This window comes from Sciurus carolinensis, chromosome 7, assembly GCF_902686445.1.
Source record: "Sciurus carolinensis chromosome 7, mSciCar1.2, whole genome shotgun sequence".
NCBI classification, from domain to species: domain Eukaryota; kingdom Metazoa; phylum Chordata; class Mammalia; order Rodentia; family Sciuridae; genus Sciurus; species Sciurus carolinensis.
In genome coordinates, this window is record NC_062219.1 from 79,115,157 (window position 1) to 79,259,335 (window position 144,179).

Consider the following 144,179-nt stretch of genomic DNA (forward strand, 5'->3'; position numbering starts at 1 on the left):
AAAGGATAAAGTTTCTCCTTGTGGGGAAATGAAGGAAAATTGTTGTTATTTGCTACTTCTTCAGGCATGGCTTTCTCCATCCTTTCTGTATTCAGCAAACATTAATATAGTACCAATTAAGTACCAGGCTCTGTGCTAGATACTGGGAATACAGAGAGACAACACAGTTCAGAGCTAGATTACACACAAGAAAAGCAAAGATTATACTGTTTATGAGAGTTCTAACAAAAATATATTCAGGGGGGCTGGGAGAGAAGTTAGGGTGATCCACCATCCCAGGTTACCTGGTGCTATGCCCAATTAGTCTTCCTGGACAACTGGTACCACTGGTTACTTTCACTGTGGGACACAGGAGGCTCCCCTAATGCAGCCTGGCCCAGTTGGTAGAAGTATAATAATATTAGAATTGATGTTCAGCATAAACTTAATGAACTACTGGATGACGACATTGGGAGCATTTGTTAAGTCAATGGATTTAGCATGTGGGAACTAGATTACACTGAATGATTAGAAAAATCCCTGCAATATGCCCCCCAATTCATGTGGAACATTATTCCTAGAGCTGTCTGGAGATTAAGTGATGTAAATATATCTGACAAAGTCACTGCCTGCAAAGAGCTTCTATTTCAATACAGGATAAAGCTATATGTACAAATCATTATGAAGTAAGTTATAGAACAACCTGAAAGCAGTTCAGTTAAAGGGCAATGGGATTCAGAAGAGGATGCTATTGTGTTGGCCTGGCAGGGAGGAGTGTCTTCAGGGCCAATGTTGACTCTCTGGGATGACAGTATGAAAAAACCAACTAAGGAGAATCCCCGAGGGGATGGGAGAGAGGATGCTCAGAAAGACCCTTTCTCTTCTTCAGAAGAAGATAGGGTGGGACAGGTGAAGTGGGATAGGGTGACCCATTCCACAGTCTCTCATCTTGATATTTTCTCTCTCAAGATGGTTCCCAGGGAGAGTTCCAAATGAGCAAAACAGTGCTCATTTGAATTAGTTTGACTGTGGTTATACTTTTTTGTAATTAAAGTCAATGTGTCAATATTTCATTACCCCTAAGTCTTCACAATGTGAATAAGGCATTAGTGGACATTTCAGTAACTACCCTTGGCATATTTATTCACCATTTCTTTTTCAAGTTGAAACTGAATGATAATTGATAGCAAAATCCAAATTTCATGATCCTTTTTGCCAGTTGCTAGTACCTCCTAGTCTCTCACTCTGAATCCCTATAAATTCAGTCACACTGTTCATCCATGTTCTCTCTCAGCTCCCCTCCTCCAGCTCTTGCTACCAATAAAATGCAGCATCCACGTCTCATTTCTCAGCAAAATTATGAGATGTGTTGAATGAATTCACATTAATAATATTTTAGCTAACAATGCTTCAAAGAGCCCATAGACCATTTACCAAGGAAACTAAATTATTTCAAATACTTGTGTCAAAATAAATGAACCAAGGCTTTTCCAAAGTAGTAGCCTAACATTTTATTGTGGGCATAAACACAATTCACTAATCTCCAAATTTTGGCAATCCTTATTAGGTTTTTCCTTCATTAGTGAGAGTAAAGAATTGTTCCACTATAGATTTTTCTATAACTTTTAGAGGTAGAATAGGGCATTTCTTTCCTAAGGTAATTCAAACTAACCTGAAACCATTTTCTAATGTAAAGTTATCTTTAGAATACCTTGGAATTATTGCAAATGATAAACAGAATTTATTAAGGTTATGAATCAAAAGAAAAATGTGTGTTCTTGTCATTAAAAAGAAATTTGGAGGTTAATCTTTCTCTCTCTCTTGTTTTCAGCTTAGCTTGGTTTGAGGTTTTTTTCTCTCCTAATAGGTTCTCTTTGGTTCCAAGGTACTCCCAGCTGCTGAGAGTCACAAATTCTGTCTGAATAGCAGGGTGACCTTTTCAGAGAGAAGCCAATGTTTGTAAGCTAAAATACAAAGAAAGGGGGAAAAGGTTTTCGGAGTGACTGTGCTAGAAGAAGAAAGCTCGTTTAAACCAGCCCTCTTCCATCCCTGCTCCCACCCCACACCTAAGTATTTTGACTCCTTTCTTTCTCCATTCCTCCCTGACCTTACTAGACTGGTAGAATGGCCAGCTACAGAGATGGTGGTAGTCTGCCCAAGCTCTTTGATGTCTTTAAAATTCTCCTCGGTGCCTGCTCATTTCCTGGGGGGGAGGAAGCAGCATATGGCACCTCAGCTCTGTGGAACAGAGCCCACTGCTCCTGGGAAGGGGAACCAAGAGGCAGCAACCTACCTCAGGAAGGCAGGTGACCTGAGTTACCCTCTCTGCCCCCCAGTCACACAGGCAACATTTTGTCTGGATATAACCAGATGTCTTCAATTCCCCAGGCTCCAGGACACTTAACCTTGCTTATCCAAACTGCTTTGCATTCTTTACCCACCCCCTCATCCCCTCCATTCTTAGCTCTTAAAAAAAAATCACAGATGCTGCAGTTATCATCCATCTTCTGACTTTTCATCATAGCTTTGCATGCTCCTTTCAAATATTCTCTTCCTTTCTCCCTCTTCTTTTTAACCTGACAATTTAGCTTTTTGGCGACCCACCAAAGATTTCTGTGTGACTTAAAAGAAATATTACCAGACGAACTCTCTCCTGGTATGAGAGCTACAGAATTATTTGCATATGTAATCTCTTCTTGTGCCTTCTGCTAGCATGGGCCTTTTCATCTCCAAGCCTCATGATGTGACAAAAGAATAAATTATGGTACTACTGATAGAACATTAAACTGACAATCTTCCAAGGCCCCAGCAGTTTTAATAGAAACCAAAGAAAATTCAAGATTATACATTTTCCTGTAAATGTTATTTATTTTTCCTGTACTTCTACCATATTATCAATTTTCTTGCCTTCTTATTATTCAATTTCCTATCTGGCCAATAACAAACTTGAAGCTGCCTTTGAGTCTTCTCCAGTGAATGGAACTGTACTTGATAAAGGAATAAGGTATTGACAAATCAGTTATAAGGGGTTTAGGTTTATAATTGAAGATTTAGTTAAATTAATAAATTGTTGCAGTTTTTTAAAAGACTAAATGGATTTGCCTTACCTAATATTTTGCCTTCTTCCCAACTCCTTGGGAAGGTAAAAGAACTGAAAATAAAGATGTTTATATAGTGCCATCTAGTGACAGATAGATTACAAAGCTCTGTGTCATCTAGGGATTGCTTAAATGAGCACAAAAACCAACATGTAGTCATAAGGTTCTGGTTTGGAATCTTCAGGTTTAATTCTAGATTTGTTTTTCCTACTATGGGAACAATCCAATCCTGAAATCTGTTTTCGGCACTATTGAGAGTTTAAGGTTTGATATGCCTTGCAAAGAGCCAAAAAAGATGAAAACTTTTCAATACCCATAGGAATTACTGCCTTGGTCTCTGAACTTTGGACTTTTCTGTGCTACTCTTTTCCTGTCTGTCACACTAAAATAAAACACTATTTCTGCTGAGATTAGGAAAATGTTGGGCCAGGCTTGGTAGTGCACGCTTGTAATCCCAGCGACTTGGGAGGTTGAGGCAGGAGGATTGAGAGTTCAAACCCAGCCTCAGCAATTTAGCAAATCCCTAAGCAACTCAGAGAGACCCTGCCTAATAAAATATGAAAAAGGGCTGGGGATATAGCTCAGTGGTTAAGTGCCCCTGGGTTCAAGCCCTGGTGCCGAAAAAAAACAAACCAAACCAAAACAAAACAACAACAACAACAACAAAAAAGGAAAATGTTAGCAATCTGAAAAACTCCAAAATGATCATACCCCTTAAACTACAACACTGCTTTTCTCTTTTCATTTAAATGTATTATTCTTTAATTTTGCATACATGCATGTGGAAAAACAAAGATGTTATCAGTTAATAAGTATTAAGGAGATTTACACTGATAAGAACAAAAACCAGAGTTTTAAAAGTTGGTTCACTAAAAGTCATGTTAAAAATCAAAATGCAATGCAAATCAAAACCACCCTAAGATTCCATCTCACCCCAATTAGAATGGCGATTATCAAGAATACAAGCAACAACAGGTGTTGGCGAGGATGTGGGGAGAAAGGTACACTCATACATTGCTGGTGGGGCTGCAAATTAGTGCAGCCACTCTGGAAAGCAGTGTGGAGATTCCTTAGAAAACTTGGAATGGAACCACCATTTGACCCAGCTATCCCACTCCTTGGCCTATACCCAAAGGACTTAAAATCAGCATACTACAGAGATATAGCCACATCAATGTTCATAGCTGCTCAATTCACAATAGCCAGATTGTGGAACCAACCTAGATGTCCTTCAGTTGATGAATGGATAAAGAAACTGTGGTATATATATATATATATATATACAATGGAATATTACTCAGCCATAAAGAATGATAAAATTATGGCATTTGCAGGCAAATGGACGAAATTGGAGAATATCATGCTAAGTGAGATAAGCCAATCTCAAAAAACCAAAGGACGAATGATATCGCTAATAAGTGGATGATAACACATAATGGGGGGTGGGAGGGGTTAGTGTTAGGGTTAGAGTTAGGGTTAGGGAGGGGGGCAAGAATGGAGGAAGGAAGGACTGTATAGAGGGAAAAGAGGGGTGTGGGAGGGGTGGGGGGAAGGGAAAAAATAACAGAATGAATCAAACAACATTAACCTATGTAAATTTATGTTTACACAAATGGTATGCCTTTACGCCATGTACAGAGAAACAACATGTATCCCATTTGTTTACAATAAAAAAAATAGTACAAAAAAAACATCAAAATGCAACCTTACCTCTACATATATGGAAAGAAATAAAGAGTTAACAAATCAGACAAATCAGAAAGTGCTAATTTAAATATTTGTGTTTCCCACAAATCCACTTGCCCTTTTCAAAAGCTAATCTTTAACTGTGAGATACATTCAGAAACAGGTCTCTATCCTGACCTTCTCTTACCAGCTGCTCTGTTTCCAAAGCACTTTCACCTTCCCTAGCTGAACTTTCCTATGCAGGCACTGACAGGCTGACCAAATCTGCGTGCATCAATCGTTGCCTGCTTCCCCACGGGTGACAGAGGTAAATTCTTATCCTGTTTGTCTCACAGGCCTCAATTTTCCTGAGACTTCTTTTTTCCTCTTGTTCATTCTTTCATTCTGTCATGATCTGTGGATAAACTGATAGACATGAAAGCAAATCAAAATATAAAACATGCTGGACAAGTCAAAAATGCTTTGTTTAAAAGAAGAAATTTAAATGACTTTCAGAACTTACATGATGTCTGCTGAGATAGCATACATCTTCTAGGTCACAGAGTCAAATCCCTAATTGCTCAGTACAACCCATCAACTGGAAATTTCTTCTCCAATAAATTTGCTCGTGGCTCCTTAACAGTTATAAAAGGAATTCTTTGGTCTTAATCTTTTCATCATTGAGATTTGAAAATGAATGCAATTTTTCAGGATGGAGGATTTTAGAATATACTTTCACCATATTATTAGAGTGAAACTGAATGAGGCATTCCTGCCTAAAGCAGTTTAGGTTAAAAAGGACTCAACACCTCTGATCTTAATTTCAGCTAAACTGCTTCAGAATTTTCTTTTCAAACAGGATAGTGATCTCTTGATTTCTTTGGTTTTAGTACCCTCCCCTGACTCCCAATTCAAAGACTCCTATTTTATTGATGGCATTAGCAGTGATTTCATAATTGCTAGTTAGAACTGACATGCAGTGAAGTTCAAGTGGTTGTTGGGATCCTTGTTGATTAAAGATTTTTAAATTAAATACCAGTTCAGTACTTGGGTTATTTGAAAGGGCCAATCTTCCACAGCAGGAATGTTTGTGGAAGAAAGCCAAGCAATGTTCGCTTTATGTCTCTCTTCCAACCTTCTCTAGTGGTGCCAAGTTTATTATGGGTTAGAAACTGAACAGGATTAAGCAGCCCATTTCTAAAATGTAATCATTTAATTTTCATATAATTATATGAAAGCAGTTTAATTATTTTATAATTACATAACCAGAACATGATATGATGCAAGGTTGTGGCGAATACACTATATCTAAACCTGAAGTATGGCAAAAATCAAATACAAAAAAATGTAATCAGATAATTTATGGAAATTTAATTAAGGTAATACATAATCTGTGTTGGCATCTCCCTTTTTCTCCTTGCAGAGTGGGCATTAATTCAGAATTTTCTGGAGCATGTAGTAAAAAAGAGTTTTCCTCTGTTTTATTCTGGTACTCTTTAGTTCTGGATCTTTCTAGTAAGCTATAAGGCACAATTTTGTGCTGCTCTTAAAAGAAGAATAATGAGATCCAATAGTGAGATAGAAGAGCGGCCCTACTGAGTGCATCTTTCTCTTGAAATGTGCCCACTAATGTGTAGCCTCTGCTCTTGGCAATGTTGTTGCAGTGAGTGGGTACAGATGTTGGAGTTTGGGCTTTGTGCCCTCACCCCACTTCAAAATAACAAAAAGATGGATGTCCATACATCCAAAAGAGTATCTAATTTTCTTATTTAATGTTTAATGGAGCTTTGTAGATGTAATTAAGAGGCAAAAGGACATGCATCTTATGAGACAGAATCTGGGAATTCTACAGTACCAATGGTCTCTTGTATTACCATCCTCCTTATCCTCGTGAAAAAAATTTTTTTAAATTGCTAAATTTAGAACCTTATTTGGACTTTATTTAAATGGGTTTCTTGTGATACATCACAACCCCTTCAAAGTCAATCAAGTGTGTAACATTAATATGTTTCCTCAAAATTCACTAACAAATAACAGCCTACTACCCCACAGCTTCAAAAATTCTTCAAGGCAGCCTCAATGTCCAAAAGAGCACAATATGATGGTTGGCATGAAATCTCACCTCAATGTAAATTTAAGAAAATCAAACTAAAGCATATTATCAGACTACCAAGACTCATTGAGATACATTTTGTGTGTGTATGTGTGTGGTGCTGGGGACTGCACCCAAGGCCTTGCGCATGCTACACAAGCACTCTATCACTGAGCCACATCCCCAGTCCCAGGTACTTTTATTTAATAGGCCTACTTCTCAACACTGGGAAGTTTTAAAAAATACTATCTGTGCTCTAACAGAATCTCTTATGGAGTAAAATCATAAATAAATAAAAATTTAAAAGCACAGTATCAGGAAGAGTATAGGGACATGGAAAATGTGTTAAAAATTAAAAGGACTCACCCTTTGCTTTCTAACATCTTTTACCTTCTAATCTCTTGCAAAGTCCAAAGATTACTAAGGTTAGAATCTATTTCATAATCACAACATTTAAGTAGTTAAGAAACAAACAGGACTGGGGGTACAATTCAGTAGTAGAGCACTTGCCTCGTAGACCCTAGGTTCAATCCCCAGCAGTACAACCAATCAACCAACAAAACCCCACAAAAATAAGGACTGGAAAGATTTCTGTTGGTTATCTAGAAACACTTGGTTTAACACTTTTTCCAATGAGTGTTACATTTCAGGCTTAAACCAATCGGGGGGGAGAGGCTGAAGTGACTCTGGGGCAGGCGCACCTTTCTCATCTGGGTCTCTCCACCTTGGATGTTACCAAGTTGACGCCACTATCACATGAAGTTATCAGCAGACAAACTACAATTAACATAGGTACAATTGGTGGTGTAGCTCATGGGAAATCCACAGCTATAAAAGCCTTTTCTGGAGTTTACAGTCAGGTTCAAAAATGAACTAGAAAGAAACATTACAATAAAGCTTGGATATGCAAATGCTAAGATTTATAAACTTGATGACTCAACTTGTCCTCTGCCAGAATGTTATAGGTCATGTGGAAGTGGCACACCAGATGAGTTTCCTATAGGTGTTCCAGGGAACAAAGGGTACTTCAAATTAGTCAGACATGTTTCCTTTGTTGACTGTCCTGGTCACGATATTTTGATGGCTACTATGCTGAATGGTGCAGCAGTGATGGATGCAGCTCTTCTTTTGATAGGTGGTAATGAATTTTGCCCTCAGCCTCAGACTTCTAAACACCTCACTGCTATAGAAATCATGAAACTAGCATATTTTGATTCTACAGAATAAAATCGATTTGGTAAAAGAAAGTCAGACTAAATAAAGAACAGTATGAACAGATCCTTGCATTTGTACAAGGTACAGTAGCAGAAGGAGCTTTTATTATTCCAATTTCTGCTCAACTGAAAGACAATATTGAAGTCATCTGTGAGTACATAGTAAAGAAAATAACAGTACTCCCAAGAGACTTTACTTCAGAACCCTGACTTATTGTTATTAGGTCATTTGATGTCAACAAATCTGGTTGTGAAGTTGATGACCTTAAGGGAGGTGTTGCAGGTGGTAGTATTCTCATGGGAATTTTTATACTTGGAATACCAAACAGAACATGATTGATAGGGATGAACATAACACATATTTGTGTCTTCATGGTCTACAATCCAGGTCTGTAGAGGTATTATAACTCTATATTTTTTTAAAAAGGGCAAAGTGATTCCTGTGTATTGGGGTAAGAGGAAGCATGGGTATTCGGAGCTCCACCAGGAAAGAGAGAGAAGTCTGATTGGACATCATGCCTCTTTGAGCAGAGACCTTAGCGGGAGAGAATTTGGGAGTGTGACTGACCACTTAGGAACCCAGTCTACCTGAAGTGTCTGGGCCGAACATGAATAAGTAATGGGGAGGGGAGGGACTGCTACTAGATCTTCTGGAAGAAGATCTACATAAGTCTTGAGTAGAGACTGGACTAGAAAATTCTGTAATCTCATGTATTATCAATGGCAGAATAGCAGAAGACCAGCACTGACAGATGGATCACATGACATCAAGGCAAGGTGCAACAGCTATACCTGCAGACTAGAAAATCAGTGCTCAAGGTTCCGGAATGCAGAGTAGGTAGATAAATGCATGTTTATATGTATATGTGTATATATATATATATATATGTATGTATATCTTTATATTTTATATATAAATATATTTATAAATATTAAATACTTGTATTATATAAAACATAAATATGACGTGTTTGTGTATTACATATAGCTATATTTTTTCAAGTAAAGGTTTCATTTTCATTTAAAAACCAAAGACTAAAGAACAATGTCCATATTCAAAGCTTTGGTTGCAATTATCCTTGGTTTGAATATTAGGTAGGAAAGATTATGGAACTCACAGAATCCTAATCTTACCTTTCATTTCCACCTTCAAATTCCCATATGTTCTATACAGATTTTGAGGTGTATTATATTGCTTAAAGAAGGGGGGAAAAAGAAAAGATATTAATAAATACTTGAGAATTATATGTAGATGAAATGTGTTTGTATTAAGGAAAAATATTTGAAATAAGATATAATCATGACCTTCATACAAATATAACATGAATGCATGTCAAAAAGTTTATATAATCTACATTGTGCACAACCATAGAAATGAAATGATGTACCCCATTTGTGTACAGTGAATCAAATGCAGTCTGTAAAAATAAAAAAAGTTTATATAGTTCATTAATTAACTAATAAGGGAAGTTATAAGATAACTTGATGATTCATAGGAGAATTATTCAAAATCTCTCTCTTCCTCTCTTTTATTATATTAATCTTCTATCTTCCACCATGGGAAACAGCAAGAAGCTCCTTGGCAGATGCAGATGCTTTAATTCTGGACTTCTCAGTATCCAGAACTGTAAGGAATACATTTTATTGCTTATAAATTATCCAGTCTCAAGTATTCTGTTTTAGCAATACAAAATGGACTAAAATAATCAGCAAGAAAATTAATTTATAAATAAATACAAAATTTGCTTATTATAAGAATGAAGGTAGGGAAAGCAGTCATACTTCTATGTGATAAAATTAATTTGCATGCCTGTGTGCCTGTGAACATGAGTTATCTGCATTGCTGTGACTTACCTACAATTTAATAGTTCAATAGTTCAAGGACAATGAAAGACCCAGTAACCAAATAGAATCAGCTAAACACCTAGCTTTCCATTGAAGTCATACAGTCATCCCTTTGATTCATTCCAGTCTTCCACAATTTTTATCTATATTGACCATTGTGGAAATAATAGGTGCTCCACAAAATCCTGTTCAGTTCTCAATTGCTTCACAAATAACCTCATTTAGAAGTTCTTCCTGATTCTCTCAACTGACTGACTGCATTCTCTCTCATTTGTAGTTCCATAATTCCATAGTCTATCTTCTATAGCAATATTTCTCTTTACCATTTGTGATACTTTTGAATCTATCTTATTCACTGTACTAGATTTTAAGTTGTTGTTATTGTTTTGATCCTCTGAAGTGGCTGTCAGAGTGCCTATGTATGCAGTATACTCAATAGCTATGTTTCATTGAATTCTATGTAATTCTTGAGTCCATTCAGCTAGTGCTGATTGGCTTTGCTTACAGGTAAAGATAACAGTTTCCTGTAAGGTAGGATCTGAGTAACTGATCTTTATAAGGTATTTTATTCCATGGCAATCATATAAATGAAAGAACTCTAGGCAATGTTTATCTCTCCCTCTTGAATTACTGAGAGTTTCTGGAACATTTCACCCACTGTATTTGCTAGTCAATCTAGTGAATTAAAGTATTATCTCTGAAAGGGTATTTCAGTGCCTCACTAAACATTAGCTGCATTAATATCAGTATGGAACAATTCCCAATTTAATAGGTCCCAAAAGAATGGTAGAAAAGGAAGTATTTCCTCCTTTCTTCTTTTAAACAGGAATGAGGAATTAGAACACTTGGAACTGGGGATGTGCTGGGTCTATAGTTCATAAAAATGAATGAAGTCCCTCAACATCATTCTTATGAGATGACTTTTTCTGATACTTTTTCCAATAAACTTAGAAATCTAGAAAAATATTCATTGTAAATTATGAATAAAAATTTTTAAAACTTTTTTTAAAAGAATGCCTGTTATTTTTTGAAATGCAGTTCATATCATGGCCATCAGCCAAGTTATGTGGTGGTATTATACTGACATCTTCTTTATGTCATTGGGTATATAAATAGATTGAGGAAATTTGAAATGGTGCCATTGAAATTAGAAATGATTGCATTGGGACCCAGAAACAGTTGGTATCCTTGCATGAAAGACAGTTGGTGTCAATTATTTATGCAGTAAATAGGTCTGAAATTCCAGATTAAATTATCCAGTTTTGATTCAATTAGTTTTTGATTCAATGCGTATGTCTTTAATGATAAAGTTATTCCATGAAAAGTTGAGCTCTGGAAAAGTCTTACCTAGTTCAGATTCCCCTGAAGGGAGGATGTGAGTCACACTATACTTAACATTGGCAAATAAAACTGCAGTGCATATCTGCTCCCTGTGGATTTTAATTTGCAGCAACAATAAACTGAAAGTAATGGGCCCTAGGTTAAATGATTGAATATGAGTTCAAGTCAGAACTATGAGCTCTTGTTCTGAAAAACGATGAGGTAAATGTCACAGACCACGTGGTCTGAGAAGTCTATAGAAATGCCCCCCTGCCACTTCACATCTAGATAGGCTGATTTTGTCCCCCCCTCATTCCAGTTGTCTTAATTTTTTTTTAATTTAATTAGTTCTCTCAACTCAGGTTGTATCTTGTACTTGCAGCTCTGGGGCAAAAGAGAAGAAAATATGATCAGGGCAAATTTTTAAGTTGGCAAAGTATGAGTTTCCTGTTGGTGCCTCCCGTTAGGGTACACTAGTATCTCTAAATGCAGCATTGGTGATGCTTTCCCCCCTTCATGTATTCATTAATTTATTCCTCCATTTGTTTTTCTTTCCTTATTCATGTACATTAATATATTCATCCCTAAACAAAAGCATATGGAGAACCTAAGGTATTTCTTAAAGGATAGGCTATTGGCATTTTTCAAAATCTCCTTTATGTTTTATTGCCTATAGTACTATTCTTTGTGGCAGAATGTCCAATATTTAAAAACATTAATCATCTCTGGGCCTCACCCCAAAGCAGTCCTCAATCCTTGAGCAAGCTACCCCCTCTGCCCTAATTTCATTCACAGACATTGTAAAAGAAGAACTCTTCAATCCACAATCTCCCTTTTGGAACCTTGCAGGAGAACCTTGGGTAAGATTCACAGACCGGGGATATCAAAATTAATAAGAAAATATTCTGGACCTCAAAAAGTTCATCCTAGGGAAAACACATAAGTAAATATAGTGCCTGTTAATACATGTTATTTAAAACATAAATGCAAATCAGTGACTGGAATTTTCATGATGATTTCTCAGAGACAAAAATGCTTCAGCTAAGTCTTTTAAAAAACAAATATAAGTTCAATGAAGATTCCCATAATCAGAAGAGGTCCAAAGGACATAACAGACTTCAGAAAAAAGGTTTAGAAGAGTTGCAAGCAAATTCACCAAGAATGGTGCATGGAACTGGAGTGAAAAGTGATGATTGATAAGACAGGACTTGTGATTGGGAAACCAATAAAGGAGGGTGTCACAGTCCAGGCTGATATACCTGGAATTTATTCTTAGAAATATGGGGATATGGGTGACACAATCGGATCTTTTTAGGAAGATGACTCTGGTGAGGATTCTGTTATGGATTGGAGGAAATAAGACTAGAGGCAGGGAAAACCATTTTGAGGATATTTGAAAAATTTAGAAGAAAAATTAAAGACACTTCAATATATTTAAATGGGTACTTCAATCTATATAGTAAGGACTGCCAATACTCTCCAGGAACATGTCTTTAGTTGAATAAGTCAGTTTTGTTACTAATGGCAACAAGGGAGAATGTTCATCATAAAGGAACAGGGTGTTTTAATAAGAAGGTGTTAGAAGGAAACTATTTATAGGATCTGAACTTCAGGTAGGTAATTTTGGAGAGAGTCTAAGGAAACAGGGGTTTATTCATTATCAAAGTAAGGGCAATTCTTTATTTGAATATCTCAATACACATCTCATCTACAGGGGAGGCAGACTACACAGAAGATTGATACACTCATATTAGCTGGGAGCGGGAGATGGCCAATATTTTGGGTGTTGCACAGTGACCTTGTTCCTGACTCACATTATCATGGTTTACATTGTACGTAGACTTCAAGTGCTTGGCTTGTGAGGGGAGTAAAACGAGGCTATAGTCATATGGCCTCCGTTTAGGTGAGGTTGGCTTTTTTTCCCCCCAGTTTTATGAAAAGAGATATTTTATCAAGATAATAAACTGGGGAAAAGCACTGCATGGAGAGTTTAAAGTGAGGGAGGAAAATAATATAATCCTGCAGACATTGGAGATTATGACTTTTCATTGGTGAATTCCACATGATTGTTTGATTTCTTCTATTAACACCTATCAGTTAAGACACAGGTAAGTAGAGGATATGTATTACTTATTTCTCTGATATCTCTTTCCCTCTTTCAAATAACTACTAATTTCTATTTGCAGATTCATGTGATTCTAGGGAAATTAATCCTATTTTCTGTTCCAGTGAGGAACATATGGTTGAGTTTAAGTTTATTTTATTCTGTTTCCCTGACCAGAAGGTGGGCACAAGACTGGGGACTTTTATCATGAACACCGGGACACATTTTTGCTTTTCCCTGCTGGATATGAATACAGAAGAATTTGCTAACAGGCATCTTCAGATCATCAGGGCCTGTCCTAAGAATGAGGTCAAGCCTGAGAAAAAAGGTAGAGTGGAAAGACAAAAAAGAAACTTGGTCTTCCTCACAAGATCAAGCCTTATTTGAAACCAGTTTTACCTTTGGACTTTTCCATCTGACTACCGTACTATCTGAGCAAGTCTAAGATACTCTTGCTATTGTCTGTAACTTTGTCTCTCACCTAACTAATGTAAGAAATGAAGAAGGCTGACTTTTAGATTGATTCAGAGTTATGGTTAAAGTGAGCATATGCAAAGAGAAAGATGAGGGAATTAAGATTGTTGGAAAACGTATGGCCAAATGAAGGTGATAGACTAATAGGCAAAAAGGTACCTTGCCTACTTCCTCTAAAATTTTTCTTACCTCTGTCTTTTCTTCCTGGGATCAAAATCTGTACTTTCTGTGTTATTGTCTTCTTTAATTAGATTCAAACAAAAATTAACATTTATCAGAATGATTCCGTGCTAAATTTTGTGAGAATATAACTCTAGATTCCTGTTTATAATACTCATGCCACATAATTAGGGAATTAGCATGCGCTCACACACACATGCACACCACTCACCCGTTTGCTTATTAAACACTTTAAAACAAGACAAGGCAAAATATGAGGAAAAGCTCAAGTGAATTTTACAGATGGCAAGTGCAATGGGATTTGAGAAGTAGAAGGCAATCTGCTACTCAGCTAATGTGGCGTGATTAGAGGAAATTCCCCAGGGCGCGCTCATCTCTCAGCTAATGTGTTAGTATTAGAGAGGGCAGCAGGTTTACTCTGCCTCTGATGTGAGGTGAGGAATTTTTTACTAGTTCCTGTGTCCTTCACCAAGTCATTTAACCTCTTTGAATTTTATCTTTTTCATTTAAAAATATTTTAAAAATTAAAACAACTTAATTGACACATAATAATCATACATATTTATGGGATATAGTGTGATTATTTGATACATGTGTACAATGTATAATGATGAAATCAGGGTAATTAGTGTTTCTGTCTCTTTAAACAGTTACCATTTTTCTGTTTTGAGAATCTTTGAGCTTCTCTTTTCTACAGAACACTAGAACTTATTCTTCCTAATTACATTTTAGTATATGTTACTATCACTCTATTCCCCTCCTACTTTCCATTCATAGCCTCTAGAGATCTGTATCTGAATGTCAATTCCAAGAAATCAACTATTTTAGCTTGCACATATGAGTGAGAACATGTAGTATTTATCTTTCTGTGCCTGCTTTATGTTATATAACATAAGTCAAGTTTCATCCATGATGCCACAAGGACTTCATTTTTTCATGAATAATATTCCATTGTGCATACATACCACATTTCTTTACCCATTTTTCTATTGATGGGACCTTGCTTGATTCCACATCTTGGCTATTGTGAATAGTGAGTGCTACAATAAACATAGAAGTGCATGTATCTCTTTGATATGTACTGATTTCATTTCCTTTATGTGTATGCCCAGTATTGGAGTAAGCTGGATTGTATAGTAGTTCTAGTTTCAGTTTTTTGAGGACCCTCCACAATGGTTATACTAAATTTATATTGCACTACCAGTGTATCAGAGTTCTTTCTCCAAATCCTTGCCAGCATTTGTTAATTTTTGTCTTTTTTAAGATAACCTTTATCTGTATGGGTATGTCTTCTGTTCTGTTCTATTGGTCTATATGTTTTTATTTATGTCAAGTACCAAGAAGTTTTTTTCTTTTTTCAAGTATAGCTCTGCAGTATAATTTGAAGTCAGTTATTGTGAAGCCTCCAGCATTGTTTTGGCTTAGAATTGCTTTGGATATTCTGGGTCTTTATATTTCCAAATTAATTTTAGGGCTCTTTTTCTAGTTCTGTGAAGAATATCATTGGTATTCTGATGGACTTTGCATCGAATATGTATATTGCTTTTGGTAATATAGTCATTTTTAATAATGTTAATTCTGCCTATCCATGAACATGGGAAGCATTTTCTATCTTCTAGTGTCTTCTTCAATTTCTTTCTTCAGTGTTCTATACTTTTCAATATAGAGGTCTTCTACTTTCTTGATTAGATTTTTTTCTAGGTATTTTATTTTATTTTTTGAGGCTATAATGAATGGAATTTTTTCCTGATTTCTTTCTCAGGAGATTCATTATTGGTGTTTAGGAAAGCTATTGATTTATATATGTTGAGTTTGTAACCTGCTACTTTGCTAAATGTTTTTCAACTCTGTCTTCTGGTGGAGTTTTTTTTTTTTTTTAATTATTGATTTAAATTTTTACAGGCTGCATTTTGATTCATTGTACACAAATGGGGTACAACATTTCGTTTCTATGGTTGTACATGATGTAGATTCATATCATTCCTGTAATCATACATGTACATAGGGGTAATGATGTCTGCCTCATTCCACAATTTTTCATACCCAACCTCCCTCTCATTTCCTTCTACATAATCTAAAGTTCCTCTATTCTTCTTTCACTCCCCACCCCCTACCCTCATTATACAGCATCATCCACTTATTAGGGAAAACATTCGGCCTTTGGTTTTTTGGGATTGGCTTATTTCACTTAGCATAATATTCTCCAATTCCATTCATTTATTTGCAAATGCCATAATACTAATCTTCTTTATGGCTGAATAATATTCCATTGTGTATCTATACCACAGTTTCTTTCTTTTTTTTTTTTTTTTGTGGTGCTGGGGATCGAACCCAGGGCTTTGTGCTTGCAAGGCAAGCACTCTACCGACTGAGCTATCTCCCCAGCCCTATACCACAGTTTCTTTATCCACTCCTCTGTTGAAGGGTATCTAGGTTGGTTTCACAATCTAGCTATTGTGAATTGAACTGCTATAAACATTGATGTGGCTGCATTACTATAGCATGCTGATTTTAAGTCCTTTGGGTATAAATCAAGGAGTGGGATAGCTGGGTCAAATGGTGGTTCCCTTCCAAGCTTTCTGAGGAATCTCCATACTGCTTTCCAGAGTGGCTGCACTAATTTGCAACCCCACCAGCAATGTAAAAGTGTGCCTTTTCCCCTATATCCATGTCAACATCTATTATTGTTTGTATTCTTGATAATAGCCATTCTAATTGGAGTAAGATGAAATTTTAGAGTTGTTTTAATTTGCATTTCTCTAATTACTAGAGATATTGAACACTTTTTTCATATATTTATTAATTGCCTGTATGTCTTTTTCTGTAAAAAGTGTCGACCCATTTCCTTAGCCCATTTATTGATTGGGTTCTTTGTGTTTTGGGCATAAAGTTTTGTGAGTTCTTCATAAATTTTGGAGATAAGTTCACTATCTGAAGTGTATGTGGAAAAGATTTTCTCCCATTCGGTAGGCTCTCTTTTCACATTATTGACTATATTCTTTACTGAGAAAAAGCTTTTTAGTTTGAGTCCATCCCATTTATTGATTCTTGCTTTAATTTCTTGTGCTTTGGGAGTCTTGTTAAGGAAGTCTGATCCTAAGCCAACATGATGAAGATTCAGGCCTACTTTGTCTTCTATTTGGTGCAGGGTTTCTGGTCTAATTTCTAAGTCCTTGATCCATTTTGAGTTGAGCTTTGTGCAGAGTGAGAGATAGAGGTTTAATTTCATTTTATTGCATAGGGATTTCCAGTTTTGCCAGCACCATTTATTGAACAGGCTATCTTTTCTCCATTGTATGTTTTTGGTTCCTTTGTCTAGTATGAGATGACTGTATTTATGTGGGTTTGTCTCTGTGTCTTCTATTCTGTGCCATTGGTCTACCTGTCTATTTTGGTGCCAATACCATGTCGTTTTTGTTACTATTACCTGTAGAATAGTAACAAATAGAATGTGTGGTATTGTGATACCTCCTGCTTCACTTTTTCTTCTCAGGATTGTTTTGGCTATTCAAGGTCTCTATTCTTCCAGATGAAGTTCATGATTGCTTTCTCTATTTCTATGAGGAATGTCATTGGGATTTTAATTGGAATCACATTGAATCTGTATAGCACCTTTGGTAGAATGGCCATTGTGACAATATTAATTCTGCCTATCCAAAAACATGGGAGATATTTCTATATTTGAAGGTCTTCTTCAATTTCTTCCTTTGGTGTTATGCAGTTTTCATTGTAGAGGTCTTTCACCTCTTTTGTTAGATTGATTCCCAAGTATTTTATTTCTTTTTGAGGCTATTGTGAATGGAGGGGTTTTCCTAATTTCTCTTTCAGAGGATTCATCACTTATGAATAGAAATGCATTAGACTTATGCATATTGATTTTATATCCTGCTACTTTGCTGAACTCATTTATTAGTTCTAGAAGTTTTCTAGTGGAGTTTTTTGGATCCTCTAAATATAGAATCATGTCATCAGCAAATAGTGACAGCTTGAGTTTTTTTCCTATTTATATCCCTTTAATTTCCTTGGTCTAATTGTTCTGGCTAGTGTTTCAAGGATGATGTTGAATAGAAGTGGTAAAAGGGAGCATGGCTGCCTTGTTCTAGGTTTTAGAGGGAATGCTTTCAGTTTTTCTCCATTAAGAAGATGTTGGCTGTGGGCTTAGCATAGATGGCCTTTACAATGTTGAGATATGTTCCTACTATTCCTATTTTTTCTAGTGTTTTAAGCCTGAAGGGGTGCTGTATTTTATAAAAGTCTTTCTCAGCATCTATTGAAATAATCATATGGTTCTTAACTTTAAGTCTATGGATGTGATGAATTACATTTATTGATTTTCAGATGTTGAACCAACCTTGTATCCCTGGGATAAACCCCACTTGATCATGGTGCACTATCTTTTTAATATATTTTTGTATGCTGCCAGTATCTTGTTAAGGATATTTGAACCTATGTTCATCAGGTATATTGGTCTAAAGTTTTCCTTCCTTGATGAGTCTTTGTCTGGTTTTGGTATCAGAGTGATACTAGCCTTATAGAATGAGTTTGGAAGGGTTCCTCCTTTTCTATTTCCTGGAATACCTTGAGGAGTATTGGTATTAGTTCTTCTTTAAAGATCTTGTAGAATTCGGCTGAGAATCCATCTGGTCATGGGATTTTCTTGGTTAGTAGGGTTTTGATGACTTCTATTTTGGTGCTTGAAATTGAGCTGTTTAGATTGTATATGTCTTCCTGATTCAGTTTGGGAGGTTCATATGTCTCTAAAAATTTGTCAATATCTTCAATATTTTCTACTTTGTTAGAGAATAGATTTTCAAAGTAACTTCTAATTATGTTATGTATTTCAATGGTGTCTGTTGTGATCTTTCCTTTTTCATCACAAATTCTAGAATTCGAGTTTTCTCTCTTCTCTTTGTTATGTGGCTAACAGTTTATCAATTTTGTTTATTTTTTCAAAGAACCAACTTTTTTATTTTTTTATTTTTTATTTTTTATTTTTTTATTGTAAACAAATGGGATACATGTTGTTTCTCTGTTTGTACATGGCGTAAAGGCATACCATTTGTGTAATCATAAATTTACATACGGTAATGTTGTTTGATTCATTCTGTTATTTTTTCCCTTCCCCCCCACCCCTCCCACCCCTCTTTTCCCTCTATACAGTCCTTCCTTCCTCCATTCTTGCCCCCCTCCCTAACCCTAACTCTAACCCTAACACTAACCCCTCCCACCCCCCATTATGTGTCATCATCCACTTATTAGCGATATCATTCTTCCTTTGGTTTTTTGAGATTGGCTTATCTCACTTAGCATGATATTCTCCAATTTCATCCATTTGCCTACAAATGCCATAATTTTATCATTCTTTATGGCTGAGTAATATTCCATTGTATATATATATATACCACAGTTTCTTTATCCATTCATCAATTGAAGGACATCTAGGTTGGAAGAACCAACTTTTTGTTTTGTCAATTTTTTGAATTGTTTCTCTTGTTTCAATTTCATTGATTTCAGCACTGATTTTAATTATTTCCTGTCTTCTACTATTTTTGATGTTGGTCTATTCTTTTTCTAGGACTTTGAGATGTAATGTTAGGTCATTTAGTTGTTGACTTTTATAATGTATGAGCTCAATGCAATGAACTTTCCTCTTAGTATTGCTTTCAGAGTGTCCCAGAGGTTTTGATATGTTGCGTTGTTGTTCTCATTAACCTCTAAGATTTTTTTAATTTCTTCCCTGATGTCTTCTGTTGTCATTGCATCATTCAATAGCATATTATTTAGTCTCCAGGCATAGGAGTAGTTTTTGTTTGTTATTTTATTGTTGATTTCTAATTGCATTCCATTATGGTCTGATAGAATACAAGGTAGTATCTCTATTTTTTTGTATTTACTAATGGCTTCTTTGTGGCATAGCATATGGTCTGTTTTGGAGAAGGATCCATGAGTTGCTGAGAAGAAAGTATATTCACTCGATAATGGATGAAATACTCTGTAAATGTCCATTAAGAATTATTTAGTTCAATAGTTTCTTGTTCAGTTTTTGTTTGGAGGATCTATCCAGTGGTGAGAATGGTGTGTTAAAGTCCCCCCACTATTACTGTGTTTTGGTCTATTTGATTCTTAAAATTGAGAAGTGTTTGTTTGATGTACATAGATGCTCCTGGGGCATAAATATTTATGATTGTTATCTCTTGCTGATTTATGCTTCCCTTAAGCAGTTTGAAATGTTCTTTTTTATCCCTTCTGACTAACTTAGGTTTGAAGTCCACTTTATCTGATATGAGGATGGAGATACCTGCTTTTTTACTGCGTCTATGTGCATGGTATATATTTCCCCATCATTTCACCTTTAGTCTGTGGATGTCTTTTTCTAAGAGATGGGTCTCCTGAAGGCAGCATACTGTTGGGTCTTTCTTTTTAGGCCATTAACATTCAGGATTATTATTGTGATATGATTTGCATTCCTGGTCATTTTGGCTTATTTTTGGTATTTAACTTGACTTGGTTTCTCCTTTGATTGGCTTTTCCTTTAGGGTAGATTCTCCCTTTGCCGACTTGTATTGTTTTTCACTTCCTCCTCACAAAATATTTTGCTGAGAATGTTCTGTAGTGCAGGCTTTCTATTTGTAAATTCTTTTAACATTTGTTTATCATGGAAAGATTTTATTTCATCATCAAATCTGAAGGTAAGTTTTGCTGGGTATAAGATTCTTGGTTGGCATCCCTGTTCTTTCAGAGCTTGAAATATATTGTTCCAGGCCCTTCTTGCTTTTAGAGTCTGGGCTGAGAAATCTACTGATATCCGTATTGGTTTTCCCTTATAAGTAATTGATGCTTTTCTCTCACAGTTTTTAAAATCCTATCTTTATTTTGTATGTGAGGTATTTTCATTATAATGTGCCTTGGTGTGGATCTGTTTTAATTTTGTGCACCTGGTGTTCTGTAAGCCTCTTGTATTTGATTTTCCATTTCATTTTTCAGGTTTGGGAAATTATCTGATATTATTTCATTGAACATGTTGTTCGTGCCTTTGGTTTGTATCTCTGTGCCTTCCTCAATCCCAATAATTCTTAAATTAGGTCTTTTCATGATATCCCACAATTCTTGCAGGGTCCCTTCATGACTTCTTAACATCTTCTCAGTTTGTTCAACTTTATTTTCAAGATTAAATATTTTGTCTTCATTGTCTGAGATTCTGTCTTCCTCGTGATCTATTCTGTTGATGATGCTTTCTTTTGAGTTTTTAATTTGGTTTATTGTTTCTTTCATTTCAAGTATTTCTGTTTGTTTGTTTTTTTTTCCAGAATCTCTATCTCTTTATTGAAGTGTTCTTTTGCTTCTTGCATTTGCTCTTTTAACTGTCTACTGGAATGGTTGTGCATTGCCTGCATTTGCTCTCTTATCTTGTCTTTTGCCTCACAGATCATTTTAATTATGCAGATTCTAAACTTTTTCTGTCATTTCTACTGCCATGCTGTCATTGGATTCTATCACAATAGCATCTTGGTTTGTTAGGGACACTTTCTTCCCCTGTTTTTTCATATTGTTTCTGTATAGTCCCCTCTCGCAGTGAAGATCTGAGGTACTAAATTTCCCCCCCCCCCCCGCAGGCTTATTGTGACCATGCAGTACCCCTTCTTTGGAGGGGAGATCAACATTAGCATCACCCAATACAAAGAAAATGCAGCTCTGAACTAGATTGCCCCTATAAAGACTTTAACATTATTGTAGTAAATAGGATGAGTTTGATTATTATTTACGGTATTTCTAGTGGTGAACGAAGAGGATGGGAAAGTGTGTAGAATGTAAGTGAATAAATAGAGGTACCTGTCAAAGGGCCTCCAGTCTCTTGTAGGTGTATCAGGAAGGGAGCCACCCTTCCAATGATGGTGGCCATGCCCTCAGGAATAATTCAAAATGCCTGCACCAGACTCCCAGCAAGGGTATGCTCGGTGTCCGACATCTGTCTCTGGTGTGGCTTTTTGGATCTTCTAAGTACAGGTTTACATCATCTGGGAACAGTGATATTTTAATTTCTTCCTTTTCTATTTTTATTACTTTTATTTCATTCTCTTGCCTAATTATTCTAGCTAGAATTTCTAGTACAATATTAAACAGAAGAGCAAGAGGTGATATAATTTTCCTGTTCTGGGTTTTGAAGGAAATGCTTTCAGTTTTTTTTTTTTTTTTTTCATTCACTATGATGATGGTTTTGGGTTTGTCTTATATATGTTTTATGAGGTGAGGCAAGTTTATCTCTCTAGTTTCTTCAGTGTTTTTATGATGATTGAGTGTTAAACTTTGTTGAAGCCTTTCTCTGGAGTCTATTGAAATGACCATGGGATTTTTGTAGTTAATTCTATTTATGTGATGAATTATGTTTATTGGCATTTATTTCTGATTTTTAAAAAAGTTGAACTATCTCTTGCTGAGAAAGAGAGAAAGGTATTAAAATATCCAGCTGTGATTATGGTATTGTCTATTTATCCTTTTAGTTTAGTCAATTTTTGCTTCATGTATTTCAAATTTTAATTATCAGGCACATACATATTTATGATTAGGCCATTCACATTATTTCTTCTTGAATAATTAACATTTATCATGATGTAATATACCTCTTTATCTCTTTCAATACTTTTTGTCTCAAAGTCTTTTTTTTTTTTTTTTTGCTATTATAGCAACTAGTTCAGCTTTATAATGCTATGGTATATCTTTTAAAAATATATTTACATTTTTGGGGTACTTGAGATTGAATCCAGGGATACTTAACCACTGAGCTTTACCTTTTTAAATTTTAATTTTATGACAGGGTCTCGGTCTCCTTAAGTTACTGAGGCTGTCCTTGAACTTGCAATCCTCCTTCCTCAGCATCCCAAGTTGCTGGAATTACAGGCATGCTCCCCTGTGCCTGGCAATTTGTTTATTTTCGATATATTTGTTTCTCCATATTTAAAGTGAGTCTCTTTAGACAATGTATACCTGAGTCATTTTTTCAAATCATCATTCATTATACCTAGGAGCATTCACATTTCAGTGCTACCCTTGAGGGTCACTTTAAATGGTGGAGTCATCAACAAAAAGCACAAAAAGACCATGAAGAGGCACTTGTTTATAATATAGAGAGCTGAAACACTCTGTTTACCCTGTGCTGGGAATGTGTTTGGCAGGTTTGCTTTGGGCAATTCAGATATTTTGCTCTTCTGCACATGATCCCAAGTGACCATGAAAGAATTGATTTGGGGGTCACAAATACATTTTAGCAAATAGGAGAATATGCAAATAAGGAATTTGTGAGTAATGAGGACCTACTGTAGCTCTTCAAATATATCCATTTCTCATGTTATTCCCCCCTTCCTGAAATTTCAAGTTTCTATTTGGGAACATTCCCTTCAGGCTAAAAGAACCTTCTTCAGATCATCTCTTACATGGCAGTTTTCACAGTGACTGATTTCTTTAGTTTATGTTTCTATGTAAATGTCTTCATCTTGTATTCATTATTGGGGGATGTTTTCTCAGTTGAAGACAAGGTGACATTAGGTCCTCATAGTTCATGATGTGAAATCTGTGATGGTTCAAATTGTTATTATTCAATTTCTATTTTTGTTATTCAGCAACTCAGGTGTGATTTATGTAGGCACAATTAACTTTGTATTTTTTTTTAACTTTGTATTTTTCTAACCTGAGGTTTACTGAACTTCTCTAGATTTATCTTTCAGGGTGTTGGCTTTGCTTGATGATTTTGGTTTCGTGCCCATCTGTGTATTGGAGATTAAAAAAAAATTAGTTTATAGAAAAGGTTGTGTGTCTATTGCATGTTCTCCTTGGGGGCAGGAAAAAGACCTGCTGTTGCTTTCTGAATATGTGTCTCCCTTCAGGGATATGAATAAGGGGCGGGAACACACAGTCAAAAGGAAGAGCTAGTACCTAATGTTTTACATACAGGGGTTTCTTGATTTTTCCAAGTTTTGCCAGTCACACGGGGATTGTCCTATCTATTAAACATAAGGGCCTGTATTCTTACAGGTCAGTACAGATGCTGCTGGTGCTATTGTGGGATGGGGTATGAAGAAGCTTAATTGGTTTACCTGTTCTTGCTGTGATCCTTCATAGTGTGGACTCTTGTCATCTCTGGATGTGAAAGATTATTTGTGCTTTACTGTTTATCTTTTGGTAGCAGCCTTGTTTTCTGGTTGTTGGAGCATATCCTGACTCTTATTTTTCAAGGAATCCTCATAGGCTCTAGGTGATCAGTGCCTCAACTTCTTGTTTACCAATGCATTTATGGAATTATTTAAAGTATCTCTTTTCTGTCACTTCTACAGAATTGTGCCATGAAGAAGACTCCAGTGTGTATCAAACTAACTTACTTTTCTTCTTCTATTCCTCCTTCTCCACTTTCTCCTTATTCCTCTCTTCCAAATGGTACTAGTTGTATTTAATTACTTAGCTAAGTAGGCAGGGAACTCTATATAATTTGGGGTGAGAAAGGACTACTACACATAGTAAAGGGGAGAGTTTGGGGAGGTCAGAGGGTTCTGATTATAATAGACTGCTAAGCCTACCTAGTTGATAGGATCGATTTCTCACAAACTTTTACTTGTTTCACACAGGCTTTGAATTTGCCTTGAATTTCTAAAAATTTTTGATAGACTATGCTTTCAAACATATGCAGTTCTTGAGTTATATTCAAACACTGCCATCTTGTGGGTCATTCCTGGTTTTTCCCCATCCCACGGTTCAAACACTTGGAAATGATCCATCCAAAAGACCAAATGCTAAGAGCTTTACACATATGTTCTCATTTAAACTTCATAAGAACTTAATGAAAGAAGTATATTAATCCCATTTCAGAGATGAGCACATTAGGTCTAGACTAGTTATGTAACTTGCCAGAGGTCTCATACTGAATAAGAGTAGGAATTTATCTCTAGAGTCCTTGTTTTCACTGGACCCACATGTAAAACTAATAAATTTTTTAAAAGTGTGGCACATAAGTTATAGAAGTAGTGTAGTGTAGGGGGAATGCTGTTAGGAAAAGCCATTACAGAAGACCTCAGAGATTTGTGAGGAGGTGGGAGACTTTTGGAGGAAGGATTTGAAGGATATTCACTACATAGAAGAATGTAACTGAAACCATATCCCTTGGTTCCAAGAGTACATAAACAACCTATTGTTAGACTATTGTTTTGTCTGATTGCTACACCCTGCCTTCTTTGGGGGAATTACTCCTTACTGTATTTCATTCATATGAATTCAACAGAGATTGTCAATCATGATATACTCGACTGTTCTCCTAACCCCAAGTCAATATGAATCATCAGGATCCTGGAATTTTTGTGCTTGAGGTAGATGTCTCAGTGTTAACCTTCCCTAATGGCAAAGCTAAGATGTGCATCAGGAAGTCATAGCCAGCAAGTATTCTCCTGTGGAAGATGGTCTGGAGAAGAAATTAAACAATAAGGTTTCGGGCAATTCCAGGAAGTCAGTTGTACTGCTGCCCTCCATGTATAATAACCATTCTTTTGTAGAACCTAATCAGGTTTGGGTTTATATCTAAATCCTACTATTATGTCTTCTGCCACTAACTGAATAGGGGCAGCTCTGTAATTCCTTATCCCATGCAACTTGAAAGACAGCACAGTCATATAATGAGGAAGTAGCATTTTTGATTCTGAAGGATGGGTTTGAAAAATACGACATCTAGGGAATTTATTGCAGATGCTGTGTGGTTCAAATTTTCTGCTCCACTCCTAATGCCTGGATTATTCTTCTACTTGCCCCTTCTCAATCACCATCTCAAAGCCATCTCTCCAGTTTTATTTCTTCTGTTAAGTCTAATCTATAAATTCTAGTGAATTATCTTTCCAAACTTTGACTTTTTAAACACATTTAAAAGCAAACAAAATGATCAATTTTGATTTCTTCTCTCCTAACCACATGTACATTTTTTTTTTTATTCAGCTGTATTTCATTTGTAGTTTTCTTACTGTTTCAATATTCTGCACTGCAAATGACACCACCTTTGAAAGTACTTTATTTTCCAGGGCAAACAGGAACAATTCCACATTTCTTGGCCTCAAATATTCTTTATTTCCTCTTTCATCTAGTTATCTCCTGATCATTCTTCTGATGTTAATTCATTTGACAGTTCTTTGGAAAGTCAGATGAAATCTATCATAGTACACTTCAAAAGTTGCAATTTATTTTTACATTTAGGATTATCTGAGTCTATTTGCTCATTATTGGATCCTCCAGTGCTTTAGTGACTGAAACTTAGCAATTTTTAAATGAACGATGCATAGAGTCATTCAGCTAAGAAAATAATTATAAAAGTAGCAATGTTTATGAAGTATTATTGTGTGCTAGGCTCTCTGCTAGTGCTATATATCTCTATAACTGCATTTTTAACTATCCCAAAATGCATCGTTGTTCTCACTCTGCAAATGAGGAAATTGAGATTTCAGAAAAATCAATTAACTCGCCCAGATACCAGTAAGAGACAGATAAACGTTTTGAACTCAGGTCCGTGCTTTTATTTACATTATTAGCTTTGTTTGCCACTACTGGCTTCCTTATTCATGACTATGAAGTCATCATATACAGCTTACTTTCAAAATCACTCAAGTTTTTACATTAGACTGGTTTTTGTTATTCGCCAAAGTAGGAAGTAGGGGAGCAAAGAAACGACTGGGAAGGGAAGCAGGAAAGTTGGACACCAATTAGTCTCCCTTGCTCCTTCATCAGTTGTGTAGGTTCGAGCTAGTAACTAGCCTTCCACAAAGGTTATAAAGTAGGAAGAAGACATCTAGTCCAACTGCTTTTAATAGATGAGTGAGACTAACAGGCTTATACAATACACAACGTGGCAGAGGTTCGGCCAATTGCTGACTCCTATTGTTTGTTTTGAGTCATACTACCCCTCCTTGAACAAATGTTTACTGAGTGCCTAGTGTATTAGGCATTAGACAGCAGTATATTTCCCATTCAATATTGATTATTGGCTGTCCTTTCTAATAGTTTTCACTAAGCAACTTTAAAAACGGCCCTTACATTCAGAGTTAAGGGGGGGGGGGGGAAGCTTCCTATAAGCCTGGCATTAGGCACTGGGTGGCATGACCTAGGTCAGCACCTGGTCGCACAAGTGGCGCTACGGGAAGGCTGACGCCTTCTGGCCAAGGAAGTGACTGACTCTGGGATAATACGGGTGCACAAGCAAGTCTGCGTGGCCAGGCTGTCTCGGGGAGACGACGCCTTTGGTTTTCCAGTGACCCACTGCTAAGGTTGCAGGAAAAAATTCTGTGCGTGGCGATCAGGTGCCCAAGGCACGCGGCCAGGTCTCCCTGTATTTTCTCCACCCGCGTTTATCCTCCCTTATGAGCTGGCGGGAAAGAGACTTTTCTATATGAGCAACAGCTGAGCTCGAGGGGAACACTTCCTCACCGCTGCTGGCCTAGAATCCACTGTGCCGGCCTTTCCCCGCCCTCGGTCTGCGCCCGGGGCCCCAAGGCCGGCAGGGTCAAGCTCCTCCGGGGCGCCAGGGAAAGGCCACAGTTGGGGTACTGCCACGCTAGGCCTTCTGGGCAGGCACCAGCCAATGGCCGCGAGGCATACACGAGGCCCAGCCAATCAACGCCCGTCTTGTTCCCGGGTCCCGCCCGCTCCGACCCTTTCTCCCTGCCCACCTTCCCGGTGCCCGTAGTTGCGGCTGTAGCTGCAGCCGCCTCCAGAGCTGACCCGGGTCTGGGGACCGGCACCTCCTGGCGCCGTTCGGTTTCTCCGGCTGCTTTCACTGAGGATGAGTTCCTGTGTGGCTGTGCGCCGACCCCGTGGAGACCACCGGTGCAGTTTCATCTAGCGACTGGTGAGGGAGGGCTCCGCGCGGCCCGACGCTGCTCAGCGGGCTGAGGCCACGGTGTCCCGCCAGCCACCGGGCCTGGGAGAGCCCTCGCCTTCCGGAGGGTGCGGGTGACCGCAGACACCGGTGGCGCGAGTCGACCACGGGGAGGTCGGCGCGGGCCGACTCGGTGGCCGGGTGTCGTCTCTCCACCGCCCCCCTCAGCTAATGAATGGCCTGTTCAGGCCACTTGCTACGTTGCAGTTCTGCCTGACACGCCCTCCAACGTTGTGGCATTCCTAGTTCCCATAGTTGTCTGGTGTCACTTCTCTGAGCCCCGGATTGGAAACCATTCCTGGTGGCGCCTTGCCTCTTACCCCCTTCGTGGAGTTCCAAAGTTTGAGTTCACTCTCGGGACTGTCGGAGAGCAGGTCGTGGAGTTAAGTGGGAATTGACGGCTGTGTTAAAAAAGGAACTACTGCTTGTTTGAGAAGTGCAGGAGACAGGGAGAGAGGGTTTGTTCTTAGGTTTCAGGTACCAGAAGCGTTGTTCAGATACGACATAGGCCTCGTCTTGTCGCCTTTTTTCCAACATAGTTCTAGAACTTCAGTTATGTTAGCCTGACGCTTTGTTTTCAGGAAGCTGAGATTGAGTAGCACCTTTTTTCTTATGCTTCGAAATGGGGCATTTGAACTTGATATAGCAGAAGTACTGAAAGGATGTGACTTTATTAGTGGATAGTGCTTCTGTGCTTATATTGTGCAGTCACTGGGTTTTTTCGATCATTTCTCGCTTTACTATTTTGAATTCCTTGATTTTTGTTTCAGAATCTGGAGTAAGGTAGGTGAGGATAGAGAAGAGTGTTTTCTTAAAAAAAAAAAAAATGCAGTACAGGTATTTGCAAAACTTTAATCACACTACCGTTCAAGAAAAAGATGAAAAATGGATGTGTTCTATTAAAAAATTAATGTGTATTAGGGACTCTCAGTATACTTAGTTCTTTTCAGAATGCATATTCAATTTTGACTCAACTGGACTGTAAATTCAGTATTCTATATGTGAATATACCTTTGAACTAAAGAAACTCAGTTTACTTGATTAATTATTATAAATGATACAAAACTAACTTGCCATTATCAAAAGAGGAATAATTCTTTGCCACATTTATTTATACTTTCCCCCTGTTATTTAGGAGATTTCTCTAATGCAAAACTAGATATTTCACTGATAAAGAATTGAACTGAAGTTTCAATCTCTTGTCCCCAGAGATTGAGAAAACTGTAGAATAAAATATTAAAAATCTAAATTATTAATTTGCTAAATTGTGCTTGTATTTTAAAATCTAATTTTAGGGCTTACAGAAAATGTTTTAAATTCCTTGATTATGAGTCAGAAACCTGACTTATAACATTTATTTTTATTTTACATATGTACACACACACACACACACACACACGCACACATTTATGGGGAAGATATTTTGACTTTAAAGACCACTTTAAGCCAGTAAACCTACTTATTGAACACATATTTTATGGGAAATAAGTATCACATTTCTTCTCTTCTTTTCCTTAAGATAAGCTTAAAATCTTTATATGAAGGCGGGGTATACACTTACCAGACAGGTCTTTATTGTCATTTCACTAATGAAGAAATTGAGAGTTAGGGAGCTTAAGGTTGTCCTTGCCCAAGGTTTCAGTTGTAGCAACCCAATACTTACAACCCCAAATTATGATAGTTTTTTCCTCCTGCTCTGTAGTACTTCTCATTGAAGAATTCTATTTCCCTGCATTTTGATAGAGCAGTTTGATAGGGTGAAATAGGCAGTATCTGTCTTTCTGTTGTTGTGATTTGGGATAGGCAACTACTTATTTCCTCATTTTGAAATGAAGGTATTCATATTTATAGGGGAAATAATGAGACTGAAATCAGGGTAATTTAATTTATATAAAGCTATATATGTGTTCAAAAGCTCCAAGTATTATGTTTGTAAGCTACACAGAAGTGTTAACCTTATAAAGATTTAGGTGAAAAGCATTCCAATCAAAACGGACCTTAATTCAGTTATGGCATTTTATCATCTTTTACCAATATGTTCCATCTCTTTTTTTTCCTTAACTTTTTTTGGGTGCTTACAAAATGAGTGATTTGTCTCATTTAATTTTCAAAACAAGTTAGGAGATAAATAGTTGTTATCTCCTTACAAATAAAAGCACTGAAGCCTAGAAAAATTAAGTTATGTGCCCATGGTCCCTTATCTAGTTAAGTGTTGTACCTAGTTGCTGGCTTAGGTATTTTGAATTTGATACAGTGCATGATCCCCAGGTGTAACCAAAATCTTCCTGAGGTCCTAAGGCTATTCTTAACACATGAGACATGAGTATAGGTTCATTTTGGTCTTGGATGTGTTAGGGAATAGCATGATCTAATTCATGTTTTAGGAAGATAACTGAGCTGTTAACCAAGGATAAGTAAAGTTGTGAGCCCTTGTTCAGGGCTAACCTTCAACTGGCTAAAATCTTTGTGGTAGAACAGTCTTCAAGGTTGAATAATTTGCCTATATACTTTGCTAACTCGATTTCCCTCCAGCAATTCATCATGTGTAAAATAAATTTTCATCTTTAATTTTGTTTGTTCCTTTGCTTAGGTTTGTTTTATTTTTCTGATTTCCAAAGTATTTGCCCATTACTCCTCTTCTTTGCTGGCATATCATCCAAGTCAGAAACCTGAGTGTTATCACCATATCTTGTCAATTCAAGATTCTGTTTGTATCTTTGAATTGCCTACTTTCTTTATCCCCATGGAAAAACACATGAAACTGTTCAAAATCTGACCCTTACTTGTGTATATTAGGTCTCACTCCTTTCTGACTTTAGAATTATTTGGATTTTTAGAATGGACGAAGATGCTTCTAGCCTTTTATGTGTACTATTCTGTTTTGAGAAATGGTCCCTTCTTGAATTTATCAGGCACACCCCAACTCATCTTTTAACATTTATTTATACACCTGAAGGAAGTCTTTTTCTGTTTTCCTCTTCTCCACTCTTCATTCATATGCATCACTTATTTGATTACAGGTTTATAATGATATATTTTTATTATTTGTTTAAATAGAATGGGTCTCAATCAAACTATGACCCTTTGATGGTAGGAATAGTGTAACATAATAAATTTTGTTCATTCAATACAGTTACTAAACTAGCTATATATTCATCTAAATATTATCCCTGAACCTGTTTTTTTATCTCAAAAAATGTATAGGCATAGTTTATTTTTTTATTTCTAATGTTTTGTTACTTGTGGATAACACTGGAGAAGGTAGTGTATTGTAACAGAAATAGCATGGATTTGTCATTAAACAGATATGCATTTGAATTCTAACTCCCTCATTATTAGTAGTATGATTTGGGTTGCTTACTTAACATCTCTGATATGTAATATCTAGCACGTATTAGTTAATAAATACTTGCTTTCTTACTCTTCAAAAATCATTTTTAAAAATACATAAATAAGATTTACAATAGGATTAGGAATATGGGCCTAGAATTTTGAAAAAATGTGTGAGCAGGAGAGATTCAGGAATTATAAGCATGTAGGATTGGATTAAAAAGAGTTAAAAAGATTATAAATATGTAGGGAAGAGTTGAAATTATCTAGGGAGAACATGTAGTAGAAAAAGAGGACTAAAGATTAAACATTGAGAGAAGCTGAGGATTTGAAGGTCAGGGTAGGGAGAGAGTCCATGTTTATTTGTTTGACTTCCTCCCCTTTCAGGATACCTTTCTAGACTCCTGGAGAGAATGTGGTATTAAAGACTTAAAAGCAGGGAAAGCAAATAAGATGAGAACTGAAAGTATCTAAAAGTATTTGGCTATTTGGAGGCCATTACTAACTTTTTATTAAGGATGATTTCATTGGAGAATTTTACAGGTGTCAGTGATATTGAAACTCAAACATGAATTTTGGGATTAAAACTTCTTACCTTTTTTTTTTTTTGAAGGATTTATAATACTGAAAGTCACCATTTGTTGAAGCCGTAGTTAGTGCCAGACATCATGATAGGCATTTTCATTTATTATTATGGTTTTCAGAAGAAGAATAAAGAATTGAAAAGATGATGTGATTTTTAGTGTTATATAACTAATAACAGCCCACTTTCTTATATTTGAATTCAAATATGTAGGACTCTAGGAAACCCTAACTTTTGATCACTTTTATTTTTATATTCATAGTGTTATCTATATACTTCTGTCTACATATGAATATGCAGATATGATATATAGTATGATTATTTTTATTTAATATTCCTTTTTCCCCTTTTTAAATGTTGAAGATATATAAAGTAACAAGTGAGGGAACTCTCTTCTGTTCTATTTAATTCTTTCCTGTGAGGTTTGAGTGATTCACCAATAAAAAATTCCTTTCAGGTGTTATGTGTACACTGAAAATATAAAGATGGTGGGGTTTTAGGGCCTCAAAAGAGTGAAATTAACTACGTGTGACTTCTGCCATATGTCATTCTTTTCAGTTTTAACATTTTAAACTACTTGAGGCTTTGGTTTCTTTTTCTTTGTCATTTTTGTTCCAGTCAACATTTAAGGGGGGATGATTTTTATAAGGACTATATTAAGTTTAAAAACATACAGAAAGAGACCTGAAATTAGAAAGGATTAGTAATCAACTAGTTCAATACTTTCATTTCCAGATGAGGAATCAGAATAGTTAAGAAGAGAACACTAGTTAAATCTCAGACTTCAGAATCTTCATGTGATTTGAAGTGAGAGTGGAAAACAGATTTGGGATATTTCATATTTGTATTTGATGCAGAGGAGTTTCCCCTGTACATATAGTAAATTCATGTGTTTATCTCTGAGTAGCCTTATACTTTTCTTTTTTTGTTCTCCCAAAGACTATGTATTAAGGAAGATCTGTAGAGACTATATGTTAAGGAAGATTTTTTTCCCATTTGTCTTAACTTTTTTATGTAGTGTTTAAACTATTTATTCATTTTTGTTTTACTACTTTTGGACTTCACATCATATTTAGGTACTTGCAATTATAAGACATAGTCTCTGTTTTCACCTAGTGCTTTTATGATTTAATTTTTTTCTCTTTATGCCATCTACTAGAATTTATATTGGCATAAGGTATAAAGTAAGTGTCTGAACTTCTTTTTTTTTTTTTTTTTTTTCCAAATAGCTATCTAGTTGTCTTAATATCCTTATTTATCTTCTGTAGTGAAGGACCTTTCAGGAAGAGAAAACAATGTTATCAATGGGTACAGTGCCTGCCACTTTGTAAAAACTGAGTAACTGATGAGTACTAGTCCTGGTGTGGTGTTGATGGTAACAATGAGGCAGTTTTTGGAGGTAAAGGCTTTGGTCGTTATTGTCATAAAGATGGTAGATTTAAATATGCTTATAGCTTTTAGGGACATAACTTGTAAGAACATACAAATACTGGAGAGGAAGAATGACGGTTTTTGACTCCAGGTATAGACATAAGAGTTTAACCTTAACCATGACCATGAGAATGGAAAAAAGGAGGTAAGTATACTGGTATAAATATAGATTTGAAAAGTCTTTCATTTAATAGAAATTAAGGAAATTTAAATATGAAGGGAGTTGCAAAGTGTTTCAGGAGAATGACCAAGAGATTTTGTATTTTACTTTTTATTTTTCCTTCTCTTATAGGTCACCCTCGCAATTATGGATTTTTAAAAGGATCAGACAGTGTGGAGGGGGAGTTCCCCTCCTCACTCCCCCTTGGTGCTTGACTCCAGAAATAATTTATAAACTGTGGAACTTTTTTTAAATGAAGAACTTGTATTTGATATGACCTTTATAGAGTTATTTATAACTTTTTCTGATTTAAGTGCCAAAAAGATTATACAAAGATATATATAGTTTTATACTGTTGCCATGAGGATTTAAATTATAATCCAAAAAGGGTCATTTATTTTCTTTCTTCCTGAAAAGCATCTTCCTGTCCTGGTTTTTTTCATTTTTAATAATTAGTCTTAAGTGACTATTCTGAGCAAGTAAGCTGTGTAAAAACAATTAGGATGAGTTCTTCCATCCCTGACTGCACCTCAAAATGTCAATCCCTGAAGCATGCTTTGGATGTTCTTTCTGTTGTAACAAAGGGAAGTGAAAAGCAGATTAAGGCTTTTCTTTCCAGTCATTGTTACAATGCTACAACTATCAAAGATGCCTTTGGCAGGAATGCTCTCCACCTTGTTTCTTCCTGTGGAAAGAAAGGAGTGTTAGATTGGCTTATTGAGAAAGGAGTGGATCCACTGGTAAAAGACAAGGAGTCAGGCTGGACAGCATTGCACAGAAGCATTTTTTATGGACATATTGATTGTGTTTGGTCTCTCTTGAAGGTAAGTGTCATTTGTTTTTTTAAAACTGTTACTAGTCAGGCATATGTTTTTCTTAATCTTTTTCATATATCCCATTTTCTAAGAAATATTTGCATTTGTTTCTATACTTGTTTATCTCTTATTGCTATAATTTGTCTCTGAAATTAAAATCCCATATATTTTTTAAAAAATTTATACTTATGGATATTTAAGATTTTATGGATTTTTATGGATCTATTTTATAAAATTTTAAACATACATCAAAACTTGATATATAAGGAATTATTGGCCAGTTTGTGTATATCAAGCATTGTTTTGAAATAACTCGCATTTTGTGATTTAGTCAATAACATGGTTGTTAAAAGAAAAACTATAGATAAAATAAATTTTTTGCTCAATAGTGTTTATTGAGCAAAAAATGAAACATGAATCAGATAGCACTTAAAACCATAGTGGTTTACAGTGCCCTGATGCAGAAGCATTACCAGTGAGTTTTACAGGCTAATGCAGAAGGTAGAGGAACTACATTTAATTGGTTATAATGGAAAGACTCCAATTAGAGGTTAGTTGATAGTTTCTGATTGGTAATGTATCTAATTTCATTTTACTGTTTATGTTAACTTTGACTTGTTTACATAAGAACTTATATTAGAGTTACCCCAGTCTAATGGTATCCCAAGTAAATTTTTTTTAATGATAATCTTCTGGTATTTAAAAAAAAAAGTTGTTTACTTTTAAGTAACTATGTTATTAACTACTTTCAAAGGGCATTGGTTTTTGGACATCACTTAGGGACTGTGTTTTTGAGTAATATGTTCATTTAGTTGGGATAAAATGTTTATATTTCTTAAAAATGGATAATTAAAATCATTTTAATTTTATGAAATTTCTCATTTTTTGTAGACAAGTCTAGGTTTGTCATGCAAATTGCCAAATAATGAAGTATTTTGAGGTACACCTCAATGTCACTTTGCTGATGAATGCAAATTAAAAATTCACAATTAGAAGCCATGAATTGTAAATTTAACAGTTTTGTTTTGTGTAGAGACATTTTGTCATGTTTGCCCAGGCCCTAGAAAAGAATAGCTCCTGTCCTCAAGCAACTTGTAGTCAGTTGGGAAGCTTTAGTCTCTTCATCTCATTTTGAGTTTTAAAAAATTACTTACATAATAGCTTTTGTGTAGTAATATTTACTTGGGTCAAATGTTTTTTTTTTTTTTTTTTTTCACATAAGGGAATTTATTAAGCAAACAGTGTCTCCCTGCAGGTAAGAGAGAAAATGAGAGGAAAAGAGAAAGGAAAAGAAAGGGCACGTGCTAGAGAGAGTGGAAAGCCAGGAGGATAGAGAAAAGTGTGTAGGACAGACAGAAGAAGAATGAAAAAAGATCGGGTCAAATGTTTTTAATGTATATTAATAATATTCCTTCTTTGGAGCTAAATTGTCTAGGTCTACTAACTTACTGAATCATGTTTGCTAAGTTCCTGAACCTTGGACCTCAGTTTTATCCATAAAAAAGCATAAGTAACAGTAAATAGTAATAGCACCTTCCTTGTTTTTTTTTCTAGGAAACATCAGTAAAGAAAAGGCTTTTCTTAAGTTTATTGATAATACAGTAAATTCCTTATATCTAAAATCCTTGGCTATTTACTTAATTCTCTTATAATCTCTTTTATTAGGGAAAACTAAGTTAGTAAGAGTTAGAGCATCAATCAGCTTTGCTTTTACTTTTTCTACCTGTAAAACCTTGACTTTTTTTCTCTTTTTTTGCTGAAATATTGGATGACTGTCCTTGCGTTTTCTGTTATTCAAGGGTTTGCCATTCATGCGTCAGGATTTGGAGCTTTAGTTTGAAATGGTTGTGAACTTGCCAAAAAGTTGTGCCTTGCCCCCTTGCCTTAGTTTTACTCTCTTTCTCATCATTAGAGCCTTACCAAGCAGTGATAAATGTCTATCAGTGAATTCCACTGATAAAACATATTCACAAAAGCCTCTTTAAACCATTTAGTATTCTCATATTGGAAGCCATCTGCATTTTTTTCAGCACATCCTTGTTTCCTTTGGCCTTGCAACACTACTGTAATTAGACAGGATGCCATGATAGTGCTTCGTCAAAGGGGCCTTCATGTCTGTCCCACTTCTGATGCCAACTATAGCACTTCAGCTGTTGTGAATTAGCAGGAAAAAATTATACACACATAGGCATTTCAAGTGAATTTGCATTTGATAAAAACTTCATAGCTACAAAAATTTTAAGTGCCAAAATAAATTTTATAAATATAGACCCATACTGTAAGTTCCTGATTGCCAAAGATACAAAACCTTAGCAGAAACTTGTTGCCTATAAAAAAACTGCTGTAGGGATAGCATATCTTAACTAGCTTTTCTTTGGCTCCTTCATTCTGTTATGAGATTCATGCTGGCAGAGACTTAATGCTTTCAGTGTTCTGCTTTATCTGTTGTCAGTTTACCATTGTTCCCCTCACCCCACCCCCAGCCCTGGTGTTTTTCTTACTATTCTGAAAGAACTTGCTGTGATATTTTTTTCCCATTAGTAAATCAGAATCACTAGAGTTGTAAGGTTTTATGGATTAAATACTTTACTCAATTTGGAGCAAATTATTTGGAATGTCTGATAATATGTCAGGCAATAATCTAGGCACTAGGGATATTGCAGTAAATAAGGCAGAGTTCCTTCTTTGAGTTTTCATAGTGTAGGGGGAAATAGACCACAGTCAAGCAATTCAGTGAACAAATAGAAAAGTGCCTAATAAATGCTGGTGTATTAGTGTTCTTTTTGCATGCAGTGGGGACCAACTGTGGTAACATAAGCAAAAAGATTTAAAAGGATACTAGAAGAACATAGAATACCTCTCAGAATAGAGGTTCAGGTCGTGATCCAAAACATCCCAATTAACTGTTAAATTTTAAATAAAACAAAACTTCTCAAACTAAAATAGAATAAATGTAAACTGATTAGAGTAATTAATCTGAAATTTTGTCCTCCCCCCACCTCCAGGTATAATTAGCGAACCAGTTTCTAGTTTGTGAAATTAAAATCATATCATTAGAATATCAGAGACTGCTTACTTTTCTGTTTCTGTAGTAGAAGTGCATCCAGTTCCAAAAGTATTATCAAAGCATTGAAGAGTAGCTTTGAAAGAAGCAGAGGAGAATACATCCCTGTTTTACCATTATATAAATTACATATTCTCAGGATCTTGACTTTCTTGGCAGTATATGGTCAGGAGTAGCTAGAGAGCTATATTAAACTCATTCAACTTGGCTTGTAATCAGTTCAAAAGATAGGTGCATTAGATACTCTGCTGAACTACTTCATGTCATTATTGGCCTTAACTTCACCCACAGCTTTAGTGACCAGTTTTGAATAGGCTTCTAGCAGCTTTGGTGGGTATAATCTACATCTTGTTTCTGGTACATACTGCATACCTCTTATTTTATGCCCCAGAGCTTGGCACACATCCATGACTACCAAAGTATGAAAGTTTAAGTTCGTGTAGAGCAATTCCTGGGTAATAGAGAGTGGAGCCAGTGGTAAATGTTCCCTTCTCTTATCTCTTGATTGGATAACTAATTATTTTGACATATTGTATAAGGCTCCCAAAACATCCTAGCAAATAATGCACTGATATGCTTAGTGGCTACTTGATAACACATCCTTGTACTGATCTTTCCTCCTTTCTTGATTTATTCCCCTGGTTTGTCACTACTACTTTCTAGAACTTCCCAAGGAAATTACCAGCATGCAAGTCTTTTATCTTATGTTCTGCTTTTGGGTAATACAGTTCAAATAAACAGTTTTCTGTTATTTCCTGACAGTCATCTCCAGTAGCGGTACCACACTGTTTTGTAGTGAAATAGTTGTGTTTAGAGTCCAGGTGCTGCTTGTAGAGTATTGTCATGAAATGCTCAGGCTTATAACTCTGGTATAAACTCAGATGTTACTTAGTAAATGAATTTACCCACCATTTTGGACATATATAAAAAGTTGATCTTTAAGTGGAAAAGACTACACCTAGGTACTTCTACCTTTATAGTTTAAGGTAAACATTTTAGAAAGTATTAAAGTTCACTAAGGAGCTAAAAAACAAAAATCTCTAGTCCTTTATGCAATTGGGCTGCTTAGGATATTGCAAATGTCTTTAGTCTTAATAGGGTTCAGTTGGCTTATATAAAACTCAGGACAAATTTATAAAACTGGCAAAAAAAGCCCTCTAGGGATCTAAGTTATAACTTCTCACTTGTCAAATTCATAGTTTGCAACACTCTGCCTCAGTATCTACCCTTCTTATCCTTGTAAAGGTCAACCTTAGGTTTTCCCACAAGGACTTATTGTATCTTTTTCTGAAAGTTGTGGGCAGAGTACAGTTTTAAATTTATTAAGATATTAGACAATCACTTCTACGTGGTTCATTTTAGCTTATGACTATCCAGATAAACTGTGTGTGAACAGGCAGTGATGAAACACATCATGTAAAATAGATAAGTCTGAATAATTGTTAAAAGCCATATAAAACTGTCAGCAAATAAGTTATTCTTGGAAAGGAGTACATTTGTATATTTAAAAAACAAATGAAGTGACAATAATCTGAATTTAATTGTTCTGTCTTCTTTTCCACCCCAATTAAAAGGTAGAAGTATACTGATTGAGTTTAGGTGTGCTGTACTAAATAAGTGAGACAAAAATATTCTATTTCACATTTGAATTGTGGAGATAAAAATTAGATATCTACTTTGTTTCTCCTTAAAAAACACATACACACATTTTAAATATATATAAAATTTGTAATCTATTTGTGACTTATAAAAGACTGCAATTACTGCTATAAAAATTCAAGTAGAGAGACAAAATATATATTGTACAAATGGATATAGAAGGATATATTCTCTTAATGTCAGTAATAGATGTAATCGAATTCCAGCAAAAAGAGATGGGGCATAGATGATCACATTATAATTGGTAAATCCAAAGGTAAGTATTGTGCTGCTACAGCCTTGGAATCTTTGCAACCATTACCTGTAAAAGAAATAGAATATGGCTCTTTTACACTTTTACATGTTTGTGTAAACATTTATACCCATACAGATATATCACAGCAGTAGCACCTTCTAGACAATTAGACCTAGATCTGTTAGTCTTTTCTGTTATAGTTAGAAAATACCTGATATAACTCAATTTACAAAGAGGAAAAGTTTATTTTGGGCTCATATTATTGGAAATTTTATACCATGACTGATATAGCACAGTATGTAATGGTAGAGAGCATGTGGTGGAGCAGTCTGCTCACCCATAGTCATCAGAAAGCACAAGAGGAAGAAACCAGCATCCTATAATCTCCTTTAAAGTTACGCCCCCAATGACCTAAGACTTCCCATAAGGCCCCACTTAAAGGATCTGGCACCTCCCAGTAATGCACAGGATGAGGGCCAAACCTTTGGGCCTTTAGTGAACACTAGAGATCCAAATTTTTTAGCATTTACCTTGTAAAACTGTCACATCTAGTTTATCTAGATTAAAGTGTTACTTATTTTATTTCTTCACATTTTCTGGTGAAGAAAAAAGTCTGGTGATTTTTCTCAGTTTTCTTCCGTGAGAGAAATGTTTGTGAATGTGAGATTGCTACTAAATGCTTAGTTTTTTCAATGTATTTATGGGATTGATCATCTTACTTTTCGATTCTTTAGAATAGGAAAGTACTAATTATAGGCAAACAGAAAATGTGTGTGTGTTTCTTTTCATAGCATGGTGTTAGTCTGTATATTCAAGATAAAGAAGGCTTATCAGCTTTGGATCTTCTAATGAAGGATAGACCAACTCACGTGGTATTCAAGAATACTGGTAAGAAAATACTATAAATATATTCCATTAAGGTACAGCTTAGAAAATTTCTTGCTAATATAATGGGAAAGATTTATTTGTGTGTGGATATCTGCAAAGAACGAGTACTTAGGTATATGTTGGTTTTATATATTTTTGGTTTTATTTTCAGAACACTTTTATTATGCATTTTTCAATTTCAGTTCATATCAATGCCTATGAGAATAAAAATGCAACTTAAAATGAGAAGGCAATTAGAATTGTAGCTATTATAAAGTAATTAATGTTATAAAGTAATTAATGTATGCCTAGAAAACAATGTCAGCATTTGAGGTACAGGTAAAAATGAATGCTCTTTGGGATTTAGAAATGAGAATTAGTAGAAAAGGAGAAGAGATTTAAGTGGTGTATAGTTTTCATCTAAGCTAAGTAAGGATACATTCTTCATTTTTATTTTTACCTTGGAAACTATATTTCAGGTAACAGTTATAATTCCACTCTGGGACTTTATCAGTCTTCTAAAATGAAAATGAAGATTTATATCATAAACTTAGCTATGATTAAGCTTTCTCCCACTTCATTGGTATCCTATCCTAGTCACAAGTACAATTATATCTATTAAGAGCAAACTATTCAAAGTTAAAGTTTCTGTAGATATGGCAATTTATCACATTTGCTTCATTTAGAGCCTTTGTATGCATGATTAATAACTCTTACACTTAGAATAATATGTTTTCATGGAAACTAAGTAGATATGACAGGTGATGGTTTACTTATTTACATTTTAACTTAAACTGCTAAGAAAACAAGAAAAAGGCATTTGATTACTTATACTGAGACAGGTTTGCACTGCAGTTTGGGTTTTCAGATTTCTGCAGTTTTCTAGAATTATGCAATATATTAGCAGATTCATAATTTTGAAAGTATTGGTTGTTACATTAGTTTTTGTCAATACTCATTTTAGGTAAATTAGTCTTGTGTGTTTATAAACTGAACTGGTATTTGTTTTAAAATAAAGCGTATAAAAACTAATTTTTATTTTAGACCCTACAGATGTCTACACTTGGGGAGATAATACAAATTTTACTCTGGGTCATGGAAGCCAGAATAGCAAACATCATCCAGAGTTGGTGGATCTGTTCTCTAGGAGTGGTATTTACATCAAGCAGGTATTTTGAAGTACAATTTGTGTACTTTTGGAGATTAAAAAGAACTTGTTTTGTATTTGATAGTTTACCAATGGATTTGTTAATTTTGTTGAAGGTTTAATAACATTTTAATGAAGAAACTTATCAATGGAACTTTACTAATTATGTTTTTGATTTTGTTAGCATTAATCATATTTAGACTGTAAAAACTACCCCGCAAATACGAGGTGTTTGTGCAAGGAATGTTAGAAATTAGAAGATGCTAATGAATTTAATTTTAAGAAGGTAGAACCTCCGTTAATTTTCTAGTGTTTGTTTACATTTAACAAAAATTTGAATTCTTCAAGTTACTCTTTAAGTGACTTTTTGACATTCAGTGTTATTTTTGGTAATTGAACCTAAGTTTTTATATGTAAGTAATTGTACAAGTTTAATTGATATAATTTTAAAGGTTTTTGGTCTTATGTCTTGCTGGATGATATATTATACTTTCCTATGAAAGTAGGATTCTGCTACTGTTAGCACACTCTCTATAGCATTATATGTATATATATATATATTATATATATTATATGTATATCTATAGCATTATATGTATTATAGTATATGAATTTGCGTGTGTGTGTGTGTATGTGTGTGTGTGTGTATGATTTATACCTTTAATCTCAGACTTTTTCTTGAGCTTCATTTTAATTGTACTTTGGGCAGCCATTTAAGGTATTTAAATTTAATGTCTGAAATGTTATTTTGGCCACTCTTAAACTTTCTCTACTTAATTTTTAATGCTGTAAATTTCAGTTTCTAAATTCTACAGATTATACCTCAGAACATATCTATACAGTTCATCTCTGTCCCATGAACTGGGTTTGTCAGCTTTGTTATTTTGACAAAATACTTAAGATGATCAACTTCAAAGAGGAGAAGTTTATTTTGGCTCATAGTTGTGGAGGTTCCAGTTCATGGCCACTTGGCCCTGTTATTTTTGGGCCTGTGATGAGGTAGCATAGCATGGTAGGGACTGTGTGGTGGAGAAAGCAGCTTACCTTGCAGTGCCTGGGAAGCAAAGAGAGAAGAGAGAGAGCTAGAGAGGGGACCGGTAGTCCTCCTTTGAAGCATGTCCTCAGTGATCTAAAATCTTCCACCATGCCCTACCTGTTAAAAGGTTTCTGCCACCTTACAGTAGCACCTAGCTGAGGACTGATCCTTTAATGCATGAACCCAGCTGCCAAGCCATTTCTAAGTTTATTCTTGGATAGTGACAAGTGTCCTAACTTGACTCCTTAACTTCATTCATTTTCATCCTCTGTTAATTTTTTTTTAGAATAGTATCTTTAAGAAACAAAGCTAATTATGGATAAAATCCAAACTCTGTGCCTTGGAATATAAGGGCTTTAAAAATCTTTCTAAACTGTAAGGTCACTCATTTTTCCCACCGCTTTCTAATTGTTTATTCTGCATTTTGATGTTCTTAAAACGACTGTTATTGCAAATTATGATTTTAGAATTTTTAAAATTAATACGGTACTGACGCACTTCAACTTTTACCTAATGTTCATGTGTCTCATACAAATATTTAGCTCATGGTTTGAGATTGAACTCTGTTTTTAGAACTACTTTGGACTGGTGCAGTGGCACAGGCCTATAATCCCAGTTAAGGCAGGAGAATAGAAAATTTGAGGCAAATTTCAGCAATTTAGTGAGGCCCTCAGCAACTTAGCAACACCCTCTCTCAAAATAAAAAATAAAAAGGGCTGGAGTATGGCTCAGTGGTAAAAAACCCTGGGTTCAAACCTGGGAGAGGGGAGAAGGGAGAGGAGAGAGGAGAAAAGAAAGAGAAAAAGACAGCTTTTTTTGGGGGGTGGGGTGGGTACTATGGATTGAACCCAGAGGTGCTTTACCTCTAAGCCAAATCCCAACCCTTTTTTTAATTTCATTTTTTATTTTGAGACAGGGTCTTCCTAAGTTGCTTAGAGTCTTGCTAAATTGTTGCAGCTGACTTTGAACTTGTGATCCTCCTGCCTCAGCCTCCCGAGCCACTGAGACTAAATGTATGCATTTAGGTGAACTACTTTAACTGTGTTTGCCTGCTTTGCCTAGGAAAGATTTGGTTTTTGATTGTTTTCCTAGTGTAATTGTTAATATCATTCCCTTTCATTCTCAGAAATGTTTGAGTGACGAATTATATGAATTGTATGACTACTGTCCCTTAGGGCTCTATAGAACCCTACAGAATTCACAGTTTTTTAAACTGAAAGTCATAAGCTAATGAATCATATTACCAACCAAAAATAAATAAAAAATAGAACAGTTAAGCTAGAGAATATTAAATCTTGAGAGACCAGAATAAAAATGAAAAGTAATTTGAGAATTAGTGTATAGTGGTGTCATAAAAAGCTTAGCTTCTTCTGGTAGGCCATGTACATAGACCTGGAAGAAATTTAGTGTAACGAAAGGACTTGGATGGGCAAGAATTATAAGCCTGGTGTTGAAGTTTATAGTGAATGTGAGGGAGATGAAAGAGGCGATCAATTAGAGCAGGGGTGTCTGCCCTAATGTAGTTGGGAGCCTCCAGCAGACATTGCCTTGAGCAGTTCTTCAAAATCCTTCTTAAAATGGTAATCTTTTGCTAACCAACAATGATGGATCAGATTTGGGGCATGAGAAAGATACATGCTTTTTTCCTTCCTGAGTTAATTTGTGATATGGCCAGATTTCATGAGTTGTTAGAAAGTAGGGAGTTTTACACGAGAGTGAAGGAATAATGATACCATTAGAGTACTGAGAAGCTGATTGTACCTTCTGTTCTTAAAATGTATGTAATATGGAAGAATTGAGAATATTCCATTTAACATTGTTGTGGGTAGAATAATAAACACCAAAAGAAAGCCACTTTTCAGTTAGTGCAAGGAAGTAGGATTATTTTGTGAAGAGACTGAGGGTCAAAGGGATTTTATTTACCAGAGTATGTGGTAAAGCAAGCACTGTGGGTGGGTTTCAGAGAAAGAAACTATGAATTTCACTCAGGGAGGAGGAAGCAAGATGGGGACATTTGCAGAATACCAGTTATATAGTCCCATTAGTCACAGAACAAGGATGGGTTCTATAGTATAGTACCCAATAACTTAACTAGTATGGGACAGAGATTATTCTACGGATTAAAGTGAAAAGCCATGATTAGTTGTTTTATTTAAAAATTAAGATGATTTAAAGTTGAAGGTCTTAACTTTTCTGTTATTACTAGTGGTTTAATAGAAGTCAGAATTTGTATAATGACATTCTAATATAAAATTAAAATATTTTATTTCTGACTCAAAATGATTTTTCTCTTACAAATTTTAACTTATACAAATAAGTCCAAATTTGAATTTTAGATTTTCTTTTAAGATATTTGTGGTACAGCTAGATGAGGTAGTAACTTTTTTTTTTTTTTGCGGTTCTGGGGATTGAACCCAGGGCCTTGTGCTTGTGAGACAAGCACTCTACCAGCTGAGCTATATCCCCAGCCCGAGATAATGACCTTTGTATCACTTTTTATTGACAGGTGTATTAAGTTTATATAACTTTCTGAGTAGTCTAAGGATATGGAAATACAGTTCAGCTTACAAATTTCTTATTTTCCAAAGGACCTTAACTTTCTGGAAAATGATTTTAAACTTTCTTTATTTCTTTATATCTGAAGAAAAGTAAACACAAATTATTTTTTAAAAGAAAAATAAGATATTTTAAATAATATTAAGGTAGAGTGAATATAATGAATATTAGATGTATTGAAAAATAGAGGACTGGGGTTGTGGCTCAGTGGTAGAGCATGTGTGAGGTACTGGGTTTGATTCTCAGCACCACATATAAATAAATAAAGGTCCATTGTCGACTAAAAAATATTTAAAAAAAGTAGAAAAATGTGGCCTGGAGGTTAGGTATGTAAGTACACGCATATTTGCTGTTGGTTTCCTGTTTTTGCCTCCTGATGGTATACTTCAACCATTTCAGTGTCCTTGACTTCTGGAATATTTGAATGTGTAAATGAGTTTTAGGAACAGGCAGGGTATTAGGAATCTGGTAGATAAGGAAAAACAAAGTAGGAAAGAGAAGAGATTAAAAATAAATATAAATCACCATGTAATATTAAAGTTATATTAGATAATACTAGAAATATAAAAAGGATATACTTAGGCCATTGTTATTTTAAAAATACTTCTTAGACATTTCTACTACTTTTATTAATTATATATGGTTGTTTGTTAATTTTTATGCTTTGTATTGCACTCTGTTCTTTTCTTGCTATTTGGTATTTCATGAAATTAGAAAATAAAGAGCCATTACTTTTTGTAATCAAAGACTTAAAAGTTAACATTTTTCTTTCACTGAATTTCTTCTGTAGATAATGCATAACTTAATTGTCTTCTTTGTTCTTTTCCAATTTCAACTATTTTAGATAATTTAAAATAAAGCCTATTTTTAACTTTTTTTAGAAAATTTTAAATGGAATGGTATATTGAATCCCCCATACCCATCATCCAGTTTAAATGATTGGCAATATTCTTTATCTTTTATAAAATACAGGATATTTTATTCAGAGAAGATGAATGATATTTTCTTGTTTTTCCTTAGGTGGTGCTTTGTAAATTTCATTCAGTGTTTCTGTCTCAGAAAGGTCATGTTTATACCTGTGGTCATGGTCCTGGAGGGCGTTTAGGCCATGGAGATGAACAGACTTGCTTGGTAATTGAAATGTCATTTTACAGATCAGATAACTTCAGTAAAACTTTGATAAATTGGAAGTTTCAGTTAACTCAGTTTTTTCCCCTAACCATAAGAGAAAATAATATGCCAAATGATAATAGGATCTAAAAAAATCAGTTAGTTTCTAGTATGTAGTGTTTCAGTACTTGGATACAAAGCAAAAGTATCAAAGGAAAATATTTTTCTTACAGCAGATATTAAATCAGAAGAGTAAATAAATAAGCTTTATGATTATTATTACCAGGGTTGAAATGTAAGAGGGCAGACTAATGTTAAAACACTATCTGGAGCAGTGCAGGTTTTTATTTATTTTATATTTCTAATGAAACTATCAATAATTGAAAAATTTTCATTTTATAATCACAAGATTTTATTTTTTGCTATTGAAACTTAGTGTTTATTGGAAGAAACTTATATCAGAAAATTAGCTCACTCAGTTATTTTTAGGATATATTTTTTAAGAGGACTACTAGTATATTTATTATCTATCAAAGGATGCTTTAAGGAGAGAAAGATTTAATGGTAACTTCTGCTTTTGGGGGAGGATTTATTGCTTCTAGGCATCATTTATTTTATTTTTTTATCCATTAGTATTTCTTTAAGTCCCACAATATCCCTGTGAAGTACAGGCACTATTATCTTCATTTTATGTAAGATGATAAAACTTATATAATAAGGCAAGCACTTATAGGTTGTTTACTTTGTTTTCATGTGAGGGATTTTGAGGCACAGAGAAGTTAAAAATTTGATTAAGATCAAAGAGCTAGTAAGTGGCAGAAGATTTGAACCCAGGACAGATAACTCTGAAGGAATGTGATATTGTATGTTTGGTTACTCACTGAAGGGGAAGCAGTGATTCCTTTATTTTGTTTTTTTCTTTCAATATTCCATTGTTTACTTTGAAGAGTTCCCTTTATTCATAGCCAACAAATCTGTACTTTGTATATGATGAGGGCTTAAAAATTATTTATTGAATTTAATTATTTTATTGAAATTTCTTGCTGGGCTTATGTATTTTGCTTTTAAACTAATGACTGTATGATTTTAAATTTATCTGCCCTTTGCTGAAATTTAAAGTTTACTTATGTTAGATACTGTCATGTGAGTTAAAACATTTTGGATAAAGTATTATCAGATTCTAATTGCATTTTTGTATAAATGGTCAATATAATAAAGTTTATTTTATAGGTTCCCAGGCTTGTGGAAGGACTGAGTGGTCATAATTGTTCCCAAGTGGCAGCTGCTAATGATCATACTGTTGTATTAACTGAAGATGGATGTGTTTACACATTCGGTCTAAATATTTTTCATCAATTAGGGATTGTTCCTCCACCTTCCAGTTGTAATGTACCCAGACAGGTAATCTTCTCTTTTTTAAACAATAAGGTGACATTTGACTTTTTGCTGTAAAACTTACATGGGCATTAATTAAGATGTAATGTATTGACAGAGTAACTTTTTTACTTCTTTGACTTCATCTTCAGTGTTGTGTGTGTATTATTCTTAAGCAGAGGAAGAACTAGATTTTTGTTGTTGTTGTTTTGGGCTTTTTTGTTTTTATTTGTTGTGTGTGTGTGTTGTTTTTTTTTTTTTTTTTTTTTTTGGTTTTCATTTTGTGTGTGTGTGTGTGTGTGTGTGTTTTGGGAATTAAACCCAGCCTCTTGTGCTAGGCATGTGCTCTCAGTGAGCGCTACACCCTCATCCCTAGATTTTTTAGGTTTGAAACTTCAAACAAGTTTTAGGTATTCCTTAAGAAAAGAATATGAATTTATCAATACAACAATACCTATGCAAGTGAGGCACTAAGAAACCTAAGTTTTATCTGCTTCACTAAATTTGCCTCTCACAGATGTTATGCCTAATAAGTTGATGTTAGGAAACATGAGTCCATAACCCACCATTCTTTGTTCCACTTTCCACTTCCATCTGTACAACCACTGCCAGAAGATGCCCTTTCCTCACCTTCAGCAACCCAGCATATAGAATTGGGACTAGTTGCTCTAAACTCCAGTGTTATTAGAATCATTACCCATAACAAATGTGTTTTCAGCTCATACAATTTGCATTTCAAATGTTAAAATTCTTCAGCAGTTTAATTTTCTTGATTTAGAATTCTTACTAGATACACAAATTTTTATTAAGTATTTGAATCTAACATCTTCCTATTCTGAATGGCTAATGAGTTAATAGGAATTATTTCAAAATATTTGGGAGTAGTCTTCAACTTGCTATTTTTGGATGATCTGTTTTTCCCCAACTGTGGAATTTGTGGATATTTAATCATTTTATAGACTTCTCTAGGAATGGCAAATAGATTTTACTCCCATTTTTTTCTCATTGTATTACTGCCTTGTAGCTGTGAGTTGATACATATGTCTGATACATATTCTCAACTGGGAGCAGTTTTGATTCCCAGGGACTGTCTGGCAATGTCTGGAGACTTTTAGTTGTTAAAATAGGAGTGTGCTCGCAGTACAGACATTTAGTGTGTGGAGTCGGGATGCTTCTAACCATCCTACAGTATACAGGATGATCCCTCTCAACAAAGAATTATCTGGCCCAAAATGTAAATAGTGCTACTGTTGGAAAGACTCTGTAAAGGTCAAATTAAAAAAAATACCATGCTTTTTGCTAATGCCTATTTTGCATATTGCTTATTAGAAGAAAGTAAAACCCAAAGGTTTAATGATTTGATTTTTATACCATGTTAATTTTCTGTTAAATCTGCTGATAGAAAGTGCTGCATGAGAATGTCTTATGTCGTGAGAAGGGTTTGAGTCTGTATGAGTGCTAAAAAATCTATTAGCAATAACTGCCATTAGCACTTGAGAGGGTGGTAGTATTAAGTATGCCATGTATATTTGCTACCCTAATCTACTGGGTCATTGAAAAATTGTACTAGATCATAGATACGTAGTAAAATGCAGTCTCTTGCCTTTTGAACAGATGCAGGCAAAACATCTTAAGGGAAGGACAATCATTGGTGTAGCAGCAGGCAGATTTCATACAGTGCTGTGGACTAGAGAAGCTGTTTATACTATGGGACTAAATGGTGGACAACTGGGTAAGAAATATTTCATGACAATATCTAAGAAATAAATGAAGGCTTAAAACAGATAATTTATGATTTCTTTATTTCTGTAATTTCTTAGGATGTTTACTAGATCCCAATGGAGAAAAGTATGTAACTGTTCCTCGTCAAGTCTCTGCCCTTCATCATAAGGATATCACTCTCTCTTTGGTTGCTGCAAGTGATGGAGCCACAGTCTGTGTTACCACAAGGGGAGATATTTACCTACTTGCAGACTATCAGTGCAAAAAGTTGGCATCTAAGTATGTGTAGAAGAAACAAATCTTTATGTTTCATATCAACTCTCCCAGCAAATATTGGAGTGTCACTTTTATGCTATGCTCTGTAAATTTTAAGTGAAAAAAATTGAAAGGAAAAGTAAGGAATTTTTGTCTTTGATAATCTTTGTCTTTTGACAAGGATCCAGTGATTATATGCAAAAATTTTTTTTGTAAGTTGTAAAACAGTATTTCTAAGTTACATTTAGCTTGTGTTTAAATATGACATTACTTTTTTTCTTTTTTAATGCTTCTGGTGCACAGAACTGTATTAATCATAATTCTTGGTTTGTGCTACTATCATCATTGGTTCATCTGTAGCCTTTTATGTTATTCACTTATATTTTGTAAAACATGATTGTATACTACAAATCCTCTATCAGTGCTCAGTGTTTTATCTAATTTTTTTGTTTTTTTTTTTTCGATGCTGGGGATTTGAACCCAGGGCCTTGTGCTTGCAAGGCAAGCACTCTACCAACTGAGCTATTTTTATCTTTGTATTTGTATCTGTTATTACATTTCAGTTTTAAGCAAGGATGCTTTTTCCAGTTGGAGTTTTATTTAGATCATAAACCATACTCATAATGTTTTACCTGTGATTTTTTTTTTTTCATTTTGAACGGTGGAAGGAGTAAGTGCTTAAAAATAACCATTAAGTAATATAAACACAGAATCTTGTATTTTCACATTTCAGTCTCTTGTAGTTGATTAATTATATCTGATTTGATAGCATTGTGTTGCTGCTCATATTATTGTGTCATTCCAAAGTATTCAACTTTTATGGGAAATATTTTTAGACTAATATTTTATTTAGATGATGAAATATTATACAATTATAGTAATAAATAAAAGTATAGAAATAAGTCTTTACACAAATGCAACAGATTCTTGGAATAATATAGCTCCATTAATGGAAGCAGTTGTGGGCAAGAGTTCTAGAGAATAGCCATCTAATTTTAAGGCAATTAGGGATTTAAATTTAAATGCAACAAAATGTATTTTTGTTCATGTAAATAGGTGGTACCTTAAACAGATACCACACTTGAAGTTAACTCATGAGCAGAAAATGTCAAACATCAGTTTGTCATAATTTATCTTTTCTGTATAATACATAGAAAGTTACTTTTGACATTAATTGTTGGTCATATTTCATTAAGAAAAACATGAAAATATGAACATACATGTTTCTTTAAACTGACTAGGTTTTTTCCTGATGATGAGGTGATTTGTGGGGTATTAGGTAGTGTTTTTAGTTAACATTTATAAAACCTGCCCTTGTAACATCAAGTTACATAAATATATCCTACTTTTCACTAAGACAGTTCTTTTGTTGCAGATTATTAGGACATAGTAATTTTGAAAAGAATTTTTTTAAATGCAGGTAAACTGTTTGAAAGGGAGGATAGTCATTGGGGTAGCAGCAAGCAGTTTTCATAATGATGCTGTGCACATCAGATATACAGATATAATGAAGTGTATGGCTAATGGGTAAGTTCTTAATTAGCAATAGTGAAAAGGTTCAAGGTAGGTGTGTCTTTTTAGAATTAATTTAAAATTAAGCATCTCTCATTTTGAACTTTTTTTTTTTGCAGTGCTGGGGATCAAACTCAGGGCCTTGAGCATGCTAGACAAGTACTGTATCATTGAACCACATAACCCCAACCCCTCATTTTGAATTTTAAGTATTTTTCTATTCAAACATGAATACATACAGGAGATCCTAGCCTTACTTAAACTCTGAGTGAATGTGTGCATTAGCAGATGGGTTTAAGTATTTAATGTGTATATGAGTAGAGGCTTAGGGAGGGAAGGACTTGACTTAAGTCTGCCTGCACCTTATTAGAAAGGAGAGACTAGGGATGCCAGAGACCAGATCATTTTACTTCATCTTACATAATAATGGTCTATTTATTATTATCTGATTAGTTATATCTTTAAAGTTAACCATGTTTATTTTAGAGAACATATTAATTTAGAAATTTTTTCTTTTCCGCCCAGACAACTAAACTTGAAAAAGGTTCTTGTGTCTGGGGGTTGTATGGAATATAAGGTTGATCCCGAACATTTGAAAGAAAATGGGGGTCAAAATATCTGCATTCTTGCAATGGATGGAGCTGGAAGGGTGAGTATATTTATATAAAAGTGTAATAGTATCAAGCTCATTTGACAGTTATAGGAGACCTAACAGTTTGAAAATGTTTTGCCATGTCAGTAAAGATTTCTGTTGACTTTCTTACTTATTTTTGTCATACATCCAAGTATGACAAAATTTAATCTAATGTTCCTAGTATTAGCGTTGAACTATAAGACAAAATTCCATTTATTGTTCTTAAAATGAAGAAAGAATTTTGAATTACTAGGTATGCACACTGAATATTGATAAATGGTGTTGAATTGCATAGATAAGGGATGTCACATAACTACTCTAAAGTAAAGATTCAGCCGCCAGTATTGCAAGTTTTGGGCATAATTGGAAAATTTTCCCTCAGATTTAGTTTTATACAAATGTGTTCACATTATATAAGAGCATAGATTATAACTATTCACATTATGTATATAGAAACTAACGTATTTTCAGATCATTATATAAAAAGAATCTCACCTCTTACTTTTAATTTTACTTCCCTGTACAAATATAGCAGTACATTTCTCTAATAAGACAGTTAGTTTGAAATATATTTTCAATTTGTTTGTTTAAATGTATACTTAAATATTCATTGATTATATAGTATATATTTTAAATTTAAATATAATAAAACTTAAAAGTGTTTAAATTAAAAATAATGTTTAAAAATATACATTGATAACACTAAAATTTTTTTTCTTTGACTAAAAATATTCAGATACTTTACTGTCTTTTTTGCTTATAAAATAAAAACAAAATAGGAATGTTTTCTGTCTTAAAAAGTGCTATAAAATTGGATATTTTCAAAATTGAAGAATTTGTCATAAAACTTCATCTCTGGTTCATTGTAGGTATAAATTGCTGTCATTGATGATTTTAAAGTAAGAAGCTAGATTTTTCATGTAAATAACTTTTGCGTGATCTTGGTAGTTACCATTTGTACTTCAGTTTTTAGAATTTGATGATGAGGGAATTATCATAAAAATCAATCATACATGGAATGCCAGCATATGAACAGATCAAAGAGTTGCTTCCCTGGATAAAGTTGGATTAGGGAGCCAACTATTTTTCCTCATTCTCTCCATCTCTTATCAATAGTCCCTAATCCTCCTCTCAGGACCTCTGGGTTTGCCAGGACCATTTGAAACCATTGAACTCTTATGACGATTTTTCTGTCTGAGATTGTGTTTGAGTTACTTGTCTGAGTTACTCATACATCTACTATTTTTTGAGAGTTAAGTTTGGATTTTCAATCTTGTAAATAGATGGATATAGTAAACCTGACATTTGGGTTTTAACTTTTTAAAAAAATTTTTTAATTTGTTCTATCTAATTGGTTATACATTATAGTAGAATGCATTTTGACACATTGTACACAAATGGAGCATAATTTCTCATTCCTCTGGTTGTAAATGGTGCAGTCACACCAGCAGTGTAATCATACATGTATATAGACTAATATTGTCTGTCTTATTCTACCATTCTTCCCATCCACACTGCCCCACCCCTCCTCTCACTCCCCTCTGCACAATCCAAAGTTCCTTTATTCCCCTGCCACCCCACCCATGGATCAGCATCCACTTATAAGAGAAAACATTTGGCCTTTGGTTTTGGGGGATTGGCATATTTCACTTACATCCATTTACCTACAAATGCATACTTTTATTCTCCTTTAAGGCTGAATAATATTCCATGTTGTATATATACTACATTTTCTTTATCCATTCATCTGTTAAAGGGCATGTAGGTTGGTTCCATAGTTTAGCTATTGTTAATTGAGCTGCTATAAACATCGATGTGACTGTGTCACTATAGTATGCTGATTTGTTTTAACTTTAGATTTTGTTATTCTATTCCTTTGTAGCAGATCTGTTTGTTCCCAATAAATAATACTGAAAAGTATTTCTTCTTAAGAGGAGTGTCTCTGAAGTAATTTTTAATGTTTTATGTTTGCTTAATATATTTTCCTGAAATAAAGTTCTTTAAAATCAGCTTGACTTTTGTAGTATCTATTCTGTGGAAGAGTGAGCATTAAAACATACCATTTAGAGCTTTTATTTTGACAATATTGTTTCTTGGCTTCAGATTTTCGTTGTTCAGCTGCTGTATTGCTTTATATTCTGGTGTGATTTGTTTTTATTTTAGGTATTTTGCTGGAGATCAGTCAGCAGTTCTCTGAAGCAGTGTCGATGGGCCTATCCACGCCAGGTCTTCATTTCTGATATTGCATTAAATAGAAATGAAATTTTGTTTGTCACACAGGATGGGGAAGGATTTAGAGGGAAATGGTTTGAAGAAAAAAGAAAGAGTTCTGAAAAGAAAGGTTAGTTCATGTATGTGGGCGGCACTTGAAAGTACCTTTCAATTAAGTATTACTAGGTTTTACCCTTAGGCATTTATGCAATATCTGTGATTTGTTTCTTAATGCTTGTTTCCTATTGGACTGTAAGTTCAGTAATGACAAGGCCCATGGATATTCTACTGTATCTTTAGAATTTTTCTTATTTCCTAGAACGTTGTAATTTTTCATTAAGTCATCTGTTGAATGAATAAGTTATTATGGCTAAAAACATATGTAATAAACATTTATTATTACTCAGAAAATTATAAATGTTAAAAATCATAAAGCCATAAAGGGATGAATTTTGAATAATTTTTTTGTATTTTATTTATTTATAGATTATTCAAATCTATTAACATTTAAAGTATATTTCCTGTGTGCCACAGATAGCACAGACAGGGAGAAGTTTTTTTTTCAGATATCACCAATTGAACCCAGTGGCTTTAACCACTGAGCCACATCCTCAGCCCTTTTTAATTTTATTTTGAGACAGGGTCTCACTGAGTTGCTTCGGGCCTCGCTAAATTGCTGAGACTGGCTTTGAACTTGCAATCTTTCTGTTCCTCAGCCTCCCAAGTCACTGGGATTATAGGCATGTGCTACCTACTGCTCCTGGCTGGAGAAGTTTTATTGATGTGAAAATGTGAGTTGCTGTTCTCAGGCACTCATAAGTTTATATATATATGGTTCTGAGATAGATGCTTGTATGCATGTAAGTTTCTTAAGAATCTAGAAATTGGAAAAAAAAAAAAAAAGAAAGTGTTAGGGGAAGATTATAGTAGAGCTCCCCTAAGACAGAGTGAATTTGAGAGGGTAACCAGAGCACCAGTTTCACTTGTAAATATGAATGTATGTTAACCAATATTTATGAATCTGAATTCATGACCTCATGCTCCCATGTCAGTTTTTCAGTGTTTTCTGTTTTGGTAAATTGTTACCTTTGACATTCCTTATTTCCTGTCCTGCACATCTAATCTATCACTGAATTTTGTTACTTCTATCTCAAATGCTTTTGAAATCTTTTTATTTCTCTCTAGATCAATTGCTACCACCTCAGTCTATATCATTCATTCATTTTTTGGATCTAAAATAATACAGATTCTTTATCTATAAATTCTTCACATTTCAGCTAGATTCATATGCAGATTTTATTTCTCTCTGTAAGCACTATGTACTTTGTTCTTTCATAGCTTTGATTTGTTGACTTTTAATGGTACATTCTTGTTTAATGTCTTTTTCTTACTGAAGGTAGGGACGTGTCTATCTTGATCACTACTGTGTTACTACAGATAGATGATCACTGTATCACAGCAGTATAGTGTAGTCATTTAGATATTTGCTGAATAAATGCCAAAAAAAAAATAGGAAAAGGAAAAAGTAAATAGGCAGATTATGAAGTCACTGAGTTTATATAGTTTAAATGAAGGTTGAAGACTTTTAAAAGCTAAAATATCTAGAGATGCCTTTTGAAAGAATTTTGTTTGCAATATGAAGGATGAGTTTGTTCAAAGAAATGAAATCATGACCAATTAAGAATTGACTCACTAAAAATTCTCTTTGTAGTACTACAAATATTTGATGTAAAATGTGTTGAAGAGGGAATGTAATGTTTCAAAATACTTAATATATGAGAAAGATATTCCATATTTTTCCAATTTTTTTTTTTAATCTTTGTACTCCTAAATAGTTTCTGTAAAGCCTTGATTAATGGTAGCGTATTTTTTTTTGGCAGACATTTTATCAAACCTGCATAATACCTCATCAGATGGGTCTTATGTTTCTGATATAAATAGTGTGTATGAAAGAATTCGACTCGAGAAACTTACTTTTGCTCATAGAGCCGTTAGTGTCAGCACAGATCCAAGTGGATGCAACTTTGCAATCCTGCAGTCAGATCCTAAAACAAGGTATACTTGTATTTATTAAATTTCATTTTTAGAAGGAATAATCACTGGATTTTCTTTTGTTTTCATTAGCTCCCAGTACACATTCAATTGAATTTCTGTTTTCAGGTCCTGTAGAGACCTTAGACAAACATGTTACCAGGACAGTCCAAAGGTGGAATTTGTTAATACTGGTTAGGAATGATGAGTATTCCCTTTAGTTTGTAAACTAATACTGAAAATGAAGATACACACACACACACACACACACACACACACACATATGCACTTGCCTAATTTGTCTTTAGTACTTAATGCTGTCTTCTTGATTCTCACATTCTGAGAAACGTTTTATAACTATGTCTTAGCAGTTTGTGAAAATTTTTGACAAAGTAAGAGCTGAAATGGAATCATCTATAGCATAGAATCCCACTGCAAATCTCCTACATCCCATTAATAGACAGATAGATTAAGATAAACACCAAGGGTATTGTTTAAGAAAGTAGTTTTGGAAGTAGGGTGATCATCCATTCTGGTTTGCTCAGGCCTGCCCTAGTTTTAGCTTGAAAGTCTCATCTCCTGGGAAACCTCAGTCAAATCAGGAAAGTTGAAAGGTAAATTGGGAATATGTGATTGCATTGATATAGTACTGAAAGAACCAGAATTACAAACTGATTATATATCTTAGTTTTTATTTTGACTTGAATGTGTGACATATTCTTTGATTTGGGACTTGAAGTGTTCACTTAGTTTTTGATTCGTTTCTTCGCTTGTAAAATAAAAGATGTATGAAAGAGGAAAACTTTGAGAATGTACTCTTTACTCATTTTTTAATGTTTTTAGTTATGTTCAGTAATTTAAAAACTTTCTGAGAAACATCCATTTGAATTTATATTGTGTAGCATTTCATTGTAGCAATAGAGATCATAGCTTTCAAAGGAAAACTTAATTCTTGTTTTAGTATGAGAGAAAAATACAAATAGAAAAAGGAATAGAAAAGAATTAAGGTTGATGTAATTTCTAAGACTTTGTGATATTTTAGGAAACACCAAATTTAAAATTTTCTAAGTTTAGTAAATAATAAAACATTTGATTTTCAAGGGAATCAGACAGGGGTGCTTTTTTCTCCCCATTTTCTTCAAAGTAAAAATTATTTTTGTTCTTCTTCTAGCCTTTATGAAATTCCAACTGTGTGCTCCTCATCCTTTTCTGAAGAATTTGGCAAACTGTTGAGGGAAGCAGATGAAATGGACAACATCCATGATGTAACATTTCAAGTTGGCAATAGAATCTTTCCTGCACATAAATATATTCTGGCAGTGCGTTCTGACTTTTTTCAGAAATTGTTTCTTTCAGATGGTACTACTTCAGAATTTACAGATATTTACCAGAAAGATGAAGATTCTGCAGGGTGCCATCTCTTTGTAGTAGAGAAAGTTCATCCCGAGTTGTTTGAATACCTTTTACAATTCATATATACAGATACTTGTGACTTTTTAACTCATGGCTTCAAGCCAAGAATAACCTTAAACAAAAAACCAGAAGAATATCAGTGTACTCTGAATTCTCATGTGAATAAAATAAATTGCCATGAAGATGATAATCAGAAGACAGCATTTGAAGTTTACAAAAGTAATCAAGCTCATACAATTAGTGAAAGGCAAAAGAGCAAACCTAAATCTAAAAAAGGAAAAAGTACTGGGGAAGATGATCCTGTAAGAATGTTGCAAAATGTTGCAAAGAAATTTGGCCTCAGTAACCTGAGTAGTAGGTATGACTCCTTAATATCTGTTCTTGTACCGAAGTTCCCAGTTTAAATATTATAACCTTTTCTTTTTTGTTTTCTTATCCCTACTACTCCAACTCCTTTTTTGGGAGAGATTCATTTATGTGTTCTCTGATTTCTGTTAGAGTTATCTCTGTGGGACTCCCTGGTTTGGACATTAAGAATAGGAAGGCCATTAGAGGATTTCAGTCCTCCATGGTGTGGATCTGTAACAGGGATCTGCAGTGGCAAGCAATATGGTGTGCTGGAAAGATCTTGGGAATTAGAAATACCTATAAAATTATGCTTCTTAGTCTATTATTAGTGGATTACTGGTGGGGCAAATTTAATAGTTTGCTTGTACCTCATGATTTCAATATATAGTAGGGATAATTTCACCTCATTTGCTGGTAAAATTTTTTCCTATAGCACATGTAAAGTGACACAGTATTTGTCAGATTATAAATCATATTCTTTGGTATTCTCTATTTTAAGGCCTTTTTGTTACTTGCAACAGAATAACCTTAATTGAGGGTTGTGTGCAGTGGAGGAGTATATATGGTATTTTCTATTTAAAAATGCTGAAGGACTTAGTGCTGCGTCTTTGACTTGTTTTCTGTTAATAATGATATTTAATGTTTAATTCTAATTAAAATAAAAGAAAAATTAATGATTTTTAAAATCTTATAGTGGGGTTTGTTGAGATGCTTTTCTAAGCGGTGATATAATTATGTTCAGATATGAACTAATTTGTTGGAGTTTTGTATGTTTATTAATCTTGGTAGGGAGTATATTCACTTGTTTTTAATTTTTATCTTTTCTTGATAGGTTAGATGGAGTCAGATTTGAAAATGAAAAAATTAATGTTATTGCTAAGAAAACTGGTAATAAGCTGAAACTAAATCAGAAAAAATGGTAAGTTAGATAATGAAGATAAATTTTCATGTCTAGATTTTGGTGCAAAAGTGTAGAAATAAAAGGTCTTACCTATATATGAAGCAAAATTTGTAGGTAGATATCCTCGTACCTTTTCTAGTTTTCTTCATTTTTGGAAATTTTGGGGAGCTATTGAGTTAATGGATAAAACATTAGCTGCTCAATAAGACATTGAAGGAGTTCACTCTAATGTAGAGAGGAATTTTTAACTCTTATTTTTTTTTCCTTGAATTTTATATCTTGTTGTACTTAGTAGTATTTGATGTAGACCTAAAAACCAAACTGCATATTTCCATTATTATGATGATTATTTCCTTTCGTATACTTTTTTCCATGAATAAATATGCTACTCTAAACATATTTGTTATCAAAAGTTTCTTGTTAAGTATATGTAGGTGAAAAGTTTTGGAGAAGAAGTAACTGTAGATGTCTAGACTGCTTGGCACAAAATAGGTACAAATAATTGAATTAAAGAACTTTATAGGTGATGTTGCTTAACTCTTGTTAATACCTTGCATGGAATAAAAAAGGAAAATCAGGAGAAAATCTGTTTTGAATATTTATTTGTACTCAGTTTCCATTTAAATGTTACCATTTTTCTAAGACTTAATTGTTTTTCCTGAGGTGGAGGGAAATGAAGTCCTTTATTTATATGCACATCCACAAAATTTTAATTTTCTGCCACCTTTATCAAAAGAAAATCTAAAGTTAAGCCAAATTCTTTGATATATTTTATTTGCTAAATAATGTAAAAAAATCACTCTTGTTTCAATAAAAATTTTTTTATTTTTATTTTGCAGTTCATTTCTGTGTGATGTGACCATGAAATCAGTGGATGGAAAGGAATTTCCTTGTCATAAATGTGTTCTTTGTGCTAGACTTGGTAGGTATACTTTTTGTTAACTGCTGATTTATTTGTTTTAGTATTATTTCACTATTCTTATTGCACCAACCTTTTTCTCTTTTAGAATATTTTCATAGTATGCTGAGTAGCTCATGGATTGAGGTAAGACTTAAATAGAAAGTGCCTAGGCAAATAACTAAAATTCTTTACACTTAGAAGTTAAAATTGTTGATAAAAGTTTTTTTTAATCAAAATATTCTTGTTTTTATCTAGAAATGTGTTAGGAATGCTAGTGTGTTCCTTGTTTTCTGAAATTTTCTTTGTTCAGTTTTTGTTTTAATATTGACTATTGAACATTTTAGCTTTGTGTTTTATAGATTTTATTTAATTTTTTGCTTTTGATGTGATTGCTTATGTAGAGTTTTTCCTATCAAATAACTCAAATTAGAATATAATAGAACTTTATTGTTTAAAATTAATTATTTTCCTTTATTTTATCTTATTTTACTTAGGCTTCCAGTTGTGCAGCTCTGGAAATGCCAATACATTCAGACATACTGAAGGTTATTTTGGACTACCTCTATACTGATGAAGCTGTGGTGATAAAAGGTACTTAATAGAGTTAGGAAATTTTAGATCATATATAAGGGAATATTGGTAAAATAAACATGAATCTTAATTTTGATCTATTTGAAATAAGATGTCATTAGAGGCTTGATTTAGAATAAGCAGAATTGTATGTAATGTTGAGTAGCATATGGATGGAGGTAAGACTTAAATAGAAAGTACCTAGGTTTTCTATTAGATGTACCAGTTGCATTTCCAGCTACTTCTGTGATTGAGATCAATGGAGAACAGAGAATGTAGTCTTGACAAATTCCCTACTTAAGTTCTTTCTTGCCTTTTTCCCCCCTTGTAATAACATCAGAAATAAAAGAATTAGAGGAAGAATTGAGCCAGAATTTATGAAGAGACTTCATTTATATACTTTGTCAAGCTAAACATCATATTTTAATTGTATAACAACAGATGTCTTTAGTTGTTGGAGTAGTATTGAGTGTTCTGTGGTATTATTTTACTAGTAGTTTTTTAGCCCCAGTGTATAGTAAGGAAAAAAATTTGAAAGTTCCTGCCTTTATTTTTTAAAAATTGGTTCTAATAAGTTATACATGACAGTAAAATGCATTTTGACACATCATACACAAATGGAGCATAACTTCTCATTCCTCTGGCTGTAAATGATGCAGTCACACCGGCAGTGTATATAGGGTAATAATGTGTCTCATTCTACCATCCTTCCCATTCCCACTGCCCCCCTTGCCCCCTCCCTCCCCTCTGCACCATCCAAAGTTCCTTCATTCTTCTCTCCCCCTCCCAATTCCTATGCACTATGGATAAGTATCCTCTTATCAGAGAAAACATTTGGCCTTTGGTTTTTGAGGATTGGCTTATTTCACTTAGCATGATATTCTCTAGTTCCATCCATTTACCTACAAATGCCATAATTTTATTCTTTAAGGCTGAGTAATATTCCATTGTATGTATATGTGTGTGTGTATATATATATATATATATATAATCACATTTTCTTTATCCATTCATCGGTTGAAGGGCATGTAGGTTGGTTACATAGTTTAACTATTGTTAATTGAGCTGCTATAAATGTTGATGCAGCTGTGTCACTGTAGTATGCTGATTTTAAGTCCTTTGGGTGTAAATAGAGGAGTGTAATAGTTGGATCACTTGGTGGTTCCATTCCAAGTTTTTTGAGAAATCTCCATACTACTTTTCCAATTTGCAGTCCCACCAGCAATGTGTGAATGTACCTTTTCCTCCACACATCCTTGCCAACGCTTGTTGGCAAGTGTTGTTATTGCTTGTTCTTGATCATTGCCATTCTGACTGGAGTTGGATGAAATCTTAGAGTACTTTTGATTTGCATTTCTCTAATTGCTAGAGTTGATTAACATTTTTCATATATTTTTTGTTGATTGTATTTCTTCTGTGAAGTGTCTTAAGTTCTTTAGCCCATTTTTGATTGGGTTATTTTTAAGAAACTTATAATCTAGTGTAAAATACAACCACGTAAGAAAACAAGTGTAATTAAAACAGACTAATGTTCTAAAATAGGTACATTTTTGAGAAACTGGTATCTAAACGTGGGGAAATCTGGACAGTGTTTGTAAAGGAGGTAGTATTTAAATGAAGATAAGCTTTCTAAAGATTTGTGTACTTGGAGAGGATAGCTGAGACACTGGTATTTTTTCTCTATTTGTGTTTTTTTTTTTTAAAAATTAGATATTATTTACATGCCATAAAGTTCACACTTCTAAATGGTTTTTTAGTATATTTCAAAATGGTGCAGCCCTTAGCATTTTCTAATTCTAGTGCATTTTCCTTATCCCAATAAAGAAACCCTATACCCTGTAAGCAGATACACTTTTCCATTCACCCACAACCTGGTCCCTGGTAATGACTAATCTACTATCTTTCTCTTCTATGCCTTTTCTGGACATTTCATATAAATAAAATGAAGCATGTGTCTTTTTGTGTTTAACTTCTTTTACTTAGCATAATGTTTTCAAGACTCATCTATGTTATAGCATATACTAGCATGTCATATTTTCTATTGCCAAATAATATCCTTTTTGTAGATATACCACCTTTATCTATTCATCAGTTGATGGACATTTGAATTATTTTCACTTTTTAGTTATTAGGAATCATTTCTGTGGGCTGTGTTTTTTGTTTTTCTTGAACATAATACCTAGAAGTAGAAGCGCTGGGTCATATCTTTTATGTTATTCTTTCTCCACATCCTTTCCAATACTCGTTAACGTTTGCTTTCTTATAACTATTGTAGTGGGTGTGAAGTAGTATAACATTGTGATCTTGATTTGCATTTCTCTATTGATGTTGAACATCTTTTCATGTGTTTTATGACCATTTGCGTGTCATCTTTGAAAAACCATTTAAAATTTTTGGACCATTTTTATTTGAATTAGTTGTGTTTTTTTTGGTTCTAGGAATTGAACCCAGGGGTGCTTAACTGCTGAGTCACATTCCAAGGCCTTTTATTTTTTATTTTGAGACAGAGTCTCAGCTGCTTAGGGTATCACTTGCTAAGGTGCTTAGACTGACTCGAACTTGTGATCCTTTTGCTCCAGCCTCCTGAGTTGTCAGGATTACAGTTGTGTGCCACTGTGCCTGGCTTATTTTTTATTATGTTTTGAAAGTTCTTTATATACCCTGGGTAGAAGTCCCTTATCTGTATATTCTATTCTTATTCTCTGGGTTATATTTTCATTTTATTGATAGTGTCCTTTAAAATGTTATTTTAATTTTGTTGAAGTTCAGATTACCTGCTTTTACTTGGTACTCATGCTTTTATTGTCATGTCTGAGAATGCATTGTCAAATCTGAGTCATGACAGGTACTTCCTGCATTTTCCTCTTAAGAGTTTTATAATCGTGTCTCTCACATTTGAGTCTTTGATTAATTTTGTTTAATTTTCCCCCCAGCTTTATTGAGGTATAATTTACAAATGTGAGTTGTGTCTATTCAGGATATACAAGGTGATGTTTTGATGTATGTATACATTGTGAAATAATCACCATAATTAAACTAAAAATATATGTATCACCTTAAATAGTTAACTTTTTTTGGCAGGGGCAAGAACACTTAAGATCTTTCTTGACAAATTTCAAGTGTACAACACATTATTATTAATAAACTAGTCACCTAGCAGACCTGTAGATCTCTAGAACTTAATTAATTATAGTATAATGTGCAATGTTCTGCATTTCTCCCACCCTGACCCTAGGTAACCGCTGTTGTAATTAAGTTTATGTTAATTGTTTTGTATTGTGGTCTATAGGTCCAACTTTCTTCTTTTACATTTGTTTATTTGGTTGCTGTAGTATCATTTATTAAATAGGTTTTTATTTCCCCATTGAATTGTTTTGACATTTTTATCAAAAATCAGTTGATTGTAAATGTAAAATTTTATTTCTTGTCTCTCAGTCCTGTTCCATTGATTCATTTGCCTCTCTTTTGGCCAGTACTACACTGTCTTGATTACCATTGCTAAGTAATAAATTTGAATTTGGGAAATGTGATTCTTCCTCCTATATTCCGTTTCAGAATTGTTTTGGTTATTTTGGATCCTGACATTTTCATATGAATTTTAGGTTTACCTTGTTAATTTCTACAAAAGAAGTAGCTGAGATTTTAATAGCGATGGTGATGAATCTGTAAATCAGTTTGCAGATTCTTACCATCTTATGATGTTTTATTAAAATTCATGAATACAAGGAACATGGCCGTCTTTCCATTTTTTGTCTTTAACTTTTGTCAGTGATTTTTAAAATAGTTTTCAATGTACAAGCCTTGTGCTTCCTTTGTTAAAATTATTCCCAAGTATTCTTTATGCTGCTATTTTTAAATTGAAATGATTTCATAATTTCATTTTTGGATTGTTCTTTGCACTGCCTGAGATAGAAATTGAATGTATATACATTGATCTTGTGTCTTATAACCTTGCTGAATTCTTTTACTAGTTCTGATAGTTTTAAGTGAATTTCTTAGGATTTCCTTTATACAAGATCATGTTATCTGCAAATAGAGATGGTTTTACTTCTTCCTTTACAATCTGGATGCCTTTTATTTATTTTTTCCTGCTTAACTGTCCTGACTATAAGAACCTTTTATACAGTGTTGTTTGGAGGCTATCCTTTTGTTGTTCCTAATCTAAGGAGGAAAGCATTGAGTCTTTCACCATTAATTATGATGTTAGTTGTGAGATTCTTTTTTTTGTAATTGTTTATCAAGTTGGGGAGGATCTTTTCTATTCCTGTTTTGAGTGTTTTTATCATGGAAAGATTTGGGACTTTATTAAATGCTTTTCTGTGTCTCTTGAGATGACTATATCACTTTTTTTGTCCTTTAACTCCGTTTTTGTTTATTATATTGGTTGATTTTTTAATGTAGAATCTTTCATTCTGGGAATATTCTACTTAATCATGTATAATTCTTTTTTATGTTACTAGATTCGGTTTAGCATTATTTTGTGTCTTTAATGATAAAATGGGTATTAGTCTTAATTTTCCTGTAATGTTTTTGTTCGATTTTAGTATCAGGACAATGTTGGCATCGTTAAATGAATTGTAAGTTGTTCTAACATACTTTTTAAAGAATTTGGGAACAATTGGTGTTCATTTGTTAAACATTTGGTTGAATTCATCAGTGAAGCAATCTGATTTTGCACTTTTCATTCTGCAGTTTTTTAATTACTGATTTAATCCCTTTACTTATTGAAGTCTGTTCAATTTTATATTGAGTCAATTTAAGTAATGTGTTTTCTACAGATTTGCCCATTTTGTCTAGATATTTGCTCTGTTAGCATATACATATTTTCATAGTTTGTAGTGTTCTGTTAACCTTTTTTATTTCTGGCTGGTTTTATCAAGTCACCTCTTTCATTCCTGATTTTAGTAATTTAAGTCTTCTCTCTAATTTTTTATTGATCATTCTCCTGAAAGTTTGTCAATTTTTATTATTTTTCCCCAAAAAACAATTTTGAGTTTTGTTTGAATATGTTTTGTTGATCCCATCCTAATTTTTATCATTTTTTTTTCTTTCTGATTGCTGTGTTGATTTACTCTTCTCTTTTCTAGTTTCTTAAAATGGAAGATTATTGATTGGAGATCTTTCTTCTATTTCTTCATTAATGACTTCTTTTGTGTCAAGTGGATATTTTCTCCTGTACTTTTGAGATTCTCTTGTAGTTTCATTTACCATAGTTTTTAAAGTTATTTTTTAAAGTTGTTTTTTAACAGTTACTCTGGGGACTGTAATTAATATCTTAAGTTAAAACAATCCTATTTGTATTAATGCTAACTTAATTTTGGAATTATTTTAAAAATGTTCCTTTATAGCTCCCTTTCCTTCCTACCTCTTTGTGCTATTGTCATTCATATTATAGCTTTGTATATCATATGCCCATTCACACAGATTTGTTACTGTTTTATGCGTTTGGAAAAAATGTTATGAAAAAAGTTACTTTATACTGTTATTTTATTTGGGTAGTTAGGTTTATTGGTGTTCTTTATGGATTTGTATTATCTATTCCTCAAGTCCACTTTTTTAGTTCAGTTTGAATTATTTCTTTTAGCATTTCTTGGTGGAGCAGATTACATAGAGACAGATTCTCCTTTTTTGTTGTTATTAATCTGTGAACATCTCAATTTCTTCATTCTTGAAGGATGGTTTTGCTAGATAATGAAATTCTTGGATGACTGTCTTTTTGTTTTACTATTATGAATATGCCATACTATTTTACTATTTTACTATAATATGCCATACTGTTTTACTATTATGAATATGCCATAAAATCAGATTTTAATCTCATTGAGGATCCTTTACATGTGTAGTTGTTTCTCCCCTGCTGATCTCAAGATTCTTTGAAGTTAGTTTGTAACAGTTTATTGTGTCTAGATGTGAATACCTTTGAATATATCTTACTTGGAGTTTGTTGTGCTTTTTGGATGTGTAGATTCATTTTTTTAAAAAATCAAGTTTGGAAAGTTTTCAGTCATTATTACTTAATATTCTTTCTGCCCTTTCATTTTTTCTTCTGGGACTTTGATATCTTGGTATGCCTAGTTGTACTCTATAGGACTTTTGGGTTTTGCTCATTTTTTTTTCTGTTCCTTCATTAGATAATCTCAAATGACCTTTAACTTCTCTGTATTGATATTCTAGATTTTACAAGACATTATCTTCATTCTTTACTTTTTTTTTAGGCAGGTTTTTCTTTTAGTTCTTCAGACATGTTTAAAATTGGTGATTTAAAGTCTATTTAATAAATCTGAAGTTTTGACTTCCTCGGGGACAGTTTCTTTGGCTACTTTTTTCTTGCATATGGATTATACTTGAATTTTTTCATTGCATCTTTGTATCTTTCATAAAGTTTTGTTGTTTAAAACTGGACATTAAATAATATAGTGTAGCAGCTGTGGAGATAAGATTCTTCCCCCACCCACAGGTTTTTATTTATTTATTTATTTAAATTCAACAACTTCCCTGAACTAATTCTGTAATTTCTGTATTCATCCTCTGTGAGCACTGAAGTCACTGCTTGGTTAGGTTAGTGAGCAGCTAATAATTTGAGAGAAATTTCTGTAAATATCTGGAAATAATAAATCTTCTAGCTTTTATGTGTTGGGGACTTGTTGTCATTGTTCTGGCAGGCAGTTTACAACTCCCTTTATTTCCTCTTATACAGAGGTTCTATGTAAGCCGGAGGTAAGAGTTAGGACTTTATAAAGTCTGTGCTGGTTATGTTCTTAGCCCTCTACTTGTGCTTAGCTAGATTCACAGAAATATTTTAGAATTTTCAAAACCTCTTACAGACAAAACAAACAAACCAAGTGGCTTAAATAACATATACTCATTTTCTCATGGTTTTGGAGGCTAGGTGTTCTAGAGCATGTTCCGACAGGACTGGTTTTGGATAAGGGCTCTTTTCCAGGCTTGCACGTATTGCCCCTTGCTATGTCTTCACATGGCCATTTCTTAATGATATGTGTGGAAAGAGAGTAAGCAAGGTCTCTATAATCTCCTCTTAGAAGGATACTAAAGCCTGTTGAATTAGGGCCCCAACCTTATAGTCTCATTTAACCTTAAATTACTTCCTTAGAGTCCCTGTTTTCAAATACAACACTGGAGATTAGGATTTTACCATATGAATTTTGAGTGGGATATAAGCATTCTGTCTAACAACATTCTGTTCCCTAGTATTAGTTGTTAAATGTTTTTTCTTTCTGCTGCTTATTTGCTCCAACTGTTATCTCAGGTAGCCTCAGTATTAAATGATTGTTGCTGATCATTTTCACTAAAGGAAAAAGTTGATCTCCCCAGGGGAACTTTAAGTCTGGTCAAATAAAGATAAGCTGTTCTTGTTGAATTTTCAGGGAAGAACTGACAGGTCAAAATATTGGTAGTTCTTTGAAAATGTTGCTTCATAACCACTCTTGTTTTCTCCAGTGGCTACTAGGCTGCTCATTTTCACTATAATTGTGGATCTCTTGGTTTTCAGTCCCAGTCAAGTATCATTTATCTAAAATGCTTGGGACTGTATGTGCTTTTTATTGTGTCATTTAAAAAATTTTAGAATATATGTATATATAATGAGATATCTTTTGAGATGGGACCAAAGTCTAAACCTGCAATTCACTTATGTTTCTTATATACCTCTAATAGATAACCTGAAATAATTTTTGCAGTGTTTTTATATAAACACTATTTCCGTTTTGACTATGACCTGTGAAATTTCAAATTTTTGGTGCCTTGTAGGTACTCAAAAAAATTTGGATTTTGAAAGGGATGCTCAACCTGTAGTAGGAAAGGAAAGGAGGATTTGAATAGGAAAAGCTACAATGTCCCAAATGGCACTGTTCTCACCAAAATTCAATCTTTTCCTGAGTAAACATACTCCAAATAATTGCAAACCTTTGACTGATTTCTAGAATTTTGATAAAGTTGGTTTAGATAAGTATTGGTAGTCTTCTCATTGCTTTTATGGAGGAAAGTATTTTCAAAAGTTCTTAGATTATCATTTCCAATGACCATCCTTCCTCCATTTTAAATATCTGTTTGCTATTCTTTCTTAACCCATTTTACTCCTTATGTTGTTAGGGACACCCCCCCCCCCCCACCGCCCCCCACCTTTCTCCTTGTTTCTGTTTTTTTGGCCGTGACCTAGGAGCATTGTATACCCTATCGGTAGTATTAAGATGGGGTCTTGGTAAAGTTGCTGAGGGTCTTGGTTAGTTGCTGAGGCTAGCCTCGAACTTGGGGATCCTCCTGCCTTAGCCTTCTGAGTTTCAGGGATTATAGGTGTGCACCACTGCACCTGGCAGGTTTTTTTTTTAAAGTGCTGTTAAATGGTAAATTTGTTTTAAGTATGATGTGGAGATTTGACTTTCTCTAACAACATAAGAGATTATAAACAAGTCAGTTATTATGGTAGCAGTTTAATAGTAGTTAAACATTTTGTGGTCCCATGTGAGCCAAGGCATTTTGATGTATTTTTTTAGTTTTAACCTAAAACGTTGAAATTTTTAATCTTTTTTGCTGTTTATTGTAATTCTTATTTCAACATATGGAAAGTAATCATGATTCTCTTTCCTGATGTCTTAATTCCTTTTTCCGCCTAGAATGGTATAATGTTATAGAGTAACAGAGTAATGTTTGTTTCCTTTTTCTTTTTAGAATCTCAGAATGTGGATTTTATTTGTAGTGTTCTTGTGGTGGCTGATCAGCTTCTTATAACTCGATTGAAAGATATTTGTGAAGTAGCATTAACTGAAAACCGTGAGTAATTTTAAATTAGAAAATTAATATGTTTTCAGATTGAAGAAGAATAACTATAACCCTTTATGTTCAGATCTTTTTAAAAGTACCTTGCAAAGTGTCAAAACATTTAAATTATTATTATTTGTAAGTACATTCTCATCTCAGAAATATGTGACAATATGCATATCTTTGAATTGAAATATGTTAATTTTTATTGAAATGTCATAAAATCATGAATAAAAAGGATAGTGTCAAATTTATTTTGAAATTTTAGGAATGAGAGTTTGAAAGTTTTTACCCTTTTGCTGTTCTTGTTTATAGATTTTAACTATTTGTTTTCCTACTGTATGTGGAATTTTTACATGATTCTTCTATTAATGTATCAACCAAGTTTATCTCTAAAACTTTTTTCTGTTCATTATTTCAGTTAATTTCATGACTATTCTCCTGAATACGCCAACTTTGAAATGCAAAATTATTTGTTATTTGTTCCTTATGCCCAGATTATTTCAACTGTGAAAGCTAAAAATTTTTACATTTCCCTCACCTTTTTATTCTTACTGGCACTATTCTAGTTGAGGTCACTGTTAATCATCCCTTCTATGTAGTATCATATAAGTCTTTAAAATGCTTTTCTCCCTTCTATTTTCTTTAATCTTTTCATAGGAAGTAATTATGTTTTCTCTTTGTTTAGATATTTTTAATTGCTTTCTCTAGAATGCAGGTTGAATTTTCTTAGCCTGATATGCAAGATTTTATTACTTTCTAATTTTATATTTGTTTTGCTACATTGCTGGTCTAATAAGTATGAACGGAGTTAAGCTTTTCTACTTTGTACTTGCTAGGTGTTTTCTTAACTCTGTTCTTATTTGCTTACTTTTCTTGATCACTGTGGACCATATTCTTGGTTATCGAAAAGAAAATAATAGCCTTGATCTGTTTTTAATAGTAAGAAGAGAAAAATACATTAAAATAAAGAACACAGCATATAGTAGGTATAAGATATACACATAGGTGATATTTTCACTTGTTCAATTGACTTTTCTGACCTATGGCTGTTCTTTCTTGACCCCTGTTCTGCATAGTTTCCTTTGTGAATTCCTTGATATTCCTAGAACCTAGCAAAAAATGTGTTCCATATAAGTTTGGTCTTTGATTATTGGTCAATCTTTGTTCCCAATTAAATAATTTCAGAGAAGTTTTTATATGCTCCAATTTTATTTCTGAGAGATGTGAAATAATTTTATTGTTGGTTGAAAGGTTAGTCAGGTGGGGCAGAGACCATTATTGACTGCTGTTTCAACTTTCAACAGAGTATAAGGGAGAAAGAAGAAAAAAGCATGGAAGAGGCCAGATGTAGAAAGCACCTGTGTTCATCTGATGGCTGCAAATCAGAGTAACTAAGGAAAAGAATAGAGAGGTTCGGGAAGCTAAAGTTAGATGCTTTGTAGGTAGAATATTCTGGTCAGGTCTTAGCAGAACAGGATACTTCATATATAAAGTTCCTAGCATTATAACTAAATTCAGAATCTTTCACTGAACATATTAGATTCAGCACTAGCATGAATAATATGGTAAGATTTAGATGCATTTTCTAAATGTATACATATACCAATATTCTGATAGATAAGTCTACTTAAATACATTTTACAGAATTATTTCATCAGTTTCTCTTAGTCTTAATGTCATTTTTACTTTTATAGAAAAGGGAATAACTGCTTTGCTATACAAATGTAAAGAAAAGTTATCATTAATGAAAGTTAAATATAAAAAAATTATTAGATGGAAGATTGTCAATTTTTATGTTTGTTTTTAGGTGGCACCAGTGCTTTCATATTTTGTTTTGCTTAAAATTTTCTTTTCTATGAGTTTATTTTTCCTTATAACCAATTTTTTGAAATTACTTCAGTATATTTTGGTGGAAGTTAAATTTTGTATTTTTCCCAGTGTATTTTTGATAAAACAAATCAAAACAAACCTTTTTCTCTTTGTTTTGAATGTTCAAACCTTACAAATTTAAGTGTATTTATTTGTTTGTAGTAACATTCCTTTCATGTAATTTTGTAAATCTTTTCTTTCTTTGTAGTTACCCTTAAGAATGCTGCTATGCTCCTTGAATTTGCAGCATTGTATAATGCTGAACAACTGAAACTGTCTTGTTTACAGTTTATAGGACTGAATATGGCAGCTTTACTTGAAGCAAGGTTGGTTCAGTGTGCATATTCCATGACTTTTGCAAAAATGGGTGTTTATATATAATAGAAGATATGTTAGTAATTTAAAAGTGAATAATGTTTACTTGGAAAGATTTGAAAATGCTAATGAGTTAGGAATCACAGACATTTTTGAATTAGAGGTATTTGGAAATTTGTCAACATTTTAACAATTTTTTAATTAAAAAATAATGCATTGTTTTAAAAATATAAGATCAAAATATTTTTTACTTATAAAATTAGTAATGAGAAAAATGAGGCTATATCTGGTGAACATAGATATTTAAGATTAGAAACCTTATTGTCAGTTTGTAGTTTAAAACTTTATCATCTGCTTTCAATAGTCCTTATAATAAAAACTAATACTTAGTGTGTCCTGTGTACCAGGAGGTTTTCTGAATGTGTTATATAGATTAATTTCATTTTCATGAAAATCTTATGAAATAGATTCTGTTAATGTCCTTGAATTGCAAAAGGGAAAACCCAGGCAATATTTTTCTTTTATTTTTGGGAAAGAATTGAGAAAATTTTGATCTCTATACTTGTTATAAATGGTTACAACTTTTTAATAACTTAGTTTTCAAAGTCAGAATGATCTTAAATTAATTAAAAAACATGATTAATGAAACTAATTCTAAAACATGATTGAAATAAAGTGTTCTGGTTTTTTGAAGTGAATCACTAATAGATTCTTAGCAATTGCCAGTTAGGGTTCAATTTAGAGAAAATTCTTTTGCTATTTAAGTCTTTATTTGTTTGTGAAAAATGCTTTTGAATGCACATTAATGTTTCGAGATATTCAACAATGTTATTTTAAAATGCATTTGATATCTGCGTGTCAGAACCTGGCTAGAGTTTCAAGCTAAATTTAATTCCATTGCTGACATTACTTTAGTAGTTCTGTTCATATCAGTTTATTAACCTATATTTTAAAATAAGCTCATTTTGTTCATCAGATAAGAGTCAACCAAAAAAGTAAAACAAACATTAACTCTATCTTAATTATTGTATTGGGAAATGGTGTCACTATCATTCAGGTACTAGGTTGATAGAAATGTGTCAGCTGAGCCACTTAAGGACAGCACCCGCTGTGGTGATGTCTCTATTTATATAACTTAACATGAGGAGACATGTACACCTTGCATTAAACAAAAATTTGTGCAAAATTAATCAGGCATGTGTTTACTAGAAATATAAATAGTATGTGAAGAGATGTTAGGAAACTGAGTGCTGCACCAAAATTGACTTAGCATCACAAATTAATGTATCATATATTTCCAAAGTGTTGACAGCTGGTAAGGTACAGATTTGAATACACAAGTTGTTTTGTTCTGATTGCAGAAATAGTTTTTTTTTTAGTGTGTGTGTATTAGAATGTAAACTTCCATTTAAATTTTCACTGATATCTTAAAATACCTATTTGAAACCTGAGAGATTCTTGAGATTTGTCTGGAGTACAGCTGAAGATACTAAGGTGCAGAAAAGAAAAGTAAGTTGCTCAAGATCATGCAGTGAATTGGTAGAAGTGATAATTCTAGAAAGAATCCAGATACTTAACTCAGCATTCTCTCAATATAGTACTCCTTCTGCATTTAATTATAATTTCTGGAAAATGAAGGTTGTAAAATGAGTATTTGCTATTTTGTTATGATAGAAAAGATTCTTTATACACCTGTTCATAAGAGTTGCTTGGGATTTATTGAAGATATTTGTCTAATATGTTTGTTGTTTACTTAAGGTATATAATACATAACTGTACCCATTTCCAAAAAGAATCTGTAGCAACTAGTACATATAAAGCTTGAAAAATAACTTTTACTTATTTGGCAATATATAGTATCTCTATATAATTGAAAATCTTGACAAGTATTAAGTCATTTGAGTATTAAGGTAGAATTATATTTCTTGTCTTTTAGGTCTCTTGATGTTTTAAGTGATGATGTTTTGAAGGATCTTTCTGTATTTTACAGAAAAATGGTAAGGTTATTTTTTTCCATTGAAGATTTTAGTGGCTATAATATAACCATCCAAAGCAGTACATTAGTTTATACTTCTCAATGAAATAATTTTCTAAGTAATTATGATTAGGATCTTTTAGAAATAGGAAAATAGAAATATTGAAAAGAAACCAGTCAGAACTTCTGGAAATGAAAGACATTGTCAAATTAAATATTTACTTGAAAACATCACCAACAGTTAGATTGCATAGAAAATAGAACTTCAGTGCTTGAAGACAGAACCTCACATCTTAAAGAAAGGATACATGAATTTGAGTAGAATACAATAAAAGGAAAAAATAGTAGAACACAGACCTAACACACTGGAACTTTGGGACAACATTAAGAGACCAAATCTGAGAATCATGGAGATAAAAGAGAACATGGAGATAATAAGCTAAAGACCTTAATAACATTTTCAATGAGATAAATCACATAAAACTTCCCCTATATCAAAAAGGAGATAAACATCCATATACAGGAAGCAAAGAGAACCACAGATAGACCTGATGAGAAGAGAAATTCTCCCAAGATACATCATAATCAGAACACCTACCATCATATTAAAAGCTGCAAGAGAGAAACATCAGGTCACATTTAGCAGCAAACCAATAAGGCTTACTTCTGACATGAAAAGCAAGAAAGGCCTGAAATGAGATATTCCAAACTCCAAAAACAATTATCAGCTGAGATTGCTGTACTGTGCAAAACTCTCATATTCCATGGAGAAATAAAATTTTCCATGTCAAGGATAACTCAAAGAATTTCATGACAACCAAGCCAGCACTACAAAGAATTCTCAAAGGTAAACTGCACACAGAGGAACCCCAAAACAAATCCTCAAACTCACAAATAGATGAAGAACAATAGAAGACAATCATCTAAATGAGAAACAGGACAGAATTAATCATAATAGTAAATAAAAATAACGTAAACCATATATCCATAATCACACTGAATATAAATGATCTCAACTCCTCATACATAGATTTGCAGAATGGATCAGAAAACAAGAACCAACTGTATGCTGTTTGCAAGAGACTCTCACAGGCTGAAGGTAAAAGGATGGAAAAAATATACTATGCAAACAGTTTGTAAACAAACTGGAGTAGCTAGTCTCCTATTTGAGAAAGATGATTTCAAGCAAAAGTTAATCAGAGGAGACAAAGAAGGCCACTACATTCTGGTAATGGGAACAAGCCAACAAGAAGATAAAACAATAGTAAATATACATGCCCCAAGTGTCAACACACCCGTTCGTATTAAAAAAAAGAAATAGTCTTTGACATTAAATTCTATATAGATCCTAATACAATAATACTATGTGATTTCAGTGCACCCCTATCACCAATAGGTCAATAAAGCATACAATCAATAAAGATATATTCAACCTAAGTACTACTATAAATCAAATGGACCTAGTGGATAGCTACAGAATATTTCATCCCTAAACAGCTGAATTAACCTTCTTAGCAGTTCATGGAATATTTTCCATAATAGACCATATTCTAGGTTACAGTGTAAGTCTTAACATATATAAAAAAATTGGTTTAATACCATGTATCCTGTCAGACCTTAATGGAATGAAACTAGAACTAAACAGCAAGAAAAATAATAGAAACCACATAAACACATGGAGATTAAACAATACTATTTTAAGTGAAGAATGGATTGAAGAAGAAATGAGAGAAGAAATCAAGAAATTCTTAGAAACAACTGCAAATAAAGATACAACATGTCAAAATCTCAGGGACAATATGAAACCAGTACCAATAGGAAAAATTATTGCCTTGAGTGCACATCATAAAAGTAGAGAGACCCAATAGTAAGCATATGTTCTACCTCAAGAAAAAGAACAAGCTAACCCCCAAATCAGTAGAAGACAAGAAATAATAAAAATCAGAGCAGAAATTAATGAAATCAAGTGTAAAAGAACAATACAAGAATCAATGCAACAAAGAGTTGGTTCTTCAAAAAGATCCATAAGATTGATAAACCCTTAGCCAAACTAACCAAAAGAAAGAAAAAGACCCATATCATCAAAATTAGAGATGAAAAGAGATATCACCACAATTACATCTGAAATCCACAGGATCATTGGAAACTTTTGAAAATGTGTACTCCAATAAACTGCAAAATCTAGAGGACACTGTCAAATTTCTAGACACTTATGACCTACCCATATTGAATCAGCAAGATCCAGAAAACTGGAACAAACCAGTATTAAGTAATGAAATTGAAACTGCAATTAAAAGCCTACCAACAAAGAAAAGCACAGGACCAGGTGGATTCTCAGCTGAGTTCTACCAGATCTTTAAATAAGAACTAACACAGGTGTTTCTCATATTGTTCCATGAAATTGAAAAAGAAGGAACATTCCTAATTACATTCTGTGAAGGTAATATAACCCTGATACCAAAATCAAAGACACATCTAGAAAAGAAATATAGACCAATTTTTCTTATGAACATAAATGCAAAAAATCCTAAATAAAATATTAGGAAACTACATTCAGAAAACATACTAATATAATACACCATGACCAAGTGGACTTCATCCCAGGGTTTCATGGTTACTTCAACACATGCAAATTAATAAGTGTAATTCACCACACAAATAGAATTAAGAACAAGAACCATACAATCATCTCAATAGACATAGGAAAGACCTTTGATAAAATACAGCAACCATTCATGTGAAAAATGCTGGAGAAACTAGGGATAGAAGGAAGAAACTTACCTCAATATTATAAAGGCTATATATGACAAATCCAAATCCAACATCAACTCAATGCTAATAAAAACAAATAACCCAGTGAATAAATAATCAAAAGAACTAAACAAAATTTTCAAAAGAAGAAACACAAATGGCCACCAAATACATGAAAAAATGTTTAGCAATTAGGGAAATACAAATCAAAACTACTAAGGTTTCATGTCACTCTAGTTAGATGGAAATTATTGAGAATATGAATAATAAATGCTGCCAAGTATGTGGGGAAAAATGTACACTTGTACATTGTTGGTGGGACTGCAAATTAGTATAACTGCTTTGGAAAGTACTGTGGATATTCCTTGAAAAACTAGGAATGGAACCACCATATGACCTAGCTATCTCCTCAGTATTTATCCAAACACACTAAAAGCAGCGTAATGTAGTGATATAGCTACTACAATGTTTATAACAGCATAATTCACAATCGGCAAACCATTCATATACCCATCAGTAGATGAATGGTTGAAGAAAAGATGACATATTTACACAGTGGCGTTTTACTCAGCTAAAAAGAATGAACTAGTGTCATTTGCTAGTAAATGGATACAAATGAAGAAAATCATGCTAAGTAAAATAAGCTAGACTCAGAAATCAAGGGTTGAATGTTTTCTCATATGTGGAAGCTAAAGAAAAATAAGAAAGAAGGTAGTGGGATAAGAGGATCAGTATAAAGATGCAAGGAAGATCAGTGGAGTAGAAGTAGGAGAATGAGGGAGGGAGGAAAGCAAAGAAAGAGAAACATGGAATGAATCTAATAGAATTGTGTTATATACATTTATAAATGTACCAAAGAGAATATCTCCTTTATGTATATGTAGAAAGTACCAATTGAAAATAAATAAGGGAGTGAAAGGAAGATCAATAGAGAGAGAAGAGGGAGAAAAAGGAGCAGGAAGAGGGAAGGGGGATTGAAATCAAATTCCTTGTACGTTAATTAATTCCTCGTATGTTAATAATTTTGTCAAAAGGAACCCAAATACTATGTATAATTGTAATGCTTTAAGAAAATAAATAAATGTATTTCTTAAAATGCTCAAAAGATATATATAAGGATGTTCACAAAAAGAAGAAATGGATTAATCTGTATTTAGTAGTACAAATAGAGCTTTTTTCTAAGTATTTTTGACAGTTGTATGGAATATACTTATTAATGAAGCTAGTCACAGTTTTCTTCCTTTGGGAAATTTAGGAAGCCACTAGGCATTCTGAACTTTTTCTAGTTAATGTTAGCACATACCAAAATCACGAGTGTATTTATTTTTTAAATTTTAAAAAACTTTGTATTTAAAAATAACTTGGTTAATTCTACAGATTCCAGCAATGGATAGACGAATCATTACACCTTATCAGGATGGACCAGATATTAGCTATTTGGAAATAGAAGATGGAGACATCTTTTTGAATGAAGAAATAAATATGGAACAAAATTATTCGTAAGCTGTTTTTGTTTTATTTTCTGTCCTTTTCTTCCTCTTTTTCTTTCTCCTCCCTGAGTCTTGGATACTTGACATTTTTATATTGATATTTTAGAAGAAGAAATTAAAAAATTTATGCTCTTTCTTAGTCTTGGAAAATGCAAAATAAATACAATTAATCTTTGCAAGTCATAACAAATATATATATAAAGTATAAATATAAAAAGAGTATAGGCTTCACTTTAAGCATATTGGGTCAAATAAATAAATCAATCTTTTTTTTTTTTTTTTTGTACCAGGGATTGAACTTGAACTCAGAGGCACTCAACTACTGAACCACATCCCCAGTTCTGTTTTGTATTTTATTTAGAGACAGGGTCTCGCTGAGTTGCTTTGTGCCTCGCATAGCTGAGGTTGACTTTGAACTCTCGATCCTCCTGCCTCATTGATCTTAACTACCTCCCAACCAGCTGAGATTATAGTAAAGGAATTTAAAAGGGCGTATTATACTATAGCAGAGAGACTAAGAAAGGAGCAAACCGTCTTCAGGTTATGTTGAGTTTTGGAATCTGGAAAGTGGTTGCTGAAGAGTAATGACTTAGAAAAACTAAAATAATTCTGGAAATGCTGAAGAATTAGTTGTATCAGATTTATGAAGACTAGGGCGAATGCTTGAATTTAAGGAGATTTATATCCCTAATCCATCCTGAGGTTCCATTTAGCCAAGTTGCCCCTCTGCCATCTTGGTAGAAGACTAGAGATTTACCTTTGGAGAGATTGAACTAGAGATGTTCCAGAGAAGACTGCACCAGCCAGAGATGATGTACTATTTTCAAAAGATTCCTCTCTAGGAACCTATTTCAGTAGATTTTAAGCCTATAGTTATGACATTTGGGAGTCCCTCAACAAAACATTCCAGTTCTATTTAATCCCATATAATGGCCTGACTTGACTAGCTCTGAACAGAATTTCTAATCAGTGTTTTTTTTAGGCTTATTAACTTGTTACAGAATTACTTTCCCTCTGCTTAGTAAAATAACTTGTTATGAAATCTTTGGGTGTTCAGGTCATTTACTGTATATAGCCACTGTGTACCTCACTGAAAAATGGTTCTTGGGTTCTAGAGGTATTCTTTTTTTCACTTACTTCTTAAATTCTCTTTTTCCAGTGTTTGGTAGCATTTGGGATACTAGAAGTTTATGGATATCTGACTCAGATGTGTTATATTAAAAGTTATAATAAATTTATTAACATTTGTATAAATAACTCATTATCCTATACAGAGTAACACTTCATTGCTGACCTTGTAAGTGGATAAAATATATGAGATCTATAATTTTTTGGTAAAATAGGACAATTGTGGACCCTAAACATATTTTCCCAAATAGTACTTAATTTAGGGAATTAAGCATTTTCTGAAAATTTTAACAGATTGTCACCAGATATTTCTGGTTCAAGATCATGGTTAATAATAAAGTATGAATAAATGTGAACAGTGTTCTACTTTTTTTGTTTGTAAAGGTTTTATTATGCATAGTGGGGAGAGTGGTCTCAGTCCTTGACAACAGTTTCCTTCATGGTGGCAAGGATGTTTTCAGCCTTCTTATTACCTCTTGGCACAGATGTGTGTCCCACCCTTTTTTTGGTGAACTTGAAGACTTGTTGTCCTTGGTAACCTTGGAGCACTGCTCATACTCAGCAAAGCCACACACCTCTTGGATCATGTCTGATGTGAACTTGGTGTATTTGGTGAAGCACCCACGGTGGTGGCTGTGCCTTGGCCTGCCTCTGTTCATGGTCTCTTTGTGGCACTTTCTGAGGCCTTTGGCTCAAAAGTATATAGCTATAGCTGCAATTATCAGTGGTTATTGTGGCAAAAGCTAGAGTTTTACTTTTCCAAGTATTTTCCTTTTTACCATCTTTTTTAAAATTTTCACAGAAATGCCAGGATTAGAATAATAATATCACAGACCCAGTGAATTAAGTAATTTACTCAGATCTACGTAGAGCTTGCTTATGTTTCTCATGGTTTCTGTTTTCTGTTGGTTAAAATGCATAGTTCATGCACTGTTTCATCTCAAATTCATTTCCACTTTTATGTGTGCTTTTTCCTAGGGAAACCATGTTTAAAAAGGCAAAAACAAAAGCTAAAAAGAAGCCACGTAAGCGTTCAGATAGTTCTGGAGGTTATAACCTCTCAGATATTATTCAGAGTCCACCATCTACAGGTCAGTGAAAGTGTTTTAGCATATATTTCCAATTCTGGTCTTCGATGTCTCTGTTTATTACTTAATTCATTTGACATTATTAAGTACTGTTATATGCTATTTGCTGGGGTTACTTACATAGAAAATAGGCCTTACAGAGGCTACAAAATTATAGTATATTGTGTTAAGTACTCTGAAGTTTGCTCTGGCAGCACAAAAAAGGCATTCCAATGAGTCTGAAATCAAGGAAAACTTGTTAGAGGAAAGTGATGTCACAGTTGGAGCTTGAACATGAAGAGAAGTTAACCAAGAAAAGGAGGCAGATGGACATACTAAGCAAAGGGGACAGTATGTTCCCAAGCCATTTTGTGTACATATAGTTCAACATGACAGCCATGTTGTGTGTGTGCACATAAGAGATAGGTTGGATAGGGTCAGATTTTGGAAGATCTTCTTTGCCAAACTAAGGAATTTGGAATATTATTCTAATGGCTTATGGGTGACTGTTGATGAATTTTTAAAACAGGGTATGATTTAATAAAATTTATGTTTTTAGAAAGACCATTCTGTTCAGTGGCATAGAGGGTTAGTATGGGTGACAAATGACAGAGATCACATGTTGATTCATTTCAAATATGTTAGTGCTCCAACTGAGATGAAATTTATGTGCATAAATAGATTATAATCTAGTAGAATGTAGCACATTTTAAATTCAGGAATTATGGTTTTAAAATAAAAGGTGATATAGTTTTTCTAAAATCCTTTTCTCAATTTTTTATTTGGAAATCTTTCAACTTACTGAAAAGATGAAAGAAAAGTACCATTAACACCCACATACACACACATTTGTGTGTATGTGATTAATAATACTTTTTTTGTACTGATGCACTTAGAGGAAATTTTAGACATGATATATTTCCATAAATACTTTTAATATGAATCTTCCAAGAATAAAAGCATTTTCTATAAAACCATATTATTATTATTATACCTAAGATAATTAACATTAATTCACTAGTATTATTTAGTATTATGTTCTATATCCAGATTTCCATGAGTATTCAAAATTGTTTTATAGCCTTTTTTGTTTTATAGCCTTTTTTATTAATTGTTTTAAAATAACCCAGTGTTCTCTCAAGTTTAAATTGCTTTTGCTTATTTTTGTCTCTTTAGTCTCAAGTAGAACAGTATCCCCCATACCTTGTTTCACATTTTTTTCCCCAGAACTTAGGCCAGTTATATTATTGACTGCTGTACATTCTAGGTTCATCTGATCTAGATTTATCTAAATTTTCAACAGTTTGTCTAGATAAAGTGTAAGATGTGACAATAAAATAATGAGATGTTAGTATATGACTTTTGAAAATAGTAGGTGTGTCTATCTATAGTACTAAGACATACCTGGTATAATTTCTATCAACAGTACTTTTGATAGCCCTGAAAAGTAAAAAGACAAGCCTTGTTTCGTAGGAAAAGATAGTGTTGTGCAGGATAAAGGAGTTTTTAAAAATTAGCTATTACAAATGAGGTACTTGGAATGTTAATAAAGCTCACAGGGGATAAATGTCAACAATAATTGTTTTAGATCAATAAAAGATATAAAAAGCATAGATAATATACCTAAGTTGGCTTATGAAGCACTGAAGGTAGTAATCAGGAGACATAGTAAATGGAAAACACATGTCTGAAGACCTTTACAAATGTAAAACTATAGTTTTGTATTTTCTGTTGTGAGTTATCTCTAGCCCTTAGGGAGAGGCTTGGGTAGATGGATGGAAGGATAAATAAATAGTCATTAAATTAATGATTTCCCAGTCACCTAAATGACATGAAAAAGGCAGCTATTTGATTGCTTTTAATAATGTTATTGTTAGCACATGTGTTAGAATTGTAGCATGTCAGAACTGAGAGACCATAGTAATGAAATAATTTATGTTCCTTACTCTAAAACTCAGAAAACTTAAGTGATTTGAGGTAATGGCAAAAGAAATAGAATTTAATTTCTTGATTCCAGTACTATGATTTTCCTGCTGTACCATTCTTTCTGTAGCCAAAACTGATAATGGTTAAAAGAATAAATTTAAGCAGTAGACCTAATTGTGGAAAAAAATTAGAGTATGTGGCAAATTTCACTGAAGACAGTTGTGTGAAGGCATACGTGTTGATGCTTAAAGTTACATGATTGATATCCTGTGAGTGTTTTTGACTAAAAATAATTGTTGGCCACTGAAGTCATCCAGTTGATTGTCTGGGTTTATTTCTAATTGGCTTAAATGTACTCTGTTAGATGAAAAATTTCCAAAAATATTCAAATTATAGTGGGGGAAAGTTAGAATGTTATTTCCAATATTTTAGCAGTGATACAGCAAAAGAAGCAAATAGCTTGTCAAGTTGATTTACTGTCAATGTGAAAGCACTTAATATATAAGAGATAGTTTGTTTTATTTATTTTTAAATCAATTGTACAGCTTTACAATTGAGATAATCTTTATTTTTAAATTTATTTTGATACTTCATCCGGATTCTAAAAAATTTGAAATGTTTTAATGATCACCTGAAATTAAGCAAAAGTTTAATTTATTCTGTTTGTATTTGAAATGAGTACTATGCTAATGAAGCTGGATATCAAGTGTGAAACAAAGGCAGGCATTTAGGCCACCTTAGGTTACATAAGAAGTGTTATACAAATTTCATAACATTTTTATTTCAGGAGATAAACTAATTTAAAATACTCCCATTAGAAGAGATTTTTTTACGGGGGAAAAAAACCACCAACTATCAAACATTGTAATCACTTTCCTAGGAACCTCTGCTACTGGGCTCGTCTGCTCGCTAAAGGATAGGCAAAAAGGCCACAGTGCTTCTTGTGACACAGAATGAAGCTAGTCCTTTTCTGCATAAATGCAGAGACTTCTTTATAGAGAGAGAAAGAGAAAGGAGAGGAGTCTGGAGTTCCTTAATTTCTTCTTCCTTTTTTTCTTTTGGGGGATAAAAGGTCTTTGATCATTGCTTCAGAGCAGATCCCCAAAAACTGTCTTCCTCAGTTTCATTGCATAATTGGCATGTAATCATAATGAATAAAACTATTGTTTTATGACCTCTTTCATTTTATTTTTTTCCTCTTAAACTAATATCTTTCTCCAGTTAGCTTGAGTGATAAGATTTTGGTGTGGGGCATATAATTTAATTTTTATAAATTCTGGATAAATGGAAACTTTTAACTCTCTATTTGACTGAGTGTAATGCATATATGTTTAATGCTATGTGTTTAAAGAGTTTTTTGGTTTTGTTTTGTTTAACTTCTCACTTTAGGATTATTAAAGTCTGGTAAGACCAATTCTGTGGAATCTCTTCCAGAACTATTGACATCAGATTCTGAAGGAAGCTATGCAGGTGTGGGTAGTCCTAGAGATTTACAGTCCCCTGATTTCACAGCAGGATTTCATTCAGATAAGATTGAGGTTAGTTTTATTTTTAAGCACTGTTTCCTTAATCTTTAGTTTTTAGGTCTGTATATAGTTTACCTTTAGTTTTTCATTATTTTGCTCGAACATTGAACTGCTGTTCTGGTTGGTTGTTTATGAAGATAAAATTAATACAATATATGTAGTGTTAGTTTCTCAAATTTATGTAAATCTTCTAGTTTAGAGATTTCAGTGACTGTTTCAAACCCATTATGAATGTTATCTCTAATCTTTTACAAGTGAAATATAGTATTGATGTAAAATATAATGATATAAAATATAGTAACTGTGTAGACAGTGAAAAATATATTTGTAGCTGAATTACTGAATTGTATTTTGTGAAATGTCAGTGAACACAAGGTAAAAATTATCAAAGAAAAAGTGATTTGAAAATAAGTCTTAATTCAAATTCTGCCAGTTCCTTTCATGGTATCAACTAGAGCAAAACAAGCTAGAATGATTCAGTTCTTCTAGTCTAGCATAATTGACATTAAGCTGCAGGATTCCTAGTCTGGGTATCTCTGAGAAGGGCATTTTTCAAACATTCTGACATTTTATTCTATAATTTCTAATGTATAGGGAAGGAAAATGTCTAGTTTATTGAGACAGACTCGTTTTTCTTTAATCCCTGTACATCCCTAAAGCATATTGTAGGTCTGGGTTTGTAGCTTAGTGGTAGAGCACTTGCCTAGCACATGCAAGACCCTAGTTTCAATCCCCAGTATTGCTTTAAAAAAGAAATCATACCTTTTAGGAATTCCTACGGCAATGGGAACTTATGTTTTCTACCCTGTCTTATTTTAAGCCATAAGGATTGATTTCTTTATTTTAATGTAGGGTTAATGTTTGGGGGAAATGTTATTCAGACAAAATTTGTCTGAAAATAGAAGGCATATTGTGAATGTTTTATAATAATAGAAGAATTTATCCTGGCCATAGAGATACTGTTTTAATAACTTACTTGACCTGTTATAATAGCAGTGGGGTCCCTTTTGAAATATCAGTATTATTTGACTTTAATTTTATTCAGAGTACTTTATATTAGAGTGACTATCTATATGACATTTATACCAAATTTTCATTTTGTTTCATGTCTGAAGTTGTGAACATTAATTTAAAATTCTTGCTTCATATCTTACTGTACAATGTTAATATTTTTGTTTACTCTTTGTGTAAATAGAAATTTAATAGGCAAATGTGTATCCCTAAAAATTATTCTCCAAGCTTGTTATCATCAGGGTATAATTAATGATATAGTTTGAGAATTGGTTAATGCATTAACCTGTAGAAGACTGTAATTGAAAATGTTAGATGGTTTATTGTCATAAGATTTTCTATAATGTAACTAATATTTGTTAAGAATCAACTACACATTTGCTACTAAACTAGGTATTTACTTTTATTAACTTTAAATTTTTTTTCCCTTCCCCTAGGGGAAAGTTAAACCATATCTTAATGGTACAACTTCTACATCTTCTAGGGAAGATGTAAAACCATGGGAAAAATCATCAATACTTAAAGTATCTACTCCACAGCCCATTCCCAGTAACAAAATTGATACAACAGGTTCTTCCAGCTGGGTTGCTGGCTCTTTCAGGTAGAATTTTCATTTTGTTGTACATCTCTCTGTCTGAGAACTATCTTTCATTTTTAATCAAATGAAAAAAAATTTAAAAATACTAATTGCTAATCAATATAATAGGCTTATCCCCCGCCCAAGCAAAATATAGTTGTCCTTATATTATTGGCAGTATATGGTAGCATATTTTACTTTGTTAGTGTATATTAATTAAAACTCCCACTTAAGAAGGGAGGTAACACTGTGGAAAGATTGATTCATGAGTAAGGTACTAAGTCAGAGAAGAAAGAAGTTCTGGTGTTCTGTTGCACAATAGGATAACTGTAGGTAATATGCTGCTTATTTAAAAAAAAAAAAAAAAGAACTGAAAGAAAAGATTTTGAATGTTTTCACCATAAAGACATGATAAATGTTCGAGGGGGCAATTTTACTTTTATTTCAACCTTTCATAATATATATGTGTATTGAATGATCACATGGTATTCCATAAATATGTGTACTTTTTATATGTCAGTTAAAAACTTAAAAACCAAGACAAAAACAAAATTCAAATAAGCCCATTTTCCTTCAGGAAGACTTTTTTTTTTTAATTTGTAGGCTTACTTTATGCTTTCTGAGCTACTTTTAGACTGTGATGCAGTGTTAACTGGAATACCAGAATCTTTGTTCCACACATGCATAATAGAGCACCTTAAGGGGTATTTTAAAATCTCACAAAATATATTATTATGCACCTTACTGGATATTTAATATCTCTCAAAATGTACTGATCACTGTTAATAGTCTGAGAATATTTATTGAATGTTATGCTATCCATTTATCTATTATATGCATATTTTTCTTTCATTTAGATGTCAGATGAAGGAGTATTTGTAAATAGAATGCAGTGTTTGCTCTTTTGTAGGGCTATAGAGTTTGTGCTTCATCTTTATATAACTACTTTGGTTGATAACAGGCTAAAACTGTCAAGTGACTTACTGATTATATTATCACTCTGACCATTTGTGTAATCGTTTTGAAATATGCTCTGTTATGTACATTTGGAACAAGGTGTATAATGTTTCAGTTTATGTTGCTTCATGTTCTAAGGGTAGTTCAGAAATTAGTCTCAAGTGTTTTGCCATTCTAAGTAAATTAATTGGAACATAACAATTTGTGGGGACATCTAGAAACCTTTTTTAATTGCTGATGTTAGAATATTTTACTAAACATGTTTTAAAAATAGCTTGGTGTAAAGTCAACAATATAAATAGGCTGTCTGTTTCAGTGTAGTGCCCATTAACAAAGTGCCTAGCAATATGAATTGCTCAATATTTTTAATATTAATACATATATAAACATTTCTACATCATTCTGAAGTATTATCTAATGGAAATAATGAAAGAAATATAATATATAAAGAAATAAAATTTCTTTTTGAAAGGAAATAAATAGGTTATTCTTCAGTATATAGTAATATTACTTATTTTTAGCTATATCTTAAATTTCATTTAGATTAGAAACTGTAAAGATTGTAGATTTTTTTTATTATTGTATAGCTACTTCTGGTGGGTTTTCAGTATTGTTGAATATTCCTAAGATTTTCTAGAAAGTACCTGTTTTTGTTAATACTAAGAATTTTGTTATCATTTGGCTAAATAATTCTGAATTATACTTTCATTATCAATCTACATATAATTTATAGTTTCATTGAAGTTGGGGTTGAGGTAAATGAATGCTTTCATACAGTAATTTTAAATTTCTTTTAGTCCTGTCAGCCCTCCTGTCGTGGATCTCAGAACGATCATGGAAATAGAAGAAAGTAGACAAAAATGTGGAGCTACACCTAAGTCAAATTTAGGGTTGGTTAAAAATCATAAAAAAAGAAAAAACATGTTATATTTCTGCCCCCCAAATTGGAAAGGTCCACTGGATCATTCCTATTATTTTTCTGCCTTTGATGTAATAGTTATAATCCCTTTTCTAGGTAATTTAACCTATATTATATTTCTTAAATCTGTGTAAATATTGAACTAAGTTGATAGACTGGCTGTTATATAAAACAGTATCACATGCTTGAAACCAGCCTCTCAAATGATCATGTGGTCTGTTCCTGAAGAAAAGCCAAAGATTTAAGCCTTGTAATGGAAATTCTCCTTGCAAAGTATGATATGTAGGATGAATCAATTTTAACTATTACTTAATGATTGATATTGCCACTGTTGAAACTTTGTGAACATATTGATCCAGTAGTAAAATCACACCAAATAAATAGAAAACATTATCATTATCTCTAACTTTCATTAAAGAAATTCATGCTAATTGGTTTAATTTCTAGCAAAATTATTTATCATGATATTAAACTTTCTCAGGATCAGTGAAAGAAACTAATTGATTTAATTTAATCTTCAGCAAAATGGTTTCTCCTGGAGTTAAACTTTCTCAGAAGCAACGAAAAATGATTGCATTGACTACCAAAGAAAACAATTCAGGAACGAGTAGCATGGAAGCAGTTTTTAAAACCACTCCTTCCAAAGTCCCCAAACCAGTGAATGCATGGTATGCTATTGCTTTTATTAAAATTAGCTTAGATCAGTGAGTTTTTCCCTGCTTTTATTGGCAAATATTTCATTTCATCCTTTGCATTTAAGTTAAAAATGGGAGCAGGAGTTTGTTTTAATTTTTGATGTATTGACATTGTATCACAATTTTCAAACATGGATGTATTTTTCATTGTGAATATAATTTCTTCTTGTTATTCTGTTTAGCATCTCTTGCCAAAGTGACTTAAAACAAGTTTACTTTTTCATTTTATATTAAGATATAAAATATACCATAGGACATTTTCATAAAAGCAAACTTTATTTTTAGTACCCTAATCTTTGTTCTTTTGTATGTATCATAAATATCTTTCATAGTTACACAAAGCTTGTTGTCACTTTTTAAACAGTGCTGTTAACATTACTTTATATTTTCTCTATTATAATTTACCCAGGGTGGCAGCATTAATAGAAGTAATCTCTAAAGAGTTCAAATGGCAATTTTGAGATGTGTAAAATAGGTTGTACTCTACTTCTCTTCCATCCTTCTTTTTCTTTGTTGACCATATCAGAGTATCTGGAAACCAATTTAGAGAAGTACTTACATAAGTAGTGTGACAGGCAAGGAAGAAGTAGAACCCAATTCCTTTTGTAGGGATTGAGGAGGATCTTGGTAGCCACCCTTAGTTTGGGGAAATCCCTTCAGTGATTCTAATATCACATTATTCTGTTTGTAAGAGGGAATATTTTTCCTACTGAAGGGGAATGCCATTCGATTTTGAGTGTTACTGATGGAACTAACACAATGTCAGTCAGGGCCACTGGGAGGTCTAAAGTACAGTTACTGACGAAAGAAAGTAAAAACAAAAATGTGAATACTGAAGTAGAAGAAAACTGAGAATAACACTTGAGAAAATGGTCTTAGCAGAACTCTTTTAATTTATCAATATTTCTTAAACATCTTCCACATGCAAGGCACTCTTCTAGTTTCTGGTAATAAGACAATTTGTTCATTGTCTTTGTAGGTTTTATGGTATAACTGTTAACAACATCAAGTTGTATTTTCCCCAAACAAAAGTATGGAAAATACTAAGAGGGAAAAAAATATTATTGAAATAACTATTAACATACTAAAATTATTGTAATTTGAGAGGACTACATTTGGAAGCTTTTGGCTTTGTAATGTTATTTTAGCTGTGCCATCAATTGGTGTCCTTATTTAAAAGCAAAAAGTAAAGAGTTTTCTTTATTCCTTGTGTTCTGATATTTCAATTTTTTTTGCAGGGGATGGGATATGGGAGATTGAACTCAGGGCACTTAACCCACTGAGCCACAACCTAATCTTTTTTATTTTTTATTTTGAGTTGGTCTTGCTGAGTTACTGAGGGTGACTTTTAAACTTGCCATCCTACTGCTTCAGCCTCCCAAGTCACTAGGATTAAAGACCTGTGCCACCATGCCTCGGGGGCATGTCAGTTTTTTTAAAGAACAGATTTAATTTTTGGTTGGTAATGTATATATGTTTGGTTGCCAGCATTTTGGAAGCGGATCAGGGTAAGTAGTTTAGGGCAGAGACTGAAGTTCTCATCAGTAGCTATAGATTTTTACTCACTTTATTATTGTATGAACTTGTACACAGCAAACAGTTTTTTTCTGCCTTTCTATTTTACTAGTGTTTTTAAATCAGATTTTCCTTTTGCTAAGGTATAGGAGGTGCAGTCATGTGACTACACGAAATTAGGATATCTGGTATTCTCAATCATACCACAAATAAACTTTAAAACCAGTTTTCACATTTTTAGCCATGTACTTAATTCATAATTTAATACCAATGTATGAGCTTTTTCAGGCTATTGATCTTTCCACAATACTATCACCTAAATGATGATAGGCTTCTTTTTATTCCCACTCTACTGTACCTGTTTTACCACTCTGCCTCTTTGCTATCCTCCAAAAACATGTTGTTATTTTTAATTTGTCATCTCCTAATATCTTATTCTTTTTGGTTAGGTGGGCTTATACCTTTCCGATTGCTTTTCTATTCAGCTTAGGTGTTTCAGGAAAAAGTATTAAAGGGAAGAATAGTTATTTTTCTGAAACTTCAGACTTTAATGTTCAAATGTAGGCAAAATCTTTCCCCAGTAATTATTGGTAATGTGAGCTCAGAGTCCCTGAAGGCACTAACTTTTAAAAGGAGTCTGCTATGACAATATTAAGAAGTCTAGGAATATAGGAAGAAAAATGCCATGAAATTTGGCCCAACACATAATCAGCATACTTTTCATTGAGAAATATTTGGCAACTATTAAATCTAAATAATGTTTATTATACATTTATTTTATGAAAACCTAATTGGAAAATTTAAACACAAATGAGTTATGAATTTTATGACAAATTACAATTTTATTTTGAATTATTATAAAGGTGAGAAGTATCTGGATTGTCATAGAATTAATAATTTATGCATTTTTATAATACTACATTTTTGTTAAGAATCTTCTATAGTTGATTTCTACAAAATTCTTTTGAATATATGTATTGTTTTTATTTATACTCATTAAACAGTGAACTGAAAGAACTTGTAAAATAAATATATATGTAAAAATGTATATGTAAATATAAGTATATATTTAGAATAAATGTACATGTACAATTTGTTGTTAGATTTTATCCTAAGTTAATGGCACAAATCAGAAAACATGTATTATAAATTTAAAGACCACATTCACATTAAATAGTTAATATTTGATATATAGGAACATTGAGACATGTTTAATATAAATTGAAATAAATATCAGGTTGTTAATTTTCTTTCTTCCTACTGTTTTTGTAGTGCTAGGAATTCATAATTTTCTTTGTGAAATTTCTACAAAAACTGCAAGGAATTTTAAATTGAACTCTTAATTGTTGAATAGATATAATGTATGCTGGTTTGTATGATTAGAAATTATTATAATTTTATATTAATTATGTATAGAATTATGTTTAAAATTATGAAGCAACCACAGTATTCTTTATAATAGTAACTTGATTTTTACTCAGGTACACAGAGTACCTGAGTAGCATACATGTAATATATGCTGGAAATTCCTGAAAACATCCCTTGTACACCTTAGTTTAAAAATAACTGAAAGAATTTACACTTTTTTCTACTTTAAAAAAGTAAACAATTAATATGAAATTAGCCTTCTGATTTGATTTGTAGATGGTGTTTATAGATTGTCTTCATGATTATAGTGTTTTTTTAATATTTCTCAAAGATACATCATCATCATCTAATGAGAATTTATTTCTTTACGAGATGTTTTTATATTATATCTTAAAGTTAATGTTCAGTTCATCATTTGCAAATTACAAATTAGCCCTCTAAATCTGTTTATGGTTCTGGTAGAATTTTTGCTAGTCTGTTTACACATTGTTTCACCTAGTATATTAATTCCCAATTATAGTTTTATTTTTGTTGCCTGCAATTAGATGTGGCAGTGTAAAGTATTAAAGACAATTGATTTTTGCATTGGAATGAAGTTCTAACCATTTGAATGTTAAATCTAATCTGAGAACATCAAGTGTGTATGGGATTTGACCACTTTTCATCTTCAAGTGTTTTACTTGGAGAAGTAATACATTTCTTACCAGTCATCTTGAGTGGAAGAATGCAGTCTTCATGTCCTGGCTTGATGTATGAACAAATTGTTCTAAATTCTGTTGAGCACCAGCTAACATATAGAGAATAGTTTTCAATTATTCAGCCTTTTTGAGCCAGAAATTTAATTCATTAAAGAAAAAATTTCAGGGCTGCTTTAGCTGAGAAATACATTTTTTGTTAATTTTCATGTGGATATAAATGTCTACAAATATTTTTCCATGAAGTTTCTGTGGCTACTCAAATGGAAAATAGCCCATATCTATGAGTTAGGAAAGTAAAATTGCAGGAAATCAGAGACTATCAAATTATGGCATAATCAGTGGAAAGAACAGTGGAATTTATTTAAAGAATTGTTCATACCACATTTTATAATTAATCACTATGTGAAATTAATGAATATGTGAATTTAATAAATATTTTATAAGCAGTCTTACCTATATTTATTCTTAGAGAGCTTTTATCTTAAGTAACTTCTTAAAAAAGAACATGTAGGATAAAAATCATGTATTATATCTGTGAGTCCCCAAATTAATCACTAGAATGAATTTGACAACTTGTGCTTTTCAGTAGTGATAGTTACAGTATTTCTGTATTTAGAAAAATGAGTTATAGGAAACACTCAGGGAATTTTCTAGTAAGAATATTTGCCAGCAGTGTTCCCAACAATTAATGATACACACCATAATTTATATCATAATCACCTTTCAGATGTGTGTGCTTTTGAGGGGAGAAAGGATTTGGGAAGGGAATTTGAAGTTATGTGTATTTGATTCTTATGTTCTGTATATGTGAATGTTTTGGGGAAATTTTGTGATAAAGCCAAAGTCAGATTAGTTCTCTTGAAGGAATATTGTTAATATGAATACCTTAGTAGGTTATGATTCTGATACAAATCTGTAAAGGAAATTTTTTCATATTGTCTCAGGTTTTACTGAGGGTAAATGATGTCTAAATGTGGATTCAGCATAACAAATTTTCCCTGTAAAGCAACTTAAAACAAAAAGCAATTATTTTCTCACAATTCCTCTACATCAAGAATGTTAGTTGCATTCCTGTATCTCAAGCTTCCCCCAATGCTGCACTAAGGGTTTGTCCAGGGCTGTAATAATTTTAAGACTTGACTTGCACAGAGTTCTTTTCTAAGCTCACTCACTTGGGTATAAGCTGGATTGACATTTTTCCTCCTTTCATCACATTTAAGATGTCTTTCCACTTCCACTGAAGTTTTCTGAACTTCATTATTTCCAAAACAAGCTAGCCATTTTCATATTGTGTTATACTTCCATGGTCGCTTTTAATGAAGATTTTTTTTATCTTTAGTTTCAAGTTGTTTGCCTATGATGACCCTAAGTGTGGTTCTCTTTGCATTTATCTTCTTTGATATTTGCTAAAACTGATTTTTAATTTTTTTCTTCCACCAAACTTGGAAAATTTTTTAGCTATTGTTTAACTATTTTTGTCTGCCATCTCACTCTTTCCTCTGCTTCAGGTACTTTTACTATTCCATAAAAAAATCCTCAAGACTGACTTTTTCTCACTTCTGTGTTTCAGATTCAGAGATTTCTGTTGATTATATGATGCCTATTGACTCCTCAGTCTACAAAGTACATTCAAGTGCTAATTTTGTGTTTTCAACATTATATTACGGTTCTCAAAATTCCATTTTGTTCTTTTTTGATTTCTTTTCCTCTGCTGAGTTCACCAGTTCTTTAATTTCTCCTGAGTATATTTTTGCTGCTGTTGTTATCTGAGGCATAGTTATAATAGGTATTTCAGTCATCATTGCTATTTTCAAAATGTAGGTTTATCTTTGGTAAAGTATTGTCCATTGATTTCTTTTTCTTATAGTATAGTTTTGACTGGTTAACATTTGATAGCAAGGATCCAACATTATATTGAAAACTATATGGTTGTAAAATTTTTCCACATATATATTCTCTGTATTATCTTCTATTAAATTCCAGCAATTCCATTTTACAGAATGGATGTTCTAACATGATCTTTGCTTTCTTTTTCAGGGCATCTTCTCTACATTCAGTTTCCTCCAAGTCATTCCGGGATTTCTTACTAGAAGAAAAAAAATCTGTTATTGGCCATAGTTCAGGAGATCATGTCAAAAAAGTTTGTTTTAAAGGAACTGAAAATTCTCAGGCTCCAAAAGTTGTAAGGTAATGAAACAAAACTATTATATATTAACTTTAAACTATTCTATGGTGGTTTTATGGTCTGAAAGGATAAAAAATTTGTAGGCAGTTTTATTACTTTCAAAATTAAAATTAATATGTCTATTCCCTCCCTCCTCCTCTTTTTTTTTTAATTTTAAATAGTTACTGAGGTATTTGGCTTACAATAAACTGCTTGTATTTAAAGTATACAATTTGAAGTTTTAACATATGTGCATATATGTGAAATCCTCACCACATTTGAAATAATGAAAATAATCATTCTCAGAATTTTTCTCATACCCCTTTCCCCCAATTACCAGTTTACCTTTTTGGTAAAGACTAGCTTGTATTTTTTCAAGTTTTTCATCAGTGGAACCATGTAGTATATGCCTTTTCTTATAATCTTTCATATTTTATTCAGCATTCAGCATAATTATTTCAAGACTCACCCATGTTTTAAGTAGTATTTTTTTTGTACGGATATACCAGAATCTACTCATCCAAGCATCTGTTATTGTACCTTTGGAATAGTTTCAGTTTTTTTCTCTGTTTTTGGTATCCAATGTAAACATATAAAACAGCCTTTTTACATAAAAGTCTTATAAGTAAAAATTATGTTTATGATAGACTTATAAATATGTTGGATGCTATGTAAGATATACATAGTCTTAAAATTGGCAAATGTTTATTGATTACCTTTTTTGGTATCATACTTTATGTTGACTACTAGTTACATATTGGTGAGAAAAGTCAAGTATATTAAAAAAGTATATTAGACTCATCATTCAATTTCTTCATTTTGTCTTAATTATCAAATATTAAGAAGTCTGGTTTAAAAATAGTTAAAAGTGTTTTGCTTTTTTTTTTTAATTTGTTGGAAATTTTAAGAGCATTCTTCATTTAGAAAGGGATGGTAGAAGAAGCTATATTTTTGAATCTATATTAAAGCAAAGTAACTTGGCAATCGTAGTGAACATGCTAATGATCTTCAGGGTATTAAAAATATTAGTTTCAAAAATATATTTCAGAAAAAATAAATACCAAAAAATCCCTAGGCCTAATTTTCCACATTTATTGTAATATTAAAAAAATAGGATATGAAAGTCTTTGTTATAAAAAAATCACAGTGCCATTGGTAGAATAAGTTGTGTAAGTGATGTCCTATAGACTATGTTTTTAAATAGACATTTAACTTTATTTTTCTACTGTGATATCTCACAGAAACCTGTTGTTAGTAGTATTCATGTTATTCTTCTTTCTTGTTTTGTAATAGAAAAGTTATCCCTCCTATCTAAGGCCTAAACTATACTTAAATTTATCTCACTTCTTCCCACTTCAGAAGCATTAGATTATTAATTATCCCTTACCATCATTTTCCCTTTTTTTTTTTAATTTAACCCAGGGGTGTTTTACCACTGAGCTACATTCCTAGCCCTTTTTATTTTTTGTTTTGAGACAGGGTCTCCCTAAGTTGCTGAGGTCTTCAAACTTAGTATCCTACTGTTTTAGCCTCCTGAGCTACTGGGATTACAAGTATGCACCACTATGCCTGGCACCATTCTTTCCCTTTTTAAAAATATTTTATTAGTTGTCAGTGGACCTTTATTTTATCTACTTATTTATATGTGGTGCTAAGAACTGAACCCAGTGTCCCACACATGCCAGGCAAGCGTTCTACCAGTGAACCACAACCCCAACCCCCATTCTGTTCCTTTTGACTGGTTTATTAACATTTGAGTTTAAATATGCTCAGATTCCACCCTTGTGGTCTGGGTGGGATAATCAATCCCTCATTCAGCTTCCATACTTTATTTTAGTAATTGTCCTATAAATACCAATCCCCACACCTCCTTTATCACCAGTTTTCTCAAAAGAACTGCCAATTCCCACTCATTTTTAATTCATTCTAGCCTCTAGCCTGACTATTAAACTGAAAGCAGTTTAGACTGAGTTCAGTAATAACCTTCATATTGCCAATACCATAGACTTTCTATATGATTCATCTTACTAGAAGTTTAATTCTAGTAATTAGAATTAATTCTAATTAGGTCATCTTCTCATTTTATGTTCTCTCTATACTGTTTTATGAGCCTGTGTTTAGTTTATCATATATATTCTAAAGACTTGGACTGGGGAGTTAGCTCAGCTGGTAGAGGCAAGCACAAGGCCCTGAGTTTGATCCACAGTACCGCGCAAAAAAAAAAAAAAAAGACTCAAAATAATGATGTCTTCCTTCCCTTATCTATCTCAGCTCCAGATTTAATTATCCAATTGTCTTTTTGACCTTTCCATCCTATTTGGATGTTCAGAACCAAACTTAAGGTTTTCTTCATACCCCTTTCATAAAATGACAGTCCAGCAAAAATGTTGACAAAACATATAACAACCTATTCTTCCTGACTTTTACCTCTCAGTAAATAACATTTGCAAATCATTTAACACCTCTGTGTTCCTCACCAATATTTAGTCTTTTATCAAGACATGGTAGTTTTCACTCTTCTGTATTTCTTTAATACATATACTAAACTATATCCAAGACCATTACTTTTATTCATACTACTGTGCTTTTTTACCTGGGCTACCAGAATAGCCTTCCCAACTGGTCTTGCCATACATAGTCCTTTTCCCTTTCTTCCAATATATTGAATCAGTGTGTTCTTTTGAAAATATGGAGCTTTCTACTTTTCGGATAAAAGCCAGAATTTTTAATATACCTTTAAGACTTATATAATTGACTTCTGCCAACCTCTTTAGCTTTTTCTTGCAACACAATCTCTATGTTCTAACTTTCTTGGCCTTCTCTTTGTTCTCAAATACAATTTCCTTCTTTCTTCCTTCTTATCCTTTGACTAAGTGACTCTGACTCCTCTTGCGAACTCTCTTCATTCATTTGCTTTAGAGAAGTCTATCTTCACTTACTGGCTGAAGTTCCTGTTATATATTTCCATATCATTCCTTCATTGTATCTTCCACAATTATTATTAGTGTGATTCTTTACTGTCTGTTTACTACAGATATTTTTATGTCTGTACACTTAATTATATGTTCCATGAGAGCAAGGAAAATGTCTTTCTTTGCCAGTCATTGTATCACCAATACTTAGAATGGTTCCTATTATGTAGGACCCAATGAACATTTGGTAAATGACTGAATTAATAAATAAATTAAAATTAGCTATTTCAAATAACATTTGCTTCTAATATAGTGAGTTATGTTGCATAGATGTTGCAAATTTTAAAGTGTGAAAATTGTTTTTGTAACATTTTCCATTTTAAGTATTAAAAATGTACATTGAAATTTAAAATTTTTATTTGGATAAGTATTTGTCATGGAACTCACAAAATATTAAGAATCTGTGGTTTCATAGTTGGTCACTAGAGTGTGCTATAACATCAGGACTCTTAATTGTGAAAAATGTGCCATTATAGATATACTGCTTTGGAAGTTTGAGTCGGAGTGTGGATCAGCATGTATCCATATGTGTTTGGTATGGGTGTTTGGTATGAAAGCTAATGTTTTAAATAGCTGTGGTGATCATGGATAATGATTGTCAAAAAGAAAACATAGCTTAAGTTTCATTTTTTTATTCATAGAAAGTATATAAAGCATAATCAAAATAAATCTGTTACTTTGCAGTATTTTATATTTCCTTACAAAGTAAAATATTTATTCACCAAATTATGGAACATTTGATAGAAACACATGTTTTACTGACTTCTGTTGGGTATATATAAATATAAAACACAGGCCCAGCCTTTAATGTGTTTGAAATCTAGTTGATAAATCTAAATATGCACACAGAGAAGTTAAATGACAGACAAGAATGAAATTATAATACAATATAGCAGTATTATAGAGGTCACAAAGTGATATGTGATTAATTCCAAATGAGCAATTCAGAGAAGAAAAAGTAACCACCATGGACTAGAATTGTTAGGAATGATTTCATCGAAGAAGGGCTTGAGCCATTTAGTTTATAAACATTTTTTATATTCAGTTCCAAATATGTGATCGTTATATTATGTGAGTAATAATAGGAAAAAAAATCACTTAATTATCGATTCCTTTTTTTGTCACAAGCTTTTGAACTTGGGATAGAATTTTTAAAAGGAGAGGCAAAAGGGCAATATAAACAGAGGAAATAGTAGAAGTTAAAGCAAGAAGATAGGAATGTTTATGATCCTTTGGGAAGTTGGGGTGGTATGGGTGGGTAGCCTATCTATAGAAATTCTACAAATTATACATTCTTATTTTAATTGTAGAAAAAGTGACTTTTCCAAGGCCAAGGCAAGAAAGACAGTGTTGTTTGAGATGTCAAAATGTAGAAGAGGAGAATTTATACAATTTCTATTTGTTTAGTGTTATTTTTCATTTCATGTGTTTTCTCTAATTTTTCTTTCACTTAAGATAACTTCTTATGTAGTTCTGGACAAGGAAATGTGAGCTTGTGATTTAATTAGTAAGAAAAACTACTTATAAAACAAAATTGCTATATGATTATATCAGCTAATCTTATATTAAAACTATTATAATCAAACTAGTATGCAATTATAATTTAAAAAATTGAGCAAAAAGTAATTTAGTTTTCATCAGGTCTATATTTGACAGTGTTAATTTTCTTCAGTTTGAACAAAAATCTTATTTAGTGTTTTTTGTTTGTTTGTTTGTTTCTTTCTTTTGCAGTACTGGGGATTGAACCTGGGACCTCATACATGCTAGGCAAGCGCTCTATCAGTGAGCTATATCCCCAGCCCTTTTTATTTTATTTTTGAGACAGGATCTTGCTAAGTTGCCCAGACTGGCCTAAAATTTTTGATCTCTTCCTCAGGCTCATAGTAGCTGGAATTACAGAAAAGTGCCATTCCATCTGGTTGGAAAAAAAATCTTTCAAAAAAGATTTTAACTAATCTTTTTTATGGTACTTTTTATTTTTGGGAGGTAAATTTTACAGAGATTGTCTACTGGAATGTCTGTTCCATTGTTGTTAATATCTAAAACTTAAAAATATTCTATTATTTGAAAGCTTATAATGTTTTTGATTTTTTAAAACTGTCAATTTATTTAATTTGCTTCTTTTTAAGGTGATATTTTGAGACCCCTAAGTTATTTTGGATAAATTTATAATTGAGATTATTTATTGAAAAATTATTAGTGGAAAGAATTCTGGGATTATAGTCTTAAGAAATAGATTTGAAATTTAGTCTAACAGTATAACCCTCTCTGAACCTCATCATATATCAATTGAGAATAGAAATATCTCTTATACATGTTTACTCTGAGGCTGTATCAGATAGTTTATATGAAAGTGCTTTTATAAGTTATAAAACATTACATTGATAAGTTGTACTTAAGCTCTGGTTGATTTTATAAGGTCTGTATAACATTTTCCAAGAAAGTTTATAGCTGCTGCTTCTTACTTACAAATTAAATAATAACTGGTTCTACAATATTTGTGCTTTTCTTCAAAAGTGTCAGAATGTTTTGTTGATCCCCAGAACAATGGGATGATATTTTAGCATCTTAAGTCATTATCTGTGTTGTTTTTTAATGCCCTAGAAAGTCTCTATCCTGAGACTGACTTTAAGACCTACCAAGGGAATTATTGCATAACAAGTTTATCCCAACAGCAGTTCATCACTTTGACTTCATTTTCCCCCTGGATTGAAATTGTCCTCTACTTTGTCCTGGGGATTTCTCTTTTAGGTACCAGGTAAATTAGTAGGTTTCTAGTCATAGAACTTGGTTAAAACTAAAAACCTTATAGCTAGAGATATTCTCACTTCATTTTGTGTTTTATACCTATACCTGGAAGAAAAAGTTTTCAGTAATTTAAAGCAATAAGGAACTTTAAAAATCGAAACAAAATTCTACTTTTGTTTTATCCCATATCAAAGAAACCAAAGAACTCTGAGTAACTGTTTCATTCCACTTAGTAGAATGCATTCCAGACTAAGGGGAATCATGGCAGTAAAGGCAGCTGTGTGATAATGGAAGACACAGTGTACTCTGAGTGAAAGAGACATGAACTTGAATTATATCTTTGCTCCTTGATCCAATCCAGGGAGATGATACAAGGTTCTTTGAGTTTTTGTTTCCTAATCTGTTTAATAGAAATAACATATACTTTCTTCACGAAGAATCACAAGGATTAAATGCAATAGTACACATAACAATACTTAGGTTCTCAATAAATTTGTTTTCCCACATATCAGGTCTAAATATTTTAGCTTTCAGTGTTCCAGGTCCTATTGTTTCTTTTTAATTTTATTTTCCTTTAAAACCTCTTTTTTACTTTTGTGCCTGTCATTCTATGTTTATTAAAGAGAGTAGCCTGCCTTTGAAGAAGCCCTCAAAATCTTTAATGATTCTGTATATTTGTATAACCAAAGTCGTAGAGTAGCTGTCTTCAGCATTAATGCCATTTCTTTGATGAAGTCATCAGCATATACCCTCTTCCATATTATGTTAATCTCTCTTGTGAATCTTTGGTACTTTGTACATATTAGTGTAGCTAACCAGTTACATTATTCTCACATTGTTTTATCACTGCTTAAATGCAATATTTTAAAATCTCTCCTGCTAGAATCTTTTAAGGGGAGAGGACTGAGTTTTAATCTGCCTGATTTTCAGCATCTACCATAGTCCTAAGTCATGCCCAATAAATATGTGTACATAAATCAGAAAGTCAGTATTTTAGTCCTTATTTGTTTACTCTGCTCATGTAGGCCTCAATTTTCTCATTGCTGAAAGGCATTTGATTCATCTAAAGAATCTCTGGGGACCTGTGTAGCTTTTAAATCCACTGTTTGGTCAATCTCTATAGTATCTTTTTAAGATGTATTCCACTTACTAGAATGCTTCCAGCCCCCTCATCATGTGCCTCTTTTTTATTATCTTCTCAAATTCTTTCTTCTCCTCCAGGCCCTCTCAAGCTATTAAAATATTTTGTTTTTTTAGTCCATGGAGTCAGTAGAACTCAATTTGTTATATCTTAAATTCTTTTTCATTGTTTTATATCCCATTTTATATGTTGTTTTCATATCCACCTTATGAACTCTTAGAGATTGTGCCTTATGTTCCTGTTCTATTTATGATCCCTAGCTTATCATAGTATATTAGTCATTCATAAGGTTTGACTACTAATTGTCTGGTTTCTATGTTTTTTGAAAGTTAGTACTAATTTGTAATTTTTATTCATAAAATTTTATTAATGCAAAACATACTTCACAAAGTTCTCTGTACTTCCTAATGTGTTGGATTACTATAAATAGTTATATGACTCTTAGGAGAAAAAGTAGACCGTTGTTTGCAATCTTTCTCTACGTTGCTGTATATGCAACATTTTATAAATATCTATAAATTATTTATTTACTTATAATTTTAAAGGTAGTACATTAATACATTAATTTCTCTCCTGATTTAGGAGCTTACAGTTCTTCCATGTCTATTATAACCAGTTTTACTTATACTACTAGAAGCTTTAGTCTTCAGTTTTGGCATTTCTTTTGCAGATGCTCTGTTCATGGTACCACAGGACCAGAAGGCAACCATATTTCAGATGTACCACTTTTAGACAGTTCAAAGTAAGGTTAATTGATTACTTTTGGGCCTCTAAAGCTGAACTTAAAGAATGTTAATATTAGTTAATGTTCTTAGAGAATGTTAAGAAATTGAGAATAATGTGGTGTTAAGCAGGATGTATTATTTTCTGAATACTCTCTGCTTCACAGTTTCTTTAGTTATATTGCTTCTCCTCCATCCCCACTTTGTGTAATTTTCCAGAATTTCACATAAAACTGACCCCAAATAATAATTATCCTTTTTTTTTTTTGTTTTAGTCATCATTCTATAATCTCTACAAAAACTTCCAGATTCCCTTATCTAGTAGTCACTTGGAAACAAAAACAAAAACAAAACAAAAAAAGTGGCATTGCTAAAGAGTATTTCAGAAGAAATTTTGTATGGCAAAACTTGGGGAAGATGAATAAAACAACTCATTATTGTTCTTACAGTCCCTGGCTCTCTTCTTCACTGACTACTTCTTCCATGGTAGCTCCCGTCACTTTTGCATCTATTGTAGAAGAAGAGCTACAACAGGAAGCAGCTCTTATCAGAAGTCGAGAAAAACCCTTGGCTTTGATTCAGGTATATAGCATACCTATTAAAGTTTAACCTAGGGAAGAACTACACTCCATTTTATCCTTGAGTCTTAAGAAAATTATATTTGTTTGAACAGATACAAATATATCTACCAAATTAGAATGTAAAAGCCAGGTAAAACTACACTGAGGTATCTAATAATTTAAGTATTAGTTGAAGGTATTCAAGATAATTAATTTAGAACCAGTAAATCATGATAAAGCACATAGTTTTAGCTTTGGTAATATTTGAGACTGAGGATTTTAAAGTGACCAGTAAGAGAATTTGATAGTAGCTATTGATATTCTTGGCTTCTATATCAATAAGAGTTCTTAGATTGTAAGCAACAGATACCACTCTGGCTAACTTAAGAAAAATAATTTATCTGAGGGATATTAAGATTCTGTAGACTTGTTGAAAGTCTAAAGAGTTAGGCTTAAAAACAGACAAGACCCATATTTGCACTGAAGAGCTCAGAAGCAAGATTTAAAGGACTTGTACAATACTAGAAGGTATCTCACAGGATAAAACAACACTTTGTTTAAACAACAAATTTAAATAAATTACAACAATTATTTTTAGTTTTTTTCCTCCTGCTTAAGAGTCAAATTCAAGTAGAGTGGATATCTGATTATTTTAACTCAGGCCTCAAAGTGATAACAAGATACCTGATTTAATTCTCCTATATTTTATTCATGAAAAGTGATAGTTCCTTAAAAGGAAATTGAAAAACTAATGTATCTTGCTTATTTTATGCTTAAAAGAGTAAAACAAATCTTTTTCTTTTCCCCCTCCTTTCAGATTGAGGAGCGCGCTATACAAGATTTATTGGTTTTCTATGAGGCATTTGGCAACCCTGATGAGTTTGTCATTGTTGAAAGGACACCGCAGGGACCACTGGCAGTACCTATGTGGAATAAGCATGGTTGCTAGTTCACTGTGGAGTTGAGATGCATTTTTCATAATTGTGATTGCTATAACAACATAAAGCAATGCTGTGGAACAGAGTTCTTAAAGATTTGGTAGCCAATCATTGCTTACAATGATCTAATTTCTTCACTGTAGTTCATAGCATTTGTTTGATTAAAAAGAAATTCACCACAATTGTAATTTTAGAAAATTTTGTGAAAATGCTTCAGAGGAAAAACTTACTAAGTTAAAGTTAAATAGGATTGTTTCTTCTGAATAATCTTACAAAGGATTATTCCGTGAAGTATAAAATTTAAGAGTGATACATTAAAATAAATTTTTCATTTGAGATAATTTTTTGTCACATACTTGTTGTCACTCTGCTTTTGTCATATGGCATTGATGAGCTTAACGTAGGAGCATCAGTTGTTGTTTCTGATCCTCCATTAATGGCCAGAATTTTGTGTTTGTTATAATAGTTAACTCTATTCTTATTGCTTTTCCATCAAGCTGTTAATGTTTTATGTCTCTTTTAAGCATGACCTGCTCAAATGCCTTATTTGTTTGTAGAGTACATTGTTCCTTTTGATTTAAGTGATAGATTACAGTGGAAAGAAAATAAGAACACTTAACTATTCTGAACATTTTAGTCCAAGATAATAGTTTCTTTGTAAAATTTGGAGTCATTGTAGATGGTTTTTGTTTGTTTGGGGGGGTGGAATGTGGAGGGAGGACATTGTGAAAGACTAATTGAAAGAATCAGTTTCTCAAAGTGTTAAAATTTCCTAAAACAAATCCTTGGTTACACACACAAGAATGGAGGAGAGTTGGTTTACAATTATCTTTATAATATTGTATAATAAGTTCTGTGAATCTAGGTTATATGTACAGATGTAAAAATTGTTTTCTTTACAGTATGCTATTTGATTTGCTTTTGAGTGTTTAATTTTTCTTAATGTTAACTCTGTGATCCATTATGTAGACAAATTGGGAAGGTTCATGTTCGAGTTTCTGGAAGGTAAACCTGGGGGAACATATAGGCAACTAGTTGCTATAATTCATTTGATGAGAAAGTGGCAGAAGCTTACTCAGTATTTCAGGTTTAACTCTACCTAGAAGCAGAGACATGTAAGCAAATGTGCAATAAAAAAAAATCTTTATCCATTCACTACTAATGTGTGCTTAATATCTTATACTATGTTAACATCTTTTATGGGAAGAATTAGTAATTATTCTCTTGATATTCTATACTAATGTCTAGTCAGTATATGTTAAGTTGATATTATATCCATTCTTAGACTGCTTAAAAAAGGACAGTTTCCAAATATAAACCTTTGAAAAATTTTATGTTCCAAAAAAATGAATTTTTTGTTTTATTTATGTTGCAGTAAAGAAGCCTTCTGATGTAATTGATTTATTTCATTTGAAGTTTTGATATTCCATACATATTGGCATCTTTAATATTTAAAGATGTTATAAGCCGATGGTTTTCTTAGTGTTTTTCATGCTGCCTGGAAGTACCCTCAGGGGTCTTTTTTAGATGATATGTAAGGAGGAACAGAGGCTGACCAAGTCTATGAGGCTTTAGTCCTTTACAAATTAACCAGAACAGTTGCACTTCATGGTCTGTATTAAATAGTCAGCTATTATATAAAATTTCATTTGGAAAAAGAAGATTTTTACTAGAAAAGTGAAAGTCATGCAGTTTAAAGCTATACATCTTTGTAAATGATTCTGTGAGGATAGCAACCTGTAGTAACTACCACATAAGGCCCTGTAAAGTGATGAATTTTTTTTTTTTCTAACAGTAGTATTCTTCTTGCAGTAATTCATTCATCTCTGATCCCATAACCTCAAGAAAGAATAGAATTGAAGAAAATCTAGCAAAGGCCAATTTGAATGATCAGTGAAATGGAGAGGTCTGTAAGACTGACCAAAACCCTATAGAACTCAGTCCTGGAAAGGTGATGATGATGTAGTGTGTCAGGGTGAGAGTATGTTAGAAACAGATTATGCTTAAAATTTGTAAAATCAAGAAGACTACCAGTAAGATAAAGTAAAAATTGACAAAATTCTGGGATCCAGAGCTCTTTAAATTCTAAAGAGATGACTTCAAATTTTAAGAAAATCTTGCTTCATATAGGAACAACAGAATCAGTTGAAAAAGGTATAACTTTTGGTTATAGGTGGGTTGGTTATAGCTCTTGGAGGGCAGGTTATATGTATTTTTTCCCTGAGATGGAGTTTCATAACTGTTTCATAAAATGTTAGATCTGAAGAAACTTACTGGTTAAGTGCAGGCATATTATCTTCTTTCAATAAATTGAAGAAAGTAAACTCCAGAGAAAGGGACTACTTAGGATGAAGTATTCTTTTTTAGTATGGTTCCCCTACAACTACTGTCAATTGCCTCTTTAAAATTGCCACTTGATTAACAATTTAGCCAAAACTAAGGAAAAACTTGGGAAAACCGTAACTAGAAACTTCCAAATTTGGTAGTATAAGAGCTGTTTTCAGAAAAACAAACAAAAACTACAACAACCTTCAGCTGAGGAATTGGAGACACATGATTCAAAATCTTCATTCTAATGCCTGTCTTTTACTTGAGATGATGCTTCAGTGATGTGGAGATATCAAAACATACTGCTTGTACCTATACATATAAGCTATCAAATTGTATCTCAGTCTTAAGTACAGGTATTTCATTTTCTTTCTTCAATGCCTTTTCCCCATTCCTTTACCTATTCCTGCCTTTATGGGTTCAATTCTTTCTTTTCCATATCTTTAATTTTTCCCATTTTTTCTTAATATTATTACTGTATTTTATGTCCTTATTTCTTTTTGGAAATTCCCAGGTTCTTTTTGGCTAAGGTTCCCTTTTTACTCAAAAATTATTGAGAACCCCAAAGAACTTTTGTTTATATAGATTACATCTATTCATGTTGAATGTATTCACAATTGAAAGACTTTTAAAATTTAATTCATTTAAAAATAATAAACCAACACATGCTAACATGCATAGCATTATTTATTGAAAATAATAATTTTACAGAAAAAATGAGTAAGGAGAGTGGGATTTGTTTCACAAGTAAAAAAACTTTCAGATTTAGATTGTTACTGTCTGATTTGAGAGAAGACCTCTGGATTCTCATTTCTTCTTGTACATTCAGCCTATTGCAATATAAGTCATGTAACCTTTGAGAACTTTAGAGATCGAGATTAAAAAGGCAAATAACATATTACAAAAACAGTTTTGATTTTACTGACTCCTTAAATATTGAGAAAGTGATTGAGAATCATTACATTAGTCCATTAATTGCTACCCCTTCTTCCATCTGTCTCCTAGATCCAGTCTGTTTTACTCATTAACTACCAAATTAAACTTGCTTCCAAAAACATCTTTGCATGGTTCTGCAACCTGAAGTTTATTCCCTTTACATTTAGAGCATGGTTTTTCTTTTTTCCTGTATACATATAATGGCGATGCCAAACTTGACCTGATACTTCTCATGAATATGCTTCTTGTCTACTCTCCCCATAATGCTTCACAATAAGGCAAAAACAATAGTATGCATGGATCAACTATGTTCTCATTTCCTCATAACTCTTTACACCTTAAACATTTCATACCTTAACTCATTCTGCCATTATTTTTGTTTTTCTATTTTTGTCTTTTACTAAATTACTTAACTTTAAGATCATAGGTATTTTTTTATTCTTGTATGTTTACATCTTTCAAAATCTTGAACCACAATACAGATAAGGACAAAAGACATAAATATTTATCTCAGTGATTTACCAGTAGGTCAAGAAATAGACCATTAGGAGCATCTCAGGAAAAGATAATGGGTTTGGTTTTCTGTACTTCATTGAGGATTTTTCTATTACGATGAGAGATTTTGATCTGTGATTTTGTTTTGACTATCTTTTTCCGACATTGGCATCAGTATAATACTGACCCCATGGAATGAACTGAAAAATATTTACTCCTCTGGAAGGATTTATTAATTATTGATATTATTTCTTATTTAAATACTTATAGAATTAACCAGTGAAGTCATCAGGATATGGACTTTGGAATTTTTTAAATCATTAATTTGATTTCTATTTCTTCACATATTATGTTTGTTCAGATTTTCTGTATCTTCTGGAGTTATCTTTAATAATTTATCTTTCTAGGAATTTATCCAGTTCATATAAGCTGTCTAGTTTGTTGGCATAAAGCTGTTTATAGTATTCCCTTATATTCCTTTACATTTCTGTGAGATTGATGATCATGGTCCCACTTTCATTCTTAATTTTAACAATCTGTTTCTCTCTCTGTCATCATCACTATCAATGTTGATCTATTGAAAGAACTAATTTTGGGTTCATTGGTTTTTCACTATTTTTCTGTTTCCTTTCATTTTCTGCTCTGATCTTTGTTGTTTGCTTTTTCCCCTGCTTTTTAGCTTTCTTCATATTGCTATTCTTTTTCTAGATATTTAAATTTAGATTACTGATTTGAGATCTGTCTTCCCAAATATAGGCATTTTTTCTCTCTAAGCACTGCTTCTCTTGCATCATGTAAATTTTTATGTTATTTTCATTTTCATTCATTTCAAAAGGTTTTCTAATTTCATTGAACTGTGGAATATCGAAAAACATTATTTAATTTCTAAGCATTCAGGAATTTTCCCCAAATATCTTTGTTGTTTATTTCTAACTCAATTTTCTTAAATTTGGAGAACATATTTTATATTATTTCAATTCTTTTAAATTGATTGAGACATGTTTTATATAATCTGTCCTGGAGAATTTTCCATATGTACATGAGAAAAACAGAATAATATTGAAATCTACCTCTTATAAATATGTAAATAGTTTATAGAACTTTGTTTCCTGTGTTGAGGACACAAATGTGTTACTTAAATATAAGAATAGATGTTTAAAAAAAGGTGAACTGCATATATCCTATTTGCCCCTCAGATCTATTATCTACTTTTTTTTTTCCATACTATGTCTTGTGGGGTTAGACTTTAGGGCTTTATCAACTACCTCATTTCCCCCCAGTGCCTTGTTATTTTATTAATTTTGGAGCACTAGCAGAATATTGGCATATTGACAGGAATAAAAGAATGAAACTGTGTGTGTGTGTGTGTGTGTGTGTGTGTGTGTGTATTTGCCTGCTTCCCACCTCCACGGTGTTGCTGTGAATCACACCCATGGGAAGGTCACTGCTTCTACCAGACAGCTATCTTCACACAATACTTTCGCTTTCCAGGTTCTCATCCTCATCCATTCACACCCAGAAATGGCAGTGGTCTCCTGTTGTTTCTAGCTCAGCTTACTACTACATTGTTGTTTCTTTATGTCCTTCCTACATTCTTCTAGAGAATCTTAAGTTTACTCCACTTGCAAATGCATCTGCTTCCTTTTGGGAACTCAACTGATTGAGCTGAATCATGGAGAAAAAAAAAGATAACATAAAGGTTTTGGTTCAAGAATGTTCTCCCTAGAAATTTGGCAGTATACAAATGCATGAGAGTCATAATATGGTAACTAGATGGGACACTTGTTTTATATTATTTTTTAAAAGTGGAAGGGAGAAGGGAAGAAGTCAAGATATAAAGAGATGCTGGAATAGAGGAAATGATGGTGGAATGGGGATGAAGATGGAACAGAGTAAAAGTAAAACTTGTTGGAAAGGAGAGAAATGCTATTTATTTTTAACTGAAGGGGAAAAATTGAGAATAATCATATTATGTCAGTGGCTCTCAGTTGAGTCCCCAGATTAACAAAATTAATGTAACCAGGAACTTGGGAGAAATACATTCTTGGGCTCCGTACCAGTTCTAATGAATCAGAAACTTACTGAATGGAGCCCAGCAATCTCTTATAACAAGTCCCCCCCACCATGGGTGATTCTGATAGTGTCAAAGTATATTCTTTGAAGTGAAAGAAAAAAGACTAGAGATATATGTACAGGCTTTCTAGTGTGAAAAGAGTTCAAATAGCATAGTAGCTGTTGGTAATGAAGAGAGTGGAAAACATTTGTTATACAAATTTAAAATCCTCAAATTTATTTCACCTAATAGGAATTTTCATTAATTAATAGCAAAAGGGGGATATTTATGAATTGCTTACTTCTTACATTTCAAATATTTAGCAAAGCTAAAAATGATTTTGAGATTCCTTGAGTGCCTTAAAAAATTCAGTAATCTTAATTATTGGTAACTTCTGTTAAGAAACTAAGTTTTGTTTTTTTCCCCAACTAAATTATCTGTTAGAAAATAAAAATTGAATGGTTCAAACTAAGAAGGTGTGGGAAAAATTATAGGGTCAAATTTTCACATTATCAGTTGCCAAGTAATCAGGTACTTTCTCTTACAATCTCTTCATTTACCCATCTTTTATACATTTAATTATGTGTACGTGCCTTACCTACTATAATTTCTTTGAGCTTAATTTGCATAGAAAAGTGAACTGAATGCATTTTGAATTCTCATTTTGAATGTGAATTTATAATGCAAATGTTTTTCAAAATACGCTTTAGCTATGGAGCTCAATTTGGAATGCACTTGGAACTCCTAAAGGATAAAATTTGATAGACTCTTTAAAAAGTAAATGGTATTTAAAATAGATGGTAAATATACATGATACCTTTTGAAAGGTATACTGAAAAAATTAAGGGAATCTCCAGTTCTTTAATCTGCACATTGAAATGATTAAAGAAAGATTTGAAGGTAGTGTAACTTTATTATATTATTATTTCGTAGAAGCTTTGGTAGTACAATGTAGTGTGCAGTAGGATTTCCAGTTTTAAGATGGCAAAGACATCTTTAGACTCGAAAAATCACCTCACAACAACAAGAAAAGAAGCAAGCAGCTTTACCTTTCATCAAATTAAGAGATATTTATAAGACTGATCTGCAGTATGAGAAGACAGAATGTGTATGGTTAAAAAATGATCACTTGGTAAAGTCAAATCAAGTGTCTGCATAGCATAAAGGAACCAAGAGAAGTGAGCAGATCTGACCCCCAGAAAGACTCAAGAATCAGGGTCACCAGGTATCAAGTAAGTCAAGATGTCAAAACCAGTGTTATTGTTATGTGTAAGTAGTTGTCAGATGTGCATGTAAAACATCTTTATTCCCATCGACAAAGGAAGCATGAGATACTCTGTAGAAACTGTTTCAGAGGTTCTATTTTATGGGTATATGAACAGTTGTAGATGAACTATCAGTGACTGCAGACTCTCCACCCCATCCAGATTCAGAAAACTGACCAACTGTGACATGAGTTTGGACTATCGTACAGAGAAACCAAGTACCCCAAAGAAGCACATTGGCATTTCGATATTTCTAATAAAAATTTACTTGATTTCTAGACACTTTAGTGTCAGGTTCACTAGTTTAATGATATTCTCGTCCCTTTTCCCTGTCTAGAGTTTCAACTTTGTGGTACCTAACTCGTAAATATGAGTAGACAGCCAAGGATCACTAGATGTATGAGGGAACCTTCAATGTAAAAAGAAATCCCTCTTAAAAAACAAAACCAAACAAACAAAAAAATACCTCATTGGCAACTGATATATAAAGAGCACAATTAAACTTCAAAAAACCTATGATTAATATCTTTAAATGAATATGGGAAACTTGTGTCTATAAAAAGAAATGTATGTTCTGAAAAGAAGAACAATAAAAACCAGAACGAATTTTTGGGGAATCAAATGTGATAACTGAAATTTTTTAAATGAACAAAAAGTTAATAAAATTGAACCTCATCTAACAGAAGAAAACCTGATGGATGATCTGAGCAAAACATAAGAACATTAAATTATCAATCCAAAAGTTAACAGCATTTTATTCTCTTTAAAAAGAATAGATTCATCACTTATGTATAAAAATGCATTGGATTTATGAGCATTGATCTTGTAACCTGCTACTGTACTGAATTCACTTATGAGTTCTAAAAGTTTTCTGGTGGAATTTCCAGGTATATAATCATGTCATCAACAAACAGGGATGGTTTGAGTTCTTCTTTTCCAATTCGTATCCCTTTAATTTCTTTGGTTTGTCTAATTGCTCTGGCTAGAGTCTCAAGGATGATGTTGAATAGAAGTGGTGAAAGAGGGTATCCCTGCCTTGTTCCAGTTTTTAGGGGGAATGCTTTCAACTTTTCACCATTTAGAATGATATTGGCCATGGGCTTAGCATAGATGGTCTTTACAATGTTAAGGAATGTTCCCACTATTTCCAGTTTTGCCAGCACCATTTGTTGAAGAGGCTATCTTTTCTCCATTGCATATTTTTGGCCCCTTTGTCTAGTATGAGAAAATTGTATTTATTTGGGTTTGTGTCCATGTCCTCTATTCTGTACCATTGATCTACCTGTCTATTTTGGTACCAATACCATGCCGTTTTTGTTACTATTGCTTTGTAGAATAGTTGAAGATCTGGTATTGTGATACCCCCTGCTTCACTCTTCCTACTAAGGATTGCTTTAGCTATTCTAGGTTTCTTATTCTTCCAGATGAATTTCATGATCACTTGCTCTATTTTTGTGAGACACATCATTGGGATTTTAATTGGAATTGTGTTGAATCTGTGTAGCACTTTAGGAAGTATGGCCATTTTGACAATATTAATTCTTCCTATCCAAGAACATGGGAGATCTTTCCATCTTCTAAGGTTTTCTTGAATTTCTTTCTTTAGTGTTCTGTAGTTCTCATTGTAGAGGTCTTTCACCTCTTTTGTTAGATTGATTCCCAAGATTTTTTTTTCAAGGCTATTGTGAATGAGGTAGTTTTCCTAACTTCTCTTTCTGAAGATTCATCACTTACATATAAAAATGCAATAGATTTGTGAGCATTGATCTTATATCCTGCTACTTTACTGAATTCACTTATGAGTTCTAAAAGTTTTCTGGTGGAATTTCCCAGTTCCTCTAAATATATAATTATGTCATCAGCAAATAGGGATAGTTTGAGTTCTTCTTTTCCTATTCGTATCCCTTTAATTTCCTTGGTCTGTCTAATTGCTCTGGCTAGAGTTTCGAGGACAATGTTGAATAGAAGTGGTGAAAGAGGGTATCCCTGCCTTGTTCCAGTTTTTAGAGGGGAATGCTTTCAACTTTTCACCATTTAGAATGATATTGGCCATGGGCTTAGCGTAGATGGTCTTTACAATGTTAAGGAATGTTTCCACTATCCATATTTTTTCTAGTGTTCTGAGCATGAAGGGATGCTGTATTTTATCAAATGCTTTTTCTGCATCTATTGAAATAATCATGTGATTTTTGACTTTAAGTCTATTGATATGGTGAATGACATTTATTGATTTCCGGATGTTGAACCAACCTTGCATCCCTGGGATAAAACCCACTTGATCGTGGTGCACTATCTTTTTAATATACTTTTGTATGCGATTTGCTAAATTTTTTGAGAATTTTTGCATCAATGTTCATTAAGGATATTGGTCTGAAATTTTCTTTCCTTGATGTGTCTCTAAAAAAAAAAAGAATAGAAAAAAGTGATAGAGAAGGAATTATTAAATAATTTAAAATATTTCTAGAACTGAGGGATGTAAATCTTCGACATAAAAAGGCTCGCTGGGGTTCAGCATATAAAGGAAAGAAGATCCAGAAGAAGGCCCAACATGGAGAATTTTCAGAACATCAGTTATTAAGCAACAACAAAAAATCAGGTTTCAAAATTATGTCACACTTTTTAACAGCAGTAATTGAAATTAGAGGATTGCCATCATGATTTGGAGGAAAAATAATTTCCAATTTATAATTTTATATCCTACTGTGCTCTCTCCATTATGTATAAAGGTAGATTCTTTTTCAAAAGCAGGCTCTCTAATAAACTTACCTTAAACCCTTTCTCAAGTGATTGGAAAATACACTCCTAAATGATGAAATAAGTGAAGAGGAAGCCATGATATTTAGAAAACAAAGTATCCAACACTGACCAGAGAAAGGCACCAGAAATTCCCAGGTGAATAGCAAAGGGGAAGTTTTTATCATATCCCCAGAGAGCAACCTGTCCAGGTGAATTGGGATTGATGGCAGGCTCCAGGAAGGCAAACTCAAAGGGAATAATTGGATTATCTGATCAGTTTAGAAAGGTAGAAACTGTTGAGTTTTCATAGAGCTGTCAGAGGTTGGTTAAAATCTTTAATCCAAAGTGTTAACAAAAAATAACCTTCCTAGAAAAATCATCTAGAGGCAAATCAAACAACAAAAACAGAGAAAGAGTTTAAAAGAGCTTAAAGAGATTGACTATGAACTGAAGTCAGGGGAGAATGGTTTTTGGCCCAAATCTTTTTTCAGTGAAGTTTGACTTTTGAGTCCTTCAAATATATTTTGTAATAATTTAAAATTTTACATTAAACAAAAAAATGTGGTAAGTAGATAACTGACTTTATAGAACGAGGCATCCTTGCTCAATATAAATTTGTGTAAAGCAAATATCCCAAATGTAGTTAGCATGAAAGCTCTAATTATTAAAACACATTTCTTTCACAAAATTAGCCTCTGCTTCAGAATGCATCTATCTTCACCTTGACTTCTACCTACCAGGTATTTTAAGGCAAAGTCTATGGTGGAATATATTATAAGCATTTAGAACGTTTATATATTAAATCTGATTTCATAACTCAAGTGGTTTTCAGACTTTTAAAGCTATACTTTTGAATTTATTTGGATACATTAATGATACGAAGAAGCAAGTAAATTGTATACTCTGACAAATAATCAAAATATACAATATAGTTACAGCATATTGGAATAAACTCATTTCTATTAAACTTTAATTGCTGAATCTTATATGAACTAACAGTAAATAAATTGACTCAAAGTAGGATATTAACAAAATCAGTTAAGAGTTATGAATGCTGTGGTGATTTCCATTAAACACTTCTGATTTAATAGAAATCACTGATTTAATTTTGTGATTGATTCATTTGGGCATCAAATTTTCTGAAATCATATAAACAAGAATCCATGAAGAATTCTGAAATTAGAAATTAAAGGTCTTTTACAGGTTATAGAGTGTTCTAAGGTGCAAATTTTTAGGCTTTAGTAAAAGTTTCCGAATGAGGCAATATCTTAGGTTCATAGCAGCAGATGGCATATTAATTTAGAATTTTAAATGGTGAATTGTATCAAAATTGTTAGCTTAGGAAGGTAACAGAGTTTTTGTATTCTGTATGAAAATGTCTAAAGTTGCTAAGCCAGTAAGTGTTTAAACAGTGCTGTAGTTTGGATGTCGAATGTTTCCTGAAGGCCTTATGTGTTAAATGCTTGGTTCCCAGGATGCTGCTTTTGAGGTAGGGGAACCTTAGAAGTCAGGGCCCAGTGGGAGGCACTTGGGTCATAGAAAGGGCATGCCCTCAGAGATCCCAGCCCCTTCCTCTTATTTGCTTCCAGGTCATTAGTTCAAAAGTTTGCTCTGCCACTCGCTCAGCCATTGCCATCCAGTAACCAACCTAGAGGCCTAAAAACAATGGGTATGCTTGCTGGACCATGGACTGGAAATTCTAAAACCATGAACCAAAACAAATATTTTTGGTTTATATGTTAATTATCTCGGATATCTCCTTTTAGTGAAAGATAACTGATTAACATAAATAAAATTATATAATGTTGGATTTTCATTTATTTTTTCTTTGTTGTCATTGAATTGTGACCCAAATAAACTAAAAACTTAACAAGTTAGAAGTTAAAATACAATTTTTCACTTTTAAACAAAATCATGAACTTCAAAGTAAGCTCACTGTTCCAGTGTGTTAAAGTTGTGGGAAGAGGTAAGATCTGGTATATTATAAAAGTATATTGTATGACTTTGTGTTCTGGCATATTATAAAAATGTATTTTATATACTTTAAGTGGTTTAGGACAAAGAAGAAATAATAACATTCACCCTCACTGAAGAAAAATCTTTAATAATAAAATAAGAACATAAAAGCCTATTAAGTTCAGTTCATAACAGTGTATGCCTGATGCCATTATGTGTCTTAGTTCAGGCTCTTTTAATGTTTTTATAGGTAGAAATTACAGAAGGTTCTATTAAAAATGTCAAAGGATTGTCTTAGTTATTCTAACTCAGTTGAGCATTTCTTAATACATTGTTCGAGAAAATGAAGAATTTATAATTATTGTATTTCTAAAGTCTCTTTGCTACCTGTATTCTTGACCTCAGGTAAGTCACTGATGGGCTTTAGAAATATCCTTCAAAAAAATTATTTAATTGTACTTATCAATAGAAAGAGAAAAACATTCAAGTGTTATAACTCTGGTATCCCTTTTATTTCCAGGCCAGCAAAATGGAAATACCAGGAAGCTGGAATGAAAAGGTGAATTTTCCTTTTCCTTCTAAGAATAACAGCAGGGACCAGCCTAGGTTTTCTCATTACTCTGATGTGGTTACTATAAAATAGAATAGTGTATTTGACTCATTTGGCAAATCATATTAGAAATGGAAAACTTTTAGGGAAAAAAGCGTGTATGATGATTTCATGTTAGATATTTGTCTATAACAATGTATTTTCTTGTTAATGATGATCATCACACTTATTACCAAGCATTTGTTTAAATGGCTATTTTATAGAAGGTAGAATTCAAGGATGGGGGAAAGAAAGTATAGAACTGACATTTGAGCTGAAAGTGGTAGAGAATAATATACTGTAATATGTTTTCAGAGTCATGTAGAAACACAAGAACATAAAGGTATTCTTTGGTGTATGTAAAACATTTATTTTGCATTAGTTAATTGGAAGCCCCAGATGACTTTATTATCTAACATTTTTTGAACAGTATACCATTCAAAGTGAAAATCAAGATTAATAATGGGAGTTTTGTTCTCTTTAATGCCACTTTTTCTCTAACTGGTTGGTGTAAACTTAGAGCTCCTTTGGGGTTATCTTTAGAGATTAAAGGAATATATATACATTTAATTTCATCAAGTTTGCATAGGACTTATTACCTTCATTAGTAACATGCTCCAATGCCATATAACTATTTGTAGAGTTCTTGTGAACTACTTTGGTACCACTCATATCAGGGTTAGATGGTTTGCAGAAACATCAAGCATTTTAAAATAGACTAGAGAGTATGCTCAGTGCAGGTTTCCTTAAAATATATTCTATGGAATGATAATTATGAGGAGTACTGATGGTCTTATAGTTTTCTAAAAAGTCCTATGGTTAAATTAATTTGGGAAATGCTAGGTTAAACAGACTTCTCTTTGCAGAACTTCTTGGAACCTTTAATATGCTAATGTGTATTGCAACCTCTAAAGAAGGGATGTTTGTAACATGCTTTATTTTAGAATTTATATTAAATTCATTTAACCAATGACACCTGTGTTTGATCAACATCTGTAGGCGTTCTACAGAAGATTATTCTGGATCACACTGGCGTTAGAGTTAGATATAAAAGCTCTGGGTTAGACAAACTAGCAAGTCATCGTACTGCTTTGAGTTCTGGGATTCTTACCTGTACATTAGGAATAGTAATTCCTACCTAATCAGAGTACTGAATATTGCTAATTCAAGTAAATAACTTAGCATATTATAAACATAAAACAATGTTTATGAAAGCAATATTAATTGGTGAAACAAATCACAAATGCAAAATATAATTTTTCAATAGAAGTCTAGAAAAACTGAACTATATATCACCAAAGACAACTATACTGTAATTGAATAAAATTTAATCTATTTTATATTAAAATACACATTTTTCCTTGGTTCATGGTTCATAATTTGATCTTAAAATTGATTTACTATTTACTACACTGGGTATTTTCACATACATTATATCATTTATCTTCATACAAATATCTGAGGTCTTACATTTGTGTTTACATTTAATTTTACAGATGAGAAATTTATTTAACTTTCCCAAGCTCCAATACTTAATATGTGAACTGATCTGACTCCAAAGCACATGCTATTTTTAAAATTAATGTATTTCTATAGTTTAAAAGTCAAATAATGTAAAAAGATGAAAATTCACATCTTCTATCCCTGTACAAATCCTCATATTCCCAACACATGTTCCCCACATTTCTTTTTGCAGATTTAAACACATTCAAATATACATTTTTAATTTCTTCTATAAATGAAGAGCTAGACATGACATCAAAATCATTCTCTATAAATTTAGAAAACCAATACATTTTCAAATGTTTGTGCTATAAAATACCCTGTTGTTAGAAACTAGATTATATCTAAAATATATAAAGGACAACATAATATGACCATGATTACAACACAGGCAAAAGACAACTAATATTTCACCATAAGAAAAGATTACAGATGACAAACTCACTAGACGATGTTCAACAATAACCTGTAGAAAAATGCAAAATAAAACTTTAGTGAGTTATCATTATACACCTCCTAGAATGGGTAAAATGAAAAAATAGTGAAAATATTAAATGTTGGTGAGGATGTGGAAAAGTTGGGTCTTCCATTTGCTGGTGAAAAAGCAAAATGGTGGGACTATTCTGGAAAATACTTGGGCAGTTTCTTATAAAATTGATCATGCACTTACCATATGACCCAGGAATTGTACTCTTGGTATTCATGCTAGAAAAATTAAAACTTTATATTCACACAAAACCTGTATACAAATGTTTATAGTATGTTTAATTCTAATAGAAAAATACTGAAAGCAATTAAAATCTTCTTCAACCTAAATTTCTTACATTATGTGTGAATAATACTCAGTCTCTGCTACTCTTCGTTTACTTAGCTGGAAGACTGTAACTTGTTTCCCAGATTGGGGCAATAATCCTTCCATTCCCACACTTAACTGAACAAACTCTCATATATTCATACAAGGGAACACTTGCTGTGAAAAGGTATAAACTATTGATACATGACAGCTACTTGGATAGACCTCAAAGGACCTTACCCTTGGTGGAAATGTCAATGTCAATAAATTACATGCCATATGATTCTATTCACATAATATTCTCAAAATAAGAAAAGTACATAGATGGAGAACAGATTAGTGGTTATCAGGGTAGAAACAGGAAGTGAAGAGAAGGCCAGTGGGAGAAGGGAGAAGAAATACAAAGAAGTAACAACAAACGAGTTCTTTGATGATGATAGAATGGTTTGGTATCTTGATTGTAATAGTCATTACCTGAAAATGGTATAAAATTGCATAGACCTATATGCACAAACATGCAGAAGGAAATATAGGCTAAAAAACAAAAACAGTAAAGTATGTAGTCAAGTTATCAGTAATATATTGGTATCAATTTCCTAGTTTTGATATTATACTATATTATTATTACTTTATATTGTGGTCTATTTGTAATATTGTACTATAGATATCTTTTTTGGTGCATTATGGTTATATGAAATAGTGGGATTTGTTGTGATGCATTCATATATGTACATAATTTGATTAATTTTATTTTCCATTTCCTCCCCTTTTCCTCCCTTTTTCCCTCCCTCTGATTCCCTTCTTATACTTTACTTATCTCCCTTCATGAGTTTTTTAATTTATTTATTTATTTTTATTTTTACACTCTAGCTTTTACATATGAGAGAAAATAGGACTCTTCACTCAACATGATACTCTTCAGTTTCACCCATTTTCCTATAAATGACATAATTTCATTCTCTTTTATGGTTGAATAAAACTCTATTGTGTAGATATACCACATTTTTTTTATCCATTTATCTATTAATGGACACCTAACCATTATTTGGCTATGAATTGTGCTACAACATATAAATGTGGGCATTCAGGTATTACTATAATTATACTTTTGATATTGCCATTTGGGGAAGTAGGTTGAAGTCTACATAGGATTCTATACTATTTTTTTTACATCTTCTTGTGAGACTTATTTCAAAATAAAAAGTTCTGTTTGTTCTGTTTTAAACAGAGCATGAAAGGATTATTGCCACAAGTTTGGAGACAAGTTACACAGTCCTTAAGCCAAGTGAGTAAATTGTGATACAAAGATTGAGAACTTTCTGATTGAAGTCAGAAAATTAGTCATGATCCCAAAGAATGTGTCCATATTTTGTCAAGAATCAGGGGATGGCCGGCTTTAGATGTTGGTTGACAAGAACAATTTAGGGCCTCATCTCTGTTAATTCCATTAGCATCTTATCTTTGAATGTGAAGAGCCTACTGGGGAGAACAAGTATATGCCAAAAAATTAAAGGAGCACCAAGGCAGAGACACAATCCTGAAAACAAGGCCAAACTGAGAAAGGAATGGGCAACAGCACATTAGGCAGACTCAAGGTATTTGGGCAGAGAGTGGTCTCAGCAGGGGGAATCTATGAGTCAATGGATTCCATATTGGTCAGTGTAACTTATTACCTATTACCAAATCCTGTAGTTTTGGGCTTCTGAGGCAGATAAAATGCATAGACTCTCAAAAGATCTGTGGAATTGGGACAGACTCTAACTCACAGAAGACCTGATAATGGTCTAGAGAATGCAGAGAATAGAAATCAAAGCAGGGGTCATAGTAGTAAGAAAAAAATAGTTAACTTTCCTTTTCCTGAGGAATCCTAAATCTTACTTCCTTTTCTTTACTATGACTCTCTTACACATGTTTTCAATTAAGCAATGACTTCAAAGTACTATACTTTTTTTTTTTTTTAGAACAAAGGTACTGCTTTACTAAGAAATGTAAGATTATACTTAGATGGAATCAAACCACATATGATGACTGAAATAATTCTATTTCTTTGGGGAAAGGGGTTTACTGAATGGCAATGTACTTTATGGTCACTGCCCTTTTTCTTTAAAGAAGAAAGATGTGCTTTTGAAGTAATTTCCATGTAATCCTCCAACAAGGTTATGCCAATTTAAGTTTGGGGTCTTAAAATTTTCCTGACCAAGTAACTCTCTTATTCCCTTTTCAAGATAGTAAAAATGGTGAATTACTTTTCTTTCCAGGCCCTTCTTGTACCCTCAGGGTACTGGGAGTGAACCAGTAGGTTGAGTTAGTGTTCCAGTAATTGTGAATGTTCATGCCCAATTGTGAATGATCACATGCATTAATGTTTTATTCAGAATCCCTTCCTTTTACCTTGAGAAGAGTGTTTCATGTAGAGTTAACTCTCTGCTCTTCAGTTGCCCAACTCCATGTTCTTTATGCCCCACATAGCTGTGACTTAAACTCCTATTCTTGTTTCAGTGTTAGAAACATCAGATCTTGGAATTACACTCTTTGCATTGAACAAATGTCAGTAAGAATCATGTCTTCAGATGGAAGTGTACCCCAAAACTTACCATGCACATTATCCTGTCTTTATTTTCTGTAGAGTAGGAAGGAGGAGAGAGTTTATAAGTAGAATCATGAGAATGGGAATGTCACAGCTATAAGAGCCACTAAATGATTGAGATGATTTATTCTGTTTCTCACAACCATTCTGATGTAGTCCTATAATTCTCAGGATATTTCTTCTCCCTACTTGGAAATGAAATGTATACCAGAACCTCCACTTCACACGTGGAAAACTAAATTGTATTATTCCTCTTAGTGGGAAATTCCGACAAAAATACCTATTGGGAAAGCATGTAGACCTAGGCAGAGCAGCCCAAATGCCTTTATATTATCTAGTTTTATTCCTAGAGATAAAAATCAATTTGATAGGAATATTTTCCATTTTTTATTGACTGAATAAATAGTACTTCAAAATCTTGAATTAATGTAGAATACTATTTAATGCATGCTTTTCAATAAACTGATAGGAAAAACAAAATGTAAGGTAGTTGTGAATGATAACTTTAGTGAGACATTCACTAGATCAAATGACCTTATGATTTTTAAATTTGAAATTTATTTCTGACAGGCTATTTCAATTAGAACATAATAATATAATATCAAACATCACAATGGTTACATTTTAACAATGACAATAGTGGCTAGAAACATCAGGGTTTTAATTAGCAGATTAAATTATATGCTAATTTAAGAGGAAAATGATTTTTAATTTAGTTTTACATATTGAATAAATGTTGTCTTAGTCCATTTTTCATTGCTATAACAAAATACTTGAAACTGGTTGATTTATAAAGAATAGTGGTTTATTTAGCTCACAATGAGAGACTGGGAAGTCCAAAAACATGGTGCTGGCAGGTTGTGAGGACTTCTTGCTGTTTCCTCATTTGAAGGAGGGCATCACATGGTGAGACAGAAGAAATGGGCCAGAGAGAGAACTTTTATAACAGTCATTTCTGTAATAGCACTTGAATCTATTAATCTATGACTAGATTAGTCCATTCGTGAGGGTAGAGACCTAGAGATCTAATCACCTCCTGAAGGTCCCACTGCTTGCTGTATTGGGGTTCATCCTACATATAAACTTGAGGGGTACATATTCAAACCACAGCAATCATTATGTTGCAAGAAAGCAGGAAGTGATGTTTCAGCAGAAATGCAGCTTTGAACACATGGGCTGGAAATGAGGACCAAGGTATAACCCAAGCTTTTCAAGCAGTATGCTTGCTGGCTGCGCCATGGCCTTCCCTACCTTGGTTGTGATCTTCCAATAAGAATCTTGTAAACACCTGTTCCTTTTCTTAGTGGTTTGTTATCAAAGTTATTTTTAAGATAAATACAAGCTTTTTGAACATCTCTGGCACAAGTGGGAATTACTTTTCATGTTATATTCTAAAACAAGCCATTCTTATGAAAGGATAATCTGGACTGGGCCTGGGGCATAGGAAATAGCTAATTGTCCTCCTTACACATTGTTAACAGACATTAGGTTCCTCTGATTTCTTTGTAGAAAGCATAGCCTAGGCCTGAAACCTCCCAACAGAGAAAACCCTCAGGACATAGCCAGTATTATAAATTGCTCTCAAAGAAGGAAAACTGTTTCCTATCTCAATAAAAGATCTGGAAATAGTAGAGAACTATGCTTGAGAGTTGTGCCTTAAGCAAATATGTTAGAACCCCAGGAAGACTAATGCTATCGGTTATGTAAGTGAGGATTACAAGTGTTTTTTTTTTGTGTGTGTGTGTTAATTAAGGTCAGAGCATTGATTATGTGACTTAAGAAGAGAATACTCTGACACCCAAAGTGATATATGATATAAAATATCAGGTCTTCCCATGAAGAATCAGTTTCTTCCCCAGTTACTTTATGCCACCTCCTGTAAAATGCCAAGTGGCAGCTTTTTAGCAACATTAACTATTTGATTACTGTAATCTCACAATTCATGGGGGCTGCCGTGGTTTTCACAAAAGATCTTAATAGAAAATGCTGGAAACTCAAGAGCCCAAGTAATTGAGATAGTTTGGAGTCTGTAAGGAAGGATTCAGAGGGTCTTCTACTTTGGGTATGGAACAAAGACTTCTCAGTTGTCATTGAAACTTCATAAGGTCTCCTGATGTCTTGTCTGCTCAGCTTAAGAGAGGAATATGGACGCCTCCATTTAGCTTTTTCTGAGCCACACTATGGGGAGAAGGGAGGTGACTCAGGCATAACAATGCCTGCTAACCCTATCTTGCATTTATGGACATTTGTGAACACTCTGGCTAATGGGGTAGAATCCTAGGCATCTTTCCTAACACCCTAAAAATAGCATCCAATTCTTAGGCTAACTAATCCCAGGTGAGGTGAAGATCTATGGTAAGCCATGGCATTGTCACCATGCAAAACCAAGACATATGGGAAATGTTTAAATGTGGTGTTCTTGTGACTGTGGGTTATAATGCATGTAACAAGACCCTTATTTACCAAATCAGAGTGTTAATGTTTGGACTTCAAACTGGAACTCTTCCTGGATTTTGTTTATACTTCGTTTTTCATTTCTTAAAATAGTTTTGGAATCTGTCGTTGAAATAAGGATAGTAATATCACAGTATTGATTTTACTTTTAAATTGCATCAATATCATGAAGTTTTAAAATTTAATAGTCAATCATAGAGCCGAATTGATTCAATCAGACTATCACTACTTTTCCACTGGATCTTGAATCTTGCATCTTGCTTGCATGCATGCACACTGAATATTCTCTGCTAAATTTTTAGCTACCTAGGGCATATCAACTTTTTTGTACTCTAGCATGGTGAGCAGAAGGGTGTGGTTCCCTTAAATCCAGGAAAAGCTGAGATTTTGTGGGAACATTTATAATATCACATTTTCTGCCCCTCTTCTCCTCAAGGGTGACTGAGGGAATTATCCCACGGAGGCTTTGGCATGAGTCAGTCAGCGTCAACCTGCTACTTGTGGACTTTTGGCAGGCACTGGGCCCACTCCCCTTCCCCATCTGGGAAAGCACATCTTCATCACTGCAGTGCATTCCTACTTCTGTCCTAAATTTGTTTCTTAAAAGGGAGGTTGTGTCTGTCCGTGTTTAGGGAGAGGGAGTTAGAAGAATAGGTGATTTACATGTTTTAAATTCCCTTCCATTTTGTAGGAGGATCACATACTATTTCCAAGACAGAGACATCCTGTGAGAAAAAGATTTCATTAGAGGGTCTGAAATGACAGGAATGGTTTAAATTTAGCTTTGGGGAGGGAATGCTGCCTCTAGGTAACATACAACTAAAATGATTCCAAATGTTTTATCTGATGCCAGCTGTGCAGCCTTCTGGATAAATCATTTCACATCATACACTTCAGAGCAGTTGCTGCAGATGTCTTGCTCTGCCACAGAGGTCCTTAACAGAAAACAAGCAGCTATGGCAGAGTTGCCACCCCAAAAGGAACTGCTCCCTCAACCCCATCCAGACAGCATTTCCTGCACCGTCACTTCATCTCATCAGCTCAGTGACGGGGTTCAGTGTGATGCAGACCAATAAACTCTGCCCATAGGGACTGAGTTTCCCTGGGTAGGCGAGCCACTCACTCCTAGTTATTTTCCTTGGGATCTGGTGAATCATCTTTTGTGCCCTTACGTTGTGTGACTCATTTCAGGCTATTTTCTGCCCAGTCTCAGCCTGGTGGCTCATTTCTGGAGAGGGCTCTGCCTCGTCTGTTAAATGTCATGGTTCACAGCATTGCACTTTGTAAGAACCCCTGCTCACTTCACTGGAGATTAGTGTAGTTAAACAGTAAGAAGATGACAAAGAAATTGCTTTTGTGTGGGTGAAACTACCCAGGCCTCTGAGAGGCTTATTTTAAGACCATAATTTGCATATTGCTTTATGGTGATGACAATGTTGGCCTTCATAATTTTGTTCCCTTTGCTTTTATCAGGAGACATATGTGTGTCAAATGCAGAATGTGAAATCAACATCTGCTTAGAGAAACTTTCAGAACAGACGTGATTAGTGGTTGTTCTCATTTCCTAATGGCCTCCCTTCCCCTCCCCTCTTCCTTTTTCCTTTTCTCTGTGTACATTCTGGAGGAAAAAAATATTTTTTCTTTGCATGCCCTTCCTAATTTATGAAAAATTGTTTTTCCAGAAGAAGTATTACTAGTTAAATCAGAAAAATAAGAGTTTTTCCATTATACATAGAATTGATAAACTTTACCTTTTCTGACCTTTTCTGGAGATTTGAGGACATTTTTTAGTCTCTTAGATACTAATGAAGCTAGTAGTAATTACTGCTTGGAATGAAGGACCAGGAAGAAATGTAGAATTGTCTGCTTCAGGTGTGGAGGGTGAGTGTGATCACCGTCATACTTCCGCTGTGATTCCAAATGGCTGGGCTGGCTGTGGCCCTCAGCCAAATGTTGAATTTTCTCAGAACAACAAAGAAAATATTTTCCCAATTGTTAGATTTAATCATATTTGTTTTTCAGGGAAAATTTTAGATTTTTGCAAGGGTAAAAATAAACTTTTCCTAGATTAGGAAGCAAGTTGTGAAATATTTTTCTGGGTCAGGATAAAAAAGTATAACCCCCAGAGATAATCTCAGGATCTTGCTTAAGGCCAAAAATGCCTGGAAAGTTTAGATTCAGTCTGCAGAAAATGTGACAGGAAATACTTGCATCCTCGTGCTAGACAGTTACCTAATGAATAGAAAAGTCCAATGGTGTCTATGCAATGGTCCTGATGAATGAAGAGAATTGCTTTTAATAGAGTGTTCCTGACCAGCCATTGTCAGCTTAGAGACGTGCAGTCCCTCCCACAGCTGCAGCCCAGAGAACGTACGGATGGCATGCTCTTGCTGTGTGTTTTAAATTAGCTTAGTCAAACTATAAATATTTTTAGTAATTTCTAAAAAATGAAACGTTTCTGTCTAAACCAGAAGACTGCGTTGTGCAATACAAATTAACATCTTATGGAAGTGAGGTCTGGAGAACAGACTTGGGAGAGTGTTTCTGACTCTGGTTGGCCCAGTAGACTTAATTATAATTTGCCATATTTGCTCTGAGGATTTCTCAGTTACTTCAGGCATGAAATTCAGATTTCTGTCTATGGACTCTACTATCTCGATACTTACCTTCTCATGAGCTGCTTCTGATTGATTTCATCTCACCTTAAGGCACTTCTCTAACAAGTGTAATTTTTATCTTCCTTTCCGTCCTTCTCTATGTTTCTCTCCCCGTATTGATACCAATGAAAACCCTCTCATCCCAATAACCTTTTCTGAAGAAATTGAAAAACAATTTCTAATCACTTACCCTCGCCTCTTCTCTTTTCATTCTGTAAGCAACATTAATCATGTATGCAGTATACCCTTGGCATTCACTGGAGATCCATTTTGAGGGTCTTCAGAACAGGAAACGGCTCCAAACACTAAACTATATTAGAATGATTAGAATGTTCAAGTGGGTAGAAATGAACTGTCATATACATAACCATTCTTTTTCTACTTCTACTACCTCAGAGCATGAAAGAGATAAAGAATGATAAAGGAAATACTAGGCAAAGCTGGATTTCTTGAACTGAAAAACCTGAACTGGAAGGATGGAGATGAACTGGATGATGCCAAAATATTTTCAGACTTGGGAACTAACTTTGATGGCTTAATTGGAGTTCTGCTTAACCAGATCTCTGCTAGGTCCTTGGCAACAATTACCTATTGTCACTCATCATTTGCACAGTCCAGGTAACCACATGTATGGGGCAGATATCACATAATAATTATTGTAGTTTATAGATAATAGTGATGGTACTAGAATGCTTTGGAAGTATACGAAAAGGAAAGACTTAAAAGAAATTTTTAAAATTCCACCCCCACAAGATCATCTGTTGGGTTGCACCTTGTGCTAAGATGTGTGTGGCCCAAGAGCAGATATGCAACCATACTCTTTGATCCTAATGATTATAGGCGGCATGGGGCAAGTGGGAGTTGGGGCTGCAATGAAAAAGTGGATTGGATTTGAGAATTCAGATACAATAACAGGGCAGTGAAGTGGAGAAAGCTTGAACTGATTGGAGGAAAGGACTGGTAGGAAGGGGAAGGCCTGGTCTGGGATAGTGTTGAATGGTGGTGGTGTTCCACTGAGAAAAGGGATAGGTCAGCCCAAGAGCAGCACTGGAACCTCTGAGGTCTGCATTCACTAGAACTGCTAAAGATACTGCAAAGCTAACATAGACAAAATCAGAACTCTTAGTTCCTGTTCCCCACCCGCTACCCTCGTTTCTTGACTGTTTTGCTCTTTTTCAGTCAGTGGCATACACTCAAAGAAACTTAGTTACTCAAAGGAGAAAAAAAAGCCTCAGGGTAATTCTTAGCTCTTTCATTATTTGCTATTCCTCTAACCACAGTGCATGTCAATGTATTTCCAAAATCTATTCCAAAGACATCCCTTTATATCTCCACAGCTACCTCTTTTCCAACCCCAATAGCACTTTAAGCTAATGAATGTTTTCAATGGCGTGATTTTAATTCTCTCCTCTCTTTCCAAAACAAAAATAGGAAACTACCATCAGAATGTGGAGCTCTCGGGCCTTGGGGCTTCAGGCACGTCACAATGTCTAGTAGCCTCTTCTTTTCCAAACTTGCACCCTTGAACAATACTAGATACATGAGATCTCTTCTTGACAGAAATGATAGAAGATGCAAGATGATAGTATGTGACTTTGGGCAGAGCATAGTTTGTTCCCCACTTATTGTGGTAGGTTCATGGGGTTATAGTTGTAAGTATTGGAGCTTCTGGTGGGGTGCCCTTCTTTTCTCTCCTTCATTTTCTCCTTTTCCATTTCCCTTTAGCCCATATTCTTCCAAGGAGTCCCTTTTCTACCATCAGCAAAGGAATCTCAGAGCACACATCCTGTGGTACCTCCATTTTCCAGAACAGGATATCCATTTGGGAATAGTTAGGTGAGAAAAAAGAGAAGACTGTATAATAACTCTTTCTCAATCTCAGGGGAATTCAGGTTAAAGACAATAGATTGGACTATAATTACATTTTGTCATAATTTCATACTATGTTTGAAAAATTCAATAAAATCAAAATATATTTCATTTATTTAATTATAATTTCATCTCTAGTACACTTGAATATTTCTTTTAAGAGCAACCTAAGGTAAAGTAAATCAAAATGGTAAATAATTATGCTATTAACTTTTCATAAAGCAAACTAGCAATTGAGAATTTTTAAATAATGTGACTATACAACTATCTCATTTCTGAGGAATCCAAGGTATTTCAAAGAATTTCTACATATATTTTTCAAAAAGTTAAAAATATAAAGTATAAAAACAGTTGATACAGCTTTATAAAATTAACCTAGCTTTCACAAAGATTTCCAGGATTTGATATTTATTTTTTGCTAATTATTTGCATACTTCCATTCTTTCTAAGTTCAAAATTATTTGAACACACTTTTTCTTTTAGTTGTGACTGAATTTAATAACTATGATTTCTTATGTGTAGTTTTTGAGAAAAAGCATATTAAAACTATTCATCACTTTCTAGTCACTTTTCTTTTTGTATCACCATTAATCTTTATATTCAAATTGATTTTGATTATTGTTAGAAAACAGCCTGAAATTCTTTTTAGGATTCAAGGAAAGAGAGAAAATAAATCTACATGATAGAAACACCTAGGAAGTTCTAGTGGAAGCAGACAGAGAAATAGTTTTATCATACATTTGGGAGATAGAACTAATGGAACTCATTGATGGATTAGATGAAGGGGTAAGAAAAGTGAAAAGTCAATGATCATCTCTAAGTTCTGGTGTTTAGCAAGGTGACAGTGATGCCAACTACTGATAAGGATAAATCAGATTTAGTGGGGCAGATGAGAATTAAAGAGTTCTTGTTTTGTCATGTCCCATGAAGGTATCAAGTACATAACTTTTGAAGGTCTATGTGGGATAGTGGTTACCTCTCATGGGTGCCCCTTTCTTTTCCATTGCCATTGTGTGGCACCCGTATTATTTGGAGGGAATTGACTCCTCATTTGGAGATTAGAATTGATATTGATTGTTTTATCTCAATCAGGATAATTCTTCCTGTCTCAGTGAACTTAGATTTAAGCCACTCTGCACATGGTATTGCCTTATCTGAAGGAATTAGATCAAGAGTAAGACTGAAAAAATTTGGGCATGTGAAACATTCAGAACACTGAGAAAGTTACCAGAAATCAATCTTCCTTCTCATTTTCAATGTCATGATTTGTGGACATAAAGTGTGAGACTGCTGCTATCACTTTGTCAACGAGGGGACACTGGCTTGAGGATGAAACTAATAAAGTGAAAGGTAGGACAGAGAGGTAGAAAGAAACTGATCCCCTGATGACTTCATTAAGCCTTAAGAACCACCTCGTCTCTTGACTTTTCAGTTGTGTAAGCTAATAACTTTCCTGTAATATTTATGACAAGTTTGATTTTTTTTTAATTTTAAATTTTATTCTAAAGACAAAGAATAAAATTTCAGCTGTATAATCTTTTTAGGAAAATATTTATATATATATTTTTTTCAATTTTCTTTTTTTTTAGCTTTTAATTTTTTACAGACTGCATTTTGATTCATTGTACACAAATGGGGTACATCATTTCATTTCTATGGTTGTACACAATGTAGATTCATACTGTTTGTGTAATCATACATCTACATAGGGTAATGATGTCTATCTCATTCCACCATTTTTCATACCACACTCCCTCTCATTTCCTTCTACATATTTTAAAGTTCCCCCATTATTCTCTCATCCTCCACCCCCATTATATATCATTTTCCACTTATCAGGGAAAACTTTTGGCCTTTGGTTTTTTGGGATTGGTTTATTTCACTTAGCATGATATTCTCCAATTCCATCCATTTATTTGCAAATGCCATAATAGTATTCTTCTTTATGGCTGAATAGCATTCCATTGTGTATAAACACCAGAGTTTCTTTATCCATTCATCTGTTGAAGGGCATCTAGTTGGTTCCACAGTCTGGCTATTGTGAACTGAGCTGCTATAAACATTGTTGTGGCTGTGTTACTGTAGTTTGCTGATTTTAGGTCCTTTGGGTATAAACTGAGGAGTGGGATAACTGGGTCAAAAGGTGGGTCCATTCCAAGTTTTCTGAGGATTCTCCATACTGCTTTCCAGAGTGTCTGCACCAATTTGCAACTCCACCAGCAATGTAAAAGTGTGCCTTTTTCCCCACATCCACACCAACATCTGTTATTGTTGTGTTCTTGATAAAAGCCATTCTAATTGGAGCAAGATGAGTTTGATTTTTATTTATATGTAGTATGAGAGTCCTAAATGATAACTCCTGCCTGAGTCATTAGCATGTAAGTAGTGTTTCAATCATGAGACTGGATTAAATAATTCATAGAGAAAATGTAGAGAAGGATGATCAAATTCTGAGCCATTGTAACTTTATAAATGTGGCTAAGGAAGAAAGATCATGCAAACAGAGAGAGAGAGAAGGAACTGGAAAATAAAACCATGAACTCCCATAGAAAAAATTCTTCAAGAAGAAAAGAGTGGTCACCTATTTGTGATTTATTGGGAGTTTGGGTAACATAAGGACTGATCCTTGGAAATGCAACATACAGATTGTTAATGTGACTTCAAGAGCAGAAGTGGAGAGTAGGATGAAAGACTAATAGGAGATGGCTGAAGGTAAAAGAGGGTTAGACAGTGAAAACTGTTAGTGGATACAAATTTGAGAAATTTTTCCATTAGGAGGAGATCAGTGAGTTAGGTATAGAGGCTGACATGAGATTTAAAGGAGTTTGCTTCCTAGCTATTGCTATTTGTTTTTTGAGAAAGGATAACATGAGCATGACCATGTGCTGATGGAATGATCCATGGGAGGATAAAGGAAAGAAAAACATCCTTGTCAAGTCTAAAGGAGAAAAGGAGATATTTCATAGGCACAGAGATACTTCCCTTATCAAAAAAGGGAACAAGAACATAGGTATGGATAAAAGTAGATTTGTGAATTTGTGACAAGAAGATGGAACAATTTGTTTTATTTTCTTGGTCAAGGATGAATGATCTTTATCAGTTAAGATGTAGGGAAAGAATGTGATTTAAACATTAGTTCTTTAAACCATACAACTTTATAGGCAGAAATTTTATTAGGCTCTTGGAAAGTTGTCTTTAATGTTCTTGGAGTTCTAAAACTCTTTATTCTTTAAAGTTCTTTATTTTTACAGACTGCATTTTGATTCATTGTACACAAATGGGGTACAACTTTTCATTTCTATGGTTGTGTACAATGTAGATTCATACCATTCACGTAATCATACATGTACATAGGGTAATGATGTCTGTCTCATTCCACCATCTTAACTCTTTATTTATAATAAATTTCTTATCTAAAACATTCTAAAGTGCTCTTTATTATTTTATAAAAATGTTTGCTGGGCATAAATGGAGGTAAAGGAGTGTTGGAGGGTGGCTGCTTCTTTTGCTATCAGTATTCTCTGAAAACTGGTTTTACTGAGAAGGAAATTTAAATTTTTCTACCTAAAATATTCATAAGCTAATGACATATTATTTTCATTCCAACATGGAGCATCTATTTGCTACAACTAAGTTAGCTCACATCTGTGTTCCTCATTGACACAGCCCCCACCTTTTCTTCTTTCATTAAATTTCCTCCAGTTCTTTGATTGGAAGAACTTTGTCAAAAGTTAGGAAAATAATTTATAACCATTATCCAAAGCTATAACTAAAATATATATTCTCAAATCCATAGATGATGAATAAAACATTCCCTTTCTCTGGACAATTTTGTAATAAGCATCAAGTTGAGAAACTATGTGATGTTACAAAATGATTAGCTACGACTTCTAGTTATATGTTAATGGGAGGTTCTTATTACATCTCAATTATAGCTTTTAGATAACAAAATAATGAGTTAATTATGAAGACCATGTGGGGGAGGAAAGTGTGGGTTATTGATTTATGAATACTTTATTGGGTTTGTGCTCATTTGGGGCAGTGTAAAAATAACTTGTTTTGCAGAAAACCTCTTGGGGACTTGCAATACAACTTCTTTTGTATGCAGCTTCTCTAGCTGCACATTTCTGAAGGGCCAACACAGCCATCAGACCTACCTGCAGAATTGGTTTCAAATCCTGATGACACATGACTGAAAACAAAGACTAGTTTCATTTGGGTAAAGTCAAATCTAAGTCAACCCATTGTCTATGAACCAAAGAAGTTTTGAACAAAGATGGAAATAGAAGACTTTTAAATTAGGTTGCTTAACACATGTTGCTCAGAAAAGAATAAAACATATATTCATAAAACATAGTCACTGGGCCAATTCCTGGCTTTTCAAAGGGCACAAACTACCTTAAAGATGTTTAGTTCAAATAGAAAATTTCCATCAATATGTAGTTATTTAAAGTTATATGTATGATAGATTTATATAATAAATTCATAATTTATACATAAAATAATGTGTTACATATAAAATATATGTATAATTTAAAGTTCAAATATATATAAGGTTCAATTTATGTAATTGTATATGTTATATATTTTTGTGTATGTTCATATATATGTGTATATATAACAACAATCAATGAAGGGACTTTTAATGGCAGGGCAGTGGTAGGTGACAGAGTTCAAATAGTCATGATTAAGTCAATATTTAAAGCTGATTCTGAAAGTGATTCTCTTATTGCATTGAATGAGTCAGCAGCCTCATGTTTTGAGTATAAATGCCTTTTTTAAAAAAGTGGAGTTGATTTGAGTGACCCTTACTCTCAAAATGTTAGATGTGGGTTTGTTCAGACAAAATTAATTGGAGGATTATCAGTATTAAAAAAAAAAAATTCAATGTGCTTTCAGTTTGCTCCTAGGAGAGTGAAGTTTATGGTCAGTACTGTCAATCAGTAATCTGCCTACCTATTATTTTTATTTTGTTTTTCTTGATTGAGACAGCTATTTCTGTCCCATGGCCCAATACACAGAAGTGAAAAAGGTGAGGTTAGAAATAAGAAAATAAAGTCCCAATCATTAGCCTTGGATTTATGTCATTTCTCTTTGTTCTCCCCCTTTTTCCCAGTAAGGGATGCCATACCTACTCTTATCACTGGAACTTTGAAGCTTTTTTGTTAATTTTGTAATTTGTTCAGATAACAGCGGAAGTCAAGTAGTTATTTGAACAAAACTGTTTGCTTTTCATCAAGTTATCCAGACCAAGCTGGCCTGACACATTGGTAGGGCCAAGGAGAGATGCACACAGTTCTGTCAAAAAAGATGAGTTCAGTGCTGGCAGAGAGCAGGGCATAGATGACCTGCATGAACTTACCACCATGGACCTTGATCCCAATAATAGAATAAGGAAGAAAACCAAACTCCACTCCTTTCCAAGAGAAGCAGATGGTTTTTTGTTTTCTCTTGGATATGTCTAACATTGAGAGTTTTTAGACAGAATGTAATGCAATATTTAAGGTGCTTTAAGTGTTTTTTTAAAAGCTTTCATTTAGAAATATTTAGGAATATTAAACTAAAATGAAATTTTGGAAAATTATATCATCTTTATTTTGTTTACTGTTTTTTCAAGTTGAAAGAAAAGCATAAATTGCAAGTTGAACAGATGCATTAACGATATCTAATATTTCTTGATGGCTTAATTTTGAATTGTCTCACAGTCCTGATTCCTTTCTCTGCCACAGAGAAGATAGGGTAACAGAATCCCAGAGAGATTTTCCTCTTCTGTATCCATAATACGGGGTTTCTCAAAGTGCATTCCAAGAGCTAGTTCTGCTAACTGCTCCTTGTGTGAGGATTATAGGTCCTCACCCTGTTTACATTGGACTTAACCATGTGACTTGTCTCAGCCAATGAAATGGCACCCAAGGTACTAGGTACACTTCCAGCAAAAACTTAAAGATTGTCACATTGTTCTACTATTTTTCTTTCTTTCCCCACAAGACTGGCAACAGTCTTAATTCAAGAGTGAAGAAAATGCTGAATAGAACGACAGCGAAGTTCAGCTGCCATGCAAAATGAATAGGAAATAAAGCATTGTTATTAGAAACCATTGAGTTGTTTTCTTTTTAAAATTTTGTTACTCCAGCATTACCTAACTTATCCTTACTGATACATTCCTAGAAAAAAGTAAATATTGTGTCAAATAAATGTTGGAAAGTTTGCATATGCTATCCTACTCAGAGAAGAATAATGTAAGTTGATATTTTAAAGGGTGTAAAAAAGTTCTGCAAGAAAGAAAACTACTTACCACTGTTAATCTGGTATTTCCCCCAATTATCTTGACTAAATAATTATTTTTATCTAATATTTAATTACTGCTCACTGAGCATACTTTTTAAAGAGCTGTCTTAAAGGATTTTTTTTTTTTTTACCTGATAGAAAGATTGATTCAAGAAACTGGTAGCTTTTGTGAAGTTTGCCAACCATTACTAGCTTCATTCTTTTTTATTTTATTTATTCATTCACTTAATTCTTTAATTCACTTATTAATGAAGAACTATGCCAGGTTCTACAGCTGGTGTTGGAAATACTAAAGTTTCCCATTGTTAATCATGTTGGATGTTCAAGAAATATTCCTGTCATTAAAATCTATAATTTGATTTAATTTGTGACTGCATTTCTAAACTTTGGCATAGTATTAAGCTTTGGGAGTATGATTACTTGTCTGTCCAAAGTGGTCACTGCTCCAGTGTCTATTACCTAGTTTTACATGTTAGGTTCTGGACTGAGGGTCTTGATATTATTATTTTAGTTTCTTGCCAAACTCGGGGCATGTGCAAATCATTGTTCTTGTTTTGAATATGCTTTCAGTGTGTCTCTTGAGAGTTCATGTGCTGGGCCGGGTGGGTTGGTGCACACCTGTAATCCCAGTGACCCCGGAGGCCGAGGCATGAGGATTGCAAATTAAGAGACCAACCTTGGCAATTTAGGCCCTACAGACTTAGCCAGAGGGCTGGGGATATAGCTCAGTTGGTAGAGTGCTTGCCTCACTTGCACGAGGTGGGGTTCAATCCCCAGCACCACACACACGCACACAAAAAAACAAAACAAAACAATAACAACAACAAAAACTTAGCAAGACCCTGTCTCAAAAAAAAATATAGGAAAAAAAAAAGGGGACTGGGGTTATGGCTCAGTGATTAAGTGCCCCTGGGTTCAAACTCCCATACGAAAAAAAAAAAAGTTCATGTGCTGTAACACTGATTCCTAATGGGCAATGTTGGGTGTGATGAGATTTTAGGAAGTGGGCTTAGTGCCAAATATTTTGGTCATTGGAGGCATTACCCTCTGAAGGGATTAATGTACTTCTCATGGAATCCTGGTTAGTTCCTGTGAAAGTGAGTTTTAATGAAAAGAGCATTCCTGACCCTTGAGTCACTCTGCCTTCCTGTCTGACCATGCAGTATCTCCCTCTCACACGTTCCTACCATGACGCCCTCTGCCATGTTGTGAGATAGCCAAAGAGGTCTAAAACAGATGAAGCAAGCCATCCAAAGGTCAACAGTCAGATTTAACTCAATGAAGTCTATCCCTAGATGTATTTAATTAAGCTCTCAAAGGTGAAAGATAAAAAAGATTCTCAATACAGTTAGTAAAGAAAAAAGAGTTGTCTCAGTATACCTCAAGTAGACTGCTGAACAGAAACCTTACAGGCAAGGAAAGAGTGGCATGAGATTTTCACAGTACTGAAGAAGAAAAAAAAAAAAAAAGGCAATCAACAACCCTGTACCCAGGAAAGATATACTTTAAAAATGAAGGCGAGATAAGACATTCTTAGACAAAAAAAAACTGGAAGCATATATCTCCTCCTGACCTATAAGAAATACTAAAAAGAATTCTTCAAACTGAAAAAAGGGAGAGATGCATATTAACAAGTAAAAGGAAAACATCGGATTGTATAAAACTCACTGGTAAGAGTAACTATACAGATGAATTCAGAATGCTCTATGTTGTAAACATGGTATATGAATCATATCTTTAGTATAAAAACCACAAATAATTATAATAATAATACTTAATTTCTTTGTGTCAGAGAGGACACTGAATATGATTTAAGTTTCTTCACATTTTTAGACTTGTTTTGTGACTTATATGATCTATCCTGGAGAATGTTCCATGTATCCCAGGGATGTAAGAATGGTTCAACATATGTAAGTCAATAAACTGGTATACCATATCTACAAAATGAATTGAAAAAGTCATATGATCATCTCAGTAGAGGTAAAAAAAAAAGGCATTTGAGAAAATTCAACATCACTTCATAATAAAAATGAACTAATTAGATATAAAGAGAAAGTGACATAACATAATAAATGTCAAATGTAATAATCCAATGGATAGCATTGTATTGAATGTGGGACAGCTGAAATCTTTCTAAGCACATTATTGGAAATTAAGCCAGATAAATCAGTCAAGAAAAATAATACATGGCATTCAAATTGGAAGAGAAGAAGTAAAATTGTCACTGCAAATAACATGGTCTTGTATTTAGAAAATTCCAGAGACTCTACCAAAAAGTATTAGAACCAAAGAATGAATTCATCAAAGTCACAGTGTAGAAAATCAACCTACAAAAATAAGTAGCATTGCTATACAACAATAGTGAATTATCTGAAATACAAATCAAGGAAGCAATCTCATTTAAATAATCACTTTGAAAAAAATATCTAGGAATAAATTTAACCAAAGAAGTGAAAGTTTTCTACATTGAAAACTATAAAACATTGGTGAAAGAAATTGAAGATACACATGCACACAAACACAATGAAAAGACATTACATGTTAATGGATTGGAAGAATCAATACTGCTAAAATATCCATACTACCCAGAGTAATCTACTGATTCAATGCAATCCCTACAAAAGTAATGATATACCTCATAGATCTAGAAGAAACAATCCAAAAATTTGTATGGAGTGACAAAACAATCCTGAATATCCAAAACAATCTTAGGCAAACAAAGTAGTAAGCATTACACCACCTGAGTTCAAAATGTGCTACAAAGTTATAGTAATCAAAACAGCATGGTATTGTCATAAAAACAGATACAGACCAATGGAACAGTATTGAGGGATGAGAATTAATCCCACACATTCATGGCCAACTTGTTTTTGAAAAAGTATAAAGAACACGCAGTGGAGAAAGACTTAAAATTTTTTTGTTTGCTCTAATTAGTTAAATATGACAATAGAAAGCATTTATGCACTTTGATATACATAAATGGGGTATGATTTCTCATTTTTCTGATTGTACATGTTGTAGAATCACATCACTCATACAGTCATATATGTACACAAGGTAATAATGTCTGTTTCATTCTACTATCCTTCCTGTCTCCATATTCCCTCTCCTCCCTTCACTCCCCTCTACCTAAACTAAAGTAACTCTCTTCTTCCCTAGTGCCTCCCATCCCCATTATTGTGAATTAGCATCCACATATCACAGAAAACATTCAGCCTTTGTTTTTTTGGGATTGACTTATTTCTCTTAGCATGATATTCTCCAACTCCATCCATTTACCTGCAAATGCCATAATTTCATTCTTCTTTAAAGCTGAGTAATAGTCCGTTTGCATATATACTACATTTTCTTTATCCATTCATTTATTGAAGGTCATCTAGATTAGTTCCACAGTTTAGCTATTGTGAATTGAGAAACTATAACATTGACCTGGCCACATCACTGTAGTATGCTGATTTTAAGTCCTTTGGGTATAAACCAAGGAGTATGATAGCTGGGACAAATAGTGATTCCATTCCAAGTTTTCTGAGGAATCTCCATGCTGCTTTCCATAGTGGTTGCCCCAATTTGCCATCCCACCAGCAAGGTATGAGTGTACCTCTTCCCTCTCATCCTCACCAACACCTATTATTGCTTTTATTCTTGATGATTGTCATTCTGACTGAAGTGAGATGAAATCTTAAAGTAGTTTTGATCTGCATTTCTCTAATTGCTAGAGATGTTGAACATTTTTTCATATATTTGTTGATCAATTGTATTTCTTCTTTGAAGTGTCTGTTCAGTTTCTTAGCCCATTTATTGATTGAATTATTTGTTTTTTGGTGTTAATTTTTTTGAATTCTTTGTATATCTTAGAGATTAATACCATATCTGAGGTGCCTGTGGTAAAACTTTTCTCCCAATTTGTAGACTCTCTCTTCACATTATTGTTTCCTCTGCTGAGAAGAAGCTTTTTAGTTTGAATTAATCCTATTTATTTATTCTTAATTTTACTTCTTGTGTTTTAGGGGCCTTGTTAAGGAATTCCAGATCCTAGGCTGACATGGTGAAGATTTGGTTTTACTTTTTCTTCTAGTAGGCATAGGGTCTCTGTTCTAGTGCCTAAGTCTGATCCACTTTGAGTTGAGTTTCATGCAGGGTTAGAGATAGAGGTTTAATTTCATTTTGCTACATATAGCTTTCCATTTTTTCCACCACCATTTGTTGAATAGGCTATCTTTTCTCAGGTGAATGTTTTTGGCTCCTTTGTCTAGTATGAGATAACTGTATTCATGTGGGTTTGTCTCTGTGTCTTCTATTCTGTACCATTGGTCTATGTGTCTGCTTTGGTGCTAATAACAAGCCATTTTTGTTACTGTAGCTCTGTGGTATAGCTTAAGGTCTGCTATTGTGATGCCTCCTGCTTCACTTTTATTGCTAAGGATTGCTTTGGTATTCTGAGTCTCTTATTTTTCCAAATGAATTTCATGATTGCTTTTTCTAGTTCTATGAAGAATGTCATTGTGATTTTAATAGGAATTGCATTAAATCTGTATAATACTTTTGGTAGTATGACCATTTTGACTATTAATTCTGCCTATCCAGGAGCATGGGGGATCTTTCCATCTTATAAAGTCTTCCTCAATTTCTTTCTTTAGTGTTCTGTAATTTTCATTGTATAGGTTTTGTTAGCTTGATTCCCAAGTATTTTATTTTTTTTAGGCTATTGTGAATGGGGTAGTTTTCCTAATTTCTCTTTCAGCAGATTCATCACGGAAGTATAGGAATGCGTTTCATTGATTGGTGTTGATTTTTGTATCCTGCTACTTTGCTGAATTCATTTATTAGTTCTAAAAGTTTTCTGGTGGAATTTTTTTGGATCTTCTAAATATTGAATCATGTCATCAGCATATGGTGATAATTTGGATTCTTCTTTACCTATTTGTATCCCTTTATTTTCTTTCTTCTGTCTGATTGCTCTGGCTAGCTTTTCAAGGATAATGTTGAATAAAAATGGTGAAAGAGGGCATCCTTGTCTTGTTTCAGTGTTTAAAGGGAATGCTTTCGATTTTTCTCTGTTTATAATTATGCTGGCCTTGGGTTTAGTATATATAACTTTCATGATATTGAGGTATGTTCCTACTATTCCTAGTTTTTCTAGTATTTTGAACATGAAGGGATGCTGTATTTTGTTGAATGCTTTTTCTGCATCTATTGAGATAATCATATGATTCTATTGGTGTGATGAATTATGTTTATTGATTTCTGTATGTTGAACCAAATTTCCATCCCTGGGATGAACCCCACTTGATAGTGGTGACTGTCTTTTAAATATATTTTTGTATGAGATTTGCCAGACTTTCATTGAGAATTTTTTTGCACCTATGTTCATTAGGGATATTGATCTGAAGTTTTCTTTCCTAATTGTGTCTTTGGTTTTGGTATCAGGGTGATATGAGCCTCATAGAATGAGTTTGGAAGGGTTTCCTCCTTTTCTATTTCATGGAATACTTTGAGGAGTGTTGGTATTAATTATTTGAAGGTCTTATAGAACCTGGCTGAGAATTTATCTGGTCCTGAACTTTATGTGATTGGTAGACTTTTGATGGCATTTTCTATTTCATTACTTGAAATTGATCTGTTTAAATTGTGTATGACCTCCTCACTTAGTTTAGGTAGGTCATATGTCTAAAAATTTGTCAATGTCTTTGATATTTTCTATTTTATTGGAGTATAAATTTTCAAAATAGTTTCTAATTATCTTCTGTATTTCAGTCAGGTCTGTTGTGATATTTCCTTTTTTATCACATATTTTAGTAATATGAATTTTCTCTATTTTTCTCTTCATTAGCATGACTAGGGGGTTATCCATTTTTTTTTTCAAAGAACCAACTTTTTATTTGTCAATTTTTTCAATTGTTTCTTTTGTTTTAATTTCATTGATTTCAGCTCTGATTTTAATTATTTTCTGTCTTCCACTGTTTTTGTTGTTGATTTGTTCTTCTTTTTCTAAGGTTTTGAGATCTAATGTTAGGTCATTTATTTGTTAGACTCAGTGAAATAAACTTTCCACTTAATACTGCCTTCATAGTGTCCCAGAGATTTTGGTATATTGTATCAGTATTCTCATTTACCTCTAAGAATATTTTTATTTCATCCTTGATTTCTTCTACTATCCAGTCATCATTCAATAGTGTATTATTTAGTCTCCGTGTGTTAGTATAGCTTCTATTTTTAAATTTCTTGCTGATTTCTAATTTCATTCCATCATGAGCTGATAGAATGCAGGGTATTATCTCTGTTTTTTTTTTTCTTTTTGCATTCACTAAGAGTTGCGATGTGGCATAAGATATGGTCTGTTTTAGAGAAGTATCTGAGAAGAAAGTGTATTCACTCATTGATGGATGAAATATTCTATATATGTCTGTTGGTCTAAATTATCAATTGTATTATTTAGTTCTATAGTTTCTTTATTGAGTTTTTGTTTGGAAGACCAGTCCAGTAGTGAGAGAGGTGTGTTAAAGTCACCCAGTATTATTGTGTTGTGGTCTATTTGATTCTTGAAATTAATGTACTTAGATGTTCCATTGTTTGGGGCATAAATATTAACAATTGTTATGTCTTGCCAACATATAATTCCCTTAAGTAGTATGAAATGCCCTTCTTTATTGCTTTTGATTAACTTTGGCTTGAAGTTCACTTTATCTGAAATGAGGATGGAAATCCCTGCTTGTTGATGCAATCCATATGAGTGACATGATTTTTCCCATCCTTTCACTTTCAGTCTGAGGATGTCTTTGCCTATGAGGTGAGTCTCTTAGAGACATCATATTGTTGGGTCTTGTTTTTTAATCCAATCTGTCAGTCTATGTCTTTTGATTGATGAGTTTAGGCTGTTAACATGCAAGGCTGTTATTGAGATATAATTTGTATTCCCTGTCATTTTGATTTATCTCTGGTTTTTAATTTGACTTAGTTGCTCCTTTGATTGACTGTTCCTTTAATGTAGTTCCTCCTTTGCTGGTTTTCACTTTCTTTTTTTCCACTTCATCCTCTAGTTATGAATTTTTTTAACTTTTGTTTATCATGGAAGGTTTTTATTTCATCTTCAAATCTGAAATTAATTTTGCTGGATATAAAATTCTTGGTTGGCATTCATTTTCTTTCAGAGTTTGAAATAGGTTATTCCAGGACCTCGTGGCTAGAGGGTCTGGGTTGAGAAATCAGTTGAGATATGAATTGGTTTCCCCCTATACATACTTTGTTTTTTTTTTTTTTTTTTCCTCATGACCTTTAAGATTTTATCCTTGTTCCGTATTTTATCATTCTCATATATGTCTGCTGTAATTTTGTACATTTGGGGTCCTGTAAGCCTCTTCTATTTGATTTAACATTTAATTGTTTAAGTGTGGGAGATTTTATGATATTATGTCTTTGAAAAGATTGTGCATTTCTTTAGTTTGTATATCTGCTCTGTCATCTAATCTGATAACTCTTAAGTTTGATCTTTTTATGTTATCCCATAATTCTTGGAAATTCTGTTCATGGATTCTTACCATCTTCTCTGCATGTTCAACTTTATTTTCAAGATTATATATTTTGTCTTCATTGCCTGAGGTTCTGTCTTTCAAGTGGTCTAGTCTGTTGGTGATGCTTTCCATTGAATTTATAATTTGGTTTATTGATTCATTTTGAGGATTTCTGCTTTTTTTTTTTTCACAATCTCTGACTCTTTATTGAAGTGAACTTTTACTTCCTGTATTTTCTCTTTGATTTCATTCTTTATACCATCCTCTACTCTGCAGATCAGGTTAACTATGTATATTCTAAACTCCTTTATGAACATTTCTTCTACTGTGTTACCAGTGGATTCTGTTATTGGAGCATCTTGGTTTGTTTTGGATGCTTTGTTTCTTTGTTTTCTCATGTCGTTTGTGTGTTTTCCCATCTAGCAGTATGGATCTGAGGCAGTACAGATTCTACTCTGCAGACTTATATTGTCCCTGAAAGTTTCCAGTACCTCACCTTTAAGGGGGAGACCAATATCAATAGTACCCAGTGTAAACAATATATAGTCTTAAACCTAATAGCTCCCACTAAGGTGTCTATTGCTTTCTCTCAATAAACAGAAATCATGAGTTCAATCACTGTCTATAATATAAACAGAAAATTTGCTAAAAGTATTTACAATTACAAATGGTGGACAGCAAAAGAACAGAAGTAGTGTAGGATGTGATGTTCATGAGGGAGGAAGAGAGAAGCTAGAAGTAGAATTCCACAGGAACAGTGGAAGAGGACCTACAGAGACTGGCAGTTGTTTGGAGAAAAGGTATAAAGAGAATCCAGGAAAACAGATAAGTGAGAGGAAGAATACATACAAAGAAAAAAATTGAAAATATAAATCTACAACAAAGTGCAAATCACCATTCATCTATCACCATCCTCCACAAACTGATGAATAAAAAAAAACCTTGATCCAAATATGGTAGAGATGTTAGAGAATAAAAATAAAATAAAATAAAATTAATCTCAATGGAAAACTGAATCTCTGTTATGGAGCACATTCAATAAAAGGAAAAAAATGACCTAATATTACAGCTCAATACCCTAGAAAAAGAAGAACAGATCAACAACAAAAGTAGAAGACAGGAAATAATTAAAATCAGAACTTAAATCAACAAAATTGAAACAAAAGAAACAATACAAAAATTGACAAAACAAAAAGTTGGTTCTTTGAAAAACAAACAAAATTGATGAACCCTTAGCCACACTAACAAAGAGAAGGAGAGAGAAAACTCAAATTACTAAAATTCATGATGAAAAAGGAAATATCACGATAGACACTATTGAAATACAAGACATAATTAGAAAATACTTTGAAAATCTATACTCCAACAAAATAGAAAATCTTGAAGACATTGACAGGTTTATAGAGACATATGATCCACCCAAACTGAATCTGGAGGACATACACAATTTAAATGGATCAAGCAATGAAATAGAAGAAGTCATCAAAAGCCTACCAACCAAGAAAAGTCTGGGACCAGATGGATTCTCAGCTGTGTTCTACAAGACCTTTAAAGAAGAACTCATTCCAATACTCCTCAAAGTATTCCATGAGGTAGAAGAGGAGGGAGTCCTTCCAAACTCATTCTATGAAGCTAATATCACCTTGATACCAGACAAAGACACATGGAGGCAAGAAAACTTCAGACCAATATTCCTAATGAACATAGATGCAAAAATTCCTAGCAAAATTTTAGAAAATCACATACAAAACCACATTAAAAAGATAGTGCACCATGATCAATGTGTTTCATCCCAGGGATGCCAGGTTGGTTCAACATCCGGAAATCAACAGGCTTAAAGTTAAGAATCACATGATTATTTCAGTAGATGAAGAAAAAGCATTTGATGAAATATAGCACCCCTTCATGCTCAAAACATTAGAAAAGTTGGGGATACTAGCAACATACTTCATCATTGTGAAGGCTATCTATGCTAAGTTCATGACCAACATCATTCTAAATGGAGAAAAACTGAAAGCAATTCCCCTAAAAACTGGAACAAGGCAGCGATACCCTCTTTCACCATTTCTATTCAACATTGTCCTTGAAACTCTAGCCAGAGCTAGAGTTTAGACAGACCAAAGAAGTTACAGGGATACAATTAGGAAAAGAAGAACTCAAACTATCACTATTTGCCAGTGACATGATTCTATATTTAGAGGAGCCGAAAAATTCCACCAGAAAACTTCTGGAACTCATAAATGAATTCAGTAAAGTAGCAGGCTATAAAATCAACACTCATAAATCTAATGCATTTTTATTCATAAGTGATGAACCCTCTGAAAGAGAAATTAGGAAAACTACCCCATTCACAATAGCCTCAAAAAAGTAAAATACTTGGGAATCAATCTAACAAAAGAGGTGAAAGACCTCTACAATAAGAACTACAGAACACTAAAGAAAGAAATTAAAGAAAACCTTAGAAGATGGAAAGCTCTCCCATGTTCTTGAATAGGCAGAATTAATATTGTCAAAATGGCCATACTATCAAAAGTGCTATACAAAAATCAATGCAATTCAATTAAAATCCTAATGACATTCCTCATAGAAATAGAGAAAGCCATCATGGAATTCATTTGGAAGAATAAGAGATGCAGAATAGCTAAAGCAATCCTTAGCAGGAAGAGCAAAGCAGGTGGTATCACAATACCAGACCTTCAAGTATACTACAGAGCAATAGTAACAAAAAGGGCATGATATTGGCATCAAAATAGTCAGGAAGACCAATGGTACAGTATAGAAGACACAGAGACAAACCCACATAAATACAGTTATCTCTTACTACACAAAGGAGCCAAAAAGATACAATGGAGAAAAGGTAGCCTGTTCAACAAGTGGTGCTGGGAAAACTGGAAATCCATGTGCATTAAATTGAACCTAAACCCCTATCTCTCACCCTGTACAAAACTCAACTCAAAATGGATGATGGACTTAGAGACCAGGCACCTAATAGAAGAAAAAGTAGGTCCAAATCTTCAACATGTTGGCCCAGGATCAGACTTCCTTAACATGACTCCCATGGCACAAGAAATAAAAGCAGAATAAACAAGTGGGATGGATTCAAACTACAAAACTTTTTCTCAGCAAAGGAAACAATGAACAATGTGAAGAGAGAGCCTACAGAGTGCGAGAAAATCTTTGCCACACACACTTCAGATAGAGCACTAATCTCCAGAATCTATAAAGAACTCAAAAAACATTTCACCAAGAATACAAATAACCCAATCAATAAATAGGCTAAGGAAATGAACAGACACTTCACAGAAGAAGATCTATAAGCAATCAACAGATATATGAAAAAATGTTCAACTTCTCTAGTAATAAGATAAATGCAAATCAAAACTACCTTAAGATTCCATCTCCCCTCAATTAGAATGGTGATTATCAAGAACACAAGCAACAATAGGTGTTAGCAAGGATGTGGGGGAAAAGGTACACTCATACATTGCTGGTGGGGCTGCAAATTGGTGCAGCCACTCTGGAAAGCAGTGTGGAGATTCCTTAGAAAACTTGGAATGGAACCACCATTTGAGCCAGCTATCCTACTCCTTGGCCTATCCCCAAAGGACTTAAAATCAACATACTACAGTGACACAGCCACATCAATGTTGATAGCAGCTCAGTTCACAATAGCTAGAGTGTGGAACCAACCTAGATGCCCTTCAACAGATGAATGGATAAAGAAACTGGTATATATACACAATGGAATATTATTCAGCCATAAAGAAGAATAAAATTATGGCATTTGCAGGTAATGGATGGAGTAGGAGAATATCATGCTAAGTGAAATAAACCAATCCCCCAAAACCAAAGGCCAAATGATTTCTCTGATAAGTGGTTAATGACACATAAAGGGGGGGTGGGGAGGTAAGGGAAGAATGGAAGAAGAATGGATTGTGTAGACAGAATTGAAGGGTGGGGAGGGTGAGTGGGAAGGAAAGATAATAGAATGAGACAAACATTACACAATGTATATGTATGATTATGCAAATGGTATGACTCTACTATATGTTCAACCAGAGAAATGATAGTTGTACCCCACTTATGTACAATGAATCAAAATAAAAAAGAGACAGTTTGTGAGCTACATTAAAAAAAAAAAGACAAAAGATAACTGCTGTCAAGAATGTGGACAGAGGAGGCTGAGGCAGGATGTTTGTGTGTTCAAAGCAAGGTGCTAAGCAATTCAGCAAGACCCTGTATCTAAATAAAATACAAAATAGAGCTGGGGATGTGGCTCAGTGGTCGAGTGCCTCTGAGTTCAAACCCTGGTATCCCACCCCTACCCCCCAACAAAGAGTGTGGACAGAAGTAAATCCTTGCATGCTGTTGGTGTGAATGTAAATTTGTACAGTCATTATGGGAAACTACGGAAAGTTCTCAAAAAATTAAGATTACCATAATCTAGAAATCCACTCCTGGGTACAGATCCAAAGGAAGTTCAGTCAGTACGTTGAAGCGACATCTGCACTCCCAAGTTTATTGCAGCACTATTTACAATAGCCAAGACATGGAAACAACCTACATGTCCATCAACTGATGAGTAGATAAAGAAAATATGGTACCTACATGCGGTAAAATAC

At 33.4% G+C, this 144,179-nt stretch overlaps 1 protein-coding gene and 1 pseudogene across 2 annotated transcripts; both read left to right on the forward strand.

The window, feature by feature from the left end:
• The first annotated feature begins 7,502 nt into the window (after nucleotides 1–7,502).
• LOC124989249 (eukaryotic translation initiation factor 2 subunit 3, X-linked-like) lies at nucleotides 7,503–8,384 on the forward strand (annotated as a pseudogene).
• Nucleotides 8,385–27,660: 19,276 nt separating this feature from the next.
• On the forward strand, nucleotides 27,661–102,695 carry Ibtk (inhibitor of Bruton tyrosine kinase). Of its 2 annotated transcripts, none has more exons than XM_047558165.1 (29): nucleotides 27,661–27,835; nucleotides 33,502–34,193; nucleotides 39,934–40,030; nucleotides 41,054–41,178; nucleotides 45,769–45,879; nucleotides 47,089–47,259; nucleotides 48,847–48,964; nucleotides 49,053–49,233; nucleotides 51,247–51,370; nucleotides 53,519–53,696; nucleotides 55,447–55,621; nucleotides 56,769–57,368; nucleotides 58,191–58,277; nucleotides 59,099–59,181; nucleotides 59,267–59,304; nucleotides 59,655–59,751; nucleotides 68,416–68,517; nucleotides 70,586–70,703; nucleotides 72,629–72,689; nucleotides 76,796–76,917; nucleotides 79,015–79,127; nucleotides 82,419–82,567; nucleotides 84,004–84,167; nucleotides 85,898–85,990; nucleotides 86,541–86,687; nucleotides 92,333–92,482; nucleotides 99,991–100,062; nucleotides 100,492–100,624; nucleotides 101,420–102,695. In XM_047558165.1, exons 2-29 carry the CDS (start codon nucleotides 33,873–33,875, stop codon nucleotides 101,549–101,551), a joined length of 4,062 nt encoding a protein of 1,353 aa, XP_047414121.1. In that variant the 5' UTR covers nucleotides 27,661–27,835; nucleotides 33,502–33,872; the 3' UTR covers nucleotides 101,552–102,695. The 2 variants fall into 2 exon arrangements, with proteins under 2 accessions (XP_047414121.1, XP_047414122.1); XM_047558166.1 differs by having other exon boundaries at nucleotides 82,464–82,567.
• Nucleotides 102,696–144,179: the final 41,484 nt, after the last annotated feature.

What these genes read in the sequence shown, in the direction of transcription:
- Ibtk (XM_047558165.1), top strand. Translation starts at nt 33,873, where the DNA reads ATGAGTTCTTCCATCCCTGACTGCACCTCAAAATGTCAATCCCTGAAG. An exon ending in TGTTCTTTGTGCTAGACTTG is followed by an intron (nt 59,182 to 59,266) that starts GTAGGTATACTT and finishes TTTCTCTTTTAG; the next exon opens with AATATTTTCATAGTATGCTG. An exon ending in TTCATTCAGATAAGATTGAG is followed by an intron (nt 82,568 to 84,003) that starts GTTAGTTTTATT and finishes CCCTTCCCCTAG; the next exon opens with GGGAAAGTTAAACCATATCT.